Source organism: Vicugna pacos, chromosome 16 (assembly GCF_048564905.1).
Source record: "Vicugna pacos chromosome 16, VicPac4, whole genome shotgun sequence".
Lineage (NCBI taxonomy): Eukaryota > Metazoa > Chordata > Mammalia > Artiodactyla > Camelidae > Vicugna > Vicugna pacos.
In genome coordinates this window covers 32,132,172-32,253,532 of record NC_133002.1, presented here as the reverse complement: position 1 = coordinate 32,253,532, position 121,361 = coordinate 32,132,172, and the positions used below count along the sequence as shown (strand labels likewise).

The 121,361-nt window shown below is 46.3% G+C and overlaps 4 protein-coding genes and 4 long non-coding RNA genes across 18 annotated transcripts in view; 3 read left to right on the top strand and 5 right to left on the bottom strand.

Moving 5' to 3' along the window:
- Nucleotides 1-17,323: 17,323 nt before the first annotated feature.
- On the bottom strand, nt 17,324-23,493 carry LOC140686073 (uncharacterized). Its single transcript, XR_012059543.1, has 3 exons — nt 23,341-23,493; nt 18,610-18,705; nt 17,324-17,992 (listed from the first exon to the last, which is right to left on the bottom strand). It is a non-coding gene; the product is annotated as an uncharacterized lncRNA (long non-coding RNA).
- A 6,920-nt stretch (nt 23,494-30,413) lies between these two features.
- On the bottom strand, nt 30,414-32,195 carry LOC140686072 (uncharacterized). The gene is made up of 2 exons (XR_012059542.1): nt 30,774-32,195; nt 30,414-30,537 (listed from the first exon to the last, which is right to left on the bottom strand). It is a non-coding gene; the product is annotated as an uncharacterized lncRNA (long non-coding RNA).
- An 83-nt stretch (nt 32,196-32,278) lies between these two features.
- Nucleotides 32,279-36,324, top strand: TOB1 (transducer of ERBB2, 1). The gene is made up of 2 exons (XM_031676316.2): nt 32,279-32,594; nt 34,411-36,324. Exon 2 carries the CDS (start codon nt 34,550-34,552, stop codon nt 35,570-35,572), a length of 1,023 nt encoding a protein of 340 aa, XP_031532176.1. The 5' UTR covers nt 32,279-32,594; nt 34,411-34,549; the 3' UTR covers nt 35,573-36,324.
- An 11,376-nt stretch (nt 36,325-47,700) lies between these two features.
- On the bottom strand, nt 47,701-49,768 carry LOC140686303 (uncharacterized). 2 transcript variants are annotated; one of them, XR_012060024.1, is made up of 3 exons: nt 49,059-49,768; nt 48,598-48,698; nt 47,701-48,004 (listed from the first exon to the last, which is right to left on the bottom strand). It is a non-coding gene; the product is annotated as an uncharacterized lncRNA (long non-coding RNA). The 2 variants fall into 2 exon arrangements; XR_012060023.1 differs by lacking the exon at nt 48,598-48,698.
- A 129-nt stretch (nt 49,769-49,897) lies between these two features.
- On the top strand, nt 49,898-53,123 carry LOC140686071 (uncharacterized). 3 transcript variants are annotated; one of them, XR_012059539.1, is made up of 3 exons: nt 49,898-50,049; nt 50,668-50,818; nt 51,982-53,123. It is a non-coding gene; the product is annotated as an uncharacterized lncRNA (long non-coding RNA). The 3 variants fall into 3 exon arrangements; XR_012059540.1 differs by having other exon boundaries at nt 50,668-50,868; XR_012059541.1 differs by having other exon boundaries at nt 50,668-50,868; nt 51,978-53,123.
- On the bottom strand, nt 51,928-58,583 carry WFIKKN2 (WAP, follistatin/kazal, immunoglobulin, kunitz and netrin domain containing 2). 2 transcript variants are annotated; one of them, XM_031676307.2, is made up of 2 exons: nt 58,426-58,583; nt 51,928-54,793 (listed from the first exon to the last, which is right to left on the bottom strand). In XM_031676307.2, the coding sequence occupies exon 2, from the start codon at nt 54,722-54,724 to the stop codon at nt 53,273-53,275; it is 1,452 nt and encodes a 483-aa protein (XP_031532167.1). In that variant the 5' UTR covers nt 54,725-54,793; nt 58,426-58,583; the 3' UTR covers nt 51,928-53,272. The 2 variants fall into 2 exon arrangements, with proteins under 2 accessions (XP_031532167.1, XP_006218480.3); XM_006218418.4 differs by lacking the exon at nt 58,426-58,583 and adding an exon at nt 57,358-58,196.
- A 50,602-nt stretch (nt 58,584-109,185) lies between these two features.
- Nucleotides 109,186-114,757, top strand: ANKRD40CL (ANKRD40 C-terminal like). The gene is made up of 4 exons (XM_072938658.1): nt 109,186-109,704; nt 110,121-110,256; nt 113,418-113,593; nt 114,394-114,757. Exons 2-4 carry the CDS (start codon nt 110,217-110,219, stop codon nt 114,532-114,534), a joined length of 357 nt encoding a protein of 118 aa, XP_072794759.1. The 5' UTR covers nt 109,186-109,704; nt 110,121-110,216; the 3' UTR covers nt 114,535-114,757.
- Nucleotides 114,758-120,947: 6,190 nt separating this feature from the next.
- Nucleotides 120,948-121,361, bottom strand: part of LUC7L3 (LUC7 like 3 pre-mRNA splicing factor) — a 22,828-nt gene continuing 22,414 nt past the window's right edge. For 6 of the 7 annotated variants that reach the window (XM_072938657.1, XM_072938652.1, XM_072938655.1 and 3 more), the window contains one exon: nt 120,948-121,361. This exon is cut by the window's right edge. Coding sequence is in view for 1 of the 7 variants with exons in the window: in XM_072938654.1 (XP_072794755.1) it covers nt 121,350-121,361 (12 nt within the window). In the remaining 6 variants the exon portion in view is untranslated. The other variant, XR_012059537.1, reaches the window with a different exon arrangement.

The following is a 121,361-nucleotide window of genomic DNA, read 5'->3' as shown; positions in this document are numbered from 1 at the left end:
TCGTAGGAAAAGCTGGCTGGCCTCTGGCCACTTCTGACAGATGGGGGCTTCCAGGCCCTCATCAAGGCTCTTGGAAAGGAATTATTTTTTTAATCAACTGTATTGAGGCCTAATTTATTATTTATTTATTTAAAAATTTTTTTATTGAAGTACTGTCAGTTACAATGTGTCAATTTATGGTGTACAGCATAATGTCCCAGCCATGCATACACATACATATATTCATTTTCATATTCCTTTTCCATTGAAGGTTATTATAAGATACTGAATATAGCTCCCTGTGCTATGCAGAAGAAATTTGTTTTTTTCATTGATTTTTATATATAGTAGTTAATATTTGCAAATCTACTGAGGTCTAATTTACATACAATTAAATATACCCACTTTATATACAATACAATGTATTCATTTCAGATCTATCAGTCAACGAGTTGATAAATGCATATGCCTGTATATCTACCACAATAATCGGGGTGTAGTACACTTCCATTACCCTAGGATTCCGCGGCAATCCCTTCCCAGTCAATCACCCCCCTGCACTGGCCCCAGGCATACACTGACGCACTTTCCGTTCCTCTAGATTAGATGTGCCTGTGTCACACACATTACTATGCCACTTGCACACTTGTGTCTGACTCTTCTCGTCTAACAAAATAGTTTGAGAATCATCCATGTCATCATGTTTATTAGTAGTTCATTCCTTACATTGCTAATATTCCATTATATGGATATATCATACACTGTTTATCCATTCTTCGGTTTTTGGACATGTGGGTTGTTCGTGGGTTGCAGCTATATGAACAAAGCTGCAATGAACACGAGTATATTTCTCTTTTTGTGGCTGTGTGTTTTCATTTCTCTTGCACTAGTGCCAAAAAGTGGGATTGCTCGGTCGTCATATGATAAGCATATGTTTAACTCTTCAAGAAATGGCCAAATGGTTCCCCCAAAGTGATTGTACCATTTTATAGTGTACGAATGAGAAGGGATTTTGAATGCAGCCCTCCCCTGTTCTACATTGGCTTTTTCTCCTCCCTAGGGACTGAGCAGCTTTTGTAAGGTGGTTTGGTGCACCAGGGAGGGGGAGGGAGCCCCTTGCCTCACCAGAAAACATTCCCCTGCCCCCTCAAAGCGGCTGCTCCCGGCTGAGATTAATGGGCTGTGCTGAGCAGAGGAGGGCTTAAGGATCTATTTATACCTGCGTTTAAGCAGATGCATTGTTGGCTACAATGCTGTAATTATTTTCCCTCTGCCCGCTCTTACCATCCCATGAAAAATGTTTTTAAACAGAGCTACTGCCACACTGGCAGCCTCACCCTGATTTCCCTGCCTGCCACCCGCCCAGGGGAAAAAAACATTTCTCTCCAAGGCTGGGGGCGGGTGGGTGCTTCTGTTCCCGAGTCCTCCCTTTTCACCAGTGTGGGCTGACAGCTGGAGGAGGCAGCATGTAGTTGGAGAACTTTGCTTTTTTGCTGTCAGTGTCCCTCCCCAGCTCTCACCTCCCAGTCACATTGTCCCACCTGGCCATCAGTCACCAGGAAGCTTTGGACTCCCCTAACTCCAAATGATGCAGCTGCCCAAAGAGAAAGGATAAAGTTTTCTTTTTGTTTTCAGATGCTTTGCTAATTGCCAAGAAGTAAGAAAGTACATGCAAAAGAAGTATCTTCCACGGGAGCAAGAGTTTAAGGTAACCTCTGCACATCTGCTATACTGGTCCTATTTCTGTCCTTTTTGAAGTTTTTAGGCCCAGGCCAATAAATGGCACCTTCAGCATATATTAAGTTCTTCATAAGACTCTCAGGCTGTAATGCCTCTCAGACCTGAGAATATCTAAGAAACCATTCTCCTGCTTGAGAAATACCACTATTTTAGGAGTCAAGTTAGTCACTTTAATGCTCTGAATTTTTAAAAGGCACTTGCTGACAAAGGCCCGCCAGTCTCAGCATGCTTTAATCAAGTCCACAGATGATATGGCCCCAGACCATCAAAAGTTTGACTGGGGGATAATGACTCTGAGATATTGCTGATGTTACAGCTCAGTTGTGACAGCAACCTGCATCTCACAGAGAGACCCAGCAACACTCTAAAAGTTGGAAAACTCAAGTTTATTACACCACCTGGCCTCACACAGTTAACACTCCAAGGTTGTGACGTTTGGCTGTAGGTTTACACCGGCTTTTATAGGCTGCCAGTTTACACTTTGCAACATCATATGCAAATGAGGCATAACAAAAGTTGACTAATTAGAAACAACTTTGTAGAAATGGACCAATCAGGAGGGAGAGAAATAACCAATCAGGAGTGAGCTCCATGCAAATAAAGTACTACAAATGGACCAGTCAGAAGTTAGGGAAATGAACCAATCAGGAGTGAAGGAAATAACCAATCAGGAGTGAGCTCAGGGAGCCAATAGAATTTTAGGGGTAAGTAAGTCGTTTCAGAGTCAAAAAGTGAGATAGAGCCTCTGGGCCAGGGAACCGGATGGTGCTGGGAGGAGAGTGGTGGCCCTGCCTGGGAGTCCTGCTGGTCTTTTTATGGGGCTTCCTGCAATGTGAGAACCCCAATGTGAGCTATCAAAATACCAGTTAATCCTTTACTATTATTACTGTTAGCACTTATTTTATTTAGACATTGCAATACAGCAGTGCCAAGTTGGCCTCTTCAGGCTAACTTTTACTCTAAATCAGCTTAATCCAAACCTGTACTGTCTACCATGTGTGGCTATTTAAATTAAAATTAATAAAATTAAACTTTTAGTTTCTTAATTGAACCAAACACATTTCAAGTACTCAATGGACACACGTGGTTTAGTGGCTACTATGTTAGGCAATGTAGATAAAGGACATGTCCAGCATCACAGAAAATCCCAGTGGACAGGGCTGGTTTGAACACTTACCCATGCGCACGGGAGCAGCTGTATCAACTAGAACATTTTCTGTACCATCTACGTCGGGCCCTTATCCGGGCCTTAAAGAAAAAAAATCTCAGAGTTACAATCTCTGCCCAAAATGCATCTGCAATTCCAGAATGATGCAATGACATATAGGAGTTAAGACAGCAGAGGACAAATATTAGACCAAACAATGATGGACATATAGGGGTGAGAGAGAGAGAGCAATTAGAGAAGAGAGTATAGGGCCCTGTGGGAGTTCCGCCGGCCGGGGGGCGGGGCCGGGGCCGGGAGGAGACCAATGAGACTCATTTGAGGAGAAGGTATTTGAACTGGGGCTTGCAGGGTGGCTAGAACTTTTCCATGTGAAGGAGGCAGAAGGATAGTCAAAGAAAAGGGAATTACCTGTGTAAAGCCCAGGGGTGTGAGGGGCTGGCCATGTGTGGGATTGTCTTGGAGACAGGCAGGAGTGTGGGGGTCAGATGGGCCAGATTATGGAAGGCTCTGTGCTCTGCTAAGGGGAATCCTGGAAGGCCTGTGAGCAGGGGCAACACATGGAGAGACTTACACTTTAGAGAAAGTGAGACGCATAACGTGGAGAGACCAGGCAAGAGGACTATGGAATAATCTCTGTGAAAACTAAGTTGTCCTGAATTGAAGCCTGGACAACGGGCACAGAGAGGGCAGATTTGAGGATATTGGACCCAGCCTGCATGAGGTAGGTGGGAAGGAACACAGGCCACGGCTGGGGAGGTTTCCTGCAGGACATGTGACTTCTGGAACTGACTTGCTGCTATGGGCGCTGAATTCAAGAGGCTCCTACAACAAATACCCAGGCTCATTTCCCCAGAACATCAGCCTTGAGTCCTTCCAGTGAAGTGTGAGGATCCTCTGAGACCTCCACTTTCCACTTGAGACAATGAAGCAACAAACTTACTGTTGGAAGATGGGTTCTCGAGGGAGGGGGTGAGGGGTGGGAGGTGGGGGGCCCCGGGCACGGCTGTTGGTCGTCCAAACTCTCCACTTGGCTTTATTTATAATCCTAATTACACCCTCCAGGAAGAACAATTGCTGACCAACCCAATTACAAATTAAGGTTAATAAAATGAAGAGATGGCAACAATCAATCAATGCAAATGCTGCCAAGAGGCATGATCAATGGAAGAGGACCCGCGCCGATCAGGCCCCAGCTGCCTGGTCCCTCACTGTGCCCTCTTCCCCCAGGATTTCTGCTTCCCCTGCTCAGCAACCTGCTGTCATCTCCTGGCAGGGGCTGGTGGGCTGTGAGTCCCCTGCCCTGCCAAGGGGCCACGTTGTTGGGAACAAGGCTGCTGTACTCATGCTGGAAGACACAGAGACAGGAAACAGGGCCTCAATGACGCCTGTCCTCCTTCCCAAATCTCTTTTGTTCTCCTTTGCTGCTCCCTGTCCTGTTGGTGGCATCTCTCATCTCCCATTCCTTTCCTCTCTATCCGCCTCTATCACCCTGTGGCTGATCTTGTCCAGGCGCCCTGAGTGTTCTGAGCAGGGCCTGGATTCCAGGGACGTCCCAAATGGGCAAGCCGGCACTGTCTGCTTTGCACAGGCAGCTTAACCGCTGCCTCTGGCTTTTGCTGACCCTGTTCATTCCTTTTCCTTTGTGAAGAGGGAATTGGAGAGGAGGTGGGGGGACGAGCTTCCTCACAGGCGCTGCTGTCTGTGCAGTGGGCGCCTGTCTCCAGGCGCCTGTCCCCTGCGGCAGGCCTCCCGCACTGCGTCCACAGCAGGCCCAGAGGAACTGGCCTGGGTTACCTGGGAGGCTGGGCGGCATGTGGGGACTGGGCCACTTCTCTGCAGCATGTAGGAAAGGCATGCTGCTTGGTGTCCTACCTCTGACCCTTCTGCCAGCCCCCAGAACCCATGCACCATGTGCTTACCAGCCAACAGCAAATCTCCCCAGCGTGTGGCAATCATCCTGGGAGTTCTGGCTTATTCTGGCCTCATGTCTGCCTAACTCTGAATTCTTGGCTCTGCCTCCCCCTTCCTGACCCTTTGGACTAAGGGTCTCTGGCTGTTGGATTTCCCAGATGGGCATTGACATGGCTCATACGCTGGGATGCTCTGTTTTTGCATTGCCTTAGTAGGAGCTGTGCCCTGACTCCAGCCCTGCCAACCCCAAATATTTCCACTGGACCCTTGGCCTTTGCCCCGGGGGAAGCCAGGCTGGACAACCCGAATGAAGGGGAGGTAGAGTGACCAGCACAGGGGCAGAGAAGAAACTAGTGCTGCCTCCAGGCTGGGTCATGTCCGGGGTGGGGCTGATGTCCAGACTTCCCCATCAGACTTCAAGGACTCAACTCTGTGGGTGGCCCTGTCACCCCTCTGTATTATCATCAGTCTGTTTACCTGTCTACCTCATCCAGTAGACTGTGGACTTTGCGAGGGCAGGCTTTTGCTGATTGGCTGCTGGATCTCCACTGCCTGGTCTAGGTTCTGGCTCTCTGACCAAGTCATCTGTTGAACAAAGAAGCAGATGAATGAGTGAGCGCTTCCTCCTTTATTCCTGCCATGGGTAATGTCAGCCTGTTCACATAAGGCCCAAGCAAGAAGCATGATGTCATCAAGTCCTGTCGATTCTGCTTCTTAAAATACTTCTCCAACCAATGCCTGCTTCCGGGGGTTGTGTTTCTTGCCTGGGTGATTCCAACCAAGAATTGGTGGACTGATTTCCTGGCTTCCTTTTTTGACTCTCCCACTTGTCCATCTTCCCTATTGCTTGTATGTATAACACAGATCTAAAGCATGCCATTCCTTTGTTTAAATGCCTCCCATAACTCTCTGCTTCTTGCAAAATAAAGTATGATCCCTTTGACCCTCCATGACCTGGCTATTCCGGCCCATTTCTTGCCATGGTCCCCTGTGGATCCTGTGAGCCAGCCCCTCAGAACATCTCACTGTCTGCTACCTCCACGCTTTGCTGCTTCTATCCCTGCTGCAGACGTTGCTCTTTGCAACAAACCACCCCGCCCTTTCTGATCTCCTTAACTGATGCTAGTCCTTCAAGACTCAGCTGAAATGTCACCTCCTCTGTGACACCTCTGAGGTCCTCAGCTAGCCACCAAACATCCCTTTCTGATGCCTCTTGTCATCTCACACGTGGAAGACCACAGAGGATTGCAGTTCTCTGCTCCATATCTTTTTTGCATGAGCACATAAGTTCCTGGAGGGCAGGGCCTGTCACACTCACCTCCAAGTTCCCAAAGCCAGGAGAGAGTCTTGTATCTGGTAAGAGAGGCAATATACCATAGGCTGTGTGTCCTTCGGCAAGTTACTTACACTCTCTGTCTTTCGGTTTGCTCACTTATAAAACTGTCAAAATAATAGATCCCACCTGAGGGAGTCTTCAACAATGAGGATTAAATGAGTTACTACATGTGAAGGGCATAGAGCAGTGCCTCTCACACATTAAGCCGTCAATAAATGTTAGCTACTGTTATTAACTGTGATTATTAGGCTCTCTGTAAAAGTTTTTTGAGTGAATGAATGAATCAGAGTCTAACACAGCACTTTTCCACCCATAAAGAACATTTAGTATCAGAGTTCTTCTGTTAAAATCTTAAAGACAGGTCAAGGTACCAACTAGGTCACCTGGATTGGTGGTAGCTCATTGTGGGGTAACAATTCTCCACTTCTTCAAGTTGAGTCAACAATGTTTGGTTAAGGAAAGATAACTGGAAAAAGTTTTATCAAACTTGTGAGATGAAGGACAGGAAGGGACAGGCTTGAGCAACCTGTGGTGATACTGAAGTCATTGCCATAACCCATCAATTCATGATTTATCCATAAATTCCCTCGTTACCTTCGGGAAGGATGTGAACCTGTGATCACTTGGCAGCTAAATTATAAGGAACCAGATGGGGAAACAAATTTCTGCACCCAAGAAACCTTAAAGACAATTGAATCTCAATCATTTCTTCAGAGATTGAGGATTATTTTGACCTTGATTCAAATTCTGATCCTGTATTTACTATTTGTAAGATGCTGACATATCCCTAAATCTTGCTGATCTATAACATGGAAATGATTCTTGTCTCTTGTGGTCGTTGTGAGGTTGAAATGAGATTATATGGAATAATTTACATATAATGTGAAGCACTGTGATCCTAGGTGTGTGTGTCTGAATCCATTTTGAAATATATGCTATACCTGGATCTAGTGAAAATGCTCACCTCCTGAGCAAGAATATCATTGGACAGCCACACGTGTATTTCTCACTCCTACATTCTAGTCAGGAAAAAAAAAATTGAACTGAATACAGACTATGAGTGTGGGAGACAGACAGGACAGTAGATTTTCAGTCAGGAGTCAAGTTCTGTAGGTTACATGATGTGTCCTCACAGAGGAACTGAGATGGGACAAGATTGCAAGATGGTTAAGGAAGTCTTCTTGGGGAGATGGTGCTCGAACTAAGTCTTGAAGGAAGGGCTGAAATCATGCAGGCAGAGGGGGAAGGCAAGCTTGTTCCAGGCAGAGAAAGCCACGGATACAGAGATCTTGGGATGCAAGGAGCAGTCCCACTCTAGGGAGAGCAAACTGCCCTACAAAGGTGGAGCAGGAACAGCTCAGTGGGGAGGCAAGTGACAAGACAGGGAGAGCAAGCCAGCCTCGTGTCACGAGAAGCCACTGGTACCAGGCTAAGGAGTCCCAATTCCACACTGAATGTGATGGAAAGCCACGGAAGGCTGCAAGCGGATGAATGACCTGATGTGGTTCGTGTCTTGGTCTGCTCATTCTGGAGGCCCTGCGGAGGGGGGCCCAGGAGACCAGGAGGGGCTGTTGCAGAAACGCAGGCAGGACTGTCTCACCTGGACCTGTGCCCACGCCGCGAGGAAGGTGACTCATCTAGATCCACATACAAGTTGACAGATATATCCTATCCTGTCATGGATGCTCATTAAGAAATGGCATCTATGTGCTTCCAGGGTTGGGGATGAATCAGAGGTGTCCAGCAAGGAAGGGCACAGAGGTAAACTTTGGAATGTGAGGAGGTAGGTCGAAAAGAATGTACTCCCAAAATATTTATACAGATTATTTCTGGGTGGTAGAATTTTGAGTGATTTGTATTCTTTCTTCTATAAGAAACATGAATTATGTGTGTGTGTGTGTGTGTGTGTGTGTGTAAATTAAATAATTTGAAAACATCAACCCAAGAATCTTGGATCAAAAGGGAACTGGAAGACCCAGGACATTCCTGAGGCACTGGAAGATGGATAATGCAGTGTGGAGTCACTGAGGGAGATAAGAGTTAGTAGGGGAAGAGTAAAATCTGCTCAAACAGGAGAAGCGTCTGTGTTGCTGAGTGGCGGGGGTGGGGGTGGGGTGGGGTCCTGGCGAGCAGAGTCCAGCTCGGCAGAAGGCAGTGAGCTGCCCGTCAGACACGGGGCATGACGTGCCTGGCAGGCATCTGGGAGAGGGGTGGGGAGTGTGCTCAGTGCAGACAGATTTTCAGTAGGTGGCTGAAAGACACGAGGGGAAAGATTGTGTAACTGCGTTGTGGGGAAGGAGAATAGTGGCTTATTGTTGGAGACCCGATAAACAAATTGAGAGCGTTCATCCTGGGGGCGTGGGCCTGAAATAAGTTCCAAGACAGCTTAATGATCCATCACAGGTCCTCTCCTGGGATGAGTCACTGAGAATGATATTAACCCCGCTCAGCCTTCTTTGCCCCAGCACCTGCAACCCAGCAGCTGAGATACGGTGGCTGAGCTGCTCCCAGGATAAAGCCTCTGGTCTGTACCAGAGGGGAGATGACACCAGCCAGCTCACCCATCAGACCTGGGCAGGCCACAATCTCCCCTTCATTTCCCGTGTTCGGGATTTGCATAATTAGGCCCCTGATGGAGGTAAATGCCCTCTCCACTGACTGCCGTATTCTGCAGCACTCAGGCACAAGGGTAGATGGATAGCCGCTGAAGGGGCCCCGTCTGCTCCGAATGGCAGCATGGCCTGTTAGGAGGAGCCTGACTTTTGCAGGAGTTAATTAATGAGGTTGGAAATTGGTGGTCTGGGAATCAGGGCCAACTGCCGTCACATCAGAAATGGAACTAAGAAATTACTGGAAGAAATAAAGGAGCTTGCAAGGTTCAGAGGTTGTGAACTTCATTTCTGGGTCCACTCCACAAAAGACGTGTGATACTGAGCATTTCGCTGGAGTGTCAATTTCCTTGACTGTGAAGGGTGGTGATGTCCCAGTTCTCCTAGCCCAGAGACTAGTAACAGTGCGCCCTTGTGATGAGCTTATGTGTGTGTGTGGCACTTTTCTAAGGACTTTACATATAGATAGATAAATAGATAGATAGATAGACAGACAGACAGATAAACAGATAGATAGATAAACTATAATTACCAAAAATCCCACATGAGGTGGGTACTATTATGATTGTCATCCCCCTTAAAGATGAGGTAACCAAGCATGGGGAAGTTAAGGAATGTGCCTGAAGTCACACACTGTTGGGAGTCCAGACTACAACCTGGGCAGCAAGATTCCATGCTTCAAACCACTGCATTCACCTCCTCTATCAGCTGCAAAATGTTTTCCAAGTAATGCAGGTTTATTCTTCTTTGTTGTGACTGACATTTTCAGAGTGCTGAATTAAACACCTAGACCCCACCGAGACACGTTTGTGGTTGCTGGGGTTTTTAATGCAGGAAAGGATAGGGGTGATAATTGTGTCCACTGGATATTAAGTATCTTGTGTTGATTCTAATAAAACCATGGGAGATGCGGGAGCAGAGACTGGGAGCACTAGTGACTTCCACAGACTTGGAACTCGTAAGTCTCTTTGACTTGTCTGATTCCTAACTTTCTAGCCCAAGGCTTTTTAGGCTTTTAGTGAAAGCTAGGCAATGTGGCAGTTAAAGCCTGGGTCTCTAGAACCTGGATTCAAAGCCCATTCCTCCCACTTACTAGCCATGTGACTTTGGGCAAGTGACTTTACCTCTCTGGGCTTTGGTTTACTCAACTGTATAATGGAGATCACAATCGTATCTACCTCGTAGAGTTACAGAAATGTGCACGTGAATTAATACAGATGAAGCACAGAGCAGTGCCACTTCATACCCTCGATGGTTAGTGAAGCAGCACCTCCAGGCCTGGGACAAAAGTGTAGTATTTGACTGAAGGTCTGTTTTCCTTAGAGGAGGCATGATAAGGGTTATACCCAGAAGATTCACACATTGGTGGGACATTTCTAGCTGGAAATAAGCAGTAGAGCTGGGAGGGTGGAATGAGGGCCTAGGAGGGTCAGATGTAGGTAACTGGGGAAGGGTCCACTTGGAGAGGGATTAGTTTGGGGGTCCCAGAGGTGGGCGGCAGGATGGATGCTCAGTATTCAGAGGGTCTGACAGTGGCTGGTAGGAGCCCAACCACATAGTCAGTACAAGGTTCTGAGTCTCCAGTTTGGTCAGGGAAGAGATTATGAACCTGTAGTCGGGGAGCCATCAGGGTTCAGCTGACAGCGGCCAAGGTCAGAGCAGGGAGGGCCAAAGCCAGATTAATTAGGCAGAGGTAGGTGGGCAAGATGTCAAAACAAGGGAAGGGGTTAACTGGATTATACAAAGGGTTGGGACAGTGTTTTATGCAAATGTTGTTGTTAATAATGAGAGTGAGGATGACAGTGATGATGGTGATGATATCTTGGTGGTCAGGATCTGGGGTTCAGGGTCAGGATTTCAGTTCCTTAGAACAGAAGTAACCAGCCTGGGGTTTGATGCTTTATGATTTTCCTACATAAATCTGGGACCAATATTGCCAACTTTTAAATTTAGCGCAGTGAAGCCATTCAAACAACCAAAAAACTTATCTCCAACCATCACCATGATTCCATAGAAGAAAATCTGTCTTACCATCAAAGGTAACACAGACATGATTTTGGAATAGACAGCTATTTCAAGTGGAAATGAAAAGTAACTTTACAAAATGCTCACTTACATTGTCTTTTTCTCAGTATGCAGCTGTTGGAAAGAAAGAGCAGGACTGATGGTCAGAGCAAAGTTTAGAATGCATCCAGGCCCAGGGCGCCCCTACCTGTGGCCTGGGCTACCCTGAGGGCTTGGTTGCAAGGAACATGACAACGTCTCTGTGGCCACATACAAGGTGTCTGCCCTGGCCCTGAGCCTTCACGCTGACTAAGCCTTCCACATCTTCACAGCTGGCACCTCTGAAGTCCTGTGCAGACACTCCAGGACACTCGCTTCCTGCCCAGCCTGCTCCCACTCCATTCCAGGGCCACCTGGGTCCTCTCCCACTTACAGCCTTCCTCTTGTCCTTTGGACCCAACTTGATTTCCCCAGTCTGACCTTTGGCACTCTTCAAGGGCCTTGGCTGGAACCCACCTTCTGCCTTCTCCTGCTCCTGCCCACCTCTGAGTGGACACCCTGCCCCATACCTACCCCTGGGCCTCAGCCTTGGCCCTTGTCCTCAGTTGCTGGGGACCTCCACGGAATGTTCGAGCTTAGATCAGCCCTTGCAGCCACTGCAATGTGGACCCAGCCCTTCTTCCACCCATATTCCCCTGTTCTCCTCTGTTTGGGCTGGAGAGGCCCCATGGGAGTGAGGGATAGGAGGAGAAGACTGAGTCTCAAGTTTGGTCACAAGTGTAGAAATTAATAGGTCCCAGGGCAAGGAGCTAAATGGATACTGAATCCACATCCATGTCGAAGTCTGTCCCTTGGATTTATTTGTGACCTCTTGGAGGCAGAGACGTAGCCCGATTATCTTTTTTCTTTTTCTTTTTTAATTGAAGTATAGTTGATTTACAATGTTGTGTTAGTTTCAGGTGTACAGCAAAGAGATTCAGTATATATATATTTTTATGTATATATTTTTGAGATTCTTTTCTACTACAGGTTATTACAAGCTATTGAATATACTACCCCTAGGACCTTGTTGTTTATCAATTTTATACATAGCAGTTTGTATCTGCTATTCCCAAACTCCTCATTTATCACTCTTCCTTTCCCCTTTGATAACCATAAGTTTGTTTTCCATGTTTGTGAGTCCATTTCTGTTTTCTAAATAAGTTCATTTGTGTCATTTTTTTAGATTGCACATATAAGTGGTATATATTTGTCTTTCTGTTTGACTTACTTCATTTAGTATGATAATCTCTAGGTCCATCCAAGTTGCTGCAAATGGCATTATTTCATTCTTTTCTGATCATCTTTAATTTAATCTTTTATTTTTTACGCACTCCCAAACCTCCATGCTCACTGCTCCCTGCAAAACCAATGAGCCAAGTCCATCCCCAACATATTGCTTATCTTGAATTTGATTCCTTCATTTGGCACATGTTTTACTGATTGCTTGCCAGGAATGAGCTGCTAGGATAGGCACTTGAAGAGATACTAAGATGAACAAAAAGTGGACAACACCCTCAGGGAGCTTTCAGCCTGTTGCAGAAAAAATGTGTTGCAGAAAAAATGTGTTAGAGCTCAGTTGTGACAACAACCTGGATCCCAGGGAGGGACCAAGCAGCACTCAGAGAGTTGGAAAACTCAGGTTAATTACGCCACCAGGCTCACAGAGGTTAACACTCCAAACTCTAGACCCCATCTGTAGGTTTACACAGGCTTTTACAGGCTGCCAGTTTACACTTTGCAACATCATCTGCAAATAGGGTATAACAAAAGTTGACTAATTAGAAACAAGCTTTTTAGAAATGGACCAATCAGGAGGGAGAGAAATAACCAATCAGGAGTGAGCTCAGGGAACCAATAGAATTTTAGGGGTAAGTAAGCCATTTCAGAGGCAAAAAGTGAGATCAGGGAACCGGATGGTGCTGGCAGGAGGGTAGTGTCCCTGCCTGGGGGTCCTGCCAGTCTTCTTATGGGGCTTCCCACCTTAAGCCTAACAAGGAGGAGGGTGTACACCCACAGGGCTAAAAATGAAGCAGGAAATACAGAATGTTTCCAGAAAAGAATGAATGCTGAGCTGAACTGGGTTCACCTCCAAGTGCTTGGGTGGTTTGGCCCCTCTGCACCAGCTCAGCCTGGGAAAAGAAATCTCCCCACTGGGGATCCAGCTGTGTCCCAGTCGGCCCTGAACACGACTCTGAGCTGAGAGCCTGCATCACAGTGATTTTTTTGTTGTTGTTCCAAGAGAGTTTTTTCCCTTTAGTTCCCCATTTGCCTTGGTCGGCCAGCACTCCTCCTCCCTGACCTTCCTCCCACACTCATCCAAACAAGACAAGACCTTTTCTTAAAAGTCAATGTCCCCTCCTCCCATTGCAAGATAAGGGTGCCCTTTATATGTTATTTTCACGAATTTATTGATGCTTATTTTCATACTGCAATTGATTGGCTTGTACTTACTTGAAGCCTAAAGGTCGTTTAAGCAAATGGGCACAAGAAAGGGGGGAAGAAAACCAAAAACACACTAAATTCTCAAAAAAAAAAAAAAAAAAAAAGAATTTTCAAACAACTGATTTGGTACCAGTGATGAAGTTTCCCAAGAAGAGAGTCCAAAACTGAGTAGGAGTATCTTTTAGGCAAATGATACAGATTCAGGGATTTCCATTAACTTGCTGTACTTCACTGTTAAATGACACTAGCAGTGAGTCACTTCCTACGGGGGCCACAAGATACGTGCATCTCCAAGGGGGTCTGTGCTGTTGCCCTGTGGTGGCCTGCCAAGCCTGGAAGCTACTCCCAGTGGTCTGCCTTCCCATCTGTGCCCAGTATTCCAGGGGAAGGCTCTCCAAACTTTGGTAGAATTATTAGTTTCTTCCTGACTTATAGCTGGAGGAGGGCAGCTGAAATTTTCGAAAAAGAATTTTGAGTCAGAAGTCAGCCGATCCGGGTCCTGGTCTCAACCATGGCAAATTCCCTAATTTATCTGGGATTGTGTTTCCCTGAATCAGAGAGCCTGTAAAGCTCAATGAGTGTATGTATGCTTATTCAGTTTTAATTGTTTGTTGATAAATCGGATGCAATTCACTGTTAAAAAAAAAGTGAGAATGGTATAGACATATATCAGGATAGGTCCCTCATCTCCACCCACCATCACCTCCAGAAATAACCACTCTACTTAGGTGTGCACTCTTCCAGAAATTGTTATGCCCACACAGAGTTATCACTTTGTGTTGATGTGTTTAGATCCCATTGAGTTGCCAAGGTTGCCACAGCCTGCCTAATAGCTGTGGAATTCCCGGCTTTCCAAGACAAGACTCCGTCTTCTAAATACATTTTGTCATTTTGGCATCAGGAATGGTTTATGCTTTTTGGTTTTTTGTATGTGGTTTTTTAAAATATGTATTCACTTTTTCTAGAAAATACCCAGAGATAATGAACAGGTGTGGTCCTGGCTTGTACAGGGCAGAGAATCAATTATGCCTATCTATTCCAAATTCCTCATTCAGTGATGTCACATTAGTAGCTTGGAATCAGCCATGGCAGGTGTATTTACACCACAGAAACTGGCAAATGCTACAAACCAGGGCTCCCCCACCCTTCCCATCCAGTTTACCAGCATATTGCTGGAGGTGGTAAAGAACATGCTTTAACAACTCAAGAGGGTCAGTCCAATAGCGCTATGTTGTTGGATGGAGTCAATTGAACTGGATTTATAGGCTATGTCCTTTCTGGCAAAAGATAGAAGAACTCTAGTCAAGATCATGGAAACAGAACAGGAGATCTTACAGCTCCTCTATCCTGCTGTCCTGAGGAAATGCTTTACACCTTACCTCTTTTAGATCTCTTGGTAGAGTTTAGAACAATGGTCCCCATGAATCACACCTCCTTGTCTATACCCCTGTACAATGTGATATTTCTGCTTCCCCACCAAGAGGTCAAGTCTATTTTGATATCTCCTTGAATGTGGAGTGGCCTCATGACTTTTTTGACCAATAGAATATGGTGGAAATAGTGTTGTGCAAATTTGGGAGCCTAGGCCTAAAGGGATCGTCCAGTGTCTACTATCACCTTCTCATAATCTTGAGACCACCATGCCTTGATGAAGTTCAGTCAATCTACCGGAGGATGAGAGGCCACTTGGAGGACTGATAACAAGCACCAACTGCCAGACCTGTGAATAAGGCCATGTGGGACCTTCCAGCCCAAGACAGATGAAGAAAGTCACATGAGTGATCACCAGAAAGACTAACAGAACCATCCAACTGGCCAACCCACAGCACTGTGAGATGCAATAAATCATTGTTTTAAGACACCAAGTTTTGTTGTGATTCATTACCCAGCAGTAGCTAACTGAAACAACCTCAAAATCTAGAGAACATAGAGGGCCTGGAAAGCTGGCTGCCTCTCCCTGCATTCCCACTAGAACTGATAAGAGGTCAGGATTTACTTAAGGCATCATTGCTCCCAGGGCTCATGCATCTTCAAAGGAATAAAATTCTAACAGTGAAATTGTGGGCCCTTATCAAGGACATATTTATGGCCAGGGACCCTCTTGCCTGGTCTTTGGAAGCCACATCTTGGCTGCTTCCTTCAGCAGTTTCCAGCTCACCTGGGAAAGGTCTGCCTTTCCCAGGTGAGGAGGACACAGGGCTTCGCTAACTCAGGGGAAACTGAGCTGTTGATGATGCAGAGGAAATTTTGAGGTGACTCTAAAGCACATCTAACCTTCTTTGCAGTCAAACAAAGCAAAACAATCCCAAAACCTCAAAAAGAGTGCTGGAGGGAAAAAACCCAAGGATTGCACAGAAGATAAAATGTTGGGTCATGCATCACATATGGCAGTTACATAAAGACAGTAAAAAGTCAGGTGGGTTCCATACGTTTTTGACCCCTTCTGAGGTCTTTACATTGTTCTAAAAGTTTGTTAGTATCTGTTTCCCTCACTAGACTGGAAGCCTCCTGAGAGTAAGAATCATGAATTACTCATCTTTATGACTGTGAGCCGAGCACAGGGCTTTGCTCACAGCAAGCATTCAATGAATGCTGTTGAATTGAAGTATAAATTCAAGCCCAAACAGCAGGGTGGGGAACTTTGAAGCCAAGAGGTCCCATGATTTTGAAATCTTGAAAGGTTTGAAATGTCTGCGGAAAAGCCAGGAGGGCAGGGGTCTGACCCCTCGGAAACGTTGTCTCCCCAACCCCCCCTTAGGCAGGATGGAGCTCATGCCCTTACCTGGGACACAGGTAACTTTAAGGTGAGGCTGCAAGTCCTCCGATTTGGCAGGTGTGGCACCGTGATGTCCCTTACTCACCAGCTTTATTCAGAGAGGTGCTTTGCCTGGCTTTGGGCAAGGGGGACCTATTTGTGCCCCAGGGCCAGAGCCCTGGAGTTGTGGCTTTCAACCCTTCAATTGTCTAAGGCAAAGCCCTGGTGCGGAAGAAACACTGGAAGGTGACACACCCTCAGGGACCCTCCCCAGACACTTGTCAGTGGCCCCATCACTTTGTCACTCTCACCGCTGGGCACCTGCCCTCTCGACTCCTCCCTCTAGCCTCTACCCTTGGGGCTCAGGGTCCTGGGTGCTTCAGGGGCTCCCAGGCACCTAGAGAGGTGGTTGCCATGAGGAGTGACTTTCCCTCTTTCTACTACTCTAGCTCTGCTTTGTACATCTGGGGACAGGACCAGAAAAAGTGGTCTGTTGGAAATTGCCTGACAACTCCTTGTTACTTTATTTCCATCCAAAAGCTTACTATCTGGCACTTGGAGGTTCCCTGTGTTCAGAGGGAAGACGTGCAGGGAAGGAGGGATGGAAAAAGGAAGGGAGTCAGGAAAAGATGGCCTAACAACCTTCCCAGTTTTCCCCATCACCTGCAGAATAAAGGTCAAATCCTTTTTTGGTATGTGGAGCCCTTCCCAGGCTGAGCTCACCCACAATTGCAGCCTTATCTCTGCCTCTCCCTTCTCTGACCTTACAACCACAGTGGCATTTACATCAGGCTTCTGCAGGTTCTAAGTCTGCAATGTCCTTTTCCCTTCCCCGCCCTTCCCTTCCCTCGAAGTGATAGCCACCCTTCAAGGCCTCCTTCTGCTCTGTAATGCCTTCCCCACCTCCCAAACAAAGACAGTCTCAACAGGCCCCAACAGCAACTTTGGCCTTATCACAGTCTGTCTGGAGAGGCGGCAGGACCACACACTTATTTATTTATTTATTTATTTGGCGGGTAATTAGGTTTATTTAGTTAGTTATTTTAATGGAAGCACTGGGGATTGAACCCAGGACCTTGTGCATGCTAAGCATGTGCTCTACCACCGAGCTATACCCTCCCCCCTCACACTCATTCATTTACTCATTCATGCACTCATTCACTCATTCACTCAAGTGCTCACTGAGCACCTGTTTGAGTCAAGCTCATGCTTGTTTCCAAGGATACCGCAGGGAACAAAATAGACAGTTCCTACCCTTGTGGACCTTACAGTTTTACAGACAGCTAGTGAGTAAATAACTACATGGGAGTTGTGGGGGTAAGGAGCAGGGGGTTTGCTTTAATAGTGATGGTTGGGACAGCTTCCCCTGAAGAAGAGAAGCAACAGCTGAAAGCTAAGTAGAGGCTAATGAGGTCGGGGCCTGGGGAGGCGGGTGTGAGAGGCCCAGGCAGAAGGGCTCTGAGCAAAGTGGGAGAGAACTTGGCATATTTGAGAAAGTAAAAGAGGGCGGAGGAAGGTTGTGCAAGCTCTGGGCTGTGGCTGGATGGGCGGGCAGGAACCAGGTCCCCCAAGGGCCTTGTAGACTGCAGTGAGGGTTTTGGTCCTCTTCCTAAGAGACATGGGAGACGCTGTTGGGTTCACTCTGCTCTGGGTGGGGAGGATGGGAACATGTCCTCTTGGTATTTGTAAAGACGTATCATCCCTCAGCTGTGCTGAGGTTGACAATGGGGGCAGGGCTGAAGGCAAGAGGGCCAGCAGGACGCTGGTGCAGCGGTCCAGGGAAGAGCTGCACAGTGGGGGGCTTGGAGAGCGGTTGGATGGACTAGATGGGTTCCGTGGCAGGTGGCAATAGGGACGCGATGAGCAAAAAGGGGGTACTCAAGACGGCGCTCCAGTTTCTGACCTGGGATGTGTCTGTAGCCCCCACTAGCCTGGGGCTTAGTCTTGTGGCCCCTCGCAACCAGCACGGCATCTCACAAAGGGCTTGTGGAAGGGAACTCCAGATGCTGGGAACAAAAAGGCAAACTCTCTTTTAGGGATTATGTTAGGCATTAAATTGTAGCCAGACCATTTACAAAATTCTTGTAACAAATAGGTATTTGAAAATGCATAAAATTTGATCTCTTCCAAAGTGATAAATTAATGCTTTTGGAATGTAGGCAGATAGATGAGGCGTGAACATTCTGTTCTCATTTTTGCAAGTTAATAGTTTGAATTGAGGCTTCTGGAAACAAACACTATATAAAGAAGTAAGCCCCAAATATAAAGACAATTGAAGTGTATAAATCACATATAATATATAATGTCAAAATATATTTAATATATTATTTTTAATTGCAAAAGTAACTGCTTACTGTGAAAAATTCAAGCAATATATAAAGAATGGAATCTAAGTGAAGAGCCCCTTCACCCCACCCTATAGCTACCCTTCACTAAATATAACCACTTTTTCCTCTGCATCAAAGTATGTTTTCCACTTTCAATAAAGTGGAAATTATTTTTCTGAGGATTGCTTATCTTCCCAGTGTAAGATAGTCATATGGAAGCATGATTTAGGGTCACAGTCAAATCACAGGCTCTGGAGCCAGACCACTGGTGTTCAAATCCCAGCTCTGCCACTTACCAGCTGTGTGATCTTAGATGAATGACTTGTCCCACTGGGCCTCAGCTCCCTTATCTGTGAAGCAGCACAAATGATGCTGTGTTCCTCACAGGGTTTCTGTGGGGATTGAGTGGATGTAAACTACGGAGACCAATACCCGGTACGTTATCGGTTATAGACCCACCTCATCAACAGCTTTAAAATACATGATGTGTCAGAATGATTCAACTATCGTTAACTGATAGACACAAGTTACTTCCATTTTCTTTGCAATTCTAAGCTATAAGTATCTTTAAAGATATATCTTTCTCACACGTGTGTGCATTTTTTAACACCTTTATTGTGGTATAGTTCCTGTATAGTAAACTACATGTATTTCAGATGTACAATTTGATGAATTTTGATAGATGTACACACCCATGAAACCACCACCACAATCAAGTTAGCTAACATTTCCATCACTCCCCAAGAGGTGCAATTTTTGAATTCCCAATTTAAACCTTCCCATCCCCTTTAGCCCCTGGTAACCGTAAGTTTGTTCTCTGTGAATTTGTGTCTGTGAGTCTGTTTCTGTTTGGTAGATAAGTTCATTTGTGTCCTTTTTTTGGATTCCACATATAAGTGATATCATATGGCATTTTTCCTTCTCTTTCTGGCTTAACTTCACTTAGAATGGCATTCTTCAGGTCCATTTATGTTGCTGCAAATGGCATGATTTTATTCTTTTTTATGGCCGAGTAGTATTCCATTGTGTATATATATCACACCTTTTTTATCAAGTCATCCGTCAATGGACATTTGGGTTGTTTCTGTGTCTTGGCTACTGTAAATGGTGCTGCTATAAACATTGCAGTGCGTGTGTCTTTTTTTTTGAGGGGAGGAGGTAATTAGGTTTATTTATTTATTTTTAATGGAGGTACAGGGGATTGAATCCAGGGCCTGGTGCATGCTAAGCATGAGCTCTACTCCTAAGCTATACCCTCCTCACTGCATGTGTTTTTCTAAATTATATTTTTCTCTAGATACATGCCCAGGAATGGGATTGCTGGATCATATGGTAAGTCAGTTTTTAGTTTTTTAAGGAACCTCCATACTTTTCTTCATAGTGGCTGCACCAATTACATTCCAACCAACAGTGTAGGAGGGTTCCTTTTTCTCCACACCCTCTCCAACTTTAATTGTTTGTAGATGTTTTAATGCTGTCCATTCTGACTGGTGTGAAGTGACCACACATGTGCATTTTTGTTCTCACTACAAATAGCATCAATTTCACATCCATCTAACCAATTTGAATGCCTATTAGAGTGCCCTTTCCCTCACTCTTTGGTCGACACTAACAATTAGGAATTTTTAGGAAGTTCTAGCAAACCAGTGGACAAAATAAAATACCTCATTGTTTTCATTTTTGTTTTACATATAATAATATGGAATAATAAGTGAGATTGTGTCATTTTATCTGTTTATTAATAAGTTGTATTTTTTTTCTTCAGTGAATTGGTTCCATTTTACTGTAGTCAATTTCCAATGGGTTTATATATCTTTCAGTCGTTGATTTATAGAAGTTTTTTTATATATTACAATTGTTAATCTTTTGTTCTTTGCTTAAAGTGCAAATAATTTCTCTCAATTGGTCATTTCTCTTTTGATGTTGTTTATGATTTTTATAGTTATACCAAAGATTTTAATGTTTATCTGCTAAACTTTTTATGGAGAGATAAATCTGTTTATATGTAGTCTATCTGTTAACCTTTTCTTTATGGCTTTTAGGATTTGGGCCTTCTCCCCAACTCAAGATTTTATACAGGTTTGTATATTTGTTTCTTATTTATAGACTTTAAAAATGTTTTAATCTTTAAATCACTTGGAATTTTTGTGTATGATGTATTATAACTTCTTCCCCTTAAATTGAGAGCCAGTTGTCCCCATTTTATTTTCCTCCATAAATTATAATTGCCATCATTACTATAAACTAAATTCCTATTTAAATAGCATATCCTTCAGGACTCTGTTTTGTTTCCTTAACCATTTGGTTATTCCTACATCAGTACCACAGTTTTTATTATTAAATCTTTGATATCTTTGTTGTATGTCTTGAAATGTAAAAGGAGGTACTCCCTTCATCATTCTTCTATTTCAAAATGTTCTTGATGATTTTTGTATATTTATTCATCCAGATGGATTTTAATTAGTATATTCATAAAAAGTCCTGCAGGGAAGTCAATAGGGATTAATTTGAAGAATAACCAACATGCTTTTATTACTGAATCATTTCATCCAGGAATATAAACTGTTTCTCCATATTCAATATTTGTATGTCCTTCAATAAAGTTTCATAGTTTTCTTCACTATAAATACTGCATATTTTCGATAATGTGTTTCTAAGTGACTTATAGTTTTTTAATTAATGTAAATTACATTCTTTTTCTGTTATATTTCCTAATTTATTATAGCTGTTGTATAAGAAAGCTATTGATTTTTTTCCCCCAATGTTTATTTTCTAATTTACCACCTTGTTAAACTCTTTCATAGTCCACAATCATTTTTTTAAGGTGTTGGTCTTAGACGTTCTGGATAAATAATCATATCATTGGAAAACAATGCCATATTCTCTCTTCACATGTTGATGTATACCTCTCATTTCCTTTTCTCCTCTTATTACAATGACTAGGTTCTTCAGGTTGTTTAATAATAATGGTGGCACCAGCTCGGTTTGGCTCAATCCTGACTTTCAAGAAAATGCTTTTAATACTTTATCATTAAGTAATATTTGCCATAGGTTTCTGGTGGAGATTTTATCAAGTTAAGGATGTTTCCTTTCTACTTCACTTTTAAAAAGTTTGGTTTAGGAAAAAAAGAAGTTTTTTTTTTTCTGATGATGAAAAGATACTGGATTTTATCAAAGTCTTTTTAAAAAAAATTTTTGGTAGCCATTGAAATGATCATTCCCCCCTTCTTTGGTGTATCAATGTAGTGAATTGTATTAACAAATATCTTAATGTTGAATCATCCTTGTAGTACTTTTAATACAATGATTCAATTTGCTATTATTTCACTTCGAATTTTTAAAGTTTGTGTTCATAAGCAAATTTAGCCTTCAGTTTTCTTTTTTTGTTATTGTTCGGTGCTTGTCTGCTATGGTATCAGCCTCATGCCAGCTTCATGGCATGAGTCTGTTAGACCATAAAACCACTCCAGCCTCTTTTCTTTTTGTGAGTAGATCTTAACGTATTTTTTCTCCAGTTTTTTCCTACTGGTGATAAGGTTTGATAAGAGATAATTTATATTTTCCCTGAGAATTGTAAATTTAATCCAGATTTAATCCAGTTGTATATAATATTCTCTTAATTCTTTAATAACCTGTGTTTCTATAATCATGTTTTCTTCTTATTTCTAATATTGCCAGTTTGAGTCCTTTTCCCTTAAGCAGTCTTGTAAAATTTTTATCAATCGTCAGCTTTTGGTTTTAGACATCTGATGCTTATTTTTTATTTCATCAATTTCTGTTGTATCAGTCAAGAATGAATAACAATTCTTAAATTCTACTTTACTTAAGTCTATTTTGCTTCTCTTTTTCTAGCATCCTGAGTTGAATGCCTCAATAACTTCATTTCAGTTTTTCTTATGTCCTAATAAATGTGTTTAGGTTAATAAATTTTCCTCCAATTATCACTTTTTCTGCATTCTGTAGAATTCGGGATATAGTGTCCACATTGTCATCACTTTAATCTGTTTAAGATTAAATTTCCTATTTAACTACAAATTACATGAAATTTCAGTTTTGATTTCCTCTTTAATGTAAAAGCTATTTCAAAAAGTGCTTTTAAATTGCAAGGGAATAGATTTTTTGCTATATTTGTTGTTAATTTCTAGTGTTAATGTTCTACAGACAACTTAGGGCATAAACTTTCTTCTTCTGGAAATTTTCTTTGCGATATTACATAAGCAATTTAAAATTATTCCATGGACAGTTGAGAATAACTATCCTTGGAAAGTCCTACAAGAATACAGATATCTATTAAATCAAGCTTATTATCCAAACCTTTACTTTTCATCTAATTAATATATCAGTTTTTCCCTATGATTTAATTGTTCCCTTCAGGTTATTCTCTCAATTCTCAACTTCTGGAATTCCTACTTTGGTCAATATCAAAGCTCCTAGAGCTATTCTACATGATACTTAACATTTTTTCATATTAACCATCTTTAGAATAGAAGAACTTTAACTTTAGAATCCAAATGCCACAGAGCATGTGAAATCATCTGGTGATTCATTGTGTAAGTACTGACCAAATTAACCAAATTTAACCAAACAGGTTAAAAGAACAGCGTATATTGGGAAAAGCACATTGGGATGCAAATAATCAAAGAGCAGAATGCTGAATTTTACGAAACTTGAAAAGTCAGTTCAGCCAAATATTTAGTAAGCATCCTGTGAACGGCATAGGCACAGGGCAGTAGAACCTACCTCCCTGCTCTCCTGGCAACGCGGATCTCTCGGAGAGATAGGACAGGACACCCACCGATGCAAGATTGTTAAGTAACAAAAAAGGAAGCACACACTTTCATGCCACAATGAATGGCCTAGACAGTGAGAGCCACTGTAGTCCAGGGAATAGGGAGATGGGGGTTGTGGACACAAGATTGCCTATGTAGAAACCTGACCCCAACTGGTTTTAGCCAAAAAGAAACTTATTATTAGCTCATGAGTATCTGATACCTCTTAGGCACCACCTCAGTTTCTCTTGGCCTTACCTTCTCTCCTTCCAGCTGTCACTGCTGTGACCAGATCTGCACAGGCTCCAACTAACATCACACAATTTGACAGCTCCTCATCTCATACTGTGTCACTTGCCTCCTGTCCAGGGACCACCCAGTTGATACTGGGGTGCAAGACCCTTCCTTGGCCTCCAATGTCCAAAACCTGGAAATACGGGAGAATGAGGGTGCCATGATATGAATTTTTTGATCAGTGGGAAACAGCAAGCAGTGTAGCCATTCTTCACCCTTTTATTTCTCAGATGGGCTACCCTGGGATACTGTTTATGTCGCTTCTTGGGGGACTGGCCCATGGGATCCAAGACAATTGTTCTTCACAACAGCCGGCTCAGTAACGCAAAACTTGATTTGTTTTCCCTCCTCCCTGTCTTATTCCCCTTGTCCCTCACTCCTGCTCCCTGGGCTTTCATTCCCAATTAAAGTGGTAGCACAAAGCCCTGCAATTTAGGGGAACTCATGCTTAGACATCCTGTAGTTGAAAGGTAGAGGTGATACAGGGGCTCAAAGGCTGTTTCCAAGACCTGATTTTTCTCCATGTTTTGCCTAGGCTAGTTGTATTCTCTGGCAGCTCTCTCCTGCTAGTACTAAGATGGCCCCAGAAGACTCACATATGAGCCTTTCAGGCACCTATTTCATGGGAAAGAGTACTTGTCTCCAAAACCTCAAACAGAAGTACCAGAACTGAGAGTTATTGGCTCTGATTGGCCTAACGAGTCAGTGGCCATCCTTGAACCCTTCTCAGTGGCCAGGAGAATGCCATGTTCTAGTTGTCTTCAGCCTAGACTGCAGGGCCAAAAGGAAATACATGGATCATGGACAGAGAGTGGGAGAGGGATGGATGCTCAAACAAAACTCTGTGCTGAAGGAAGGTGAGTGGACATTGTTTAAAGTAACAACAAATACCCAGCACAGGAAAGGTGGAGGTAGAAGAAACCAACCTTCCTGGAGCCCCAGTAGAATTCTCCACAGAAAGTTTTTAGGTTTATCAGAAACCAAAAGATTTTGGCTTATACTCTGCCATAGAACTCTTTTGTTCCAAAGTGGATAGAAATATTGGACTACAGGCAGGGTCTATTTCCTCCCTAAAAGACAAAATATTTTACCTTCAGAAGAGCCAAAAAATTGAAGAATACCCCACTGAGTGATAAAAGCAATTGCATACACAGTAACAAGGTGACTCCTGAATGCCAAGCCCTGCACTAGGCTTTCAGATACAGAGCTAAGTAAGACATGTTCCAAACAAGATTCCAGTAACGTCCTTTCCCAGCTGGAAAAAGTCACTCAGTATCTTCCCATCTACTAAAGGCCAAAATCTCAATTTCTTAACACAAGACCTTTGGTAATGTCTTCTGCCCACTCAGCTTCCTCTCACTTTCTGAACCCATACACCAGCCAGTCGGAACCACTTATCCTTTCTCAAATATTCTGTGTTGTTTCTTTGGATTAGGCAACTGTGCATAGCAAAGCTATCAATCAATCTATATGATTGACTACAAGGCACGATGGAACTCATGTGCAAAGATACAAAAAAGCGTACGACAAGATGCCTGCCCTAAAAAAGCTTGGAATTAATCCAATATAGGAGAACCACAGAAACTTAGGTAACCTAAGAATTAAAGAACACCAAAGCATGAGATTCTGAGAGACATTTTGAAGGTTGGGGACGTTATTTATGAGAAAAGAGGGTGTTAATAATACTTGTTTATAGTTTAAAAGTAATTTCACTTATTTTCTCACTTGAGCTGAATCAAATTCTCATCAATTATAAGAAGCAAACAAAGGAAGAGGAGGAGGGGAAGAAGTGAGAGGTCAGGAGAGGAGTGGGGAGGGGACAGGGATGGAGGAAGGAAGCAAGAAAACATGAACATCTATGTAGGGTTTTACAGTGCACAAAGAAGTTTGACAAGCATCATCTCATTTGGTTCTCACAGCTCAGAGGGTAATTATTGCATCTATTTATTACATGAGGGCTAAGATTCAACTAATATCTGGCAGAGCAGGACTCAAATACATATCCTCTGGTTTCATGTTCATAATTTTTCCACTATGCTGAACGACAGCTGACATAGTTAAGAAATCGGAGCCATGGTGGATACGTCCTATGTCAATACAAGAACATGCAGAGTCCAAACGGAATGTTTCAAGGAGTTACCAGTAAACAGTATGAAAAGTGGCAGAAAGATCAAGGAGAAAGAGCCCTGAGGAAAGATGACTTGAGCTGTTTTGTTTTGACATTTTTTCAAAAAAAACATTCATTGGTAATCTTTGAGTCAGGCTGAATGTTAAAAAGTTAAATAATAGACTGGAAATCAAGGTTACAGGCATCAAAATCATGTGTTTAAAACATCTGAGCAAGTTCTAGAGTGAAATTTAAGATCAGAATCATGTTCAGCCACATATTTGGCACATAATACACAAGATGCTCACACAAATTGAAGAGAAAAACACAAAGATCTCTCTCTAATAGAAACATGGAGAAAAGGCATGGCTAGAAAATTGATTGAAAGAGTAATACAAGGAGCTGATAAACATAGAAAAATATGTTTATCCTACATATATATTCAAAGAAATGCAAATTAAAACAAGGAGATAACATTTTACTTATCAAATTATCCAAGAATAGAAAAAAATGTAGTGAGACAGACATGATTATACACTGGGAATATTAAGTAATACAGTCTTTCAGGAAAGTGGATCATTATGTATTATGCATTAAAAAAAAAAAAACCCTTCTCTCTGACCCAGTAAATTCACTTATAGAACTATCCCAATAAAATAATCAAGGATGCAAAGACTTATATATAGAAATGTTTGGTTAAATGATTGTTTTTCAATACAAAAAAAAAAATCTCACTACTTGCTGAGCAATGATTAAAGAAATTATTCGAAATCATAGAATGCAGTCACTAACAATGATGATTATGACAATACTTTAGTGTCCGGGGACAACAGGCACAATATAATGCTAAGTGAACTGCAGATGCAAAACTGCATATGCAGCAGAATCTCATTCAAAAAGAAATGCAGCAGGATGCTTTCAATGGCTTACCACTGTGTGGTAACATTAAAAATGATTCCTATTTTCTTTATATCTATTTTCCAAATTTTCTACAATGAGCATCTCCAGGTTTAATAATAATAAAGAAGTCCAACATTTTAGACTTGAAGATATCTTGTTTTTAAGGATTAAGTTCAGATTTCCTTAAAAGGTGTTAAGTTAGTATTTTCATTCAGAATTATGCTCAGATGTAATGGTTTAATATGGTTTTTAAAAAGTAAATCTAACCTAGGTAGTTACTAGGTTTAGTCAGAGCCCTTATCTCTATGTTTATCTTGAGTTCTCTTCATGGTTATTAGAAGGCTGCTGTAGCTCCTGCATCAGACCCATGTTAAGGCAGGGAAAAGGTGGAAGTGTCCTAGAGGTGATTTTTAAAAAAATGATCTCAAATTCTCTGACATTCCTCCCTTGAGAGATGAGGGTCTATAGGCTTTCTTCTTAAATCTAGGCAGGCTTATGATTACTTCCACCAATAGACTATGGCAAAATTGGTGCTTTATGACTTCTGAGGCTGGTTCATAAAAGGCCATACAGCATCAACGTGGCTCCCTTAGAATGTTCACTCTCCAGAAATGTCCTCCTGGGATGCTTCCTCTCAGATCCAGCTGCCACACAGTGAGAAGCCCAAGCCACAGGGAGAGTTCAGAGGCCATATGTAGAAGCCCCAATCAGCAACACCAACTGAGCCTAGCCTTTGGGTCATCCCAGCCCAAGTGCTAGACATGTAAGCGAAGAAGCTTCCAGATCCACGCTATCCAACTCAGGATGGTGGCTATACCACACAGAACAGATAAAGTATCTTTCTATCACTGGAAAAAGTTCTACTAGAAAAAATCTGCTCCAGATTATTATTATTGTTTGAGACTTGCCAGCTGAAGTTTCAGACATTGTGGAGCAGAGGCAAGCCATCCCCCTGTGCCCTGTCAGAATTTCCCGACCTAAAGGATCCAAGAGCACAGTAAAATAGGTATTTTATTCCACCAAGCTTTGGATAGTTTGTTATGCAGCAGTAGTAACTGGAATAAGCTCCTTTGAAAAGCAAAGCAAAGCTTGCTCAGAAACCATACCAGCTGGTTCTTGTTTATGACTCATTGGCACAACAGTGTCACAATGTCAACCCTGCAATGTAGGCTGGGAAGATACCTGTTTAGCTCTATGGCCTCTTTAGTCAGGCGGACTAGGGGAACAGAATAGGGCATGGGAAATGGGTGAACTAGCAACAGTGTCTGCTACAATTGTGTGTGCGTGTGTGCATGTGTATCTAGAACTGCAGGACCATGTTATCTATTTTATATATATTTATATCTATCTATCTATCTATCTATCTATCTATCTATCTATCTATCTATCTATCTAAAATTCTATTTTAAGCAGAGCTGCATAATAACAGATGCAATCTATGGTTTAAATTTATGTATCACTACAATAGGGTATTTTCAATTTTCCTTACAAAGTAGGCAATGGATGAAATCTAGAATTCATATATTTAAAGCAATAACACTAACTCACAGACTTTAAATATTTATCATTTTTTATTTTGGGGGGAGGTTATTGGGTTTTCATTTATTTACTTTGTTTTGGATAGAGGTACTAGGGATTGAACCCAGGACCTCGTGCTTGCTAGGCATGCGCTCTACCACTGAGCTATACCCTCCCCTGCAGAGACTTCAATAAATGTTCTTTGTACTTAGAGTGTGGTGAATACTGTATCATTCCTAGAATTTGCAACTATAATCTCTAGCTCAGATCAAAATCCTCATCCTTGGCTAATGGAAAGAAATTTCAAGATTTTGTTTGGATTTTTGTTCATCAAGATCATAAGGAGTAAGCAAGTTATAAGAAGACATTCTAGGCTTTCACCGGTGTGGCCCACAGTTGTCTATGGCAGTGTAACTATTAAACTTTCCCTTGTTCTTAAACTTTAATACACCAGAAATTGACACAACATTGTAAACTGACTATACTTCATTAAAAATATATATTAAAAAGAAAAAAACTTAAAAAAAAAGAAGAAAATATTCTATCAGATCAAATTGCTTCAGTGGATTGCCTGTTCCAAAGATAAATGGGTTTGTTCAGTGTTATCCAGTTATCTTGCAATTACAAATGTCTGTACTCCCAACTCTTGGAAAATGTATGACCCTCCTCTACTAATCCATATGAGAAGCAGCAGGAAACTACACTAAAGGTTTCCTCAGTCCTAACAGCATGCCTTCTTTTGAGAAAGGTTTAGGAAAGAATTGGTATACTTGTTTTTTTTTTTTTTAAAGACCTGTCAGTCTGTTTTTCTTTTAAATTTTTTTTGGGGGGTATGTAATTAGGTTTATTTATTAATTTAATGGAGGTACTGGGGATTGAACCCAGGACCTCATGCACATGCATTCTACCACCAAACTATACCCCACCCATGGTTTTTAATAACTCAATGCTTAGTTTATAATTGTTTCTTTTTAACAGTTTTTAAAATGTGCATGCTATGGTTTATGTTGCATGACTGTCTAAAAGAAATGAATAACCATAATGGTATGAATAACATTAATTTGTATGTTGCCTAATTTTCAAATAAAGGTAAAAGGTTGATTCCCTAGAATTGAAATAAGCCTTAGCAAATACACACTGTGTGGTAATGATTCTTCCATAATCCTGTCTCAATTTACAAGGAAATAGGATGAGAATTAGAAAGTTTAGGACACATCTCCCCCAGAAATCCAGGTGAGGTCTGTGTGTGTTTATATGGGTGAATAATGTAAAAATTCAGGACACGTTCAAGAACTGTGTTTTCCCATGATATTGGAACTTATTCATTTACCAATCATTACCTTCATTGTAAGGCACTGCCCTAGAAACTGTGTGGAATGGGAGGACTTGAAAGGCAAGGACTGTGATTTTCAGTGACTATCACCTGCCCAGAAAGAGAAATATCTGTTGATCAAGATAACACCTGAAGCTTAATATCAATCCTCAGTACCTCCTCTGAAAATGAATAAACAAATCTAATTACCTGCCTCCCACCCCCACCAAAAAAATATTTTAAAAAACCCAAAGTAAATGTTAAATAGCAATAAGTCATATGAAGTGTCCTTTAAAGAGCAAAACTTGAATAACAGGAATTTTATACCTTGTGACCAGCAATGTTGGAAGGATATGAATCTGGTTTTCTTTTTATTTGCGATCTATATATGAAAAGAACTAAATTATTTACTTTAGGGGCATTGAGCTTTAAATGTGGAATTTTTTTAATTAAAAGAATTGTTGGAGATAACTGAATCTAACCCTATGTATAGATGAGCTAAAAGTTGATAGAAACAGGTGAAATTCAGATTTCCCAAGACCTGCTCTTCAGTTTTCCAGTATGTTATGGGTCCTCATTGTGTATGTGTGTGTTTATATTTGGTTTGAAGCCCTCTCACACCCTTGGGCTGAGCAACAATAACCCATTAAATGCTCGGTATCCAAATTTCTGTTTTAAAAATTCTATTTACTGCTACTAATATTTAATCAACACCTATGAGATGACAGCTCTCAGATTTTAAACCTGAGATTATAGATTGGGGGCATTCAGAAAAAGAATTTGTGCCCTCCCTTTAAAGAATTCTTGAAAAGTATAGATAAGCTTGACAGAATTACAATTCATCTATCTTTAGTTAAGACATATTAATCTCAGCCAAGCATAATATGATCCTCTAATTATAGTGATATATTTTCCAAATTACAATCAAGACACATGGCCTGATTCACGGTCCTGCAATTCTGAATGTTTGGCACAGAATATTATTTACTTAATAGTAAGAGAAATTATTCTCTGGATCACACAAAAAATCGTGTTTCTCTGGGTAAACCATTCCCCAAATATCCTATATCCTTGCAATTTCTGTGCTCAAATAATTATAAAATTAAAAATAACTCATTTCTTAAAAACAAATGAAATTAATCTTCATTATAGAAAACAAAAAACACAATGAGCAAAAAGAGGACAACAGAACAAAATAATATAAAAAAATTTTATGAAGGGGCATTTTAATTTAAAATGCTTCAATACTTTCACAACCAAATCTCACTCTTCCTTTACAACCGAAAAACCAGAACTTAGAGTCATTGAGTAAAACTTCTGTGTCCTTAAAAAAACAAACAAAAAAACGCTGCCTGAGTTTTAGGAATCTGTACTATAAACAAGAAATCGGTCACCTGACCACTCCCACCCTCAGCCTATTTCACAAACTCATCTTCCCTCCCTCTCTCACACACTTCGGGACTTTAGAAATATCCTTCTTCAGTTCGGTTCCTTCTAAAGGGGGAGGAAGGGAGAGCGAGTCAGGTTGGAGGGGAAAAAAAAGCTACGAGATTTTCGCACCCATGAAGCGGGTTTGTGCCCAAGGAGCACAGCTGGTCTACAGAGCCGTCTCCTCAGATACCCCCTTCCTCGGTGAATTGCGGTTTAACATCCTTATAACAAGTTGAGAACGCAGGCCCCTCCGTTTTGAGGGGAAGGCGGCGCCCCAACTGGTGTTTTTCCAGGAAGCACTCCTTGAGTGCGGAGGAGAGGGGAGAGGGGAAGGCCAGGCAGTCGGCGTTTCATTCATTGCTCCTCTCTCTCCCTCTCCTACCTTTCCCTCCCCCTAGACTTTCTCTCCGCGTTTCCCTCTGAGAGTTTGACGTCGGTCTCCTGGATACCAGGAAGCCAATCACCTGGTTGCTAAGGGAGAAGCGTGGCCAATCAGGCGTCGTTGCTACCTGTGAGTAATATTTTTAGCCTGAGACTGACATTGGGTTCCACTCCCAATGTAACTTCGTGTATTTCTCTGCCGCAGGTTGTGAAAAAGGGTGCTTACCCGCCTCCTCTGAGTCTCTTTCCCCACTCCCTATTTACTCGCCTATATTTCAATTGAACATTGTCTTAAATGTACAATACAGCAAGGCACGGTGTTTATTATGTGTATGTTAAAGTAGGCACCTGAAACACACACATGCATATTCATATTGAGTTACATACGCAGTTTGGCATGGAGGCCTGAACGGGGACATTCGGAATAAAACATGATTCTTCTTAACGTCTTAAGCCACCCCTAGGTCCGAGATGATGCCGGGTCGCACGGGGAGGTCTGATGTGGGATGCGGAGGCAGTTAAACTGTCACCTGGGAGGGAGGTGTGGCCAGGTGGTCTCCCTTCCCCACCCCCAGCCTGGCATGGCAGCTTTGGTTCTGCAGTTGCCTCTCTCCCGATGGCAGTTGGCCTAGGCCCTTGAGGTGATTAATATTCAATTAATCGGGTGCACGAGTCCCTGTCACAGTTCGCCCTTTTTCTAGGCTCTCCTGGGCACACTGGAGGCCGACTCGGTAGGTCGTTCACGAGTGGGAATTTCCTCGGCCACAATCCCACGCCGGTGGGGCACTCTTTTGTAAACTCTCCCCTCCCTCTCGGAGCCCTGGGCTCTCCTCCCAGTTCTCCCCCGCCGCTTTCTCCCCAGCCAGCTTTGCTCCCGGCCCCTCTCCCGGGAGCTCTCCGCCTCGATGGAGTCAGCCGCCCCAACCCACCTCTGTCGCCCTCACCGGCGCGTCTCTCCCCCAATCCCTATCCAAAATTTTCTGTTAACCCGCCCACAGTGACTCCAGGTCGTCGGTTCACTGGCCATCCTGGAGCCCGAGGGGTGTGGCCGTGACCACCCGGCCCTCCACCTCCCGTCAGGACATGGGCAGGCAGGACTTGGCCAATGGCGTCCGGGGGCAGGGCAGGGGCGGAGCCAGTCGGAGAGGGTCCGGGTGCGGTGTGGGAGGGCGGGGAATGGTGACGGCGCCTGGAGCTGTGTGACGCGGGGCGGGCGCGCGCGCCCCTACGGGAGGGGAATGGGGGCAGGGAGGAGAATATAAAACGAGAGGCGGGGAGCGCGCCGCGGCAGAAGGGGCAAAGCTCTGGCCCGGCGTGGAGTGGGCACATTACGGGGTCGCTGGGCTGGGCACCGGGCTGTGTGGAAAAGAGAGCGCGCTCGCCTGACCCCGTCCTCGCCACCCGAGCCAGAAGGGGCGAGCTCCTCAGGCCTTCGTCCTCCACAACCTCCGCGCGGCGGCGTCGACGTGCACTCGGACCGGCCCGCTCGCCGCCGCCGACCCTCCAGTGTCCCCGCCCTGCTGCTCCTTCTCCTCCGCCCAGCCGCGGGGTCTGTGGTGGAAGCAGCCCGTAAGTATTGAGGGGCGGCGGGCGGGGTTAGGAGGAGGAGGGGCTGCGGCGGCGTCGAGTGTCGGCCCCCGGAGGTTGGGACCGCGGCGTCGCGGCCTGGGCTCGGAGGGGAGCGGCTTCTGACACCCGGCCGGAGGAGGCTCCGAGGGGCCCCGGCGCGCCTGGGAACCGGAGGCGGGGCCCGCCGGTGCGTCGGGCTCGGCCGGGCAGGGTGACTGGGGAAGGACGGCTCGAGGCTAGCTGACCGAATTTGGGGGTTGGGGCGACCGGGAGTAGCGGCAAGCTCGAGGGGAACGCTGGGGTCCGGGAGGCCGGTGGCTCCGGGCCCGAAAATGGTGCGGGGGAACCCGTGCTCTCCCGTCTCTGGCCGGGTCCCAGGAGCCTTGGGGGGGCGGGGAGCGGCGGGTCAGGTTACGGCGGGGGGAGGGGAGCGGCTGACCCGGTGCGGCGGACGCCCCGCGGGCCCCCGGGCCCCCGGGCCCCGAGTGGTCGCTTTTCCATTTCTCGTGGCCGCCTTCTCCTTGGAGGAGGTGACTTGTACTCTCTTCCTCCTCCTCTTGCTGCTGCTCCTGTAGCGCTTGGGCTCCGAGGGCTGTGAGCAGAAATCTAATGAGACCCAACTGGCTGTTTATGTAATTCTTCACGCTCCTATCTTAAGGCGTTGCTTTGAAACTACCTTCTGCCGAGCCTGAATTTCGCTTGGCTGCACCTTCAAGCAGTTTGGCTTAATTAGCTGCCTTTGCCAGCACTCAGGCTTTTGGCTTGGAAAGTGTTTATAGTTTGGCGACAGCCAGGTATTCTTTTCCCTTTGTCACCATGAATGTGGAAAATGGAACAAATAGATTAATACCAACCTGATTTTTAAATGTCCTTTTAAATCAGCCTCAGTGTACACATAGATCCCCTTTGCAAATATCTTCTGTTTGCCCTTGATCTTTTCTTATCCCCACCCAGTGCTGATCCAGCAAACGTTTAAAGGTCGACCTTACCGTACATGCCTCTCCGGCTGTCTCTTATGAGGGAGGGAGGTGGTTTTGAAAATCAGGATAAAACTCAGAAACACTGCCCTTTAAACAGAATAATCAATAGAATTTTAAAGTTAATTCTTTTGTTATACTTGGTGCTCAGGAGGTATTTTCATATTTAGAAAAAATGCACATTGAAAAGAAAAGCACAGGGAAGCTCGGTTATTACATTTTGTGCTCTTCGTATATTTAAAACGGCAACTATATAGAATAATTTGGTTCATGATTATCGTTCACTAGGATGGCAATTCATTCAGTATTTAAGTACCTTTAATTTTAGTGTAATGTACTTTGAAAATTAAAATTTTCTTCTCAAATTTCGAAATGTTTAACAATAAAGTAGATTTAAGCAGTATATATACAAAATGAGCCGAAATACAGAATTCACTTCTCAGTCGGTGAATAAGACCAACTTATAAAACTAGCTTATACATGTGTGGATAATGAGTAGTTTCCAGTAAATATTTTTGTAAGAATTGAGGGAAGAAAAAAAGGAATACTCTGTATATTCTGGAAATATTTTTCCTATTTAGAACTCTAACAGGAAACAAAGTAAAAGAGTTTTCTTTTAGTTGTTTTAACTGTAAATCCTAAGTTTTCCCTTGAGATTTTGATCTTCAATAAATAATTTTCCATTGTATGTTCGTTTATTTTGTGCTGATTGTATTTTTCAGACTTTCTAGCCTATTAGACTTTTTCAAAAATGAAATTAATCTGGGGGTAAAAACAAAGTTTTGAGACTTTCATTTATCTTATTTGGACATGTTTGCTTTTTTTTTTTTTCCTTTAAGGAACAAGACCACTCAACGTGAAGGATATCTACTAATACCAGCACTTTGAATGAAAATTTGTTTCTCTGCCACAAACTGAACACTTTTGTGTGTGTCTAGGGGAATTGAAACACAAACCTAATTTTGTGGCATAGCAGCTATGCAGCTTGAAATCCAAGTAGCACTAAATTTTATTATTTCATATCTGTACAATAAGCTTCCCAGGAGACGTGTCAACATTTTTGGTGAAGAGCTTGAAAGACTTCTTAAGAAGAAATATGAAGGGCACTGGTATCCTGAAAAGCCATACAAAGGATCAGGGTTTAGATGTATACACATAGGGGAAAAAGTGGACCCAGTGATTGAACAAGCATCCAAAGAGAGTGGTTTGGACATTGATGATGTTCGTGGCAATCTGCCGCAGGATCTTAGTGTTTGGATCGACCCATTTGAGGTTTCCTACCAAATTGGTGAAAAGGGACCAGTGAAAGTGCTTTATGTGGATGATAATAATGAAAATGGATGTGAGTTGGATAAGGAGATCAAAAACAGCTTTAACCCAGAGGCCCAGGTTTTTATGCCCATAAGTGACCCAGCCTCCTCCGTGTCCAGCTCTCCATCGCCTCCCTTTGGTCACTCTGCTGCTGTAAGCCCTACCTTCATGCCCCGGTCCACTCAGCCTTTAACCTTTACCACTGCCACTTTTGCTGCCACCAAGTTCGGCTCTACCAAAATGAAGAATAGTGGCCGCAGCAAGGTTGCACGCACTTCTCCTGTCAACCTCGGCTTGAACGTGAATGACCTCTTGAAGCAGAAAGCCATCTCCTCCTCAGTGCACTCTCTGTATGGGCTTGGCCTGGGTAGCCAGCAGTCGCTGCAGCCACAGCAGCAGCCCTCCCGGCCACCGCCGCCTCCACCGCCGCTGCAGCAGAAAACCTCTGCTCTTTCTCCCAACGCCAAGGAGTTTGTTTTTCCTAACATGCAGGGTCAAGGTAGTAGTACCAGTGGAATGTTCCCAGGCGACAGCCCCCTTAACCTCAGTCCTCTCCAGTACAGTAATGCCTTTGATGTGTTTGCGGCCTATGGAGGCCTCAACGAGAAGTCTTTTGTGGATGGCTTGAATTTTAGCTTAAATAACATGCAGTATTCTAACCAGCAATTCCAGCCTGTTATGGCTAACTAAAAAAAGAGAAAGATGTACCGTACCAGTTAAAATGCTCGGGCCCAAGGGGGATTTTTTTTTTTAAAATAACCTCCTTGAGATTTTTTTTAAAGCTTATAGTCAGGATACATTCAAGCTTGGTTACAAAAATAAAACATGCATCATTTTTCATTGCCAACCAAGCACAAAGTTATTTTATACTGACTGTATATTTTAAAGTATACTCTCAGATATGGCCTCTTACAGTATTTAAGATATAGCAAGGACATGGCTGATTTTTTTAAATAAAAAATTGGCACTAATAAGTGGGTTTATTGGTCTTTTCTAATTGTATAATTTAATTTAGTACAAAGTTTGTAAAATATCAGAGGATATATATATTGTTTCTACGACATGGTATTGCATTTATATCTTTTTACTACAGTGATCTGTGACAGCAGCAGCTTCATGTTGTATTTTTTTTACTGAAATTGTAAAATATCCATCTTAAAGACATCAACTATTCTAAAAATTGTGTACAGGATATTCCTTTAGTGGTGGAATTAAAATGTACGAATATTTGCTTTTTCAAAAAAATGTATTTTCTGTTAAAGGTTTAAAGATTTTTGCTATATATTATGGAAGAAAATGTAATCGTAAATATTAATTTTGTACCTATATTGTGCAATACTTGAAAAAACGGTATAAAAGTATTTTGAGTCAGTGTCTTACATGTTAAGAGGGACTGAAATAGTTTATATTAAGTTTGTATTAAAATTCTTTAAAATTAAAAATGTTTATGGTGGTCTTTGTTTTTAAGCCTTTGCCAAAGATCTAATTTGAGAATTGTAAATGCTGATAGGCAGAAAGTTCGGACTCACTGAATCAGAAAATAATAGAAAGCAGTGCACAGATAGTACTTTGCCATATAAAAACTTGTCCTATCAAAACTCCTTAGCCTGACCAATGCTTGGGATGGCTTTATTGTTTTTAGCAACTCTCTTCAATCCTCATCTTGTCTCCCCATGATAGGGGCGGTATGCTAAGGCTAGTCAACTCTTATTTTATAGCAAGTTTTAAAATGTGGTAGCATGTTGACATCTAAGACAGAGTGAGGTGTTGAAATGAAATTCACTCATGTAAACTGAGAGCATTTATTTGAAAGGTACATGGAGAGAAAGACCATTAGATCAGTTTCCTGTTTCTGTGTGGGAGATGAATAGCTCAGAAAACTTGCCTGGACAAAGCAGCTGATCTAACTATTTAAAAAGAAGATTTAGGTCTGTTTTTACTAATCCTTACACTTGTTTAGTCATTGTATGTAACGAGAATTTGATTAAAATCAATTCAAGATTAGTTGGACCGGTTGCTAAATGTTACTATTTGTGTGCATCTTCCCAGCAAAAAAAAGTTTACATACCGTTTTTCAGTTGGTTTTGTCTTTGCAAGTGGATAGCCAACCTGCTGGTTTGGGGCATTCAAAGATTAGTCATCTAATAATATATAATGTGTCCAATTGTAGTGGGTCGTTAAGGATAGAAATTTTTGAAAAATGAGTTGGAAGGGAGAGACACTAGTTTTAAAAGTAAAATAATCATTACACTTTTAAACGTCTGTTGATAACATTGACATAGTATTGGGGAGAAAGTTGTCTTAAACTGTAAGAAAAAACAACTTTCTCTGTACTCTTGTAGTAAGAAACCACTGGGTTATTTGTGAAATAAATTTGGTCTCAAATGGGTTTTTTGGACACTAGTGTACAAAAGCCTTTTGTCTGTACCCATGCAGTTTAGAGCAATAAAAAGTTTAAAGGAAACAAGCACTGGAAGTAACAGAGCTAAGCTGTTCTGTCAGCTCCATGGTGAGGCCTTTGTCCTTTAGTGGACAGAATGAGGTTATGAAGAAGTATTGGGGTAGTGACTGGAAGAGACTGGTCTGTGTGTGCTATCAATTACATGCTTTTGTGATCACAAAGTTCGAAAAGCTGTAAGAGAACCATCAGAATAATGATTTTAAGCACTAGTTTCTGCCGGAGATTTGGGTGAAGTTATCACAGGCTTAACTTTGGGAGAAAACTGCCTTTTTGTAAATAAAGTCTCAAGTAAACATACTTTTCCTGAAAATCAAAATTAGGCAACTGGCTAATAGCTACACAATAGAATTTGTAACAATCTAAAACTGTAATAATTCAGATTTTAAATAATTAAGCTTAATGTAAGTATGAATATCTTTCAAATCTTAGGGATGTGTGTGCAAAAAAAAAAATCTTAGGGAAATTTCATATTGGTACATACGTTAGTTTGGTGCCTGAAAAAAATTTAACTCAATTTTATCTTGATTGGTTTCAAGAAAATTAGTTGATTTAAAGTTGATTTGAGGTTGATATCCTTGAGGACTTTATTGTTTTTCATTTTTTTTAAGAATGAACAAAGGCTCTGTTTTCGTGCCTTTTTTGCTCATTAGGAATGGAAATTTTTTAAAGGTGCTTTTGTCTAACACACCTTAGAAAATCTTAGAGAAGCTTACATCTTAGTCCCAAATCTTTCTCCCTCATTGTGCCATCACACTTTTGACCCTCTGTGTAGAGATTTTTGGTTGACTGATGAGTTAATTACCTTAATAGGTCTTACCCATCTTTGTGTCTTCTACAACTAAGGATACTGTAGCAGCCTCTGAATGGCCCTATCCTAGTGTCCAAAATGCTGCTTTACAGAGTGCATAGCTCAATGATAAGTGAAGAAGATGATGCCAAAAATAGCTCTCTGGGTTTAGAATATTCCTTTCCTGCCCATCTTTTCTAAAATCAAGTGTATTGTTAAATCTCCTTTGAATAGCTTTAACCTATATTAGATGGCAAATGCAGGCCTTTGGTCAAAATGCTCCCTTTAAGATAACAACAAGCTTTATTTACTGTGATTAACTTCTTAGCTTTTGAAAGTGAAACTAAAGATTCCCTGAGTTTAAAGTGTTTTTCTAATGTGTATTGGTATTAATTTCATTTTCATATAGATGTCTTACGTACCTGCATTTTAATTGAGAGATTGAATCTTAACGAATCTTCAGGACTTAGGTTATTTTTAAATTTAAGAATTTGTGTAACATACAGAGAAAATAAAGTATGGTTGAGCCTTGAACAGCACAGGGATTAGGGGAGCTGACCCCTCACTCAGCAAGAAATCCACATGTAACTTAGAGCGCCCTCCATGCCTGTGGTTCTTCACCGGGGGCTCAACCAACTGCAGATCATGCAGTAGTGTAGTATTTGCTATTGAAAAAAATCCACATATAAGTGGACCCACACAATTTAAGCCCGTGTTGTCTGAGGGTCAACTGTACCTCTCTTTGCACATACTTAAGCTAATGAAGTAAAATGCTGATTGGAGACCTTCCTCCGCAGTTTCCCTACACAAGATAGCATAGGCATGGCACATCAAATGTATATCCTTGTTTGACTAGAACACATGAATTTGTTAGAAGCAGCATAACAATGTTCTAGTGCAAGATAAGAGGGGGAAAGCCTTATCAGAAGATAAGGATGTAAAATTGACATTGCTGAATAAAACCCATTACATTGTTTAATATGCCAATGAGCTGAGGCTTAATCAATTTGGCCCAGGACATCATTCTAGATCAGAGTTCTTCAGTTTTTGTGTTATATTAGGAACATATCTTCATGTTTAAAGAACCTAGGATCACTATCTGTGTGCATACAACTGGAAAATTTGTACAATACTTGTGTTGAAACCTTTTTTTTTTTTTGGTGTTAATATTCTAAATCATTCAGGAAACAAATACTCATCTATCACTTACTATGAGCCACACACAGTTCTAACCTAGCTTAAAGAAGGGGGACTGAGACACAGTTTAATATTGCGTGGCCAATAAATGGCAGACTTGGGATTCAAACTTAGTCTGCTTCCAGTGTTAATGCCTTAAGCTCTATGCTTTATTCCCTTCAATTGGTTGCTAATCTTATCTGAAGTAGGGAATAAGACCATTTTTGATGTTATCAGCTACATGATTTGTAGAATCTCTACGAGAGTGTCAAAGAATCTAGTGGAAGACTCTCAGCCGTCTCTGAAGTCATGATGGTATTTTAAGAGAGAGATTTTATATTTCCGGTGGCCATAAACTATGATCATGGGCTATCTGGAAATGCTTTTAGAAATCATCACATTATATCAATGCTCTAATTTTGTTGATTTCCTTAATTCAGTTGTGTCAACTACTTCTCTCGTTTTGGAACCACTGGATAATTCCTTCAGATTGAGTAAGGGCTGTAGATTCAGTGGGCCCATTATTTGTAAGTAAAATTGTAAACACTGACCTCCTGGAGCTATTTTCTTACACATTCCTTATCTGTGCTATTGATAAACATGATAAGGAAAGGCCAAGTAAGCTACCAAAATAGTCTTCGACAACACGTTTCCAGTACCTATGATTTAAATTACTTTGAAAAACTGTATAATACATGATTTCTATATATATAGATGTTGTGATAAATGGTCTTTTTGCTTTTATTTTAAAACATTAAGGAAACCAAATGACCTTATTTCAACCTGATTCTGAAAGCCTCTCTTGAAAGAGATCACCATATTTTGGTTTAACATAAGAAGTGGTCACATTTTAGAAGCATAAGCTATTATGAATGAACTTATATTCCCTTTAGTGTTGCTATTAGTTTTGAACATGTTTAAACTGCACAGTAAACAAAAACCCATTTTAAAATATTTGAGTTTTAAGATTTACATTTTAGAAGACTTGCTTTATACATATAGTCTGTAAGTGGAGCTTTGAGATCCTCTTACAATTAGGCAAATCTTATGGGGAAAAAACCCATTTAATCAGGAAACAGCTTGTATCTAGAGGCTACTGGAAATTATGGGTCTAATTCCTTCCTTAAGCATATTAAGTCATTTGACTCTGATGGCACAGTTTCTTCATCTGCAAGGTAGGTACAGCAGTATCAAAACACTTTCTCAGGGAGTTATGAGGAACTAATCACCTTGCTATGAAGAATTGTATTGTGTTCTTTAGGGCATTATAGTATTTAGAAGCCATGAAGTCCAAAATTTTACCCACACTTATTGCCCTTTGAAATCAAAAAAAGTAAATGAAGACCATAATTGTCTTTATTATATTCAACATTTTGTTGTCCAGTCTGTTATTTGCATCGACAGAAAATTGAGTAAAAATTCTACGGTAATATCCTAAAGGCTATTCTATTCATTTTTCAGTAATAAATGCCACTGAGTTTGTATTTCTAGTTTTGAGTTGCTGATAGGGAAACCAGCGTTTCAGCATTCTTTTTCATACAATCAGCAAGTTGATTTAAACCCAGTATACAATCTGGCTGGCCTTTTGGAAGCAGCCAAAAATGTTTGCTGAAGTGTCCATGCTGTTGTGGAAAGTACTGAAATGACTGTTCCTAAATAGTACTGGCTCAGGAATAGGAGTAGTTAAAATGTAGCTCTGGTGGCAGGTATCTTATCTGGATAATGGTGCTCGCTTTATTTTAGTGCAGGTAGAAAAAAAGAGGAGGTTGCTTTACAGAAGGGAAAAACATTGAGGACTTGGAAGGAAAAACACATTCCTCGTCTGGCATTATGAGCACTTTACTTCACTGATAAAATATGACCAGTGTGCAGAACAGAGAACAGGTGTAAAATATTTTTAGACAAACCTTGGCATATACTGTAGGTCGCATCCCTTCTGTCCATACACTCAAATGTTTCAAAAATAATTGTGGAAAAACTACACTTACAAAATAAGCTAGACACTGCTTTTATGGTTTTTGGACTAAATCTTAAAGCCAAACATAAACTTCCTTCCCAGCCATCAGATTGTAGCTATTTTTAAACACTGGTTCTCCGAATGTCCTTTGACAGCTCCTGAGTCTCCTTTTCTCTTCCTTCCTCAGAGCTGATGAGAGAGCTGGGACAATATGGCACCACAGCCTCTTTCCAAGCATGAAAGCTGGGTTGTGATATTCCCCCGAACTCAATTCTGATTCAAAACAATTCTGATTTTGTACTTCCTTTAGGCTAGAAAGTAATAGGACAAACAGACATGGCATCCGTCTAGCCTGGTGTCTAGCAGAGGGGTATAAATTGATGAGTTCTGGATACTGACAGAAGGGAATACTGGATATTCCTTCAATCAGTATGGTTCAAGACATGGAATCACAGGACCCTACAAATGTCCATTTAATCCAGAGTCCAGATGCCCTGTGACATGGGGCAGTAGTTTTAGGCACAGTCCCTTTTCCCGTTTTGAACTAAATGCAGGTATTCCTTTCAGATGGCTTTTCCTTGCCGCCCCTTCACTATCTATTGATTCATTTCTGGCAAGGATGAAGATTGGATTTTGGTTTATTTTGTAAAGAGCATGTCTGTTGTTTTTTCACTCTGATTATCCAGATCTGTCTACTGACCTTAGAGCTCTTTTTTTCAAAAAGAGCACTTCTTGTTTTGTTAACTACCTGCCATTCTAAAGTTCTATAGAACCCTGGTGACTTACTTTCTGCTAACTCCTTTCTATTTCCAGGAAACATGATTGGAATCTCTAAACCATTTCAATCCAATACTTAAGATAGCTGCAATCCCTGGACAGCCTTTCTAGAAATTAAGGTGTCACTAGAAGCCCTTTAACTAAAGACTTTGAGAACAACCCAGCTTTCCCATAGCTACAAAGGGTTTTGCCTGGAGAAGTTTCATCTTTTCAAATGTTACAATAGCTTGGAAGAAACGAAAGAAACTTTTTTTTTTTTTGGTAACTTAGGAAGAAATGTATTTTGGAAGGAGACTCATTTATTATCTGAGCCACAAAAGTTCAAAGAACTTTCCGGGTTCTGTATACAAAGGAACAGAGAGTCAGAGGTGAGATCTTATCTTCTCAGGAGCCTCTGCCAGAGGAGAAGAGTCAGGTAGCAGGTAGAGAAGGGGTTAGGGTGTGTCTCCTCTATCTGCCCCTCCAGATTTGGGAAAGGTGAAAGAGCGGTAAAAGAGGGAGCTGGTGTGTATGCTGCCCTGGGACTCGTCCTGGAGATCACTTCCCCTTGATGGAGGATTTGCAGAAGTTTGGACACTCAGGACAAGTCCCCTAATCCAGGTGTATCACACTTCCCTGAGGACTACGCGCCTCCTTCCAGACTTTAAAGGAGGGTAGGTGGTGGTACCAGTGCCTTGCATGCTACGTATTTGAATGACGATGATTTTGATATCATCAAAAGTCTTAAGGAGTCCAGAGGAAATAACAAACCTCAGAAGCTCAACAATAATAGTCAACATTTTTGATTCTTCCAATTCAAGAGCACAAGATATCTTTCCATTTCTTTGTATCATCTTCATTTTTCCTTCACCAGTGTTCTACAGTTTTTAGAGTGTAGGTAACCACCTTGGTTAAGTTTATTCCTAGGTATTTTGCTGTTTTTGATGCAATGGAAATGTTTGTGCCAGTTATAAAATTCTGGTTTTTGAAGTGAAAAGGAAAAAAAAGAGAACAAAAAGCCACAAATGGCAAAATATCCTTCTTTCTTAGGGGTGAGTTGTATTCCATTACATATATATGCTGCATCTTCTTTATCCATTTATCTATTGATGTGCATCTAGGATGCTTTACATGTTGGCAATTATAAAGAATGTTGCTGTTAACAGCAGGGTGTGTGTATCTTTTTAAATTCATTCTTATTTTGTGGTTGGCTTTATTCATTTGATGACTATGTAAGTTTAAAAAGCTTAAACTAAATGTTCTTAGAAACAATGAACAGTACATAAATGTAAACTTAAAAAATACATGCAGTATATTGTGTATATGTATTTACATGCAATATATTGCATATGTGCAGTCAGATTGTAATAATTCTACCTAATAAAACTGAAAAATGAAAAAAAGTCAAGATTTTATAGTATTTACTCTGTGCAAAACGTTGTTCTAAACATGTATACATTTTAACTCACTTAAATTTCCTAAGAACCCACTGTAATTTCATTTACAGAGAGAGGGAAGCAGAGTCTGTGACAGTTACTGCCAGTAGAACCAGGATTTGAACTGTGGAATTCTGTTTCCAAAGTCCCTCATCCTTAACCATTACATTACACTACTCCTTTGCTTGACCTCAAGAGAAAAGAACCACACAGGATCATGCAGGGATGTTATATAAACTGCACTTTGTGCCATTTTCCTCCCTGCACAACTGGCCTGGTCCTGTAAGTGGTCATTTGCTCAGCAGCCCGAAACTTAGGTTACTATCAGCCTTTGCCAGGCACAGTTAGGCAAGGGAGTCTGCTGCAGAAATGCAGGGAGTAGGTTATGAGTTTGCGGGTCATGGGCTAGTTTAATGTACCCACATCCTACTGCTGTCTGGGTGCTCGGGTCCTCTGAGAAGTAACTCTAGGCCTTTCACATACCTGAAGTCTTGGGTCCTGGGCTTTACTAGTCCTTGTGATAGCAAAAGGGTCAGGCTGAGCTGTCTCAAGCAAAGTGAGGTAGCATTTAAAACAGCCCCGTGTTCACCCACTCAACAATTTTTTGAGCAACTACTACATTAGGAACTGATGATATATATAAACCTTTAGGGTCTTTCCAAGAGCTTATGCTTTAGCAAAAGATAACACACATGCCCAAATAATCACACACAGGAGAATGTGGAGGTATGAGGAAAGGGGAGAGATCACGTCCCTCTGAGGGATTCCAGATTAAGGAGGAGTTATCAAGTCATGAAGGATGCGTCACCTGGGGAAGCATGGGCTCCCGCAAACTCCCAGCCCTGATGGAGGAAAAATTTGGTCCTAGTCCTTTCTCTTCATCTAGTAAGGCCACAGTGGGAGAATCTGTGCTAACTTTTGGGGAAAAAAAGCTGTGGAAATCAGAACTAGAAGCCCTAATGCCAGCCCATTACTCCCTGGAGAAGCTGCTATGACTTTGGACATTGTAATTTTTTTCATTGTTCCAAGCTTTCCACAGCAATATTGTGAAAGAGAGAACTTCTTTATTCTTCAGACCCAGGGGTAGGATGGGGAGGGCAGGTAAGAAGTCCAGGGCAGAAGCAGTGGTAGTGAGGGAGGGGCCGTACAGCAGGCGCGGCTCTAATTCTCAACATGGTTTTGGTTTAATGCTTCTCCTGAAATCCTCCTCAGGCCGGAAGCTCCCCCTAGAGGGCCTTTTCATTTGTTTTCCTACTTTAAGAGACAAAACCTCTTTTTGTTTTTACAATTATCAGGATTCACAGCAAGTAGTACCCTCCCAGAAACTGGTGTCCAGTGGAATGTGTGTGTTCACCACACAAACTCAGGCACCCCCAGCTTACTCCCCATCACCACATTCTACTCCTGGCCAAGGTAACTAGTCTTTTCAGAATTCAACTATTCTGTTTTCCAGTCTGGCTTTTTGGATGCTTATCATATCTTCCAGTTTGAGCATAAATCAAAGAAAGAGGCTTTGGCGGGGAAGCTTTATAATATCCAAGCAAGAAATTAACAGCCACAAGTAACTTTCCCTCGGGTCACTTTCCCTGGACAATGCCCTTCCTTAGTCTCCCCTAAGTTTCCTTTGTGGCTGAGCACTCAGTCATCCACTGAAAATACTGCCACAAGCTGGCCAAGCCCCTTCATGTGACCTGAGACTGTTCAGAGAGCATCACTGCTTTGAATGAAGCATGGCTCTTTCTCTGGAACAGAAAACACCAGTGTCTGATCCATGTCTCACCCCAAATTCACCAGTAGGGATGGAGGTCTAGGCCCTATAATTTTCCCTCCAGACTCCTTGGTAACTGCTAAGAACTAAGTAAGAATGTTCTATAGGAGTGTAGGGGCTTCATGAAGCCTCCAACTAAAAGACTCCTAGTAGCTCTGAACAAGAGAAGAATATGGCTTGAGGTCAGACTTCAAACTGAATCCCAAACTCACCCTTGAATAGCTGTGCCCTGTTAAACCTATTCAGCCTGAGATTTCCTATCTGAGAAATTTTACTTGTTGTGGTTAGTGTGAGGATTACATAGAATACATAAAGCATTAAGCATAATCCTCTTCCCCACATGGAATAACTTGAATTCTCTCTCCTCCTCTGTGAGAGGGGCTTGCACCCCCCATCTTTCTGTATCTCTGCCTGTGGCTTAGCCTGAAGAGCATGTGATCAGCCTTACTTAGGGGAGGTCAGCTGGCCTTAAACATGCCTTTTCATGAGGAACCTAGGCAGTGAAACTTCCTGGTGGATTAGCAAGGAGAAGGAAGGAATCGAAAAAGAGAGAAAAATTGTACTTCACTATTCCTGAATCTGCAGTGGAATTTATTATACATGTGGTTAAATGTGTGAGCTTTGGGGTCACATAGACCGACCTAGGTTTGGTTTTCTGCTTGGCCAGGGGCCTTGGGCAAAATATTCAATTTCTCTGAGCCTCAGTTTCATCCTCTCTGAAATAAAAAGAATATTAAATGGAAGTGACTAATATACACCCACAGGGTGGTAAATATTTAACGAGATACTGTATGTTGAGCACATATTAGGTGCTGTTTGATATTAGTGATGGAAATTATTAACTCTGCCATCAGGGCATCTAATTGGTAAAGGGTACCCCCCCTCCATGAGGCCTCAGGTGGGGATGGGTTGCTGTCTGTGTAAGACTCACTGAAGCTGCATTCTGCTCACCCACAAACACCGGCTTTTCCTCTTATTAGGGTCCCAGGGTGAAGTGATTGGTTGTGATGATTTAAGAGGAGTGCTTTGGGTCTGAGTTATTGCTCATACCAAGACCCTGAGGCTGTTTCCTCTTTTACTCTGTTGCCCTTTCTGGTGTGCTGAGATGGGGAGTAGTGCTTGAAAAAAAAGGGGTCGGTAAGAACTCAGTTCTGTGCTGTGAGGTGTTAGAGAAAGGAGTCGTGGGGAAATGCTCTTGAGGCCTCCATGGAGGTCCCAGAGGTTCCCCGTCTCTACCCCATCACTGCACTTGTCTCTGCTTGCTTCCCACCACACAGCCCAGGGCGTGTCTCTCTCCTCCCTCTCCTCTCCCCTCGGCTCCCCTTGTCCTGGACTCTGCCTTTGCCAGCAGAGGAGACTGCATCTGTTCTTGCTTTGCTGTCTGAGGGCAGCTCTGGGGAGGGGACCTGTTCTCATGTCCTGGTTCTTTCCAGCCATGGGCAGAAACATGCAAAGCCATTATCCCCAGCCAACTGGAGCAACCAGGCCCAGGGCTGACCACACCTGGGGACGCACTCTGGGTACTATTATTATTTTATTTTATAGATGAAGATACTGAGGCATGAAAGGTTAACTTACCCACAGTCACATAGCTAGTATTTGAGCCCAGATAGTTTGACTCAAGAGCCCATATACTCTACCATGACTCCAGCCTTTCCTCATGGCCCCCCACCCTTTGTACCAAGGATATTTGGGGACCCTAAGGCCTAAAATATCTGGTGCCTTTTTTAAAAGGCTTATGCAATTTAATTATAACAGCAGTGATCGTGCCAAAATAACTAATTCTTAGACCTTTGGTCAGCAGTTCCATGTAAGAAGCAAGACGGCTGCTGCAGCACGGGTGTCTCCGAGTAAGTGACCAGCCAGTAGGCTATGACCCGTGGTGGAGCTCTGCAGCGGTCCTCAGAGCACTGTGCTGAGGCACGGGAGGATGTAGCCTATAGTCCCTACTGTCGCCTTCCTATCAGCAGCCCCTCTCCATCATGTTTAGCTTAAAGTTTGGTGAACTCATCTTCCTCTGAGGGCCACGAGCGCTGGGGCTTGGTGTGTGTGTACTCATTTGCGTACCTTGTCAGAAACTCCGGGACACTGAGAAAGGACATTAAGAACTTTATTTGCAAGAAGGCTTACAGAAGCCTTCTGGGAGAAAAGGTAAGGGGATTTTGAGGCTGAGATCAGAGTCTGGAGACAAAATTCCAAAAGCCCTTGTGGTAACAGGATCAGTGAGACCAAACCCAGCAGCTGCCTGAAAAAAGCAGGAATCCCTAGTGTCCCTGGCAGGGCAGGAGCTTAGAGTCAGGGGCGCTGCCGATAGGCCCCCAACAGATGCACAAGATCTCACCAGAGAACACAAGAATTACGTGTTAGTCCTTTGTAACAGGGCTTTCCAGTAGAATTTTCTGTGATGATGGGAATAGTCTGTGTCTGTGTTGTTCAGTGTGGTGCCACTAACCACGTGAAATGTGACGCTGAGGAACTGAATTTTAAAATAGTTTATTTCATGTGAATTCATTTACACCATGGGGGTGCAGCTCTATAAGCTGGCTGCAGAGCCTCGGCACCCCCAGGGGGCAGGAGCCGGTCCGAAGTGGTAGTCATGGAAGCTTAGAAGAACCGCCACTTGGGGTCTGCAGACTTTAGCTGATATGGTTAAAATACACGTGTCACTCTGGAGAGAATATGGGGACTGGAGTCAGACCTGGGTTTCAATTCTGGCTTCCGTTTATCAGCCTTAGCACCTTGGGCAAATTTCCTTGAAACACTTAAATTCAGATCCAGCCTCTGCAAAACAGGTACAATGATGCCTGTGAGGGCGTCTCTGCCTCCATAAGGCCTGTTGGGCTGGCTTCATTCAGTCACCCATTCATTCCACAAATATTCGTCAAACACCCTGCACAGTCAGGGCGTAGAGAGGGGAGCAAAGCCCTCGGGAACGCTGCAGCCCAGGGCGGGCTCCGTCAGATGGCGAGATAGTAAAAGATCCAGCCTGGAGAGCATTGTGAGGATTAAACAGGACAAGTGTGCAAAGAGCCTGAGCAGAGCTGTTGGCACCCAGATGTCCATCCTTCTCTCTGACAGCATGTCTTTCTCCTGCCGAGGGTCCTTGCCAATACCCCAGCCCTGTCTCCACCACCTGGCTGCGCACACAGAAAGGGAACAGAACTGGATGTGTCCCTCACACCAGGACAGAAAACAAATGATCAGGATGGGTATATCTTCATCCTGTCAGGTCTCTTGCAGCACCCGCCAGACTTGAAAAGGGCACAAAACACCCAGGCACCTCGCCGCACCCCAAGAGGCACTCTGGGACGAGGCCCCACCCCGGGAGGGTCCAGTCCAGGAAGCACTGGGAGTGAGGCCTGTTTCCCCCTAACCTGAGTGGGGCTGAGGGGTCCAGGGTGTTGCTGGAGACCCGGATACCAGAGTTCCACATCCTGGGGTAATTTGGGGTGTAGACACAGATTCCAACCCAGACCTGAAACAGAAGTGCCTGGGGGCTCAGGAGCCAGAGAGGTGGGAAGGAGAGGGTGGTAGACTTGTCCACCTGCCTGCCCTACCCAATCCCTCAGGGCAACGCCAGCTGGAGGGTTATTCTTCCTTCCTCCTGACACAGCTTGATCGAGGAGTGTCACTTGACCTCAGGGCACATTCCGGAATGAGTCCACCTCCGAGAATAGGACCCAGGAACCCTGCCCTCCATCCTTCCTATATTAATCACACATTCCCAGAGCAGGAGGGAGACTTCAGAGTCCTTGGGGAGGTGGGAGGAGGAGACGGTATCAGGAAGGAAGTGGAGCTGGGGAAAAGGAGGGGGCACCCCAGAGAAGCACCTTACCAGCCTTGTGGCTGTCCAGTGCACCATGTGGCCTGGGGTGCCAGGACCCTTTGTTCATTCAGCGAATCCCACTTGAGCTCTGTAAGCTGGGCGCACAGACCTCCCGGAGCCCTAAGCAGTGGCTCAGGCCGGCGATCAGGGCAAGTGCAGAGGAAGACAGACTCACAGAGGAGTGTTTGTGCAGCCTGGGGATAGCGGAGGCTCCCCAAGGAGCTGAGTCTTGGAGGACGGGTAGGCTCAGGAATCTAGGCCATGACTGCTCATGTGTGTGATAGAGATACCATGTGACACACAAGATTGGAAGTCAACGCTGGGGTGGGAGGCACTTGGCTGATGGGAGGCAGGCTCTTTGGAGATATCTCAGATCGGGATGGGTTGCTGCACCGCCCAGCCCAGAGTCATGTGCGTGTGCGCGCACATGTGTCACATGCTGGGAGAAACAGCATAGCGTGAGCAGTAATGGCCTTGAGGTCAGACTGCCTAGGTTCAAATCTTGGCTCTGGGATCTTGGGCAAGTTTCTTATCCCCTCTAGCCTCAGTTTTCCCACCTACAAAATAGCATTCTGTCTCCCACAGTTGTGGTGGAGATGAGAGGTGATAGTGCTATAGCCCCCAACTCAGTGCTGATGTTCTAACAGGACAGTTGGAAAAGGGCGTTCTCCCCAGCCTGAGGAAATCGCCATGTGGCTATGTATTTATTCAGCCCCATTCCCTCATCAGGTTCCGCCCCTGATCCCTGCTCTCTGGCCCCACTGTCCACAGGGTGACATCAGACAATGGAGCAGCTGGCCAGACAATGGAGCGGAGTGTTCTAGGCTGGAGGTGCTGGGGGAGGCAGAGGGTGGAAAAAGCCAAGCTGTCCTGCCCTGGAGGCCTCAGGCCTGGTCTGGAGGCAAACAGAGAGATGAACCAGAGTGGGGAGGAGGATGGAGAGGGAGCCTACAGATGCAAGCCGGGGAGGAGTGAGTGTCCAGTGTAGAGAGGAAAGCAGGTGAGAGTCTGACCTCAGACCTGGAAGAGGGCTCAATCCCCCATGTCCTGGGGCTGAAGCCAGGGCCAAATCTCCCAGACAGGTGTGGTGGCCTCCCTAGGTCACCTGGCAGCCAAGGCCCTGGGAATTCAGTTCATCCTGCACTGAGCACCTCCCAGAAGTTAGTTACTGTGTAAGGTCTGGGTGACGAGAGAGACAGAGAGAGAGAGAGAGAGAGAGAGAGAGAGAGAGAGATGCAGGCTTTGTTTCAAGGACAGAAAATAAATACCATGTGGTGGGTCCCAAAGTATAATGGATTCTGTATCACCCATTCCTCATATTTTCCAAACCCAAATCAGCCTATGTGGGGTGGCCAGTTTTGGGTGTACTCTGTGAGCAACAGGAGACAATATTTGGAGCTGTGTGATCACTGCGCCCATGAAACCCGAGGCCCAGAAGGGGAGGGCTTTAGGTGCCGAGGCCCTGCTCTCTACCAGGGAGCTGCTGCGGGCCAGGAGGGGGCCCAGGGGCAGCCATCTGGGCCGAGTTCTGTTTCCTAAGCTTTTCAGTTTGACACTGTTAATAGGGTCGAGCTCCCCCAGTCTCCATGAAGTGTTCTTCTTACCCTCTGTCTTACAGATGCGGGAACCAAGGCTCAGACAGACAGCAGATACCTGTCAGAGCCCAGATTCAGACCTAGGCTCCACGGGTGAGGCCTTCCTACTCTGTCAAGCTGGGGCCAGTTGCGACAGGGATCCCAAGTCTGGGGCTGTGTGTGAACAGTGAGCTGGTGAGAGGGAGCCCTGAGCTCAGACCCCCTGAACCTCACACTTCCACCAGGTAGCCACAGGGCTCAGCCCCACTTCTGTGCGAGTGTGGGGATGGGGGAAGTGACAGGTGCTGGCATGTGGACACTTGCTCCCTGGAGCTCTAAGGTGATGTGCTATATACTGGGGCACCTCAGCCTAGAAGCAGGTGCCACAGAATGTCCCCAGGCCTCTGAGGGGTGGGGTGAGGAGCTGAGTCTTCACGCCCTGGTTCTCTGACCTGAACAGGGTGGGGCCTGTGGCCAGTGCTCACACCTTCTTGGTTAAGTTCTGTGCTCAGCCTTTTCCCAGTGGTGATTTGAGAAGCTCCCTCTCCTCTGGCCTCTCTTCTCTTTCACGGAGCAGCTTGTCTTCCCAATCCTGGCCCCTCCTTACTGCAGGGAATTATCTCTGAGGAGGAGTGGCCGGGCTGAGCCAGTCCGGACCTGGATTCCTTTTCAGGGTTGTGGCCAGGGAAGAGAACAGGGGACAGGTGTGTGCTCATCTGGCTCCCAGCCTCAGGGATGGACAGGCTGGGGGCTTTCCCTGGCTGCAGGCTCCTGAACACATCTCCAGGGAGGAGAGCAGTCACAAGACCCAGGGACCAAAAGTGCTGCTGCCCCAGCCTGTGAACCAGGCCATGTGCTCCGAGCACCCAGGGCTTTGGGACCCAGCCTCCCCCAGAGACCCCCTAAGGAGTCACGGCTGGCCATGACACGCCACCCCCCTTGTCTCCTTCACCTTCATGCCTCTGAACTCACCATCAGCAGTGGGGCCTGGAGTGTTCCCTGGCCCACCATGCTGTCATGATAGAATAGGGGACTGAGATACAAGTTAGAGCACCTAGGCCTGAGCCTGCGCCTCCCTACCTCCGTGTTCTTGGGTAAGTCACCTGGCCTCTGTGGCCTCAGCTCCCCTGTGCCTAAGCCACAGAGCTGCTGCGATCACCTGCAACGTGGGCCAAATGTTAGCAGTGTCCCTCCACCACCCCAAGAAGTTCCCATTGGCGGCTTCCCTCCTGCAAGGTCACCAAAGCAAATGACACTACCCCCTACACACACACACAGACACACACTAGCCCAAACACAAGAAGGGCTGTTGATACTACAAGCTTTTAATTGGTATCTTCCCCCTACATTTGAGGAAGAAACGAGAACGCCCCACAACGACCTTCTTCAGCATCGGAGGGACATGGACTGAGTGAAGGGCTAAGGAGAGAATGGGGGAGATGAAAGCTGACTGTGGGTTTCCCAAATCTTTACCTAGTGGTGGGGTGGCGGGACCTGCACAGGAAATCCAGAAACAGAAATCAACAAGCTGCCACATCCCCAAACCGGCTGGCTATCCCAGGCCACACCTAGAGCCTCCCTCCAGGTCCCTGCAGCTCCTGAGGCCGCCACCAGATGGGAGCATCGAGCAACATTCCTTTTCCTTCCCAAGCCTGCCTCTCAGCCTGCCTCCCTTCTTATTCCTTCACCAATCCTCTTCCCTGCCTGCTTTTCCTCTTCCTCTCTATTCCCACCAGAACAGATCCTGGGGCTTCTATCTGCTTTATGTTCGAGGAAGCCAGTGGTAGTGGAAAGCACACTGTGAATGGGACCTCTTGAAGCTGGGAGGGCCAGCCATGGGTCGGCTTCTGGGGGAACCCTGGGATCTGGACATTTGTGCTCAGTCACTAGGAGCTGGGCAGTGACCAACACCTCCCTGTGGTCTTAGCACCACTAAGTGTTCAGAAAATGTCCACTGAGTTGGACTGAACAGAACTGAATCAATAAATCATCGATAAACCAATCAACAAACCCAGAAAGAAACAGGAGAAACATGTATTCTGCTGGTGCTCAGGTAGCCTCGGACACTGTCGGGCCATCTTGACAGAAGCACAGGCTGGACGCTGCCCGAAGGCACCAGCCCAGCACCCTCCACTCAGGGCAAGCTGTGAGCTGGGCTGGACCATGCCTCCTGCTTCCTGCCCACCACGAAGGATGGTTCTGCTCACAGTGCTCCGGGGGGCTGTGGGGAACTTGTCCAGTGAATTTCTGGGCCCTCCTTTCTATCCCCACCTACCCTTTCTGTAAACCAACTCCTTCAGTTATTCCTGTGACCATCATGCAGCTGCCACCTCTAGAATCCTGGCTGGAGGCTGGGTAGGGGCAGAGCCGGGGGTGGGGGGCAGCCAAGAGAAGATTATAAGGCCCAAGCATCTGCTGACTTCTCCTTTCGTCTCCCTCAGCTGAAAAAGACACAGGCCCCTACTGTTATTGAACCCAAAGAACAAAAGTTGATCTAAGACTCTCTGTGGCCTTTTTCTCACGCATTGATTGCTATTCCCCTGCTGGCCTAAGACTGTCTAGTGTGACCTTGCCCAGTTTGCTGACTGAGGGGCACGATGGGTGGGTAGGTGGGAGAGGGTCAGGGAGGGGCCTGGAGGGGCGGGGGCTTCACTGCAAGCCCAGGAATTCCTTGAGGACATCGCAGGTTTTCTTGTGCATGACCTCACGCAGCTTCCGGACCCGCCGGCTGCTGGACGCGCCCACGAAGCTGTCGGGCCGCAGTGTGGCCATGCCGCCATCCACCTCGCCCATGATGATAAGTGGTGTCTCGCCCACGGTCACGTTGGGGCAGGGGCAGGTCCAGTCCACGTGGAGCAGAGTGACCTCCAGCGGCTCCCGGCCCAGGAACTTGAGGCCCATCTTCTCGTCCTTTAGGACCTCGTCCACTGTCACCAGGGCGCGCCCCGCGTCAGGCTCCTCCGTCAGCTCGGAGACTCGGCCCAAGATGACAAAGTCACTCCGACAGAAGCTGGTGACGAGCTTCTGCCTGGGCTTGCAGGCCCGGCAGCGCTGGTTCCCCCGGGGGAAGGGGCAGGACTCCTCGCAGGCCTCGCGGCTCTCAAAGTTGTTGCCGTTGCCCTCGCAGCCGCCGTAGACGAAGGACTGGCACTGGCCCGACTGGCTGTTGTAGGCCCAGCGGGGCGCGTAGGCCTTGCAGGGCCCCTGCAGGGCGGGCAGGCTGCACACGGCCAGCGGCCCGCTCATGCAGGCCAGCACGCAGGCCTCGTAGGTCTCAAAGTGGTTGCGGTTGCGGTGGCAGTGGCCGAAAGTGAAGGTCAGGCAGTTGTTGGCCTGGGCGTCGAAGTGCCAGCGGGTCTGCTCCTCGCCGCAGTCCTCACTGTCGGGGGGCTTCAGGCACTCGGCTGCGGGGAAAGCCGTGCCGTTGGGGCTGCTCTCTGCGGTGGCCGAAACCTGACCCCCCCTGACCACCGACAGCGGGAAGTCGGCCCGCAGGACGCCAGCAGCGTTGCGGGCGGTGCACGTGTAGATGCCGGCGTCCTGGAGCTGGGCGTTGTAAATGACCAGCTGGGCGATGTTGGTGACCACCACGTTGCCTCGCACGTGGTTGGGCCTCATGACCACGTTCTCCCGATCCTCCAGCTGCTTCTCCCAGGTGATCTCAGGCCTGGGCCGACCCACCACGTCACACAGGAAGCTCACTGTCTCACCCACAGTGACCGACTGGTGCGCAGGGTGGTTGAGCAGAGCTGGGGCCGCCAGGTCCAGCCCAGGGGTCTCCAGGGAGGCTGTGGTGGGGTGCACCGTGGTCTCTGGTGGTGGGGGGCTGGTGTTGGGCCAGGTGAAGTGATAGCGGCAGGTGACAACGGCCAGGGTGATGCCCTTGGAGCAGGCCTCGGCGTCCATGTAGCAGCGGTTATAGTAGGTGAGGCCGTCAGAGGCGCAGGTAAAACTGGGCTCCTTCTCGCAGCGGTCTCTGCACTTGCACACGGGCTGGCCGTCCCAGATGTCACATTCAGAGCCCTGTTGCAGACACATGAAGTGGTCGCACGTGGCCTCCTTGGGCATGCCCACCGGGCCCTTCTTCCCTTTCACGTCCATGTAGCGGGCCGCCACACAGCTCTTGGTCCCACACACGTTGGGGCAGCACTTCTCATAGGTCTCACACTCCTGGGGAGAGCCACACGGAGAGGCCTGAGTGAGGAGGAGAGGAAGAGAGCACAGGCTTTCCCCACCCCACCCCACGGTGCCCGGGGAGGGGAAGGAAAATGTTCTCACGCACCGCGAGCAAAACATTTTGATAATAATAATAGGGAATGTATCCATAACACCTACTACTTGCCAGGCCCTCTTCTAAGAATGCTTACATCTGTCAGCTTATCTAATGCTCATCACAAGTCTCTGAGGTGGGTACAACCATCATCCTTACTTCACGGGTGATGATAACTGAGGCACAGAGATTTTAGGTAACTTGCCCAAGGTCACACAGCACTAGTGTGGGGAGAGGCAGCCCACATCCTGCAAGAGGGAAAGTTTTCCTGCCACCATGAGATGAGATGAGATAGAATGCAGAGACTAAGAGAGGCGACCCTAAGTCCACAGAGCTGGGAGGTGCTGGGAGAGGGCTTCAAGCCCCATGTGGATGGGGTTCTGAAAGGAGATTTTTTTCTATTATATCATATAATTACCACAGTGTGGTCTTGGCTGGAACGAATGAGCCTGCCTTTTGGCCTTTTTTCTACTGGGGATGCCCTGGCTCTGAAGAGGTCACCCAAATGCTAAGAAGGAAAAGTCAGACACTGGTAGGATAGTTATTCGAGGCTGTCCACACAGACATAAGGAACAGCCGCTCTGACGATGGCAACATTCGTCCGAAGCCTAGAGGAAGGGCCAGGCCCTGGATGCCAGGTCGTGCCATTGTAAGCTGTGCTGGACCCAGGCGCTTAGTTCCAAAGCGTGGGACGTCACACAAGGAAATCAACAAGGAAAAAAGTCCCCTTGTGTGGCAAAGGTCAGCACGGCCGTCAGTGAGGACTTACCAGGCTGTAATTCCCTCTAATTTTTTGTGGAGCTGCGTAAGGCATGAGTTTAATTCCTCAAAATTAGCAACATGCTCTGGGCCGACATAAACAAGGGTTTCACGCGGTGTTTTGGTCAAGCCGGCAGGCAGTGCCCCTAATCCTCCGCCCCGGTTGTGGCTCTGTGCACTGCTCCCACCAGGGCTGGCCTCGGGCGGCTCCAACTTTCCTTCAGCCTCTCTGACATTCCACATCAGCTAAGGGCTGCGTGGAGCCCGCCCGTTCGACTTGTTTACTGTTTTCCCCTCGCGGCTCAGAATGGGGACTTTGTTTTGCATCCCTTGCTTGGCATAGGCTTTGAGGCCACACCAGGGAGGCCCTAGGACAGGGAAGGACAGATCTCAGAGCTACGATCTGAGGGGAAGAGACCCACTGGGGGCGAGGGGTGAGGGCAGGAGGGGCTGAGAAGCAGGGGAACCTGCTCCTCTACCAAAGGGTCCTTCAGTTCCTTAAAGACTCTGGGCTGGGAAGCTCCTTCAGGACTTGGAGGTCCATGAGAGGCGGGGTCCTTGGGGGCAGGGGCAGGTGTTTCTGGGCACAGGAAACCTAAAGGGAATCTGTGGAACAGTTTTTGCTTCAGTGCTCAGAATGTGCCCTTGGATGTCTAAATTCCCAGCCCCATAGAGGTGCCTTCTTCCCAAGACATAAGAAATCGGCCAGAGTCTCACTGTCCCCGAGCCCCACCTGATTTATGAGGCCAGGCTGTGCCAGTGAAACAGCCTTCCCGGCAAATGTAGTCAACTGACCTCAGCCAGGTGGGGACGCTCTGCCACCCCTCCCTGCCCTCACCTCCCCTTCCCTCCGCATCCTGTTGCTCACTCCAGTGGGAGGTAGAGGCCACTCTCTCCAGGGCGAGCGTGTGCTCCCATAGGTTACATGTGTTTGGCAGAGGGAGTACCAGGGTCTTTCATGTTCCCTGGTGATGCCCAGCCCAGCCTGAGCCCCAGGAGCTGCCAGACTGGCAATGCCAGGTACTAGCAGGCTCTTCACCCCTGGGGGAAGTGGCAGGACTGGCTCTTGGCCTCTGGAGCTGGGAGAGAGTTGTCCTAGAACCAGGTCTGCCCTGAATGCTGCAGGGTGCTCTGACGAGGATGACTGAGGAATCTGGCAGGTTGAAGCTTAGTCCCCTTCCCTCCCAGGGACCCGCAGAGAGTCCATTCAGATCCAGTCCTGCCCACCCTCCCCATCAGCCTGGTCTGATCTCAGTAGCAGGGTCCAAACCACCAGAGAGGTGGCTGGAGGCCGGATGAAGCCTCAGCTTTGTGGTCAGGCAGGTGCCGTGTCCAGGCCCACGCTCTGCTCCCTGATGTGGAGCCTCAGGCTGCTCACTGCTGTGGCTGAGTCCACTCTCACCTGTCAACGGGCTGTGGAGAAGCCATGCCAGTCTCTGTGATGTGCCCGGCATAGTGCTGGCTCAGAGCAGCCCCCAGCCGACATGCACCAGGAATCTGAGGATTCCCAGACCCCGATAAACTCGGACGTCACACCCTCCTCTTATTCCTGGCCTCAAAGTCAGATGGACATCACTCTCTGTTTATCTCCATGTGGCCTGGGCCCTGCAGGGCACTCCCGAGTGTCCCCACCACACAGCTTTCTCTCTCCCTCACTAACAACCCACGTGGTCCATTTGTCTCAGGCTTCCAGATTCACACTCACCTGGTCCGTCTCACACTCCCGCTTGCAGGTGCTCTGGGCATCCACCCAGAGGTTGGGGTTCATGTCGTTGGGGCAGATGCCCGCGTGAGAGTATCGGATGGGCGGCAGTGCCAGGCCTCGCGGGGGCACCCTGAGCAGCAGCAGCAGCACTGCCACCTGCCCCCAGCGGGACCAGAACCAGCGGCACCCTGGGGCCCACATGGTGCGGTCTGAGGCAGCCAGAGACCTCCCCTGAGACGACGCCAGGGCCAGGGACCCCAGGGCCTGCTGCTCCTCGGGGGCTGCTGACACCTGCCCTTCCCACCCGGCAGGCCTGCTCACTGCGCTGGGGCTGCCGCTGCCGAGGCTGCCTCCACCGAGTCAGTGGAGCCCGCTGGGCTGCGCGGCCTCTGATACGGGAACTCCCTCTCCGGAGTGTGCAGGGAGAGAAGCCGCACAGGGGCCCGAGCCTGGATTTATGTCCTGGGCGCGCCACCCGAGTGGGAGCGAGCTAACCTGATGCCTGTCACAGGCAGGCTGCTGGCTCCTCTGTCCTGTGGCTGATCACAGACTTGTTGCAGAAGAGGAAAAAAAAAAGCTGGAAGCAGTTTAGGCGGCGTATCTGGCACGGTGGGACACCTGCTTGTTTTTGACTCCAGGAGGCCTTTAACCCCTTCAAGGGCCAGAAATGGCATGTGCTTTGGGGGGAGCTGGCTCCAGGACACGCAAGCTCACTGTACGGAGAGGCGTGTTTCCCTTCCCCCCACCTCTCTGCCGGGGCCCCCTCCTCCCCTTGCCACCTCCAAAGAACACATACTCGCTTGTTACGAGGAGGGACCTGCAGCCGCAGGGTTAGCATCGCCCGGCCTGATAGTACATCTGAGAGCAAATGACGTGGAAAAACAACAAGTTCACGGCCATTCCAGGGCGGGCCTGAGCAGCCTGTGCTGTGTCAGCCAACTCCCACCCCAGCACCAGGTCCCTGGGTGGGGGGCGTACGGACAGCTCCTATCTCTATGTCCCGGGCAATTTTGCGTCTCAAGTTCCAACTTCGGTGAATTTTCCCCAAATCATTCCAGAGACACATACCAGATATGCTCCGGCTCCCCCGGCTCCGGGACGGATCACATTCCTGCTCCTCGACTGACACTCCCGGCTCCAAGAGGACCTACGTGGTCAGTGTTTCAGGACGGTGCTGGGCAGCCGAGCCGCCCTCGCTAACGACCATGAAGGCTGCATTGAGGGAGAGCCAGGCACCTTCCAGACATCTCTCATCCCCCGCCTACGCAGGAGAAGGTCACCCACGGTGAGCAGGGGCAGGGCCACTTGTTGCTGATATTTACTGGGCTCGTCACATGTGCCAGGCTGTGTGCATCATCTCATTTAATCCCCACAACAAACTGGGCCTTCATTTTGGATTTGAGGAAAAGACACACAGAGAGGCTAAGCAACTCACCCTGTGTCACACAGCTACATGACCCCACCGCTAAATCTGGGACACCAGCCTGCGGGGGCCTTTGGAAACCCAGCTGTCAGAACTGCTGTCGAGGTGCGGCCCAGCTCTGGTCTTTACAGGCTGGACAAGAAGTTTGTGAAACATCAGAGGCAGTACTTGTGGAGGGGCCAGGAAAAGAGCCAGAAGCTGCCAAGGGGTGGGGGCAATTTCTCTCTTGCTTGGCAGGAAATGGCTCATATCCAAAATGCCACGGAAAAGTGAGCAAGCTGGGGTTTTGTGTCGGTCACTCAGTCTCCAGGGGGTGAGAGGTGGGGGGAGACAGAGCCCCAGAAGAAAGAGGTAACTTTTCAAGGCCAAGCCACAAAGGATTTGGGGAGCGGTAACTGAGTCGCTGTGTCCCAAGGGTAGTAGATGGGGTGGGGCCAGGGGTGTCCCCCACAGTGCTCTCACTGCACAGAGGGGGAAACTAAGTGCTGAGCCCAACCCCATTCTCCCCTTCAGGGCCGACATGACCCTCTAGTTCGATGGTGAAAAGCCAGCCCCTTTCTCCCCCTGCAGACTTGTCCTCTTCCTCGCCAGCGGTGTGTTGCCTCCTCCCCGCCCGAGCCAATTCCTTCTTGTCGTGTGGGTCATTCTGCAAGATTTGTCTTTTCTGCTTATGTCAAAGAGCTAATGAAGGATGTCAGATCCTAATCCTTTAAATTATTGGAATAAACTTCCCTCCGGAGGCTGGTCCCTGTAATGAAGCCAGACAGCGGGCGACGCCGGCTGCTTTGAATTCCCTGTAATTTCATAAACCCATGTTCCAGCTGCTCAGAGCCAGGCCCCAGTACAGGGCTTGATGAACGTGGTTTGTGCAGCCTCCTTTGATATCACAAAGGGAAATGGACAGTGACACATTTCTGAGTGGGACTTAGGGGGAATGTCACAGCCCCATTACATGAGGACAAGTATCCAGGGAGAGGAGGTTGATTTCTGGGGAGTCACTTGAGACCACGAAGAGGGGGAGGGGCAGGGGCGCTGAGTGGGGAGGGAAAAGGGGTGGTGAGAAAAGCAGGGGGAGCTTGTCCACTGTATCTGCACCTCCTCCCAGCTCCGTCAAAAGCCGTGGGCCTTTCCCTCCGAGGGCCCCTGCTCCTGGCCACTCTGCACTGAGAACTCTCAAAACAGCACTGGGGAGAAAGGGCCCTAGAACACTCGGCTCTCCTTCTCAGCCAGTCCAAGTCTCCCACCAAAACACAGCTCAGAATAATAAATAACATCTGATCAGGGCTGGCGCCCACACAGCACTTTCGCCCACACTGTCAGGCTGACCCTCAGGCCAGCCTGGAGGGAGCCTGGGTGTTGCTGTGAGCTCAGCCACTCAAGAGAGGAAACCGAGTCACAGAGAGGCCAGGCAGGGCCCGCCAGGGGTTCTGAGGCCCACGCCCTCCCCTCCCGGACCCCCGTCCAGTGCTCTTTGCACAACCCATGCAAGCTTCCAGCCTCCCCAGAAAGGCCCCCGCTGGCTGCCCCACCAGCCCAGCTGGTTTATAAGCTGTTCTGGGAGCGCTTTGAAGTCTCCTCCTTCTTGGGCCCCTCCTCCCAATCATCCCTGGATCTGGCTTCTCTGACTCTGCCCCCCCTCCCACTCCTCTCTGGAGGGTGGAGTGGACCCCACGCTCACCAACTTCCCAGAGACAAAGAAGGGCTCAACTGCCCATTCCCACCATCGGCCCACAGAGATGGGCTGGGTCGGCCGACCCTGGGGGGGTCTCCTGCCTTTCACCCTCCCCCAGGACAGCAGGCTGGGCCCCGACTTAGTCTCAGAGAAGCCCCGCCACTGTCGGAAGGTGGAGGGACCGTGGACCGGCCCTTCACACCCTCCAGGATGGGCTCAGAGCCTACCCTAGGTGCAGCTGGCAGGAAGCCACCCCGACAATGAACTCTGGGTGGCCCTTGACCTCAGGTTCACCCTTAGCAGAACTTCTCCCCAGCCACTAGACCCTTGACAGATCAACAGGACTGACACGGTTTCCCAAATGGGCCGGGTCTCTCTCCTTCAGAGACTGGCCATCCACGTGGTGGGGACACCAAACCAGCATCTCAGATGCCACGTCCCTCATGCACAGACTAAACCTCTTACCTCTTGAAGCGTCTCCTCTCTCTCTCCCTACTTGACGATTTTTAAAGCTCCTGCTAAGAGCTAGTTTCTGGATACATAGAGATGGACAGCAGTCCTTGTCCACAGAGAGGGCACCATCTTGGTCAGAAAACAGACGTGCGGAAGCGTACGAACTGCACTCGCTGTCTTGAGGGTCCTTACACGTGCTGGGGGCAGGGGAAGGGAGATGCCTGGGCTCTGCTGTGCACATGTGACGTGGGCTGGGTCTTGAAGCCTGAGCAGGAGGCTGGTTCCTAACCTCTCCTTGGAAAGGCCTGGCCCATAGCACAGCCTCCTTGGCCAAGGCCTTCCCTCCTTGGGGCCCAGACCTCAGGAAGGGGAGGTACGCCCACCCTGCATGGTGGGAGCTGTAAGTCCTGCTTCCACGGCGGCAGCCTAGCAAAGGCAAACCAGCAGCCCGCTCTGTTCTATCCTGCTTGGGCCCCAGACCTGAGGCAACCACGCCTTCTCCAAGATGGAGGGGGAGGCCAAACCCTGGGTGCCTCCCTGACCTGACCCTTGTCATTTAAACATATCTGGGTGGGGGAGGGAAGATTTGAGCAGCAGGAATTGGGGTGCTGGGGAGAAAGAAGTCCTCAGCAAGGGTGCTTAGGTGGGTTCTTAGAAGGCCAGGCTGCCTTGGCTAAAGGCAGTGATTAGACAGAGCCAAGTCAGGGAATTCAATAAAGCCAGTGGCTCATTACCCAGCTGGGGACCCCCTGCCCGAGCCGCCTAGGGCCTGGGTTACATTACAGGGCTGTGTGAACTCTCCCCTTGGAGTGAGACTGCATCAGGCTTTGGAATAATTATGGGGCCTCAGCAGATGGTGGAGGCGGATGGGGGAGGCCTTCAGCTGTGGCACACGTGACCTGTCAGCATCTGTGCAGAGCAGGACGTGAGAGGGTCCACGCTGGGCCTCAGGGGAGGCAGCACTGAATCAAGATCTGAGAATTACGGGATTGGCCGTGGCAGGGCCTGTCTGGTGCTCTGGGCCAGCCAGGCCTCCTTGACACCCCTGCCTGGGCCCTAAGGGGCCTGCTGTGAGACCCAGTGTCCAGAAGCACAGGTGTGCCGTGCAGCAAGAGCAGGGGACACATCTGGTACAGCTCAATCCTGGGCACCTGGGAGCCCTCAAGTGCCTTCCTGAAGTGGGTGGGTATGGAAGGGCTCAGGGATTTCAGCCCCATGGCAGCCCCTCACCCACTGGGAGGTGCCTTGGTGCTGAGGCTGAGCACCCCCACTGCCCGACCTGAGGCCCCTTCCTGCTCCCTCCTCTGTGATCCAATGTCCTGACTCCTCCAGCTCTGCCTTGACCTAAGAGCCTTCAAAAATCCTCAAGCAGCTCTCAGCCAAGACAAACACGGGAGGGAAGAAGACAGGAGGCTGCGGGGCTCCACCTCTCCACTCTGCCAAGGGAGAGTAAGGGCCTGGGGGTCCAGCAGGAATGCTACAAGCAGGGACATGGCCTCCCTCCCTGACCCTAGAAGCTTCCTCTGGCTGCTCCACTCTCCACACTCCCAAGCCCTCTGCCTCGCTGTTTCCTCCTTTTGGATGAGAGGGGAATGAAGAGGTCTCGGACTCTTGAGTCCCTGTTCACCTGCGCACTGCTGAGCCAAGGGGCCCGTCATCTCTAGAACCAGGTGCAGCCCTACTACCCATTCCAACAGCACAAAGTGTGCAATGACTGAGAAACAGGCCTTTTCCCAAATGACCAATATTTCAAGGCATATGGCTTAAAGATGGCCTCCCCATGGCTTCAGGACGATTTAACCTGGACCACCACAAACTTCCTCCTCAGTTTACTACTCCAGTCTTAACGTTTTCTCCTCCTTCTCTCAGACTCTGGTCATGGCCACACTGCTCTTTCAAATCTTTAAAAGCTTCCCACAGCCTTTCCCTTTATCCCCTCACAGATGTCGTCCTTGCCACAGATGCGTCCCTTCTGCTGGCCGGTCCCATCTTCTCCCGGCCCACTGCTTCCCAGTTCAACTCAGAAGCTGCATCTTTTTTTTTTACTGCACATATTTTAAAAAATTTACATATATGTACTGTTCATTGTTTCTAAGAACATTTAGAGCTTTAGCTTTTTAAACTTACATAGTTATTAAAGGAATGAAGCCAACCACAAACTAAGAATTAATTTAAAATGATACACACACCCTGCTATTAACAGCAACATTATTGTTTATAATTGCCAAGATATGGAAGCATCCTAAGTGCACATCAATAGATGAATGGGTAAAGAAGATGCAGCATATATATGTAATGGAATACAATTCACCCATAAGAAAGAAGGATATTTTGCCATTTGCCTTCATTCACTTTTTTTTTTCACTTCAAAGGCCAGATTTTTATAACTGGCATAAATATTTCCATTGCATCAAAGTCAACAAAATACCGAGAAATAAACTTAACCAAGGAGGTTACCTACACTCTGAAAACTGTAAAACATTGATGAAGGAAATTGAAGATGACACAAAGAAATGGAAAGATACCCTGTGCTTCTTGATTGGAAGAATCAGCATTATCAAAATGGCCATACTACCCAAAGCAATCCACAGATCCAACCCCTGTCAAAACACTCAGGACATTTTTCACAGAACTAGAACAAACAACTTCAAAATTTATTTGGAACCATAAAAGACCCCAAACTGCCAAGACAATCTTTTGTAGGTCTTTTTTTTTTGTTTTCCCTTTCTTCTTTTTGTTCTCTTTTCTTGTGGTTTGATGACTAGAGAAGTTCCTTTAACATTTATTGTAAAGCTGGTTTGGTGGTGCTGAATTCTTTTAGCTTTGAAGAGGCCTTCCTGGCCTCAGGTTGAGGGGGGCCAAACCACTTTGGGGGTTCCTGGTATAACTTTTTAAATGAAAAAGCAAAGCCAAAAAAAAAAAAAAAAAAGCAAAGCTTGGGTTACCAAACCTGTGGCAAAGTTGAAATATTCAGCCCTGTCAGGATGCATGTCTGTGCCCGTGTAAGTGATAAATTGGTTTGGGTGATAATGTCAAAAGTCCACATTTGAGGCCCTTTGTGAGTACAGCCTGGCCCACGGCCCTCCTGGGATTGCCTGTGATACACCCGAGTGCAGTGTATGTGGTACTGAAATCACTTATTCCTCGTCTGTCACCCAGTCTGGTGTGTGAACTCCTGGCAGGCAGGGGCTTTGTCTGGTCCACGGTTCCAGCAGAGAGCCTGCACTCAACCAACGTACATTGGAGGAACGAATAGTTGGTTCCATCAAGCAGACCATGTGTTTGCAGGGCAGAGTGAGCATCCTGGTGTCAGCCACACCTGGGGGAGGCCAGTTAGTCCCAGGACAGGCAAGGGAGGGCACACTCATCCCTGGGCCCATCAGACAACTCTGGCCTGGAGTCTGCAAGGGGACCTGGACAGCGGCGGTTGAAGAATGCATGGGCATCGAGTGGGCAGCCTTAGGGGCAGAAGGAAGGTGCCCTGTGGGCTCCAGTACAGCTACCACGCTGCTCTGCACGTATGCACCACTTGGCTTCTCCCCAGACCCTCACCATGTCGCATTTAACCATGAAAGAGCCCCCTTTCAACTTTGCTCTTCTCTGCTTCCAGAGTGACCCTTTCAAATTCCAAACTTGAACGTGTTGCTTCCCTGCTGAAGTAGGTTGAATGGTGCACCAACCTCCCCACACACACACAAAAAAAGATATGCCCAGAACCTATGAATGTGACCTTGGTTAGGAAAAGGGTCTTTACAGATAGAATTAAGGATCTTGAAATGAGACCATCCTGGATTATCCAAGAGGGCCAGAAATCCAGTGACAGGTGTCCTTGTCAGAGAAAGGCAGAGGGAGACTGGGACACAGAAGAGGGGAAGGCCATGTGAGGCTGGAAGCAGAGGATTGGAGCAATGCTGCCACGAGTCCAGGGCTGCCTGGCCAAGAGGCAAGAAAGCCTTTGGAGAAAAAGCAGCCCCGTTGACACCTTGATTTAGGACTTCTGGCCTCCAGAACAGACAGACTAAATGTCTGTTGCCTTAAGCCACCAAGTTTGTGATGCTTTGTTACTGAAGCCCCCAAAATTATCCATCTGCCTCAACCTCTTCAGCAGCCCTTCCTGTCCAGGGCTGAAGGGCCCGTGGGGCCCTCGAGATCTGCCCCCACCTCCTCTCTAGCCTGGCTGCTCACCTTGCATGTCCCAGCGGTACAAACTACTGCTGTTCTCCAAACACCCAATGGGGGTGTCCAGCCTGTAGTCCCGATTTGCCTGGGACTGGCCTGGTTTTAGTGCTGAAACTCCCACATCCCGGGAGCTCCTTAGTCCTGGGCAAACCAGAACAGTTTGTCACCCTTTGTACCATGCTGTGTGTATCTTTGTTCAGGCCATTCTTTCTGACTAAAATGTCCAAGAAAATCTACTGCGGGACAAGACCAAGAAAAGTGCTAGCAGGGCAGTCCAGAGGTGAGGGGTGGGCCATCTCCACCTCGGGGAGCCCGAGCCTGGACCACCCAGTGAACCAGGAGGGCCACATTTATCTTGCAGGCAACCCAGAGTCAGCTGGTGACAGAGCCTCAGGCACCAGCAGCAGTGGGGGGTGACAAAGGCCTGGGGTGGGTTGGCAGCCCGCGTGGGGCTCAAGCCCCAGTGGGAGTGTCACAGTTGGCACCGGTGCAGGTGAGCCGAGACAGTGGTCCAGAGGAGGTGACCGTGGGGGGATCACTGCACAGCTGCTGGATAAACAGGGGCACAGGCACAGGCACGGACATTTTGGTGGGTGGAATCCAATGATCCTGAAGGTTAAAGATAAGTCAAAATAATGGTCAACTAGGAGTGCATTTGGCAGCAGGTAACAAACCCTGAGCAGCTGTGGCTAAAATAATTGGAGTTTAATTTTCTCTCAGAGTGAGAAGTCCAAGGGAGCTTGGCTAATTCTCAGGGCCCAGGTTCCTAGATTTTCTCTTCTCTCATCCTCAGCATGTGGCTTCTTTCCTTAATATCCGATGATGGCTTCTCCCTTAGATACTTCCTCCTTCCTGACCCAAACTGAGGGGAAGGGCCAAAACTCCTGGAACAGTGTCTGTTTATTCAGGCAAGGAAGACTTCCTAAGAGCTTCCTGGCCATAGCCCTTTGGCCAGGACTATGCCACAGGCCTCTAGCTACAAGGGAGTCTGGGAAGGTGAGGGTTCTAGCTTTGCAGCCAGGGAAGAAAGGGCTTGTGATTGGCTCTGGGAGGGCAATCCACAGTATCTGCCACAGTGGCCTTTCCCAGGACCCATTGGCTGGTGAGGAGTCTTATTTTTGCAGCCCCTGTTCTTGTCTGCACTGTAAACTAGTTTCTGCTTTTAGAATTAGAGTCAGTTGACGTGCAGGATGGTGTGATGTAAGGTAAAGATGGATGTAAGGTAAAGATGGATAAGGATTCTGAGCGATCCCTGCAGTTCTGTGGGACACCACTGAGCTATGATAAAGCTGGACTGGACTGGCTCCATGAGCCCTTAGAAGCTGGCAGGGTGCTCTGCACAGTGGCAGATGTGACCAGCTTTGTTGCATAGGGCTTGCTGATGACTGCAATCCCCAGGGAGAATCTGGGCAAGGGGGTCTCTGGGAAAGGATCTTTAACTCACCTACCTTGACAGCGAGCATCTCACAAACTGAGCCCTAAGGAAGGAAGGGAGGCTGGTGTCAGGTGATGCCAGAGCTTCGGGGATGAGTTGAAGTCTACAGCCCCCAGTGTGGATCAAGACTGAGCCCCAGATGCTGAGGCCAGTGGTGGGAAGGTGGTTTAGGTGGTAAAGTAAATTGTTGTACAATTCACAACATGTTAAACACTGAGACAATTTTAGGGGGTGCTGGGCCAGTCCTAGGGAAAGACAATTGTCATTCAATTATCATTTACTCAGTAAAAATTGATTTCTTGCCTGCTATGTGCCAGGCTGTGTATGAGGCAGTAGGATCCAAACCAGGTATAATCTTTGACCTCAGGAGGTTTACAGTCTAGGTGGAGAGAAAGGTGTAGAACAGCTCATTGTCTGCTCAAGGATCCAATTACAGCTGATGCATGCTAGGAAGAAGTCCAGGAGGCCAGGGGGCTTCTGAGGAGGGAAGGAGTGGATCAAACAGAAGAATCAGAGTCTAACTGAGGTGAGGGGAGTCTTAGGTCAGTGGCAAGGCTGGTGTGGCTGGAGCTCAGAAAGAGAGAGAAGTGGCTGGTGGGCCTGGGTTGCCAAGGTGGGCAAGGGTTGGACCCTAGTGGGCTTATAGGCTGAGGTAAGGAGTTTGGACTTAATTTTAAGGCTAGACCATGGCAATGGGACTCTGAAAGGTGGCAATCATCAGATGTGGAAAAAAGATGATGGGCAGGAGGATGAGAAGCCCGAGCACTCTCACGTGGCCCCAGGTTACTGTCACACAGGGGAGAGGGCGGCGGGCTCTCTGCTCATGGGCCGAGGCTGGAGAGGGAAATGGACACCTGAGGACATGAGGGCCATGCCTGTCTCCTGGAAGTGACTGCTGGCTGGCAGGGAAATGGCTCTGTGGAAGCTTTGATGGATGAGCTAGGGATGGTCCTCTGCCTTCTTTCAGTCAATGAAAGTTATGTGGGAAAGAGCATAGAGGGGAAGGTAGGGGGAAAGGAGGAATAGGTAGCTGCCCCAAAAGAGAAATTTTCCACTTAGGAAACTTGCCGAGGAGAATACAGCTGACTGTCAGTTTTCATCACAACTTCCTCCGATCTGCTGCAGCTGGTAAAGGACCACAGGCTTTGAGTGACTCAGATGCTAGATGCTTGCGGGACCTCGTTGCAGACTTCCCTGCCCAGCGAACAGTGGGACTTGCTTTAATCAGCTCTGTACAGACCTGTGGGCTCATTCTACCTGATCCAGAAAGCCAGAGGTCAGTGCCTAATTAGCTCAGCCACCATGACCTGCCCCTTGCAGTTCCTCCTAAACTACTCGCTCAGTTGCTTCCCTGGAGAGTGTTCTCTTTGTTGTTTTACTCTTTGACGGAAACTGAGGGTCAAGATGGTCTCAACGTAAAGACACCCAGCAGGCCTTGGGTGGCCAGAGCAGTTGAGAACTGAACCCAACAGCTGGAAGCCTTGCTCTGCCCAGCAGGGCAGGATGGCTGGTGACACTGACAAGGGCTGGTGACACTGACAAGGGCTGGTGACACTGAACGAGCTTTCAGGAGGCAGGTGCTGAAGAAGGGGCTGAGCTGAACCAAGCCCAACTCTAATCTCTGATCCTCGGGGAAGAAAACTCCTCTACTGTAGAGGCTTCCAAATGCCTTGACTGCAACACCTACTAAGAAAGGTGCTCTTCCTTGAGGCAGTGCACATGTTCATATGCACAGCTGAAACAAAAGTTTTACAAAATAGAAGTTACCCCTTCTACATGTGATGCACTCTTCAGTGTTCTAAGAGGTGAAGATCATTTGGGAAGGTTGGGAACAACAAAAGACCAGGGATGTGAGGACTTCTGTCTTCTCTATCAGAAGGCTCAAGGCTGCCGGATACAAGGTTAATATACACAAGTCAATTGTGTTCCTTTATTCCGTCAATGAACATTTGGAATCTGAAATTAAACAGATGCTGTTGCTTGGAGAGAAGCACGTGGATACATGGAGAAGCATCATGGTACCAGGCTTGTGAATGCCTTTTCTTGGACCTTCCAGCCCAGCCTAGCTACCAGCTGAATGTGGTTGAGTGAATATCCCAGACAACAGAGCAGAAGAACGGACCAGCTGTGCCCTGCCCAAACCCCTGAGCCACAGAACCATGAGCAAATAAAAGGTTTGAAGCCACTAACTTTGAGGGTAGTTATAGTAATTTACAAATGGAATAGGCATGCAGGGACAGTGTAGGGGCCAGTTTCAGCTGCTCAGCTCATGACAAGTCAGGAGTCAGAAAAAAGGACGCTGCCAGAGTTTCCTGTAGAGTCTGGGATGGAACACCTAGGATTGTTGGAGTCTGTGTCTGCAGTGATGTCACCAGAGGGGCCTGGAGTGTGGGCTTGGAGGAAAGCACCAACCACAGACCTTAGGCCAACAGACCCAAAGCAAGTGGGGATTGATTATTTACGATTTACTCAGCAAATATTTTTAAGATGCTATTGTATGTGACCCTTGCCACACTTAGACCCGGGGAGACAACAAGACAGTTGTGGCCTCTGTCTTCACGGATTTGAAATTTTGATGTAGGTTACAGATACCAGACAAATACACAAAGGAATATAAATGACAGATTACACAGGATGCGTGACTGCAGGCAGTAGGGCCAGGCAACTTCCTTTCGCTGGCCCATTCTCTCCACCTGTGAAGGGTGGCGAGTCAGCTGGAGTGGACTGTGAACACCCGACTGGTTCCGAGTTCAGGAAAGAGCGTCGAGGGTTAGGAGCCCTGTTTCCACTTTAAAGCAGCGTTCAGGGAAGGGCCTCCAGAGGAAGTGATGCTGATGCTGAGCGTGAAGGGTGGATCGTGCAGCTGGGCCAGAGGGAACAGCACATGCAAAGGCTGTAGCACGTGGGAGGTAGCATGGAACAATTGAGGCCCTGGAAGAGAGCCAGGGTGGCTGGAGAGGAGCCGGTGCACACAAGTCCAAGAGGGACTTGACTCGGAGGGGAGACTCTCTGGCCCATGCCTACACCACCACCAGGAAGGAGGCCCTGATCTTACCTTCTATTTAAACACATGTTTCCTTTGCACTTTGGATTCTCTTTGGGGCAGGTGTTGGGTGGGGATGTGAGAAAAAAAACATATGAAATAAGCCCAGGGCACACTTAAGTGAAGGGGAGACCAGAGGAGAGCTGTTGGTGGGGCATGGCCCTCACCTGCCACAGACTGAAAACATACTGTGTCAGTATCTGGATGCCTCCTAGGAGCTGAGGAGAGGGGTGGGAGGAAGCTACTGCCCATTTTATGACAGAATGGTTGGGGACACAGCTAGACAGGGAGCAGGGGCAGAAAATGGGCAGGGCTCATTTGTCAGGAGCCACCAGAAGGACTTCTGCCAGTGAGGGGTCTGGGAGAAGGTGCCTCTCTAATGCTGAGCCCAGAGGGCAGGCTTCGTGGCTGAGGGCAGGGAGGTGCTCTTCCCAACCGCATGGCAGCACAGGGAAGTGGGAGTGAGCAGGAAGATGGAGAGGGGGCACGAGACATCTGTCAAGGGGACCAGCCCTCCATACCTTCAGGTTTCACCCACCAGGCAGTGCACAGTGTGGCCTCAGGTACACAAGGATCAGGAGAGAGGGCAGAGGACACCAGGATGTTGGGATGAAGTTTTGATGCCTGAACTCTGTGACTCACCCTCTCCATATGACAGATTCCCAAAGAGGGAGTGGGCACATGCAAGGACAAGGGCCGACAGGACCAGCACATTCTTAGTGCTGAGCCACCACACAGACTCTTCAGTAATAAGGAGGCTCGGGGGCAGGATACAGCTCAAGCACTAAACACATGCTTAGCATGCACAAGGTCCTGGGTTCAATCCCCAGTACCTCCTCTAAAAACAAACAAACAAACAAACAAAGAAACCTAATTACACCGCCACACCAAAAAAAGGATAAATAAAAAAATAAAATTCAATAATTAAAAAAAAAAAAAGGAGGCGGCTCAGGCCAGAAGCCTCAGCACAGTCTACCTCCCGGCTTCCCGCCCCAGGTTTCCAGCTGTGGGGTCAAAGCTGCTTCCTGACCCAACACCCAGCCACACAGAGAGACGGTGGACCCGGAAGAGGGGACAGTCAGGCCTCTACCAGCTTGCCCATTGCTGGCTGCTATGTGGAGGAGAGAGAAGACGGAGAAAAACCAGGCTGCTTTCGTGGGAGAGAGGAGGTGACCAGAGGGCACGTGTCGAGGCCTTTGAGAGTAGACGCCCCCATACCCAGCCCCGTGTTCTGCCTCTCCCATCCTGTTACAACAGGGACTGAAGGTCAGTGCGGCCACTGGTGTGTTGTGACCCCACCCTTCTCTCCCCTCATCCCTTCTGAGAAACTTGGTACCACCAAATACACCTCCATACACTCACCATCTCCTCTTAACTGGGTCGTCTCCATTAGCATCTGGACACACTCAGATCTCTCCCATACTAGACAGACAACGAAATCATTCCCTCGGCCCCATGGTCCCCTCCACAGATGGCACTCACCTCCAAAGTCAGTCTGCATTCTCTGTGTCCAATTTCTCACCTTCTGAGTCCTGATTCACATCTCACCCTTAGCACACTGATCCAGCTTCCCACTCATCACTCTGCCCACAAAGCTGTGGCTAGAGCTGCCAGTGGTGGGCGTGGCCCTGCAGGACATGCAAAGCCCCGCTTTTCTCCATCTCTGCAGCATGTGCCCTATTGACCACGGCTCCTGTGATATGACTGTCCTGGTTTCCACCCACTTCTCTGGCAGCTTCTCCCCCATCTCCTTTCCCCAGATTTTGTGCACAGGGATGTGTCAAGCCTGCCTCCGTGCTCCCCCACCCCCATAGCCAGGGTTTTTTTTTTTTCCCAGCACTGGCTGCATGCTAGAGTCACCTGGGGAACGTTTAAGCAGCACCAGCACCTGAATGCCACTAATTAAATCAGAGTCACCAGAGCGGGGCCAGATGTGGTAGCTTTAAAAGCTCCCAAGTGATTCTGAAGGTGCAGCCAGGGTTTCAAGCTATTGCCCCAGGCGACCTCTTTCACACCCAGGACTTCATACTTCATGACCATCTGCATACCAGCAGCCTTCAAAGCCCTCTCTGCGGACATCTAAAAATAGTCCCAAAGGCAGCAGGCCAGCTGTCATCACATACCGATCGATTCAGCAGTTTCTTCTCAACTTTTGTACAAACCATTCCAGAGTCCAACATGCTTATTGTAACGCCACAGTCATAGATTTCTTCCTTTCACCCGTATATAATCCGCATACACTTTTCCATAACGGACTAACTAGGGAAGATATTTTCTTCTGACCTAAGGAAGACCTCAATAGCATATCCAGAAACAGGTTCATTATTTTTATCTCTTGACTCATGAATGAAAAAAAAAAACTAGAGTGATAAAATGTCTGTAACCAATCATGATGCTTTGGTTCAGTTCTCTGCTTCTCTCAAAAAAATAAAAAAGAGTCACTGCCTGACCTGGGAAACTGTCCTGCTCAGCCCACCAGTCTCATTCATCATAAATGTGATCAGATGTCTTCCAACCAGAATTCAGGGCCTTTGAGGGCACGGACCATGTCTCAGTCACTACTGTATCTCCCATGCCTACTGTGAAGCCCAGCAGAGGGTAAGGCTTTGAATGAATGAATGAAATGCTCACAGAATAAGCCACTACTCTTGTTGGTTCTCCTGAATAGGTTCATAAGAAGGAGACATAAACTCTCAGCTTAGGAGCTATAATTGGAAGGCAGACTTGTCCTGTCTGCAGAAAGTGTATGTTCCTCCTCTGGACATGAACTTGAAGGAGGGTCTTGTGGAGAATCCAGAGCCTGGGACACATGAGAATCTCTTGGAGGGCTGGTGAAGCCTGTCCCACCCTCGCAAAAGGAACCTGTCTTCACACACTTCCACTAACCACAGACCAGAATTGGGAGACAGTCTGGTACTCCCCAAGGGCAAAGTGTCCTTCACTTTATATTTGAGAAGTCAACTAAGGGAAAAAACACTGAGGCAAGGAATTCACAAGTAACACAGGTAGGAGACAACTTTCTGCAGCCAGACTTGTCCCAGAGCCCCTTGCTGGGGTGGGGAAGCCCCAGAGGGTGCAGACGCAAAGCTAGAGACGGTATACAGGGGCTCACCAATCTGGCAGCCTCCCTCACGGATGGAGACTGCCTGTCTCCCTGGGTGATGGAGCATCCATCTGAGCGACGGAGAGTGACGGAGTATGTGGGACTCTGGACAATGAGTCACCTCACCCACAATCACCTGCGGGTGTTGGTGCCTGCCTGCCCAGTGCCCTGTAGCACCTCAGTCCTTCACTGTGGGTGGGAGAGCACAATGCTGGGTGAACCCTGCAGTGCCCCCATCCCTGTCCCTCAGCCCTGAAGCTCTGCATCATTTGTGCTCCTGGCTGTCTTCACCCAGCCCCGGCATACAGCTGCCCTGTGTGGAGGCTCTTCTCTGTTCCAGTTCCTCCAAGAACAGATACGAAATTGTGATCTATCCATGAGGTACAGTATTAGCCACAAAACAGGATGAAGTATTGGTCTATGCTATAACACGGATAGATCTTGAAAACATTATGCTAAGTGAAAGAAGCCAGACATAATATTATATGTTTCCATTTATATGAAAGTCCAGAACAAATGCTTAGAGACAAAAAGCAGACTAGTGGGAGGGATGGAGAGTGACTGCTAATGGGTGTGAAGTTTCCTTTCAGGCTGATGAAAATGTTCTGGAACCAGACAGTCATGATGGTTGCCTGACAATATGAATGAACAAAATGCCACTGAATTGTATGGTTTAAAATGGTTAAAGTGGTAAATTTTATGTTATGTGTCTCTGACCACAATTTTAAAAATTAAAACACGTGGCTGCTCAGATTTGAACTGGACACCTTCTGGTTCTGTGAAGACCTCCATGGACTGGGCGCCAGTGGGCAGTTCAAAGGCATGGGAGCCGAGCCCAGGAATTGGTCTGGTTCTCCAAACCAGGGCAGCAGCCAGCACCCTCAGAAGCAAGAGGCACCACTGTGCCTCCCAGTCACTCTGGACTATGATCTGTTTCTACCCACAGAACACTTTTGACACAAATGTGAGTTTTTCTCCTGACATCAACTAATCTTCCAACCCCAGCAGAGGGTCTTACAATTTAATTCCATTCTGACACTAAGTACCTGGAGTTAGTACCACACAGTAAGGGCTCAGTCCCATCAGACTGGCACCGCCTCGGAGGCCAGTCACAAGCCTTGGACCACCAGGACTTCTGACCAACCAGCTACAAACTCAGGGGGTTCCCACAACCCCTTATTCAGGTTGGATAATTTGCTAGAACAGAACAATTCACAGAACTCAGGGAAAGCTTTCTTTTATATATATATATATATGTATTTTTTTATTGAAATACAGTCAGTTTACAATGTTGTGTCAATTTCTGATGTACAGCATAATGCTTCAGTCATACATGAATATGCATATATTCGTTTTCATATTCTTTTTCACCATAGTTATTAAAAGATATTGAATATAGTTCCCTGTGCTGTACAATATGAACATGTTGTTTATCTATTTTATATGTGTTAGTTAGTATCTGCAAATCTCGAACTCCCAGTTTATCCCTTCCCCCCTGCCCCAGTAGCCATAAGTTTGTTTTCTTTTTTTAACATTTTTTTATTGAGTTATAGTCATTTTACAATGTAGTGTGAGCTACCACAAGATCTTGTATATATTTCCCTGTGCTATACAGTATAATCTTGTTTATCTGTTCTGCATATGCCTGTCAGTATCTACAAATTTTGAAATCCCAGTCTGTCCCCGCCCACCTCCCTCCCCCTTAGCAACCACAAGTTTGTATTCTATGTCTATGAGTCTGTTTCTGTTTTGTATTTATGTTCTTTTTTTTTTTTTAGATTCCACATATGAGCAATCTCATATGGTATTTTTCTTTCTCTTTCTGGCTTACTTCACTTAGAATGACATTCTCCAGGGATATTCATTTGATGCAAATGGTGTTATGTTGTCAGTTTTTATGGCTGAGTAGTATTCCATTGTATAAATATACCACTTCCTCTTTATCCAGTCATCTGTTGATGGACATTTAGGTTGTTTCCATGTCTTGGCTATTGTAAATAGTGCTGCTATGAATATTGGGGTACAGGTGTCTTTTTGAAGTAGGGTTCCTTCTGGATATATGCCCAGGAGCAGGATTACTGGGTCATTTGGTAAGTTTATTCCTAGTCTTTTGAGAAATCTCCATACTGTTTTCCACAGTGGATGCACCAAACTGAATTCCCACCAGCAGTGTAGGAGGGTTCCCTTTTCTCCACAGCCTCTCCAGCATTTATCATTTGTGGACTTTTGAATAATGGCCATTCTGACTGGTGTGAGGTGATACCTCATTGTAGTTTTGATTTGCATTTCTATGATTATTAGTGATATTGAGAATTTTTTCATGTGCATATTGATCATTTGTATTTCTTCCTTGGAGAATTGCTTGTTTAGATCTTCTGCCCATTTTTGGATTGGGTTGTTTGTTTTTCCTTACCAAGTTATATGAGCTGTTTATATATTCTGGAGAGCAAGCCTTTGTCAGTTTCATTTGCAAATATTTTCTCCCATTCCGTAGGTTGTCGTTTTGTTTTACTTATGGTTTCCTCTGCTGTGCAGAAGCTTGTAAGTTTCATTAGGTCCCATTTGTTTATTCTTGCTTTTATTTCTATTCCTTGGGTCAACTGCCCTCAAAGAACATTTTTGAGATGTATGTCAGATAATGTTTTGCCTATGTTTTCTTCTATGAGGTTTATTGTATCTTGTCTTATGTTTAAGTCTTTGATCCATTTTGAGTTTATTTTTGTGTATGGTGTAAGGAAGTGTTCTAGCTTCACTGATTTACATGCTGCTGTCCAGTTTTCCCAACACCATTTGCTGAAGAGACTGCCTTTATTCCATTGTATATTCTTGCCTCCTTTGTTGAAGATTAGTTGACCAAAAGTTTGCAGGTTCATTTCTGGGCTCTCTATTCTGTTTCATAGGTCCATATGTCTGTTTTTGTACCAATACCATGCTGTCTTGATTACTGTAGCTCTATAGTATAGAAGTCTGGGAGAGTTATTCCTCCAGCCTCTTTCTTCTTCTTCAGTAATGCTTCAGCAATTCTAGGTCTTTGATGGTTCCATATAAATTCTGTTATGATTTGTTATAGTTCTGTGAAATATGTCCTGGGTAATTGGATAGGGATTGCATTAAATCTGTAGACTTGCTTGGGCAGTATGACCATTTTAACAATATTGATTCTTCCAATCCAGGAGCATGGGATATCTTTCCATTTTTTTCAGTTCTTTAATTTCCTTAATCAGTGTTTTATAGTTTTCTGTATATAAGTCTTTCACCTCCTTGGTTAGATTTATTCCTAGGTATTTTATTACTTTGGGTGTTATTTTAAAGGGGATTGTTTCTTTACTTTCTTTTTCTGTTGATTCATCGTTAGTGTAAAGAAATGCAACTGATTTTTGAACATTAATCTTGTAACCTGCTACCTTGCTGAATTCTTTGACCAGCTCTAGTAGTTTTTGTGTGGGCCTTTTAGGGTTTTATACATATAGTATCATGTCATTGGCATATAGTGACACTTTTACCTTTTCTTTTCCAATTTGGATCCCTTTTATTTCTCTCTCTTGCCTGACTGCTGTGGCTAGGACTTCCAGGACTATGTTGAATAGGAGTGGTGATAGTGGGCATCCTTGTCTTGTCCCAGATTTTAGTGGGAAACTTTTGAGTTTTTCACCATTGAGCACTATGCTGGCTGTAGGTTTGTCATATATAGCTTTTATTATGCTGAGATATGTTCCCTTTATACCTGCTTTGGTGTGAGTTTTTACCATAAATGGGTGTTGAATTTTATCAAATGCTTTTTCTGCATCCATTGAGATGATCATGTGGTTTCTGTCCTTTCTCTTGTTGATGTGATCTATTACATTGATTGATTTGTGTATGTTGAACCACTCTTGTGTCCCTGGGCATAACTTTTGTTTTCTATGTCTCTGAGTCTGTTTCTGTTTTGTAAATAAGTTCGTTTGTCTTTTTTTTTTTTTTTTAGATTTCACATATAAGTGATATCATATAGCATTTTTCTGGCTTACTTCACTTACAATAACAATCTCCAGGTCCATCCATGTTGCTGCAAATGGCATTATTTTATTATTTTTTATGGCAAAGTAGTATTTCATTGTATAAATATACCTCAACTTCTTTATCCAGTCATCTGTTGATGGACATTTAGGTTGTTTCCATGTCTTGGCTATTGTAAATAGTGCTGCTATGAACATTGGGGTGCAAGTGTCTTTTTGAATTAAGTTTCCCTCTGGATATATGCCCAGGAGTGGGATTGCTGGATCATATGATAAATCTGTTTTTAGTCTTTTGAGGAATCTCCATACTGTTTTCCATAATGGCTGCACCAAACTACATTCCTACCAAAAGTGTAGGAGGGTTCCCTTTTTTCCACACCCTCTCCAGCATTTATCATTGTGGACTTTTAAATAATGGCCACTCTGACTGGTGTGAGGTGATACCTCATTGTAGTTTTGATTTGCATTTCTCAGATAATTAAGCAATACTGTGCACTTTTCATGTACCAATTGGCCATTTGTATGTCTTCATTGGAAAATTGCTTAGTTAGGTCTTTTGCTCATTTTTGGATTGGGTTTTTTTTTTATTAAGTCACATGAGCTGTTTATATATTCTGACAAAGATCAAGCCTTTGTCAGTATCATCTTTTGCAAATATTTTCTCCCATTCCATAGGTTGTCATTTTATTTTGCTTATGGTTTCCTTTGCTGTGCAAATCTTGTAAGTTTAATTAGGTCCCACTTGTTTACTTTTGCTTTTATTTCTATTGCCTGGGTAGACTGCCCTAGGAGAACATTGCTAAAATTTATGTCAGAGAATGTTTTGCCTATGTTTTCTTCTAAGAGGTTTTTTTCTTATAGTGTCTTGTCTTATGTTTAAGTCTTTAAACATTTTGACTTTATTTTTGTGTATGGTGTGAGGCAGTATTCTAACTTCATTGATTTAAATGCAGCTGTCCAGTTATCCCAACATCATTTGCTGAAGAGACTGTCTTTACTCCATTGTATGTTCTTGCCTCCTTTGTCAAAGATTAATTGACCAAAAGTTTGTGGGTTTATTTCTGGGCTCTCTTTTCTGTTCCATTGATCCATATGTCTGTTTTTGTACCAGTACCATGCTGTTTTGATTACTGTAGCTCTGTAGTATTGTCTGAAGTCTAGGAAAGTTATTCATCCAGCTTCATCTTTTTTTTTTTTTTTCCTTCAGTAATGCTTTGGCAATTCTGGGTCTTCTGTGATTCCATATAAATTTTAGGATTGTTTGTTCTAGTTCTGTGAAATATGTCCTGGGTAATTTGATAGAGATTGCATTAAATCTGTAGATTGCTTTGGGTTAGTATGGTCATTTTAACAATATTGATTCTTCCAATCCAAGAACATGGGATATCTTTCCATTTCTTTAAGTCATCTTTGATTCCCTTAGTCAATATTTTGGAGTTCTCTGCATGTAAGTCTTTCACTTCCTTGGTCAGATTTATTCCTAAGTTTTTTTTTTTTTGGATACAACTTTAAAAGGGATTGTTTCTTTACTTTCCTTTCCTGTTATTTCATTGTTAGTGTAAGGAAATGCAACTGATTTCTTTATTTTAACCTTGTATCCTGCTACCTCGCTGAATTCTTTTATCAGCTCTAGTAGTTTCTGTGCAGAGTCTTTAGGGTTTTTACTTCTTCTCTTCCAATTTAGATTACTTTTATTTCTTCTTCTTGTCTAATTGCTATGGCTAGGACTCCCAATGAAAGTTTTCTTAATATTACCAATTTATCATAAAGGATACATCTCAGGGACAAATGGGAGAGATGCATAGAGAATGTGTGAGGGGCTTCCATACCCCTCCCAGCACTGCCCTCCACAATCTCCCATAGGTTTTTACAGAGAGTTCTTTATGTAGGCATGATTGACTAAATCATTGTCCACTGCTGATTAACTCAATCTGCAGCCCCTCTCCCCTCCTGGGAGGTCGGGTTGGGGCTGAAAGTCCAACCTTCTAGTCATGCTTTTGTCTTTCTGGCCCTCAGCCCCTATCCTGAAGCTATCTCTTGGGTAGGAAACACCTTGATTTCAGACTTCTGGCCTCCAGAACTGGAAGAAATAAATTTCTCTTGGCCACAAGATTTGAGGTGATCTGTTACAGCAGTCACAGGAAACAAAGGCAGTGAGGTTCTCTGCCTTGTCTTCCAGTGTCTAGAGGCCACCTACCTGCCATGGCTCATGTCCCCTTCCTCCATCCTCAAAGCCAGCAGCCCAGCATCTGCTCTCCTCTCTGACCTCTGCCTCCCTCTAATAATAAGAATGCTTGTGATTCCACTAGGCCCACCTGATGATCCAAGCACTGTCCCCATCTCAAGATCTTTAACTTGATCTCATCTGCAAAGACCTTTTTACTGTATGAAGTAACACATTCACAGGATCCAGGGATCAGGACACAAACATCTGGCGGGGGGAGCACTATTCACCTGAGTGAACCACACTCAGTACCCAGCTTCAATGTGCTTTCTGAGCATTTGTCTCCAGGGGTCCCCCCATTGGCATCTGAGGGGGTCCCCAGATCTGTGCTGGTGTTCTCTCTTCCCTCTGTCCCTGCTCTGGGAAGGCACCTTTGAGGTGGGTGGCAGAGATGCTCATGAACCCTCCAGCTGCTGCCCCTAATCCCTGGAACCCACAGCCCTGACAGTCCCTGACCCTGGCTATCCCCTTCCTCAGCACCTTCACTACCACAGTCTAATTTCCCCCAAACTGCAGCCAGCTCAGGGTCTACACACCTTGGCCTCCTACTGTGATTCTACAAAGCTCACTCAGAACCATGTCCAGGGGTGACACCGTGAGGGTGTTATTGGTCCTCTGTCCTTGGAATAACCTAGGACAGGACTATCAACATGGCCCTGTCTCCTTGGGCCACAGTTGGCTGTGGTCAAAGCAACGTCCAGTGAATGAGGGACTCTGCCACAGCATCAAGTGTTGCCCTGGTTGGTGCTCTTGTGGTTCCTAAACACCCAGGCCTCCGCTTTCTATGGCAGGAGTTGCTGCCTGACCAATGCCACTGCCCCCTACTTCTTCCTTCTGGATAGACCCCAGTTGGTTCACCCTACTCTTCAGGGAAGCAGCCACCACCTTCAGGAAGGCTGGGCATGCCAAGCCCCGTGGGCATGAATTTTAATCACTCCAAAGTAATGGTGGTGGCTCCATTCTCTTGCCAAACGATTGGTTAGGCACGGTGGGCAGGTGAAGCAATTTCAGCCAACAAAACAACAAAGAAGTTGGCTTGGGTTTTTGTTTATTTGTTTGTATGTTTGTTTCATTTTTTAAAAAGAGGCAAAAGATAAGGAAGTTGCATCACCCTGCTTCCGAGTGTGACGGTCCGATGCGTGGACCTACAGTCTGTCTTGTGAGTCCAGGGGAGCCAGGAAAAGGGGGTGCGGACAGAGGAGACCAGCAACCAACCTGTGTCTTGGGAGGGCATCCAGCATGTGTCGAAGGGCTGTGAACTCACCAGCCCTGGACCTGCCCTCCTGCTGGGCTCCCACTTCGTCATCCCCTCTTGAGCAAAGCCCTCACTGACACACTGCTGGTGGTTTCTGATCCCCTTTGCTCTGTCACTCCTGACCCGTTGCCTTCACATCCCTGTGGCCCCTGTGCAGCCTTGCAGCAGCTGCTGGTTCTCATCGCTGTTTAAAGACCCCCACCACACGCTGATTTTAGTGTCAGTCACCCCTCTGTTTTTGACTCCAACAGAGTCAGGGTTGGGGGCGGGGGAGCACATTGAAGCTCCACGGAGCAGTCACCAGGTGTAGACACTGGTCCTGAAGTGGTTAAACATGGGCTGCTGCTTAGTAGGGGCTGGGAGGGGGATTAACTCGGCACTGGTGGCTGCCTGCACAATGGGGAGACCTTTCTAATTGTCACTCAACTGGAAAGTTCTCTTCCTCCTGCTGAAAGTCAGGGTGGTCCACACAGCCCTCTACCTCCCCTTCTGCTTCTGATGCTAGAAGTGGTACTGTGAGAGCACCCCTCCCCCACCCCAGGGCGCTGGAGGCCACAGCAGGGCCGGGAGGAGAGAAAATGTTTCCCGAGCTCACCCAGATGGGTTAGGAAGAGCAACCCCAGGGCATCAGAAGTGCAGTGATGGGACTCCACAGGTGAAAATGTCTGGATTGTAAGAGATCAATGCCAGGAAGCCATGTCTGCTCTGTGCCTAGTGTGACCAGCAGGGAATAGAGAAGGGTCTGTGAGTTACCAGGACCAGGATAACCAAGGACAAAGAGGGCCCCAAAGGCCAGGACTGGACGGGGCACTACACTCGTGCTCCTTTGCTGGGCCGTGATGGCCTTTTCCTTGGAAGGGCTTGGAGGTCAGCCCCAGACTTCCCTCCTGATTACTTGGAGTCGTGTGACTACCACAGTGGGCACATCTGCTCAGCTGTGCAGTATCACAAAGTACGGGTCCATCATTCTCCGAGAATCACGGGTACCAAGTCCCCAGGCAAGCATCTTCAGGTATCCCTGCCCACTCTCTTCCCTCGCTCCCCCTTCTAGCCAGTCACCAGCTCCCCGGTCCACCTAGGAAAACACCCACACACAAATACACACTTAAACACAAACACCCGTACACATATGTGCTTAAATACCCAATACACTTGTACGTGTACACAAACACAGACACACAGACACACACACACACCCTTTAGGCATACACTAGGACCACCTGGCACGCTAGTCAGACCCGCGGAGTCCTCCAGCGCACCCCACCATGCCCGGAGGCTTGGGAGGCTACCCATCAGGCGAGGCTGGTAAACAGGATTCTGCAGAGCTGGCACTTTCCGTTTTCATTCCAAACCACCAGCCTTGACTCACTTTCCTGGTTTCCAAATTCCTGCTAGCGAGGCGGGAAGCCCCATAAAAATACCGGCAGGACCCCTAGGCAGGGCCGCTGCTCTCCTCCCAACACCGTCCAGTTCTCTTGCCAGGAAGCTCTACCTCCCTTTCTGCTTCTAAAGCAGCTAACTTACACCTAGAATTCTATTCGTTCCCTGAGCTCACTTCTGATTGGTTACTTCCTTCACTCCTGATTGGTTATTACACTCACTTCTGATTGGTTATTACTCTCACTTCTGATTGGTCCACTTCCCTAACTTCTGATTGGTCCATTTGTAGTACATCATTTGCATGGAGTTCACTCCTGATTGGTCTATTTCTAAAAGCTTGTTCCTGGTTGGTCAACTTCTGTTATACTTTATTTGCATATGATGTTGCAAAGTGTAAAACTGGCAGCCTATAAAGGCCTGTGTAAAGCTACAAACAGGCTCCCCAGGTTGGAGTGTTAACTTCTTTGTGCTCCCTGGTGTAATAAACCTGAGTCCTCCAATTCTCTGAATGCTTCTTGGGTTCTTGCTCAGGTTCAGGTTGCCGTCCCAACTGAGCTGTAACACATTTTTCTGTAACAGTCTCTGGGCATGAGGATCTGCTGGAGGCAACAACATGCACCCAAGGCAGAAGTTCTCGCTTTTGAGTGTGCAGGAGGTTTTCCCTGCAGTGTCCCAGATTCTCCCCTCCACCCTACAACCTCTGCTGCCCAGGGGGTGGCAGAGCCGGAGCGGGAGCTGGAGAGTCAGGTGTGGTGGCCAAGAGAGAGCTGGCCAGAGGGTAGGTGACTCTTGCGGCTGGAAAGAGTCCTTACTGGGCTACTGGTGCAGAGGTGGCAGGAGGAGCCTGGCCAGGCCCTGTGGCCATAGGCCACCCAGCAATAGCCATCAATGCATCAATGTTGAATGCTTGGAGGAGGCGCCCAAGGTAGTGACCAGCCAGGGCCTGTGGACCCTGGACCCAGGACCACGTTCCTTCTCTAAAGCCCCCAGTGGTTTTTTTTTTTTAAATCAAGAAACATCAAAATAGGATTCTAAGACTGTATCATGTTTTAAATGTTAGTTTTGTTAAATGACTACATTTGATGCATACACACACAAGAAATGAATATTTTATTTCTCTGCCCCCCAAAGTAAAAAGATTGATGTAGTTTTGAGTGCTGTAAAATGTCAGAAGATTTGCAATAGAGTCACATTAATTTTGCATTTTCAGTAAGGTAGAATATTTTACTTATGGTTTAGTGATAGCTCTGTCATTGTGTGTTAGTTTCCTGCGGTTGCTGCGACAAATTACCACCAGCTGGGTGGCTTAAAACAACAGAAATTTATTCTCTCTCCCACTCTGGAGGCCAGAAGTCTGAAATTGGTTTTTACCAGGAGAATCCACTCCTCACATCTTCCAGCTTCTGTGGACTTCTAGTCCCCTAGCAGCATCACTCCGATCTCTTCTCCTCTGGGAACATCCCCCAAAGCTTCCCTCTTGTCGAAATACCAGATAATCCAGGATAATCTCCTGATCTCCAAATCCGTAGCTTAATCACATCTCATGCCAAAGAAGATAACATCTACAGATCCAGGGTGAAGGACCTGACTTCTTTGGGAACCATCATTCAGCCCACCACACGCTGATAACATACGGACTTGGATCTTTTAAAAATATCCTACCAGATGGGTATTCACTGAACATTTCTGTTTGTTTGAAAATTTTTATAATATATTAAGGGGAAAAAATATTCTCCACTAGAATAGTGCTCTGCACAGGTAATGACAGGACTTGTAAATGGTATTAATTCCTGCAAGTGTGATGGTCCAGGAACCAGGCATCAATTTAAAGCTGTGTGAGAACCTTCCAGTCTTGCGCGTGCCTCTCTCTGCTTCTGCAAGGGACAGCCTTGCCTAGAGGGAACATCCAACATCTTCACGTGAGGCCTTCCAGAAACATGAGAGCCAAGCCAAATGGCCCTCCAGCACCCCCACCCCATGCTCACCCCGTGGCAGGTCCCAGGGCTGGTGGGTTGCGGATCTCAACTTCCCCAGGCAGGGAATCCATTTGGAGTCCTACTCATATCCTCACCAGATACTTGATGCTGTAGGCGTTTGTCTGAAGGAGGCCTATTTATTTTTACTATTTTTTTTTGGCGTGGGGGGTAATTAGGTTTGTTTGTTTTAATGGAGGTACTGAGGATCAACACAGGACCTCATGCATGCTAAGCACTCACTCCACCACTGAGCTATACCCTCCCCCATTACTCTTACTATTCTTACTGTGCTGATACACACATGACATTTACCATTTTAACCAGTTTAAAATGCACAGCTCAGTGACATCAGGTTTCATTCACAATGCTGTGCAACCATCATCACTGTATAGTTCCAGTCACTCCGTGGACCTCCCTCCCCGAGCCCCTGGCAACCACTGATTTGCTTTCTGTCTCAGTGGGTTTGCCTGTTCTGTATACTTCCTATAGAAGGAATCATACAATGTTGGCCTTTTGTGCCTGGTTTCTTTCACTTACCATGTTTCCAAGATTGCTCCACATTGTAGCATGTATTGGTCCTTCATTCCTTTTTATAGCTGGACAATATTCTTGTTGTTTGTATATACTACATTTTGTTTATCCGTCAGTTGTTTAGCCTACATTTTGTTATTCTTCAGTTGATGGGCGTCTGGGTTGTTTTCTACTTTTGACTACTCCCAGCTGGAGCCCCAGAGCCCACTAGACCCTGCATCCCTCCCCCTTGCTTGGGGCAATAGTGCTGCCTGTGAGTCCATGAGCTTCAGTCAAACCAAGCAGGGCTTGACCTTAATCCAGCAAAGGAGAGAGTGTGGCCCTGGTAAAGCAGCTTCTTTAGTGAGGTGCACATCCACCTGCTGGTCTGCCTTCTCTGGGAGACTCCTGCTCCTCTTCTTCCAGCCCTGTGGTCCTAGTGCCACTACCATGCCATCCTGGAGTCCTCGCTGACACAGGGCTCCACAGCTCTGGGTGTTTCCTATGAGCAGAAGAGCTGAGTCTACAGGGGGAGAGAAGGAACCATGTGGGGAGAGAGCAGCAGAGCTGAGAGAAGACAGAAGAGGGGTCCCCGATGCCACTGTGCATGACAGCAAGTCTTCCCTGCAGTTTTTTGGTGGAGTCCAGTAAATTTCTCTCTTTGCCTAAGTTACGTCATGTTGGATTTCTGTTGCTTTCAACCCAAAGAATCCTGATGAGGCACCCTCAGCGCTCTGCCGCCACAAGGCCTGGTGCTCTCTCAAGTAGAGAAAATGGGGCGCTCCACCTTTGCCCGGGCTGCCATCACCTCGGTGTAGTGACTGTGGGATCCCAGGTGTTTTGTTGAACTTCATACTTTCGGGACGATCTGCATGGAGCTCAAATCTTCGTAAACTGGGAGATTAGGGGCACGCGCAGCCTTGTCAAGATCTTGGAGGTCATACAAGAAGGTTTTCTAGTTACTTCTTGGTTGAGTTGGTAGCTGGTAATTGGCCCTTAGCTGGGAGATGCCCCCACCTCACTCCAGTCATTTAATGGGATCCTGCAAGGGGCCACCAGCTGCCTGGAGAACATCCTTGGGTGCTGCCCATTGTGGCCTCAAAGGAGCCACTGGCCTGAGCAGCACTGCCTCTGGGCCAGCCTATCCTTACACCTGTGTTTCCCAAATGTAGGCCTCCAAGCTGGATTCCCTGCCAGGTGCGTTTGTCTTTGATTGGCAACCCTCGCCACCTCTTCCTTACAACAAGTTGTGAAATCAGAACGTGTACGCCTTCCTCTGGAGATGGGAGGTGCAGAATGACAATTACAGAAATCTCTTTTGTTTAGTCTTCTTTAAAAGAGAACAATGGATGAAGCAGTTTCTTCGCCTAAAAAGGAAGTTTTGTGTTTATGAAAGCAGTGTGCTTGCTCTGCGCTAATGAGAGAAGCTGAAGCGTGTCAATGAACTCATGGACTCCACACAGCCCTAATTACCTGACTTATCAGGCCAAGGTCCCAAGTACAATTAAAGAACACTCTTCTCTGGCCACCATCAGAAGAGATTTTTCTCAGAGTGTTGTCTGGCCAAGCCACATAAAAAAGATGAGCATTTCTTGTTGTTATTTTTTTTAAACATGATCTGTCTTTCCCATATAAAAAAGAATCCTTAATATCTCTGTACCTCAGTTTCCTCTCTGTACAATGGGATAATAATTACCCCATGGGAATATTTTGAGAATTTAAGAACTATAAATCACTTAAGAATTGTACCTGGCACTTAGAAGCAATAAAACATATTTGTCATTACTATCATCATCATTACAAATGTCAAGGTTGTAAAATGCATTTTTAGATAATCAAGTTAAATCATAAAATGTGAATGTACAGGATGCAATGCTGGTCCATGAATTACCCCGGTTGTCAATCACTTCAGACATAAACAGTAAACTCACTAGATTCTTTTCCTGCTATAGTTTTCCATATACTAGACTCCTTTGTTTCACATATAGTTGACCCTTGAATAATGCAGCTTTGAATTGTGCTAGTCCACTTATACTCGGGTTTTTTCAATAGTAAAAACCACGGCACCATGCGATCTGCTGTTGGTGGAATCCGCAGATGAGGAACGGTAGATACAGAAGGCCGACTGTAAGAATTCTGACTTCGTAGATGGTTGGTGCCCCTAAACTCCACTCCAGTTGTTCAAGGGTCAGTTGCACTAAGGAAAAAAAGCTTAAGCAGAAAATAATTCAGTCCACTATTCTTCTCTGCAGATTTTGGTTTTAGAATAAAGGTGCCTCTGGCTATTTCTGAATTTTAATGAAAGCAAAGCTTTATTTCTTCCACGCAGATCCTGCCCCAGGCTGCAGAGTCAGACTGACTCAGGCTGAGCCCTATTCTCCTGGCTACATGACTGTCAAGCCAGACTGGTAAGACCCCTTCCTTCCTGGGTCTTCTCTGCTGAGGGTTTCCTCTCTCAGGTGATGGGGCTGGAAGCTGAGGATGGAGCAGCTGACGGAGGGACGCCCAGTGGGACTGCACCCCTGACTCTGGCTTCTGAGGTCTTCGGAGACACCCTGGTTGCTGCCACTCTCTGAGACTTTCCTCAGTGTCATTCCAACAGAGGCTTCTTGTTCTGTTTTAACTAGTTTGAGTAGACTTACTGTCAGAGATACCCAACATCCCCAGGGTTCTCCAGAGACGAGGGAAACTCCATCACTGTCTTCTCATCCTTACATCACAGTAGCCAGCCCCTCAACAGGGAGAAAGGTCCAGCCTCACGTGGCAGCCACAGGCCTCCAGGAGCTGCCGCCTCAGTCTCTTCTGAACCTCTGAGTCTATTATGGTGCCTTTTGTGCGTTGGTTGGGGCATAAGACCACAACAGGATCCAAACACAGGTATACCACCTCTTTGGAGAAAGCTGGTCCTAGCCGAGATCCACATCCCAGGCAGAAGCAATTAAGACATCCTTCAAGGGTGGACAAACTGCTTTACAGGAGCCTGGCTCCCCAAGGTAGCACCTCAGACCACCACAGCCCCATTGTCCGAGGCAGGTGACTTGGCTTGTGACTAGAGAGGTAGGCACGGCTCTCCAAGAGGTTCAAGTTCCAGAGCTGCTAAACAGGTGTCAGAAGAGCTAGAGATGGAAGCAGAGAGAGCCAGTGGCCTGAGGGCTTTGTGGCTGGCTTATTCTCGGCGGACGACGTTAATGCTGCAGTAGACAAGCTGGAGTGATAATGACATAAACACAGTTGAGTTTATTTCTCATTCACATACACAGTCCCAGGCGGGTCCAGTTCTGGCTGTTGAGGACAGAGCTCTCCGTGGTAAAGTTCTTCAAATGCTTGGGCTCTGTCACCTTCAACACATGGCTTCCAAGATCACCTTGGTGTGGACATCCACGCAAATGAGGACGTTCTTTACAGTTGCAGCAGTCCCAGGAAAATGGTCGTATTTCATGGGCTAGAACTCAGCCACACGGCTTCACCTACCTGCAAGGGAAGCTGGGAATGTGGCCTGGCTGTGCGCTCGGATGAAAAGGACACCCGTTTAGAGAGCAGTTAGTGATCCCTGTGGTTGTTTGCGGGTGTGAGGTCACCTGTGTCCGTGCCCCCGAGTTCCAGAGCCGCGCTGGCAGCCCCCGAGGAGGTGGCTCTGAGGGAGCGACAGGCTACAGATTCCACCAGCTGCACCCCCTCTGCCTCACCCTCTGGGCAAAGCTGCCTCCTCAGTGCCGAATTCTGAATGCCTCACCCTTCACATAGGACCCAGTCTAGCACTTGGGGCCCTTGACCCTGACCCTAGACTGACAGCCGTCTAGGCCACCGTGGCAAGGATTTTCAGAGGAGCCCCCATCTGCACTCTCCCTCCGCCATGGCTCTGCTACCACTCTCAGAGCACTGGACCCCTCGTGAGATGACATCCTCCGTTCTCTACCTTGACCCTTGACCCTCCCAACCCGCGCCAGCCCCAGCCAGATGCCGTTCCTGCTCAACTCACTTACCTCTCCGAACCTCAGCAAAATGGGGGTAATAATACCTCTGTGCAGGAGTCCGAGAGCCGGATGAGATTGTGCAGACAAAGCTGCATGGTGCCTGATGCGCAGTAGACCACCAGTCACTGTTACAATTGGAGGCTCTTTGCTGCCACAGAGCAGCATCTTAGAACTCAGAGGCAGTAACTGTCCAAAAGCAGCTGTGGCTCCTGCTCAGGCTGAGAGCTGGACCCTGGTAGCTCTTCCTTCTCCTCCAGGAAGGCCACTCTCAGCTCATAACTGCCATGCAAGTGCACAGGAAGGACAGGATTCCAGCCACCTCCTGGCCTGCGACAAGCGGGCAGCTTTGGCTCCCTCACTGTGCTGTCACCCACACCATCTCCCCATTGCCAAGTCACACAATATGTTCAGTCCTCACCTCACTTGACTTCCTGGGTACGGCATCCCAGGCAGGTGACAACTCCATCTTCCCTAAATGTTTGCCTTCCTGCTTTCTGAGTACCACTTTCTATGGCTTCCAGACACTTATGTGTTCTGGCCAGCTCCTCCTCCTCTGCCCTCCCTTTCTGCACTGACATTCCTAAAGATGCATCCTTGGGCCTCTTCTCTTCTCCAGATGGCCACACTCCCGTCCCATGTGGCTGATGACCATGGACACGCCGATGATCCCAGATCACTCCCAGTGCCCAGCTTGCCCACTGCAGCCAGGACGATCTAATTCATAAATTGGATCGAATCTTTCTGCTGCTTAAAACCCATCAACGCCATTGCTTAGAGGACTCAGTCCAGACTCCTGCGTCCAAGACTTCTTGCCCTCTGGTCCTACTTATCTCCTCTGCCTCATCGGCGCAGCCTACACCTCCGTTCCTCCTGCCCCGCTGAGTGATTTGCATCCTAGAAGGAGTCTCCAGGTCTCCGCTCTTTTGACTTGCAGTCCCCTCTGCCTGGAATACATTTCCCCCAAGACCCCCACTCATTCCTCAATAGTCATCCCAAATGACAGCTCCCACCTCTCCCAGACCAGTTGGGGCCACTCCCTGGGCCCTGCCTCCCATGAGTGTTTCTAACCAGAGCTTTGTGCATGTGGCACATGGTAACACTGGTACTTGAGTGACCCAGCAGAGCCCGCCCCTGAGGTGGTCATGAGGAGACCCAGTGCCTGTCGTAAGTTGTCCTGATAGAGCCCCCTGGGGCTGAAAGAGCTTTGCACCCCTTCCCCACCCAGCTCTGCTGCTGCCTCCCTAGGGCTGAGCTCAGCTGGCCAGGAGCTCTGGCTCCCTCCTTACCTTCTCCACCAGAAAGGAAAGCACCAGTGCCACCCCTTCACCATCCTGAGACCCTGAGATGGGATTCCTGCCACCACTGCAATCTTGCTGAGTTCGGGTGGTGAGGAGTTGAGGGGGAAGGTCATTTCCATTGTCATTCACAGCAACATCCTGAAAGGGACAGTCTGGTGTTGCACAGTCATGGGCTGTGAAAGCGCCCATGGTTCTCATCTCAGCCAGGTCTGCTGTCGCTGGAGGCTCTGGGTATGAGCGTTGGGGGTGGGTGTTCAGGGTGGGGACTTGTTAAGGAAGGTGAATTTGTAAGTAGATAGGGTAGGGGGTCCCTGGAGAAAGAGAACCAGGCATCACTTTCTTGACATAAGAGAAGCCATTTTTGCCCCAAGTCATTTTTTGATCCAAGCTTGGCCACAATGCTGTTCCTGAACAGGCCTTAGTAATTAATGATCTCAAGGAGACAAAAGAATCCAGAAACAGACAGCTGTTACCAGGCAAGAGAAGTAACTATAGCAAAGATAACGTATCAGTTGTAAAGACTCCCAGTTCTGTCCCAATGGTAAATACTAACCTCAAGCGCTCAACCCCCAGATCAGCTGGAACCTAAGGGATGATGACTTGACCTCTCTGACCATTGTGACTTCAGTCAACCAAAGCTTGGACTCTGTTGACCGCCAAGCCCCTTCATGAATATGCATGTACCCTGAGCTTAAACTTCCCCAGTTTCTGCTGTTCAGGGGGACACGGCTTTAGGAACGAACCCCAACGTTCTCCTCACTTGCTGCAAGTAATAAATTCCTCTCCTGGTCTTTGGCTTGGTTGTGTCACCCCCCAAGAGGTGGACCCAGTTTTTGGGTAACAAGCTCACTTACCGTGTGTGGGGCTGGACTGCGGCTCCCCAGATCACGTGTTGGAGTCCTGACTCCCAGTACCTCGGACTGTGACCTCATTTGGAAATAGGTTTGTTGCAGATGTAATTAGCTCGGATGAGGTCACACTGGAGTAAGGTGGGCCCGTACTCCGATGTGACTGGTGTCCCAGTAAGAAGAGGAGAGTGATATAGACACACAGGGAAAGACTGACATGAAGCTGCCACGAGCCAAGTCTCGCAGGGTTCAGAGCGAGCTCAGCCCTGTGACCCCTTGATCCAGGACTCTGGCCTCCAGAAGAGTGAGACATAAACGTCTACTGTGTTAAGCCACCCAGTTTGGGGTGCTTCGTTACAGGAGAACTAGACATGAACACACAGGGCAAAGGGGGAGGCCCCAGGCTGGGGGAAACTGTCTCCAGTTCCCTCCGTGACTTTTGGAACCTCTGTCATTGTCCTTCCTGTCCCGAGTTGTTCTTCCTGTGCAGCCGGCAGGAGCAAAGGCTAAGTGATGGGATTACTGGGCAGCTGAGAGCCCCGCAGAGCCCAGGACTCTGACCACCCTTCGCCCAGGGAGAGGGGGAGTCAGCAGGGAGCACACCACGTGCAGCATCTTCTCACACTTGGGTCCAGCCACCCGCAGCTGCCAGGCTGACTCGGCTCCAGTCACCCAGCGACCTGCTTCTCCCTCAGGGACCGCCACCCCTCTCCCCCGCCCCGTGGGCTTCGGATGCAGCCAGGTCTGCGCCACTCCTGAGCAAAGCCTGGCCCGTCTGCAGCTGTGGGTTTCTCTCCCGTGTTTGCTACAGGCATCTTCTGTTGTGGCAATGCCTCCAGATCACTGAAGAGGGCCCCGCGTGTCGTATAAAAAGAACAGGAGGAGAATCACAGGTGCTGCCACTTCCGGCTGCGTGACTCTGAGCTGGTGCCACGCGGCGTCTCGGTTCCCTCCTTTTAAAGTACAGATCCCTGCAGGGCTGCGGGAGGCAGTCCATCAAGGTAAGCAGGGGTTCCTTCCTGGGCTCCTGGGCCGCCTCCAGGGGTCTATGGAAGCACTGAGGCCAAGCACTGAGGCCGGGGCAACATGGTGTGTGCCTGAGGCCTGAGTCGCTCTGAAGAGAAGGTCCTTAGCTTTTGTCTGGTTCTCAGAGGAGCCCACGACCTCAAGAAGTTAAGATCTCCACATAAGTCCCTCGCCCAGAGCCCTGCACTCTCCCCACTTTGGGCTGAGCCACTCTCCTAGGCTCCCACCACCTTGCATCTTGCTCTGGCAGCATTTACCATGTGGCATTGTGGTGACCCATCTCCCACACCAGGACTCATGCAGGGCCATCCTTGAACCCCGTGCCTGACCCAGGAGTCATCTGCAAAACAGGGTCTTAACAGGTTCCTTCTCTACTCTTCATCCAGGAGCCCCACTAGCCTCGTTCCCCCCTTACCTCCCTCTCGGCCTCATTTGCTGCCACATCCCCTTCAGCTGCCCTTGGAGCGGCAATGATGCCCAAGGTCCTGCCTCATGCCACCCCTCCCCCTGCACCGGCTCCTCTGCCCCCACGGCTCCCACACGATGTCAGTGACGGTGATACCAGCCGCTCCGACTCGCAAGCCCAAGGTTTCAGGGTCCTAATGCAATAGTGGTATCTTTCTTTAAATACAATCCAGCTGGTACTGTTTTCCACAAAGCCACCAAGGGATCAGTCCCTTCCTTTTTACCATGTGGCTTCCATGGTGGCCTTGGACATCTACATCCTGGCAGGGGCCTGAGAGAACAGGGAGAATGGCGTGGAGGGTTTCTTGGGTTCTTATGACAGACACGGACGTCATTTCCACCACCTTCTGTTGGCCAGAGCTCCACCTGTGTTTGTCCACAGACTGGGTGGCTCATACACAAGAAACACTTATTTCTCACAGTTCTCAAGGTTGGCAAGTCCAAGACCAAGGCACCTGCAGATTGGATGTCTGGCGAGAACCCACTGCCCTGTTCACAGAAGGTTCTTCCTGCTTGTCCTCACGTGGTGGTGGGGGCAGGGGAGCCTCCTGGGGCCTCTTTTACAAGGGCAGGAATCCCATTCATGAGGGCTTCACTCTCATGACCCAACCACTTCCCAAAGGCCCCCACCTTCTGATACCATCACCATGGGGGTGAGGATCTCCACATGTGAATTTGGGGGGGACCCAAACATTCAGTCCATAGCACCACCCATAGTCACGTCCAACTGCAGGGAAGGAGGGAGATGTGGTCTAAGGGTGCTCCTGGCAGCAGAGGGGTTAGGTTGGGTGAGCAGCTAACTAGTCTCCAGCACAGGCTGCCCCTCTGGTCATTGAAGCGCCATTGCAGTCTTCCTCTCCTGCCTGGAGCGCACTTTCACTCCCAGGAGACAGCTGAGCCCCAGGCCTTATTGTCTCCGGGAACCTCGGCCACAGGCTGGGACCCCCAGAAGATGCACAGTTCTCTCTCCGGGTCCATGTGGTTCCTTGTGATCCGGAACCAATGAATTAAATAAAAGAAAGTTACCTGTGTTCTTCCCTCCCTTGCCCCCAGCGCGCGCACACACATACACACACAATTCAGTGGCAGGGCCCAGCCAGCATATCCACAACACAACATCACCATCAGGAGAATCAGGGAAGCTGTTTGCAGCAACATAGATGGACCTGGAGATCGTCAATCTAAGTGAAGTAAGCCAGACAGAGAAAGGAAAATACCACATGATATCACTTATATGTGGAATCTGGAAAAAGAAAAAAAGAAGACACAAATAAACTCATCTACAAAACAGAAACAGACTCACAGGCATAGTAAACAATCTTATGGTTACCAGGGGAAAGCAGGTGAGAAGGGATAAATTGGGAGTTCGAGATTTGCAAATATTAACTGCTATATATAAAAGTAGATTAAAAAACCAAATTTCTTCTGTACAGCACAGGGAATTATATTCACTATCTTATAATAACCTTCAATGGAAAAAAATATAAAACGAGTTTGTGTAGATACATGTATGACTGAAACATGATGCTGTACTCCAGAAGCTGACACACTGTAACTGACTGTATTTCAGCTGGAAAAAAAAAAAAGGAGAAGCAGGGAAGATTCAGAGAGCAGGCTGGATCACAGTAACTGTGAGATCCCACGGGCAGGCGCGGGAAAGCCCTGTGGGAGAGTCTGCCCTGTCCCATCGTCCACGGCCCTGGCTCCCTCTCCAGAGGCCCGGGGGCCACATTTGGAGAGGGTGTGGGGGAAGTGACTCTCCTTGCTCACTGCTTCTCTTCTGCACCCTGCAGCTTCCACTGCTGAAAGTGTTGAGGCCCGAAGGTGGTTTTAAGGCCCAAAGGGTCAGAGACTTCTTTTTAGGTCAGGCTTCTGGCTTATTTGCCAGGACAGACTCTCAAAAGCTGTAAGGCCCCTTAGCTTTCTGCTTCTGGTCAGTTTCAGGTGCCAGGGACCACAGGCAAAATTCATTTTGAGAGACAGCTTTCCGGACTGGTTTTTTTGTTTCCTGCCCTCAGGCCATCTCCTTGAATGTACGGACGGAGACCCGGAGGCTCTCAGGCCAGGAGGAAGGACGCCCCCTTACTCAGACCTGCCTGGCGCAGGGCTGAGGCTTCCTTGGCCTTGGCTGCTCCAAGGGTTGTTGAATAGAATTTCCTTCTGTTTGCATCTAGAAGCAGTCAGCTTTTCAACCAAGGCCCCAGATTTCTGGAGTCTTTCTGTTTCATTTTGGTTTTGCTTGCAAATCAGCCAACTCTTGCCTGGGCTCATCTTCTGCTACCTTGCTAAATACTGCCTGTAACAACCAAGGTTCTCCGTGACCATCTGCTCTACAGCCTCTTCCCAGGAAGGACAGTCTCCGTGGACAGCTGGCCTGCTTACCTCCGGCAACTGTCCCACCAAAGGTTTTGCCATCGCACAGCCTGTGTCTCCATCTTTCCAGCTCCTGACAATGGCTCCTCGCCATCTGCCCCTGACTACAAACCAATGCCATACATTGAAGATTTTCATCATGGCAAAACCATGTTTCTGGGACCAATTTCTTTCTTAAAGTAACACGAACTTGTGTAAGAGACAAATCCCCCAAATTTCAGTTGCTAAACACACTATCAGTTTATTTTTCACTCATATAAAAGGCAGGATAAGGAGCGAAGGGTTCAGGACCTCTGTTCCTTCCAGTCATCCAGGGACTTAGATCAAGGTGGCACTATTTTCAACACACGGCTTCTGAGGGAGACCTGGACACCAAACCCAGGCAGCAAGTGGAGGCGGGCAGAGTGGGGCTCGGCCCGTCTCTGTAGACAGTGTCGTGTTGGAACACAGTCAGACCTGTTCATTTACACGTTGCCACAGCTGTGTTCATGCTACGAGGGCAGAGTTGAGCAGTTGCAGTGGAGGCTGTGTGGCTCACAAGGCTTAAAATAGTTACCATCTGGCCCTTTACAGGAAAAGTCTGCCGACCCCTCCAGGAGGGGGCTGGCAGCCAAGGTTGGCCAGGCCATGGCTGGAAGTGGCCTCACGGCTTCACTCACATTCCATTGGCCAGACCTAGCTGTGTGTCCCCTCAGCTGTGTGTGCTCTCATGTGGCCCCAGAAGGCAAGGGACAGAGGCAGAGTTATCATCTGGGCAGTCTCTGCCACAAACACCCTCCAGGCCCTGGTAACTTCTGACTCAGCATTTATGGCTCCAACTTCTTTCCTAAACATCAGATCCGTATTTCTAGCCATGTGGCAGACTTCTCACACAGAACCTGATCCTTTCTCCCTCAAATCATTTTTCCTTCTGTGGTTTGTAATTTAGTTCATCATCTGTCATTCACTCAAGCTCTGAAACTAGAAATCTCAGAACTGGCCACGATCTCCCCAATCCCTCAGCCCCAGATCCACGCTCTCCACGTGCATTTGAACTTATGTCTCCCAGATCTTGCCCCCTCTTCTCTGCACCCTGCCATGGCTCTCATATTAGCCTCCCAACTTGCTGCAGGGACCCCAACCACCCCTGAAGCTTGCGTACAGTTGTCTGAGTCAGCGTCTTCAAAATCTAGTGAGCCTAAATCACTCCCCTGTATGAACTTCTTGCTGTTCCCAAAGGACACAGACATCTCCCCTGAGGTCCCCCCGTCTCTGCAGCAGCAGGACTGACATGGAAACTGTTTTATGAGCCTTCAAAGACGCCATGCTCCACTCCCCTATTCTTTGCAGGATAAAGCTCCGGGAAACACAAAGAAAATTCTTTGCATAGCAGAAACTCTCAAACCAGTACAGAGGGAGCAGCCCCCTTTCCACACTCACAGAGAAGAGTTTTGCTGTGGGCTGGGCAGTTCTGCTCTGCGGGGTCACAGTCATGCACCTCTCACGGGTTCTCTGCTCTCATGTCCCTCCACATCTACCTGTCTGTGCATCAGAGATTCCGAATTCCCAGAGCCTGATAACCAGGACCTTCCCACAGGGGCAGCCTGCCTCAGGAGACCCTCCTCCAGGAAGAAGTCCTTCCCAAAGACCCCTGAGGATCACTGCACACCCCTCTCCCCGCCTCATGACACGACAGCCTCTTTGGGGGACACAGAGAAGACAAGCAGAGAAGGGGTCGTCCTGGGGAGTCTGGGTTTGGTCCTTGGGGCTGCCTGGGTGACCATCCTGCCCAGGTGTGACTCCCCTAGTCACTGCCCACCACTGTCCAGAGCTGCTTTGTCACACGCATCCTTCTCTGAAACCATCTTACCTTTTACAGGTGTTGGCTTACTCATTGCCTGTCTCCCCCACTGGAAAGCAAGGTACCAAATTAGAGAGACAACACTGTCTCTCTTCTCTGCTGTCTCCCCAGCATCCAGAAAAGCCTCTGGCTTATCCTTGGTGCTCAATAAGTTTTTTGGGTTTTGTTTTCCTTTTTCCCAGGGGGAGGTAATTAGGTTTATTTATTTATTTTTGATGGAGGTACCGGGGATTGAACCCAGGACCTCGTGCATGCTAAGCATGCACTTTACCACTGAGCTATACCCTCCCCACCTCAGTAAGTTTTTGCCAAATGAATAAAGTGGCTAGTAACACTCTAACGGCCTCTTGCTTCCCCCCACATGGGAGAAGATGGGAGCCCCCAAGACCCCACATCTCCCTCAGTCACTCTGTCCAGGTTCCAAAGATCATCTCCTCCCAGAGGACATTTTATGGCTAAAACTGAGTCCCTACCTGGAACTCCCCATCTAAGCAAATAGCAGCTCCATTTACCCACTTGTTCAGACCAAAGCATCAGCCCTCCTTGACTCCTGCCTCCCTTTCTTCCAATGTGTCAGTAAATCCACCTGTCATGGCCCCCATCACACCACCAACTCTCTCCTTGACAATGGCAGCAGCCTCCCCCCGGGGCTCCCCGCCTCCCTTCCAGGGTGGCCATTAGACAATGTATTCAGCCCTCTGCTTGCCACCCTCCGACAGTTCCCTTCACACCTGGAGTAGAATCCAAGGTGCTCATCAGACCCAGAGAGCCCCATGGCGGCCAGGTCATGGTCACAAGCTCACTTCCTTCCTCGCTCTCTGGGGGCCGGGCCTTCTGCTGCTCTGAAGGCAAACCCAGCACCTCCTTCCCTAGAGCCTCTGTACTTGCTGTTGCCCTGACCCCGAACCTTCTTCCCCACATATCCACGTGGCTCACTCTCTTCCCTATCCCGGCTCCACTCAGACCTGTCACTAGCAAGGACCTCCCTGCTGGCTCAGCCTCAGACAGGCCCTAACCTGCCTCCTGCTTCTTCACAGCACTTTGTGTCAGTTCGTTGTCATTGCTTCTACACTGTAAGCTCCCAAAGGACAGGGACATTGTCACTTTCTGTGCCGCTGTGTCCCCAGTGTCTAGAACAGGGCTTGCCACATGGCAAATGCTCAATAAATATTTGTTGAATATAAACAGTCAAAGGGTCTTGGTCAGGTGCACAAGGGCCCTGGTCCTTGGCCCTCCCCTCCTCCTCACTGTCTCGGGTCCCGGTGCCCCTCCTGCTACTCTAGGCTCTGTCCTGTGACTCACTGGGGCCAGCTGGCTGTTAGCAAGTGAGACACAGGTAGAGGGCTGTGCATCTCTGCTCTCGCCGTCCAGTTCACCAGGTGAACATGCCCAGGCAAGGCTGCTGGATGATGAGAGACCCACGGATATGTGTGTGGAAAACATTCTGGGCTGAGGGAGCAGCCAGTGCAAAGGCCCAAAGGCAGGAGCTTGCCTGGGGTGCTTGAGAGACAGCAGGGCTGGCGCACTGCAGCCCCATGAGCGGCAGGGAGGCCACAGGGGCCAGACCATGGAGGGCTTTGCAGACCTTTGTGAAACTCGGGCTTTTCCTCTGTGTGAAATGAGAAGCGAGGAGGCGGGTGTGATCTGACTCACAGATTAAAAGGATCGCTTTCGTGCTGGTGAGAATAGATGCAGGAATGTGGCAGAAGCAGGGAGTCAGGGGCCCCAGGACCCTGCAGCACTGAGACCAGGGCGGCCACCGTGGAGATGGGAGAAGCGGTCAGATTCTGAGCGTGCTGGGAGGTTAGAACTGGAGGATTTGCTTGAGGACTGGAGGTGGGGGTGAGTCCCTCAGAGGAGGGAGGAGCTGAAGACAGCACGGAGACCCTGCCTGCTGCCTTGGCCTCCTGCCCAGAGGCCCCGCTCTCTCCCTTCCAGCTGTACTGACCCTCTTTTCATTCCTCAAACACATCAGGTCTCTCTTGCCTCAGGCCTTTGGCACTCGCTGTCGCCACTTTTCCCTTGTGTTGCTTGGCTAAACTTCGTCCTTGGGGTCATGGCTTGAAAGCACTTCTCAGAGACCTTCCTGGGACCCTGCCGACCCCATCCCACTGCACAGCTGATGGGTTCTGTCTTGCTTTCTCCCACCACCCTGCTCTTTCCCTTTCCAGTGCTCACTGTAATCATGCATATAATCCTGTGTTTACTGCTTTAATGTCTATCTCCAGTGGATCGTGGAAAGCAGGGCTTCTTCCCAGCCAAGCTCTGAAGACAGGCTGCCTGCATTCAAGTCTTCCTTCTTGAATGTGGGAAAGCTACTAAACCATGAGGCCTCAATTTCCTCCTTGGAAGGATGGCGGTAACTAAGACCCAAAGAGATCTTGTACGTAGATCTTAGCTCAGTGCCTGGGACCTTGGTCAGTAAATGTTAGCCACTACGCTAGCCATGGTAACAGACTGGTGGAGGAACTCTCTGGAAGCACTTCGTTTGTTTACATGACTTAACCAGATTTGGCACGCTCTCCCAGTGGTACAAATAAGCAGCGCTCCAGGTGTCAGACTGCCTAGGTGAGGCAGGTTTGAAACTGCCTCTTGGCAAATACAAAAGAGACGTATGGCGTGTGTTGTTTTTGGTTGCTTAGCATTCAAACCCGGGGGTGGGGCGGGGGTGGGGATCCCTAGATGGGCAGGAGGCAGAGTGTCCCTACAGAAGCCCAGTGGGGCCAAACTCCCTCACCCAGATCCCCGCAGAGGGCGCCTGGCCACTCAGTCTGAGAGCACCCTCCTGCCCAGGACCTGGACAGTGACCGAGGGTCACAGAGAAGCGGGGACCACTGAGATGTTCCTCCTCTGGCGTTGGGGACAATGGTGACCGTGATGTCAGGGGGCCCATCCTCCCGAGCTCCTGTCGGTGGTTTTACCTCCCAGCCCCAACTGATAAGCCTGGTTCTCCAGCCTCCCTTGTGATACCGTGGTTCACCATCATCCTTCCAGAAAATTCCTTTCAGGCTGTAGTTAACTAAGTTTTCTGTTGTTTGAGACCAGGAATTTTGGCTTGTCTACCCTCCAAAACGGCTGAGTACCAACTTCAGAAAACCTGGGCCAGCCCTGACCTTTGGTTCCACCCTACACGTCACCACGCGCTCAAGACTTCCTAGGAGGCTGCGGGCCATGCGTCAGCCTGTACTCAGAGAACCCAGAAGCCAGGGTAAAGGTGTGACTGGCTGCTATTTGGAAATATCATCCAGGCTTCTTTCCTAGTATGTCTACCACCCTGCCCCAGAGCAGATGGCAGTGAGGGTGTCCCCAGGGCAGGGCTGTTCCAGAAAAAATGGAGCTAAGCCTTGAATTCTGAGGTCCCTGCCTCAGTAAAAACACTAACCATGAAGGAGCATTCTCTTCCCATCCAGAGAATGGGTTGGAATGGGGGCAGCCAGAGCTCAGGGAGGAGGGGGCTTGCTTCCTGGGTGAGGGCGTGGAGATAGCACCTTCTCAGACAGAATACCCTACATGTATTTACATGTAAGTAGACCTGGTGGTGGAAGTGTCAGCACAGAGAGGGCCTGAGACAGCCCCCTCCCCCAAGTTTCCCATGGGAGGGGCTGAGAAAGGGCTCTGGGTCCAGAAGAGGCTGAAGGTCAGGATGAAACAATGACAAAGGAGGCTGGATGGACCATGGGCCCTCTTGGTGAATGCTGGCAGGTGTGGGCACCAGCAGGGATGGACGCCAGCGAGGACTGACACCAGCAAATGATGGCCTGTGGGGCCAGAGTCCATCTTTTCAGATGCCAGCAGAGAAAATGAGAGAGACCAAGATCAGAAGCCCTCTGTCTACTGTCAGTACTAGCTGGAACTCCAGGGAGAAAGGGAGGCAAAAAGAAGACTGACTTGAGGAAACTCTGAATTCTTTAAGAAAATGCTTCCACACCACACAACATGGAAAACTGAGATGGAAATTAAAGTCGGTTACAGAAAATTAAAACGTTCCCACACCTGACTTTGTGGCCTGGGAAGTTTGTACCTGCTTCAAAGGCATCCCAGCCCGAGGAACCCCGCCACCATCACTGCCCAGGAGAGCAAAGGACAGATGACCCGGAGAGCTTTCGGGAGAGTTGTGGAGAGAGACATTAGTAGGACTTTGAAGACTTGGTAAAGCGACTTGCTTTAATTAGCACCTACTGTGTGCCAGGCCCCATGCTAAACACTGCATATGTTATTTCTGTGCGAGGTGGGAAATTATTCCCATTTTACAGATGAGGAAACTTCAGCACAGAGGTGTGGAATGCATTCAGCTGGTTTCTCACAGGACAGCTTAAATAGTAGTGATTGCAAAGATGGGCTCTTTGAGTAACTGAGAATGCTGCTGTGGGCTTTAAGCCCGAAGGTGGTATTGGGAGGACTGGGAGGATTGGGAGGAACAGATTAATTAAAACTTAAATTCTTGGAGGGATTTCAGGGTGGAGTGGGGCGGCCCCTGACGGACCTGAGGAGAATGGCAGCTCAGTGGCTGCCCCACCAAGGGCCATGGATGAGAGTAGGGGGAAGGGAAAGGGCTGTGAGGCTCCGAAGCAGTGCTGAGAGAGGACACATGTCTTTCTGTGGGGTCTGGACTCTGGAGCTCAGCCCGGTGACAGCAGTGGCTACTCCAGGGAGGCGTGGTCTTGGGAGGGACATTTGCGAGGACAGAGAGAAGGAAGGAACCGAACCTTGGCTGAGCGCCGACCATCTGCTTAGAAGAGACATGCTGAAAACAATGGTATACACATCAGAAATGAGCAAAGATACACAGGCATGTGCAAACCAAAAGAAAGCCAAGGTCATGACCTGAAAATCGAAGCTGAGCTCCCCTCAGAAAGAAATACATTGGACAAAGTGTTAGCAGACAGAGGGACCCCAAATTAGAAAGCCCACCAAATGGATGGGCAGGCCCCCCCCTCAACATGTGGGTTCTTGCCCCTGACTGAGAAAGAATTATCAGTAGAGGCAGAGGGACAAAGTGAAAAAAAAAAAAAAAGAGAGAGAGAGAGAGAGAGAGAGCTGCTTTATTGAGAAGGGGAGAAAAAAACACTGGAGTGGGAGCTGTTGGCCAGGAAGCCGGTGGAGACAGCCCCAGCCCCTGACCAGGCCATGGGGTCATTCATTGGAAGGCTCTGCCATCGGTATCTTCAACTGGGTGGTGTCAGTCATTTCCTATTACTGGCTCTTCCCTCCCGTCGTGCTCAGGCCTAAAGCAGAAGCTTCAGCGGGAGAAAGAGAACAAAGAAAGAGATACTGGGTATGTCCTTAGGATCAATGCAGCAGTTGTGGGGCATAAAACACCCTGTTGTACGGCTGTGTCCTTGGAACCAAGAAGCCAGCTGTGGGATAAGAAAAAAATGTCCTGTTCTTCAACAGCCTGGCATTTTCTTTCCCTTGTTGGTAACTAGCCAGGGTCAGTAAGCCTGTGTGATCAGCTCTCGCAAAAGCAGATCTCTTTATAATGCTAAGGGGGATAAAATGTGCACCAAATAACAACATAAAACATAGGTGCATCAAGAAAGTGAAAAGACAACCCACAGGATAGCAGAAAATATTTGCAAATCATGTTTGATAAGGGACTTGTGTCAGAATATGTTTAAAAAAAAAAGGGAAAAAAAGGAAAAAACCTCTTATAGTGCAACAATAAAAAGACAACCCAACTGTAAAATGGGCAACGTATTTGAATAGACATTTTTCCAAAGAAGATACACAAATGGCCAATGAGCACATGAAAACATGCTCAGCTTGATTAGTCATTAGGGACATACAAAACCACAGGCGGGAACTCAGGCAGGAGTTCCTCACACCCACAAGGATGACTAAACTTAAAAGACAGGTAATAACAAGTATGGAAAAGGATGTAGATAAATTGGAACCCATTTACATTGTTAGTAGGGTTGTAAAATGGTTCAGCTTTCTGGAGGACATTTTGGTGGTTCCTCAAAAGGTTAAACATACAGTTGTCCTGTGACCCGGCAATTCCACATCTCTGCTCAAGAAACAAAATCATATGTCTGCACAAAAACTTGTACAAGAATCTTCATAGCAGCATAATTCATAACAGCCAAAAGATGGAAACAACCCAAATGTCCATCAACTGATGAATGGGTAAATCAAATATAACACAGCCACACAACGGACTATCATTCAGCAATAAAAAGGAATGAAGTGTGACACACGTTACCACATGGATGAACCTTGAAAATGTTATGCCAAGTGTGAACAGCCAGACACAAAAGGCCACATATTGCATCCCATTTATAAGAAATGTTCAGAATAGGCAAATCCATAGAGAGAGAAAATAAATTAGCGGTTGCCAGGCGTTAGGCAAGGGGAGATGAAGAGTGACTGTTAATGGGCGTGAGACTCCCCTTTGTAGTGATGAAAGTGTTCTGAAATGCGACAGTGGAGATGCATGCACGACCCTGTGGATACACTAAAAACCACTAAATTGTACACTTTAAAAGGGGTAAATTTTACGGTGTGTGAGCCATATTTTAATAAAGCTATTATTTTCAAAAACATATGTAAAGCATAAACTTTTGAAAATGCATGGAAAAAGACAAGTGGAACTACCTCTCAGCCCTTAACAGATCAGATAGCTGAAAAACAAAGAAAACAATCATGTTTATCGGAAGTTATAAGTTACAAGCAAGGAATACACCTTTACAAGGGTGCTTCATCCACTCCCTTATTCAACAAATTTACATTGAGCACCGACCAGACCCTGCGCCAGGTATTGTTCAAAGTCCTGAGTATGCAGCTGGGGGGAGTCTCTGCTCCGTGTAGTTCTAGGGGTAATGGAATGTTTATAAACGTATACAAAAATCGACTTGAGCTGCAAAGGAAATCTCAATAAATTCCAAAAAAAAAAGTACATACAAACCCCATTTTTTTTTACCACAATGGAAAAAAATAAGAAATAAATAATAAAAGTAGAAACGAAACCCTCCCATCAACTGGAAACTTTAAAGCGCTCACATAAACAACCTTATGATCAAAAAGAACACTAACACCCCAGTGCAGAGTATGTGGAAAGTTACTTTATATATGTATATAAAATGTATGCATTTGCATCTATGGGATAACATTTTCCAACTTCACTCCTAAAGTCAGAGTCAAGAAGGGTTCCTTTTGGTCACTACTGTTGTTAACATTTTCCTGGAAGGAATGGCCAGTAGACTTCTACAGGAGAACAAAGTAAGTGCCATCGCTTATAAACAGCATCAGACTGGCAAAGACTGAATATTTAGTTCCTATCACCATAAAACATGGAGTGAGGTGGGCTTCGTGGTGCCCTGTCAGGAGGGACACAGATTGGTATAAGCATGTCCTTGCTTTAGTCTGGCAACCCTACTTCTAGAAGCTTCCTGCAGAAATACTTACACAGGTGTTCAGGTAGGCACCTTACAAGGGTCTGGAAACAACTGTGCATCAATGAGAAATTAGCTAAAAAATTCCACAGCGACATTCTGGAATACTCTGAGGCAGCCAAAAAAAAACAAAAAACAAAACGAGATAGATCTGTATAAATCTGTTGTTCTTCAGCAGGGGCAATTTGCCCCCCAGGCAGGGGACATCTGGACAACATCTAGAGACCTTTATTTTATCATAGGTGGAAGGGTGCTACTGGCATCTGGCAGGTAAAGGCCAGGGATACTGCTCAACATCCTACAGCGCCCAGGGCTGCACCCAGCACAGAATGATCCTGCCCCGAACATCAGTCATGCCAAAGCTGAGAAAACCTGATAGAAAGTAACATGAAGAAGGATCCACGAGGAACTGTCCAATTAAAAAGGAAGTTCAGAACCACATTTATGCCATGAGCCCATTTTTTGGCTAAATATATTTATGCTAGTATACACATAGAAAAAAATGTTGGAAAGTTCATACCAAACTGCTCATTCACTCATAATTTTTTCATCCATTCACCAAATGAGGGGTCCCCCGAGGGACCAGGCGCTGGTCTGTCATAGGTGCTGGGCACACGGCAGAGAACAAGGCAGAAGCCCCTGCCTTTGTGAGATCCCTGGGGATTCCCGGGAGGTGCCTAGGAAAAATGAATTCTCTACATTCCAGGCTTATAAGGTTTCAACTTTTTTTTTTTTAAACCAGAAGCATTATATTACTTTGTAAATGAAAAACAACAAGTACCCTAGAAACCAACCAGCACATAGATACAGAGGGGAAGAAATGAATCAGGGCGGGGAGAGCCCCAGTTTAAGGCAGCAGGTGGGCTGGGCTGGGGCAGGACGCTCAGGCGCGCTCTCCTCAGCCGCCAGTAGGCCTGGATCTGCTGAAGTGAGGAAGACGCCCGCACCCCGAGAGAAACAAAGGCAGCAGCCAGGCCACAGGGAGGCGCCCCCCCACCCCCCTTCCCAGACACTGAGCATTCTCAACAGCTTGAATTCTGTGGTGCAGTGGCGCTAGAGAGAGAAACCCCAACAAGTTAGGCTCTTGGACTGGCCCTTGTCCCCTTCATCCTGAACTCCAGTCCCCGGCTCGTGCAACGCCCCAGGACTCTGCTCTTCACCCACCCTTGTAGTTCAAGCACCGGAAGTTCCGTCTAAGATAAAGTCAACGTCCTTCTCAAGGGAGACTTCTTGTTGATTCCAAGACCAAAAGAAAAAAATTATATGGCTCCAATAGTGCCTCCCACCCATCCCCCGCCAAGAAGAAAACGAGACAGCTGAGGGAAGGGGGGCTCGCGAGTGAAGGGTCTTTGGTAAACAGAACTGTCCCTGAAGGTGCCGCGGCCCCGTCCTCTCCCGCCCCCTAGTGGTCACTCAAGGCCTTCATCTGAACGGCTTCTCTTAAGGCCACCAGGATTCCATCCAGCAATGACAAAAACTGACACACAGCTCTCATCCACAGAACATGTTTTTGTATCTTCTATCCATGAATTGTCCCTACAAGCAGAATAGATAGAATCATTATTGTCACCCAAGGTATCGATGAAGAAACCGAGGTTCAGAGAGAGTTAAGCAAATCGCCTGTGACCCGGTACCCACAAGTAAGCAACCCAGCAGGATTCCTCGCCCCCCCCCTCCTGCCAGCCCTCTCTTCTCAGAGCTGCCATCTTTTTTATAGACCCAAACTGAATTTTTAGCTAGGCCTCCAATCCTAGAAGCTAGTATGGATTTTTCTTTATTGCCTCAGCACGTACTCATGAGGGTCTGCTCAGTACTATTTAGTGGTCCACAGTCTTATCTCCCAGGAGTAAGTATTTCCTGGAGCAAGCAGCCAAGTTATTTTTGCCTGGTCCCTGAATGGCTAGTCACAGAAACAGGAAAATTTGTTGGTTTCAGTCCCACTCTGAGCACTCATTGCAACCTCAGGGCTATTCAGGCCCAGCAGTGATGTAACACCCCTGGGCTTTCCAGGGTACCAGGAGCTCTCAGCCATCTTCCCCATACTGCACAGGTGTGTGTAGGAAGCTCTGTGAGGCTGCCTTATGGACCACTTGCCCAATACTTCACTCAGCCATGAAAACTATTTTTTTCAAAGTAATCTATGCAAATAGTTTTTTTTTTTAAATAATAAAAAAGCTTACCCCCCCCCCAAAAGAAAGCTTACAGAGGAGGAATCCCACATTTAGGGAACCAGAATCTTTTCTAATGGGCAGTAGGCCTGTCTGACCTTTGTTCCAGAGGGAGACATTATCTTCATTATACTGGACAGTAAAGAATCCTGCCTTTTGCTCTGAAGAAAGACACTAACTCTAATTTTCAAGGGTCTTCACTATTCAAACATTCTTGAACAAATGCAGGCAGAGAGCCAATGCCTATGCTCCACTAACTGCATGCAAGAGACCTGTAAAGAATTATCTCTCAACAATTAAAAAGGCCTACTAACTGATAAAGCTAGAGCAATAAAAAAGAATTCAAGTGTGGCAAAATATAAAGTTCTCACACTCTGGGCCACTGTCCCCCTGCCCTGATCAACCCCAAATTTAGTAGTACCTAACAAAACTACATTTGTGTTTACTTTTGAGCCATGAAACCTACATCTAGGAATTTACCCAGAGTATGTATCTTCAATAATTTAAAAAGTACATAGGCCCAAGATTACTAATTATAGCACTGCTTGTAATTGCAAAGTATTGGAAACATACTGAATACCCGTACATAGGCGATTTGTTGAATAAACTATAGAATCCCCACTCTGTGGGGGGTAGGGGGATGCGAGAAAGATCTCTATGGACTAATATGGAATGATTTCCAGATACAGTGTTTAGTGAAAAAAAAAAAAGCAAAGTAGAAAAGAACATGTATACCACCTTTTCTGTAAGAAAGGAATAATAAAATATACATTTATCTGTCTGATTTTTCAAAAAGAAACAGGAAGGATATCAGAAACGGAGGAGGTTAGTTAGCATCCTGGAGAAGAGAGGAGAGCACGGGGGACGACGTGGAAGTGCTGAGTGACACGTTTCTAAATATGAATTTTTGTATAGTTTTGATTCTTAGAATCATGTTACTGTTTTATGAACTCAGAAAATTACCAGAAGGATTAGGAAGAACCCTAAAATGCAAACACAAACAACGAACCTACCTGTATTTCGAATAAGTAATTCTGGAACTACTTTCTGTGTATTATCGGACTGAGCAAATGAGTAAATATATTAAAGAGGTTAGGAGCCAGATTTTCCACTGTTGGAGAAGAGAACTAAAAATGGAGAAAGCTAGGGAGAACTCTTTGGTTTTGAAATGGAATGGAAGTATCAGTATGAACATGTAGTCTTAAATATATATACAAAGAAAGCAGTGTAGACATACGTGTATGTGTGTGTATGTGTGTTCCTAGTTCTATCCACTAAAAGGGCCTAGAAGCACTCTTCTTGGCTTCCCCATAGGAATGAGTATACCTATTCCCCTGCAAGGAACCTGGCTCCTTGGAGAAATGGCTGGTTCAAAGGCTGGGACAGCGAAAGTGCTGATTGAGCCCAGAATATCTATTTTGTTTTGTTTTGTTTTGGGAGAGGTCATTAGGTTTATTTATTTATTTTAATGGAGGTAAAAGGAATTGAACCCAGGACCTCAGACATACTAAGCATTCACTTTATCACTGAGCTATACCCTCCCCTACCCCACCCCCACCCTGGGCCCAGAACATCTTGATGTGTTAGAAATTAAGAAAGTGCTCATAAAATGATGGCTATGGGAAAGAATTACAGGATACGGGAAACAGCTGTAAGCAGATACTGTATAAAGTTGCGATAATTTGAGTGTCAAAATAAATAATGAAAGTGATGGATTGTAACTCATTGAATAAAATAAGAATCCATGAGTCCATACTGATAGTAAATGTATGGGTGAGAAGAAAAGCTCTTTCTCATAGTAGAATACCAAATTAGTGTAGAAAGGATAATGGAATCAGAGAATCACCACTTTGCAATCATCACAGTAACAACTGAGTCAAGTCAAATTCTTCAGTAAAACTGAAAACTAAAAAGTGAAAATTTGAAGACTAGGATATCTGTATGGTTTAATAATATCTCCCATAAATTACATATTAATTACAAAGGGGAAAAGAGACACTTTACAATGGAAAAACTCAGCAGACCTTTCACAACTGATTAAAGTCATCATCCCTAAGATGGGACAAACCAAAGTGTGCCTTCCATTACGATGCACTAAGAAAGACATAGCGCTTTTGTGCAATTCCTCCAAAGCACATAATCTGATCCTAATCACAGGGAAATATCAGACAAACCCAAGAGGGACAAACGATAAAATTATGGACTTGGACTTTTCCAAAATGTCAATGCCATGAAAAACAAAGGAAGACTGAAGAATTTTTCTGGATTAAAGAAATCTATGAGACATGAAAATTAAATGTAATGAATAACCCTGCATGGGATCCTGGGCCCAGGGGAAAAAAGCTAAAAAGGATATTGTTGGGTTAATTGATAAAATTTGAGTACGGACTGTGGTTTAGCTAATGGCGTTATACCAATGTTAGATTTCCTGATTTTGATCCTGGTATCTTGGATATGTAAGAGAATATCCTTGCTATTAGGAAATGCAGCCTGAAATCTTTAAGGATAAAGGAGCATGTCTACATTACTCTCAGATGGGTTCAGGGGGAAATGTGTGAGTGTGGGGGGGTGTGTGTATCTTTTATATGTACATACACATGATTATATACTGAGATAGAATATTATTTATTTACTTATTTATTTTGAGAAAGAGAATATTAAAGCAAATGGGCAATATGTTAACCACTGGTAAAAGGTATATGCTCTTGCAACTTTAATGTAAATTTGAAACTATACCAAAATTGAAAGCCATCTGCCTACCCGCACACAAAAGCTACTCTATAAATAGAAGAGTCCTAAGTGCCCAGCATAATGAATTAAAAAAACCCACACCAGGCCCTTGTGACTGCCTCCCAGCAAGCATGCTGCTCTTGCTTGCTAACTGATCTTTAGAACTACTCAACTTTTAGAACTAGAGCATGGAATGCTTTTATTTAAAAAATAAACATAAAGGGAAAAAAAGGTCCCCTGAACAAGAAAAAGTGAATACTGCCGAGTGAACCCGAGAATGGGTGAGTGGGGAGTGGGCAGGCAGGAGACGTGGAGACGGAAGTGGCTCCCCTCAGGGCATGAGCACTTTCCTCTCCAGCCCCTCAGCCCTTACCGCCAGTCCACTCAGGGAAAGCGTTGCAGGTGTTGCGGAAAAAGGTGTTACAGCTCAGTTGTGACAGCAACCTGGATCCAGACAAGAGACCAAGCAGCACTCAGACTTACAGAACTCAGGTTTATTACACCACCAGGCGCAGAAAAGTTAACACTCCAAGCTCTGGACCCTGCAGTAGGTTTACACGGGCCTTTATAGGCTGCCAGTTTCACACTTTGCAACATCATATGCAAATGAAGTATAACAGAAGTTGACCAACTAGGAACAAACTTTGTAGAAATAGACCAATCAGGAGTGAGAGAAATAACCAATCAGGAGTGAGGGGAATGGACCAATCAGGAGTGAAGGAAATAACCAATCAGAAGTGAGCTCAGGAAACCAATAGAATTTTAGGGGTAAGTAAGCCAGTTCAGAGGCAAAAAGTGAGACAGAGCCGCTGGGCCAGGGAAGCGGATGGTGTTGGCAGGACAGCAGTGGCCCTGCTGGGGGTCCTGCCCGTCTTTTTTATGGGGCTTCCCGCCTCCCAGGGAGGCTGCTTACTGCTGACACACCCTGGCAGCTGGCTGGCCGAAGTGCTATTTCTTTCTTCGGAGTTCAGGCGGACGGATCCCAGCTGCTCCCTCCTCTCTGCTGGGGGTCGGGGGTGCTCCTCCATTCTTGGCAGAAGGGCGCCGGGGATGCTGAGGAGGCAGCCTCAGGCTGGCAGCCAGGTGGCCCAGACATAGTCCCAGGCCTGTGCCCGGCTGCCCCTGTGACTATCGAGAAGTATCTCCCTGCGTTGGACTTCTGTTTCCCCATTTGTCCCTTAAGCAGTTTGGCCAAATCAGTGATTCTCAACTTTGGCCATACATTAAAATCATCTGGGGACCTTTTAAAACTTCCAGGGCCCAGACTGCACCCCAGACCAACTAAGTAGGACTCGTCAGAGGGTGGGACCAAGGCACGCGTAGCTTTTACGGCTTCGCAGGTGCACAGCTAAGTGTGAGATTTCCCTCTAGCTTTAGGATGCTAGGCCCACCTGAGGCCCTGTCCCCGTCTGTCAGGTTAACGAACTGAGAGAGTCACCCCAGTGAGTTCCTATCCTCAGCTGCCCTGCCCAGGACTTTGCCCAGCCCCACCCACCCTTCACTGAACCTTTCGCTCCAGCTCCTGCCTTCTCCATTATGTCTGGAATCGGGGATTCAGGATCCTCACCCAGGCGGAGTTACCCCAGGTATGGGTCCGGGTCTTTCTGCTTTCTTGTCACTCACTGACAAGCTGAGGAAGGGGCTGGGAGAAAAGGGAGAGAGAATCGGGGAGGTGGGTGAGCCTGTTCAGTCCAAGATACTGTTTGGCTTTTCTTATCCCTTGAAGTAGTAGCTGCTAACTTTTTCCAAGGAGGGTTGTGCCTCTGAAGGCTTCCTCTCTCAGGGCGCCATACCCGTGGGTGGGCTCTGTTAGCCTGCACTGCTTCCCAGTGGACACAGCCAGAGGAGGGAGCAGGGAGCCTTGAATCTCAGTCCTTCACTTGCAGCATTCTGTGCAAGTCATACGACACACCTGGACCTTAGTTTGCCTGTCTGTAAAATAGGCCAACCCCTGCTCTATCTCACTAGCCAATGACAAAAACAGATTATTTTTCCACTGCAGATAGATGCACTGAGGCTTTAGAAGGTGTTTTTTGATTGGGAGTTTGGGCGTAAATTCAAGAGGGACTGCTGATCCGACAGACCACAGAGCTGACCCATGGCTGGACCCCAACAGGACGTGAGGGAGAAGCCTGTAGGTGAGTCTGGAAGTCCTGTTTCAAACATGGTCCTCAAGGAGGATAGGGGAGGGGCCTGAGGAAGGGAAGGGCGGGGTGTCCTTCCCCACTCTGCCAATGGAGTGGTCAAGGGACAGCAAGTGGACCAAGGGTCCTTTCAAGAGGAGGCAGGTGTCAGTAGCTACCATCAAAAGCAGCAGCCGGCAGCTCCTGTTGCTCCCTACGCGCCAGGGGTGGTTGTACGTCTTGTGCACCTTCTCATTTACTTCTTACAACTTTGTGAGGTAGAGATTATTAATCCCATTTTCCAGATCAGAAAACAGACTCAGAGAGGTTAAGTAATTTGTCCAAGGTGTCAATGCTACTAAATAGCACAGGAAAAATTCAGACCCAAATCTGCTTGACTTCAAAAGAACATCCTTTCTGACCTCTAAGAAACCCTGTTCATCTACAGGGCACTTAATCTGACACATTCATGGGAGAATAAAATGTTTTACACATGGCAGGCCAAGTTGGGGGATGTTCGTTCTCGTGTTCTTTGTTGAGTGAGTCGTGGAATTGGTGAGGGGGCATCGTTCCAGGTTAGGTGTCTCTGGGAGGGTGAGGCCCAGCTGTTGCAAGGGCCGCCTGGGAGAGGGACTCAGTCTCCAGGCCCAGAGTGGAAGGACAAGGACTAGACTGCTGGTCCCTGTCTGGAGTGGGAGTCGGGGGCACGTTATTTCTGTCCTGGGAGAGAGCTGCACTGGGTGGGAGCATCTCATTTCTGGGGAAGTATGTAGCAGTGTGGAAAAGCAGTTTGAGCCCTAAGCAGGACTGGGTTTGTGGGCCTGAGATCAGAGCAGTTGCGCAGGGCCTGGCATACAGAGAGTCCTCACGCTTGGGATTAAAGGCTCTGTGGTCACTGGCTCGAAATTTTTAATAGCTTTATCTTTGAGTTTGTTTTGTAAGTGAAATCAGATGGGACAATGAGCACGTCCCTCATTCTGCTGTCACCTTTGGTCCCTGGCAGACTCAAGCAAGAGGCAGACAAGACAGGGCATGCTGAGGTCCCTGGCAGGGAAGGGGCAGGGGTCCCCCAGCTGCCCCCGGGTTCCAGAGTATTCCGGTGGGGAGGCTTCAGTTCCCCGGGAAGCCATTTTGCACTGGGCTCCACTACATTAGTAGGTCTCGTCCAGGTCCTGCCATTTCCTAATGGAGCAAACTCAAGCAAGTTACTTCACCTTTCAGCCTCAACTTTCTTGTCTGAAAACTACAGTCCATATAATTCTTGTGACGACAGTGGTTTCTGGTGTTTTTTCCCCCCAAGATGCAAATCTGATTGTGACAGCCTCCTCAGCACTGTCTAATGACTTGGTGTTGTTCTAGAGCAAAGACCTTTCACCCATACCAGCGCTGTGCAATTAAAATATTATGTAAGCCACATACGTAATTAAAAGTTTTCTAGTAACCACATTTTTTAAAAAGAAATTAAATTTAATATGTATACTTCATCCAGTATATCAAAACTATCATTTCAACATATAAACAATATTAGAAAGTAAGGAAATACTTTACTTTTCCTAAGTCTTTGAAATCCAGTGTGTGTTTTCCACTTAAGAGTGTATCTCATTTCATGTGATCAGCGGTTGAACTGGGTAGCACAGGTTGGTGGATAACCCCACAATCTTGTCCCTCCCAGCTCTCCGCCTGCAGCCATGCTGGATTGCTTTTCTTTCTTCTAAAGAGCCACTGCCTCCTCACACATACAGAGCCTTCTGCTGTTCCCGAGCCGTGGAAAGCTCTTCTCCCTCTCCACCCTCTGGATCTATTTAAGCCTACTCATCCTTCAGATGCCAGCTCAAAACACAGCCTTCAGGGAGACCTTTCTTGACTGCTTTCCAGGCTTTCCCATTATTGTGGATTTCGCCCTCACCATGCCCACAATTGTAATTTCACATTTACTTGAGGTCACTTGATTAATATCTTTCTCTCCTGCTAACCTGAAATACCAGGAGAGAGACCACTTCGGATTTTTGTTGTTTGCATCATCATCTCCCCAGGGCTTGGCACAGTGCCGGTGCAGTGTAGGCTTGGAAGGCTATTTTAAGTATGTAAAAGGCCTGGCACCTGGAAGTTACTCTGTAATGTTCCCTTCTTTCCTTTCCTTCTGTTTGAGAAAATCTCTCCTTATAAAGGGACTCTTCTAACAGTATGACTCTGCTAACGAACTGGAGGCACAAAGCCCTCACTGCTGAATATACCTAAGTAGAAATTTGAGTTAAGCACACAGGTTACACGTATTTCTCCCTCAGATTACATACCATTTAAAAATTCTGTCTCAGTTCCTGCTCATGATTTAAGTGGTGATTAAGGACAACTACTCTTCAAGTCTGAATACAATTACTGCCCTTTTCGTGGCTGTTCTTACCTGTGAGGAGGAGCTGCAGAGCAGGAAGTGGAGATGGGGCTCTGCTATCCCTCGCCTAATTGGCACATCTGGCAGAGAGCTAAATGCTGAGGTGCTGCTGTTTCTCAGCTCTCCTCTAATTCTTTCTCACGTGAGTATAAACAAGGTTCAAACCCACAGTTGCCAACTGACCAAGGTGATAATGCCAAGCCCAATGACACCTGCCTAGGTAAGGACTCAGCCCCTAGACCACGTTGCAAACTCGCCATTAGGCTTCCTCCTCCTTCAGTCAGTAGTGCTCCTTCTTATGACAATTAAGGCTCACTTAATGCCACCGTCCCAAAAGATGGTAGCATTATCTATTTCTCAGGGCCTGCGGCTCACCTTGAAGTCCCAGGGGTACAGTAGGAATCAGCAGAATGATCTGCACCTCTGCACAATGGGTTAAGGATACAGAGCCCCAGGGCTGCACATTTCCTCGAAGCTTTCCAAGTAGCCAAGGTACAAACAACATGTATATATTGCCAAGGGTGATGCGTATCACCCATTGCATATTTGAAATCCCAGCCTGGCTTCAAACTGCAAGTCTTTTGGTGAGTATAATGGGGCATACATCCTAGAGCTTGCCCAGCATTCCAAGAAAGGCCTCAGATAAAGTGTATAAATGCCTATAAAAGTTCCAGGTCTACTTATTACTCAGTTATTTGGATTATCTATGCTGTAATAATTGATAATGTTCAAAGACTTTAAAATGGGTCTTTTGTTTCTTTTATAAATAAATTTGTGGGTGATCCAGAGCTGGTGCTTAAAGTCAGAATTCAGAGCCACAAAGAAAATGACTTCATTGAGGTTGAATTGAACAGACAAGAGCTGAGTTACCAAAATCTACTAAAAGTGAGCTGCTATGAACTGGGGATTAACCCAGAGCAAGTGGAGAAGATAAGAAAGCTGCCAAACACACTGCTCAGAAAGGTAGGGTTTACAAGTTTCTAAACACAGACTGGGTTCTAAGTGGGTAAAATTATATTCTGTGAAGCCAATCATTAGCTTCTGCATTTTTAGTATGAAAACAAAATCCAAGACAGTGGAAATCCTTGTGCAGGATAGCCAAACATGGTAGGTAGGTAATTCTCAATCTGGTGCTTTTACAGATTTGCATACCTAATTCATAAACCCTTTTAAATTGTCTGAATTACAGTACCCAAATAAGACTAGTTCAATATGTATGGTCCACTTCCAACCTCTGCAAAACTTGACTGGTCCCCAGGACAGAAGGTATAAACCCACTCTTACCTGCTTAGCAACAGTCTGCAACCTTAGGAAACAAAGTTTTGTGCATTTTTATATATTTTCCAGATTCAAAACACATCTCAGTTTTGAATTTCAGAGGAAAAGTCTCATTTCTTTGGGCATTATTTTTTTTTAAACAGCAATGTTCAAAATGCCTTTAGCAAAAGCCTTTTGCCTAATTGTTTATTCTTTGTAAACTAAAACGTGGTGGGATAATCATACTTTCTAGATGTTTTAAAAAATATCCTGGCCTTTTACTCTTGGGCAGCATCATGGAACTGTACTCCCCCTGGAAACCTGCAACACAGACCCAAAAAAAAAAAAAAACCCACACACAGAAAAGAAAGAATTCTCAACTGCTGACTTAGTTTACCATGGAAAGACAGAGAAAACAATGCTTGGCATCTAGTATTAAGCCTTTTTATCTTAATAATTTCACACGTATTTATGAACCAATGTACAATTTCTTCTTCCATATTAAGGACAAAGACATTCTGAGACTACGGGACTTTCAGGAAGTAGAACTCATTTTAATGAAAAACAGCTCTGAATTGACAGCGTACACACCATCGCTGTTGGAGAAGCCCTGTTACAACGGCAATGCTGCAAAAATGACATATTAAGAAACCCAAGAACTGAAAACTGGAATCAATATATATAAAATAAACAAGTTCATACTGTATAGCACAGGGAACTATATTCAGTATCTTGTAGTAGCTTACAACAAAAAAGAATACGAAAATACATGTATATTTATGTATGACTGAAACATTGTGCTATACACCAAGAAATCGACACATTGTAAACTGTATACTTCAATTAAAAAAAAAAGAAAACTGGAATCAGCATTTTGTAAATAATGAAGCCTTGGATGCATGTACCAGTTTGCTAACTTCATGTGTACTTTGAAAAATTACTGCATTTCCTCGTCTCCAACTTCTCTGAGCTGGGAGAAAAGTTATGTTCAAAGTGCTTTGACAGATAGTACTACAAAAAAAATTATAACTATGATACTTACCAATGCAAGTTTAATTTGTAAAGTTGTACCCCAATCCTGATCAGGCATAGGTATGCACTCCTGAGTGTCAGGACCAGCCAGGGTCTGTTCACATGAACTCCGTTAAAAGGCAGGGTGAGCTGATGAAGCTGGGAAAGCCAGAACCCACTTGGCACACTGGTTCAAAGTTCCCAGTTTCTAAAAAGCATTCCACACCATCATTTCCTCTTTACATACTTTTTAACTTATCTATAAAACAGCATGACTTACACAACTTGAGTTACTACCTGAGGCTTTTAAGAAAAGCCAAGGCACTGCCCACAGCACTGAACTCTTACTAAAACAGGTGAAAAATACAAAGTTAGTGCCCTTGCTAACAACTAGCTCCAAGGTGGGCTGTGATCAGATCCCATGCTAGGTTCTTCCCTACCACGCTACCTGGAATCCTGGGTCATCTCACTAGCTTATGGTTAACAACTACCTGAACCTTGGAAGCACTCATGCATGATTCTGTCTACCAACTTTTATTAACACACACCAACCACACTGTTGCCTCTTTACACACCTTCATGAAATCATCTCTAATCCCCATGGAACTGAGAAAAAAGTACCAGAGACATTCTGGGCAAGCACAATGTCTTGTTTCCTGTAGCACAAGAAACAGGCCACGTCCTCACCTCCAAATTCTTAATAGCTCAGCTTTGATGAAGGGCAAAGGGACACTGAGGCCTTACATCAACACTTACCATGTCACCCAGCTGCCAGAGTGGAAGGTGTTCCGATTAGTGCAGGTGCAGACGTGCATACCACTTTACTCATGGAGTGAGTGACTATGAGAATTGAATATGCAATTTACTTAGTATCCACAGGATTATGGTTGGAGCACCTTGGCACTGAATTTAAGCTTAGCATCTAAGTGACATTTTTAAGGCAGCATAGCCCCCTAAAGAAGTCAGTTCCAACCATCCAGAGCGGTGTTCCACTGTCAGGACTGTGATAGGGCTTGGCAGGGGGTCGATTCCCAAGGGCCACCTCCCCAAGGTATTTTCAATTTTGTTTTAAGATAAATTTAGGAAGTGGCTCAGGGTTGGTTAATGGCCCAAAATTACCATTTGTAGAAAAGGGAGGTTTTAGGTTGTTTTTAAATGAACACGGTAGAACAAATTTATTTGAAAAAATTACTGCTGAGGGGAACGCTTACACTAACAGCAGAACCTGCACAGGTGCTGCATAGTCGTTTAATTCACCAAGATCAACAAGGGCAGCAATTTAATTACAAGGTTGATAAGCAAATTCAATACAGCCTGCACCAGAAACATACTTACTTCCTATAACCAACATACCTAGCTTTAAGGCTGCAGATCAATAAGTCTGAAGAGCTTCAAGAGTAATTTTATTATGTATTTCATACATAGATTGTAAAAACTAATTTCTGAGTGAAGTGCAATTCTGAAAGATTTTTATAATTTCCTATTTTTATTATTCTGAGGGGTGGGGGGGTTAGGTTTATTTATCTGTTTACTTTTGATGGAGGTAGTGGGTATTCAACCCAGGACCTCATGCATGCTAGGCACACACTGCACGCCACTGAGCTATACTCTCCCAACCATCATTACCTAAAGTCTCTGAAATAAATCGGGTACCAGAATGCTATCTTAAAGCGTTCCAAAAGATACGTAGGTTAAAACATGGAATGATGTGGAATTCTTAGTTGTTCACAACAGATGTTAATTTTGAATGGAGTGACTCAGCACCGCCCTTCCCATCCCTCTGAGCAGACTCCACCAAGAGCTGCCCCTATTCTGCACACTGATGTAACCTAAGGTATCAAAATAGCACCCAGGACTGAGCAGCCTTAAGGGATGTTAAGTAAACTCACGGTTAAGCCCTGAGCTTACACTAAGAGGAGCCAACTCTCACCTGAGGCACATGACTGGGGGTCAGAGGGCCTCCGCTAACTGACACAGGGCCTTGAGCTACATGATTTTTACGCACCTGCAGGTGCCTCTCAAGTTTCAACCACTATCCTTTAAAGAGCAAACATTTTTTAAACACTTCATAGTACCCCTGGTAAGAGTAGGACAGACAAGGACAAAAAGCAGCCTGAGGTGATGATCTAACTTGAACAAGGCAAAGGATGTGCTGACCATGGGTCAGAAGAATGGCTCTTCTCACCCCAGCAGGTTCCTTTCTTGAATGACATAAATCTAGGAGAAAAGCTTCTTTGGAAGCTGCTTACACAGCAGAAGCAGCATCAGCTCCCTGGCTGACACCCAAATGAAAATTACATCAAGATAAAAATAAGATACCACAAAGAAAAGACACATTTAGGTCCCACTGCTAGCTTTTAAAGACCACAATTAAGACTAAATCTGGCACTCAAGAAATAGTACCCTTTAATCTGCTACTCACTGAAGATTAATTTCATGAAATACATTATGTTTATACATTTATGTTACTACTAACTACCTACACCAAGACCTTTTCCCATTTTTTTAATTTAAATTTTATTAAGAAATGTCATACATACAAAAGCACATACACATACAGTTTTAAAAAAGAAACCACCCACCCAGCTTTAGCAATCATCACCAGTTCGTCTGAAGGCTCCTCCTTGCCCTCCATGATCTCCCTCCATCCCTCCAATGCACTGAATTGTGTATTAATCATTTCCTTGCTTTTCATTTACCATATATTTAACAGCCTGGTTTTGACCTTCACAGAAAAGGAACCAATAGTGGATGTATTCTTCTGCAACTTGCTTTTTTGACCATTTAGATTCATCCATGTTCACATGTGTAGCTGTAGTTCAGTCTGACTTCTGTGGAATTCCACTGTAGGAATATACCCCAATATTTATCCTGTGGATTGCTGGACATCTGAAGTCTTTCCAGTTTGTTTTTATTTCCTTCTCTTCCTATTACAAACAATGCTGTTATGACATTTTTACATCAATTTCCTGGCACACATGCATAAGTTTCTATAGGTATGTATCTAAGGGTGGAATAACCACAAGAGAAGTTATGGCACAATTATGCCAAATTGCTTTCTGGAGCTGCTGTTCCTAAACATTCTTAAAGCTGTTGACAACTGATCTATTTGGGATGGCTGGGAGGAAGAAACAGACCAACTAAGAAACTCTCAAACTGCATTTTTAAATTAGGAAATTAAAAAAAAAACAAACAACTAATACAACAATGAAAAAAACATTTACTTTCTCTTTTACTTGAAATATACTTTTGAAAACTACATGTTTAAACTTAAAATTGCTATCGCCTATGTCTCAAATGTTTCTAAATATACTGAGTGAAAACAGCAAGATTCAAAACATATGGTGCTCTAGCATGTATTTTAAAAGATTCATACATAAATGCTTACATCCCCCACCACCCCCCTCCCCACAAAACAACACTTGGAAAAATAATTAGTAGCTCCTGGGGAGGAAGAGAGGGACAGGAGTAGAAAGGAGACACAGATCATTGAACATTGCTGTTGTTTTTTTCAACCATGTACAAGCATTATAATTGTAACACAAAATTCTTAAAAAGCAGTCACCTGGGATTCTTTCATAAACAACTAAAAATCAGTCCAAACTCAAACTTGAAAACCAACCCTAAATGAAGTCCCATCCCACAGAAAATATACACAGTAAGTTCTCATGGGTTTTTTTTTTAAATCATGCACATTTAGAATTATGTTTAAAAATATTCACAACTCATCTACAATGCATTTTTTTGAAGCACAGAACGGACACAAGCTTAAAAAAATTCCACCCTAAATTACTCAGTTTTGACATCTCTAGAAACCTTTCATCAACCAGATGGCTAGACTCAACCCGTATGTGGTCAGAGTGCTCTTAGACCTTAGAAATAGGGTTGGTTTTCCTCTGTGACACTAACTATACTGAAGAAACCAGATAAATCACCTGGAGCTGAGTAATGCTATAAGAAAAGGAGGTAAACATCTCTAATCTAGGTGATAATGATTGTATCAAGAAGGGAAGAAAAGTGTTTTAATCCTAACTAAAAAATTAATGTATTATGATCTATTTGAAGAAAAAATGTCTTAACAAAAAGGGCAATGATGCAGTCAGTGTGTCTACACTGCAGAAGGGAGGACGCCAGAACAGCAGACTCAATTACCACATCCTCTTGAGAGGCACAATGGAAAGTAAGCTACCAGATCAGTACCATAGCTGACCAATTAAAAAGTTCACCCAATTCATTTTTAATTAATAAACTATTGTTTAAGTCCTTATCTTTTAGCAACACATGCAGAAATATTTGCCAATTAAGTATGTCTGAGACTTGCTTGAAAATAACAGGGGACAGGGAACACACACAGAGTAGAGAATGGCCATTTAGTCTTAATTAACTAAACTGTCCTACTTTTGTGTCTCAAATTTTCCAAAATAAAAAACTGCTGATTCCAATCTTACCAAGAAATCTTCTGATTAATAAAAACTGGCTCTCCCTAAAGGCTTTTCAAAGAGAAAATATGCATTAAGAAACTGACAACTTTTAGGTCTCCATGGACAGACGTGTGTATTTCTTACAGTAAATTAGCACATGGCCCATTATTGGATTGTGAATTTGGTTAGGAAGAATCATTTCCTCTTAAGCCTGATAACTTCTAGGTGTGACCCAATTTATAGATCCCCACAACTAAGGCCAGACCTTAGTCACGGACACCTCAAGGGGCCAGGCCTCCCGCTCAAACTCTACATTAACTTCAGTAGTGATCAACAGATGGAAGTGTCCATACAGATGAAGATGAAGACTTCGTGAACTCACTTAGAGTACTTCATTAAATAGGCTAGCTATAAGATTCTACATGAGCCAGAACAAATCTGACATTTTAATATCCTCATGATTTAATATCTTAATACTTAAGTAAATTTCTTCTGTTTCCTTTTTTTCTTAATACTAGAATATGGTAAGATATCATTTTAAGGCCTTTATTCTTAAAACCACAATCTTGTCAAACTACACAAAGCAGTGCTTAGGAGGCAGCTGACTTTAGATTTGTTTCCCCTCTTACATTAATCCGCACATGAATCATCTCTGACAAATTCAGAGATAACCCATCCATCTATTGCTGAATCTCCAGGATTAACTAGGTAAGCCAGGAATACTCTGTCCCCACAGCATTATCTTATGCAAAGAAAGCCTCTGAAGTGGCAGCTTCATTATATTTCAAAGCCCGGTGGAGGGTATTTTAGTAATTCTGTAACATTATGCCTATTATAGAATGAGCACAGTGGCATAAATGGTGAGGCACTGGACCATGCAGCAGAGACCTAGATTCCATGTTCATTCTCCATCAACATGGAGCCATAAGTCATTTAACACATGTACTCACGTTTCTCTACCTATATACACTGATAGTAATATTTGAAAATTATAAATCACAAAGAATTGCTATGACATATGTAGCTGGAGCTAATATTTTTATACAGTCAACAGCTGGGTATAGTTAAAACATGCTGCCAAATTTGCTGTACATGACCCACCTCCTAAATCACCTTAAGTATCAGTTTAAAAAAAAATCCTTGTACTATGCATACACATCCCATACAAAGAAATAAATACATGTATAATCTGACAAGACTAGGTTAAAAAAAAATCTTGATACAGGATTTTAAGACCAAAAACCAGTTCAAAGTTCTTGAATGTTCCTCTACTTCATTATTTCACAGCTAGAGGATGATAGATGTCTGTCAGAAGGATATTCTGAATTTTCTACTACTAAAGAAATCTCTCAGGGATATAAAAAATATATTCTAGTTCATTGTATATCTTGTTATTAAAAGCAAAATTCAAAAGTATTCATAACCACCCAAAATTGAAGCACCATTATTTAAAACATTTAAACTGTGGAAGTTCTATAAAAATTAGTCTTAAACAGAACAAATCAGATAAAACTACACCAACACCTCTAGTAACAGCATATCATATTTAAAACAAGGGACTAGTTCAGAGTCAATAACTTTATTAGAAAAAGATTAATACTAAAACTTTTCAATGACAGAGACAAATCTGCGACAGAAAGTCAGAGATACTTTATTTTAACTTCTAAATCCAAAGGCTAGGTATAAGCAGAGTTGTAAAAATGGAATCCCACTTAGTCTGATTCACACAAATACTAACGTTTAATCTTGTTTTCAAAGTCCAAGAATGAAAACTTGCAATTAAACACTGAGCAAGCCACATGTTTAGGTAATATTTCTTAAAAAGTCTTAAAGAAAAAAATATGATACAGGACCTAAGTTTTCAGTGGCATATATATGCTATTAATACATGTTCTGAAATCTGGTAGGTCACATCAGTCCTGAATTAATTTTTAATAAAAAAAAAAAAACTAACTGAGCTTTATACTTTTCTATGCCACTATAATTTTCTTTCACCTCATTTTAATGTCGATCTTCACTTTATGCCGTTTTCAGTTTTCTTC

What these genes read in the sequence shown, in the direction of transcription:
- TOB1 (XM_031676316.2), top strand. Translation starts at nt 34,550, where the DNA reads ATGCAGCTTGAAATCCAAGTAGCACTAAATTTTATTATTTCATATCTG.
- WFIKKN2 (XM_006218418.4), bottom strand. Translation starts at nt 57,558, where the DNA reads ATGTGGGCCCCAGGGTGCCGCTGGTTCTGGTCCCGCTGGGGGCAGGTG. An exon ending in GGGAGTGTGAGACGGACCAG is followed by an intron (nt 54,794 to 57,357) that starts GTGAGTGTGAAT and finishes GGCTCTCCCCAG; the next exon opens with GAGTGTGAGACCTATGAGAA.
- ANKRD40CL (XM_072938658.1), top strand. Translation starts at nt 110,217, where the DNA reads ATGGCTGGACCCCAACAGGACGTGAGGGAGAAGCCTGTAG. An exon ending in CGTGAGGGAGAAGCCTGTAG is followed by an intron (nt 110,257 to 113,417) that starts GTGAGTCTGGAA and finishes TGGGTGATCCAG; the next exon opens with AGCTGGTGCTTAAAGTCAGA. An exon ending in CAAACACACTGCTCAGAAAG is followed by an intron (nt 113,594 to 114,393) that starts GTAGGGTTTACA and finishes TTCCATATTAAG; the next exon opens with GACAAAGACATTCTGAGACT.